The sequence below is a fragment of the Hemitrygon akajei genome, unplaced genomic scaffold, assembly GCF_048418815.1.
Source record: "Hemitrygon akajei unplaced genomic scaffold, sHemAka1.3 Scf000038, whole genome shotgun sequence".
NCBI classification, from domain to species: domain Eukaryota; kingdom Metazoa; phylum Chordata; class Chondrichthyes; order Myliobatiformes; family Dasyatidae; genus Hemitrygon; species Hemitrygon akajei.
Window position 1 is genome coordinate 2251447 of NW_027331924.1, and position 144179 is coordinate 2395625.

The 144179-nt window shown below is 45.3% G+C and overlaps 2 protein-coding genes across 3 annotated transcripts; both read left to right on the forward strand.

Moving 5' to 3' along the window:
• Positions 1–33945: 33945 nt before the first annotated feature.
• LOC140720200 (uncharacterized) lies at positions 33946–104692 on the forward strand. Its single transcript, XM_073035086.1, has 8 exons — positions 33946–34053; positions 88147–88242; positions 88653–88886; positions 90323–90345; positions 90433–90551; positions 96627–96758; positions 97900–98028; positions 104688–104692. Exons 1-8 carry the CDS (start codon positions 33946–33948, stop codon positions 104690–104692), a joined length of 846 nt encoding a protein of 281 aa, XP_072891187.1.
• An 899-nt stretch (positions 104693–105591) lies between these two features.
• Positions 105592–120336, forward strand: LOC140720217 (uncharacterized). Of its 2 annotated transcripts, none has more exons than XR_012097127.1 (3): positions 105592–105926; positions 107346–107581; positions 120160–120336. XR_012097127.1 is itself a non-coding variant. In XM_073035103.1 (3 exons), exon 3 carries the CDS (start codon positions 109559–109561, stop codon positions 110276–110278), a length of 720 nt encoding a protein of 239 aa, XP_072891204.1. In that variant the 5' UTR covers positions 105592–105926; positions 107346–107581; positions 109496–109558; the 3' UTR covers positions 110279–110290. The 2 variants fall into 2 exon arrangements, 1 of the variants encoding a protein (XP_072891204.1); XM_073035103.1 differs by lacking the exon at positions 120160–120336 and adding an exon at positions 109496–110290.
• Positions 120337–144179: the final 23843 nt, after the last annotated feature.

Genomic DNA, 144179 nt, shown 5'->3' on the forward strand with positions numbered 1-144179 from the left:
TTTTTAAAAATTGGAAAATTGCTTTCTCCATATATGTTGGAGATGCTTAAAGATTCTTTTGTAAAAAGTGATTTACCCTCTACTTTTAATGAGGCTTCTATTTCTTTAATCCTCAAAAAGGATAAAAATCCTACTGACTGTGCCTCATACAGACCTGTTTCATTATTGAATGTTGATGCTAAGATTCTGTAAAAGATAATGGCCAATCGGTTGGAGAGTGATTTGGGTAAAAACATTTTTGAAGATCAAACAGGCTTTATAAAGGGTCGTTATTCTTTTTCAAATGTTCGGAGACTATTTAACATTATATATTAGCCCGCTTCTAAAACTCCACAATGCGTTGTATCTTTGGATGCTGAAAAAGAATTTGATCGAGTTGAACGGAAATATTTACTTAATGTCTGAGAAACATTTGGTTTTGGTATTAACTTTAATAATTGGATTAAAATGATATATAAAGCTCCTATTGCCACTGTTGTCACTAATAACTGTAGGTCTCCTTTTTTTCAGTTATGAGGGGATTTTGATGGGATTGGTTCTATCATTCTATCTTTTATTTGGGATAATAAAAGACCAAGAATTATTAAATGTCATTTACAAAAGTTGAAAAAGGACGGAGGTCTCGCTTTGCCTAATCTAAGAATATATTATTGGGCTGTTATTTGCGATATATGTCCTTTTGCTTATATTAGGGTGATAGGAATGATCGGCCAATTTGGGTAACCCTGGAACTGAAAGCTGCGAAACAGTTTTATTTAACTCTTTATTAGGAGCTGCTCTACCTATACAATTAGCTAAAGTTGCTAATTTAAACCTATATCCTGTGGTTAAGCACTCTTTGCAAATTTGGCTCCAGTTCCACAATTTTTTTATTCTTAAAAAATTTAAACTTTGTAGTATAATTTATCGTGATCACTTTTTTAAACCTTCCTGGAGCGATCCAATTTTTTTTACTTTGGAAAAATAAAGGTATTACTACTTTTTTAGATTATTTAAAGAAGGCAGAATGATGTCTTTTGAACAATTAGTCGATAAATAATCTCTCTCATATTCATACTTTTTACAATGCCTTCAAGTTAGATATTGTTTCAAAAATTCAAAAATATTTAAGTAATTGTCCTTACATATTAGAGGCTGACTTATTAGAGACTATTATGAATAAGAACCCTTCGATGAAAGGTTCTATTGGAAGAATTTATAATTTATTATTACAATGGGATAAGCGTCCTTTACTTAAGATTAAACAAGATTGGGAGAAGGAACTCAGTTTGACGTTGATATGGGAGGATTGGACACGGATTCTGAAGCTGGTTAACTCTTCTTCGATGTGTGCTAGTCATTCACTGATTCAAATTAAAATTGTACATCGTTACCATTTGTCGAAGGAGAGACTTTCTATAATATTTCCCAATGTTGACAAGTATTGTGATAGATGTAAAACTGAGATAGCTACACTGACACCTATGTTCTGGTCATGTTCTATATTAAAATAGTTTTGGAAGTCAGTCTTTTCGACAATTTCTAAAGCACTCAGAATCAACTTACAACCTAATAAATTGACTGTGCTTTTTGGAATAATTCCTCAAAATATCCATGGTATTTCTGTGTCTGATCAACATGTTATTGCGTTTGTTACATTGATAGCTTGGAGAAAATTAGAAGTCGAACCTTTGAACCTTTATTTGATTTCGAGAAGAGATGGGGCTCATTTGCTCGTTATTATCATTTCAGTTAACTGATAGCTTTCCTCCACTATCTATGTGTAATTGTTTTTTGATATATCTTTCTTTCTTGTTGGCGGTTTGATGTTTATTTTTAGAAGCTTTTTGTATGACGCCTGGCTCCGGGGTTGTAACCCCAATGGGTTTCTTTTTTCTCTCACTTTTCTTGCTTAGCAGGGTTTTTTTATTCACAAAAATGTTAAATCTTTAAGACAATTTGTTTTGAGGCATTGTGAGTGTTGTTACTTCAATGTTCCTGTGTTATTTTTGAATAATAATAATAATAATAATAATAATAATAATAATAATAATAATAATAATAATAATAATAATAATAATAATAATAATATTTGAAAAGAAACATCTGAAGAGGTGGCCACACCCAGAATACAAGCTTCGGATAGGAGAAGCGTGACCACCAGCAGAGGTAAGGGTCATTAGGAAGACAGTGCAGGGCTGTCCTGTGGGCATTCTCCTCAGCAGAACACCTTGTTGGATGCTGCTGGGTGGGTGGTGGTTGACCCATTGGGGACACGGCAGCAACAGGAAGGCCGGTAGCACTGTCGGCTCTGATGCTCAATAGGGAAGTGTAAATTCAGGCCTTGCGGTAGTTATAGGAGATGACAGTCAGGGGAGAGAAAGGAGATTCTGTCAATGTGGTCAGAATTTAAATGAGAACTGATTTCTGTGTCACAGATCCAAACCATTAAACTCCAGTCCCATTAAATGGGAACTTTAGCCGAGGAATACCTTCCACGCCCAGTGACCAGAGTGCAGAACTGGGTTTGATAAACAGCAGTAATTGCCGAGTTCGGCACCAACAGTCACTTTTGAACTTGATTCAGTAACTGTGATGGTGAAATATCCAGCCTGTAGCCTGCCGCCTGTTTAAACAGTTTCCCCAGTGTGAACTCGGTAGTGCGTCACAAGGTGGGATGACTGAGAGAATCTCTTCCCACATTCAGAGCAGGTGTACGGCCTCTCCCCAGTGTGAACTCGTTGATGCACCTTCAGTTGATATGACCGAATGAACCCTTTCCCACAGTCTGAGCAGATGAACGGTCTGTCCCCAGTGTGAATTCGCTGATGTGTCTTCAGTTCAACTGACCGAGTAAAGGACTTCCCACAGTCTGAGCAGGTGAACGGCCTCTCTCCAGTGTGGACTCGCTGTTGCACCTGTAGGTCAGATAAATGAATGAATCTCTTCCCACATTCAGAGCAGGAAAACGGCCTCTCTCCAGTGTGAATTCGCTGATGTACCATCACTTGAGATGACCGAGTAAATGCCTTCCCACAGTCTGAACAGGTGAACGGCCTCTCTCCAGTATGAACTTGCCGGTGGGCCTGTAGCCTGGATGAGTCAGTGAATTTCTTCCCACAGTCTGAGCAGGTGAACGGCCTCTCCCCAGTGTGAATTCGCTGATGTACCTTCAGTACAGATGAATGAGTGAATCCTTTCCCACAGTCTGAGCAGGTAAACGGCCTCTCCCCAGTGTGAACTCGCTGATGTACCTTCAGCTGAGATGACCGAATAAACCCTTTCCCACAGTCTGAACAGGTGAACTCCCCAGTGTGAGTTCGCTGATGTATCTTCAGTTCAGATGACCAAGTGAATCCCTTTCCACAGTCTGAACAGGTGAATGGCTTCTCCCCAGTGTGAACTGACTGGTGTCTCTGCAGTTGAGATGACTGAGTGAATCCCTTCCCACAGTCTGAGCAGGTCAACGGCTTCTCACCAGTGTGAACTGACTGGTGTCTCTGCAATTGAGATGACTGAGTGAATCCCTTCCCAGTCTGAACAGGTGAATGGCTTCTCCCCAGTGTGAACTGACTGGTGTCTCTGCAGTTGCGATGACTGAGTGAATCCCTTCCCACAGTCTGAGCAGGTGAACGGCTTCTCACCAGTGTGAACTCGCTGGTGTGTCAGTAGGCTGGATGACCGAGTGAATCCCTTCCCACAATCAGCGCAGGTGAACGACATCTTATCAGTGTGAACTCGCTGGTGTGCATGCAGGGCAGATGTGTGAGTGAAGAGTGAATCCCTTCCCACACTTCTTTGTCAATTCATAAGTCAAATGTCAGATGCAGTAAATTCCTTGCACAATCAATGCAGTTGAAGAACTGATCTCCAGTGAACAAATGCTGGTGTGTTCTCAGCTCCCCGGTTCCAGTGGATTTCACTGAGTTACAACTGAAAACTTCATCTTAGACACAAAGCACTTTTCCAGCTGTGATGACATAATTCTTCATCTCCAAGGATCAACGGTGATACATTGTTAAATATCTAGCAACTCCTTAAATATCTGGGCAGAGACAGCAAACTGACGTGTTGTTCCGTTTAAAATTCCCGTACACAATTTTTGCCATTTCTAACATTTAAAAAAGATTTACAAAAGACATCAATGAGTGAAAGTCATCATTCAGAGAGGTATATGGTCATCCACTTTGTTAGAAGCAATGAGAGTGCAGACTGTTTTCTCAATGGAGAGGAAATAATGTTGAAGAGTACGAGAATATAAAAGCAAGGATGTGTTGTTGAGTATTTATAAAGTGTGGCCTCACTTGGACTGTTGAGAGCAGATTCAGGCCCCTTAAGTAGAACAGATGTGCTCACATTGCAGAGCGTTCAAAGGAAGTTTACAAAAATATTTCTGTAATTATAAGGTTTGTCAGATGAAGAACATTTAATGGCTCGGGGCCTCTACTCACAGGAGTTCAGAATAATGAAGGGGCCCTCATTGAAATCTATCGAACATTGAAAATTCTCGATAGAGTGGATGTGGAGAGTATGTTTACTAGAGTGGGGGAGTCTAAGACCAGAGGACACAGCCTCAAAATCGAGCTTTGTTCTTTCAGAATGGTTATGAGGAGGAATTTCTTTAACTGGAGTATGGTGAATCTGTGGGATTTGTTGCAATGAGTTGCTCTGGAGGCCAAGTAATTGGGTATATTTTAGGGAAGAGGGTGATGGATTCTTGATTAGTCAGGGATGAAGGGATATGGGGAGAAGGCAGGAGAGTGGGGCTGAGAGGGAAATGGATCAGCTGTAATGAAATGGTGGAGCAGACTCGATGGGCCAAACGACCTCATCCTGCTCCTGTACCTGATGAATTTTCACAGCCGATATATTATGAGATAATTTTAGTCTCCTTTCTGAGCTCTGACAGCACACTGTTACAGCGAGGATCAACCCAAGTTGGGGGAAAAACTCACCTTCTAACTGTTCATGGTGCCGGCAACTGGTCTGTCCATCTAATTCCCCGACAGTCTTCCTGTCTGTGTGAGAATGGGACATTCAATCTGTGACTTAGCCCAGTCTGATTCCTTCCATTAGTATTATTCTCTGTCCCATATTATTCTGAGCTGCGCAGTAACTGAAATGCTTCCACACAGAGAGCCTTTGTTGCTGCACAGCTGGTATTTTGTTTGTGCCGTGCTGTTTTCAGGCTGTGTTAACATTTAACCTTCAGACAAATGGTCGGTCCATACGATGTGAGAACAATAAATTGGAGAAAACATTGGTATTATTTCAAGTTCTGGTCATGTATGACAGCACTACAGAGAGCATGTGATGTTACACGGCAAACCCTGGAGAGTTTCAAATTACTCTGCCTCTCTGCACTGGTGACTGACGGCGGAGAGCCCATCAGAGGCAATGCCAATGAACATGATGGGGAGGGCAGTCCTCGTTCTCATTGGAGTGTGGCATATTTGTGATGAGAACGCTACAGGTCACTTGGTACCCAGGCCAAAGATAATTGTTATAATTATGTACCCAAAGCGAATGGTTCTAAACATGTTCTCACAGGTGGAAAGGTCCAGATTTAGATGGAACAATGGTGATTTCCACAAGGACTAAAACTGATGTAAGGATTTTGTTTCCTTCTTTTGATACAGTAAACATTGACATTTTCATTGACTGGAAGGTCAGCTCCTCAGTGTTCAGTGGTGCCTGAGTGATCCATCTACTCTGGACCTGAGTGAATTCAATGTCATACTTGCCCATCCATACCTTTACAAGACGTACAGGTAGAAACAATCAGAAAAAATTGTACAATAGCCCTCTCAATTGCATTTCCAAAAATTACTCAAAAGTCCATCCTTCAATAAATATTTGCCTTTTCAATATGAAAAATACTGCTATTAAAACATCTTTATTTAACTGTACTTTCCTAATATAATCTTCCAAACCCAAACTGATTCCAGTGTTATTTAAGGCAGAGATTGCTAGGTATCTGAGTAGTCAGGGTATCAAATATTATGGTGAGAAGGCGGGGGAGTGGGACTAAATGGGAGAATGGATCAGCTCATGATAAAATGGCAGAGCAGACTCGATTGGCCGAATGACCGACTTCTGCTCCTTTGTCTTATGGTCTTATTCTACCGTTCCAAATTCCCGTCTGATAAAAAGTGAAATTACCTCTTTTATCGAAAATATAATTCAAACACTCGATTACCATACATTCCACAAGTTTGCATAAATGAGACTTTAATGATATTGGTCTACAAGAAGGAGGATCAGACGGGGAGATCCAGGTTTTACAATGGGAACTACTACAACCATTTCCCATGAGAAAAGTAGATGGCCAAACCTCCAAATACGATTCAGAAAGTTAATATTTTCACAAAAGAAAATTACACACATCCCTGTTGAATCAAGAATTTCTACAAGTTCATGATACATTTTATTCCCATTCACAACACTATACTCTGCCCCTTTCCTTATAAAACTGACAACACCACCCCTCTACCAACTAACCTGTCAAGCCAAACGACAATATAATCCTGCATAGGAATAAAATTTAAAATGTGCAGGTTTCCTGAACAGATATAACATCGGAAACATCTGACAAATCAGACATAAACTGCTTAAAGTGTTGACCATGTAAAATCAGGCTTCTTGCATTTCACTTCAATATTTCAATCCCATTACATATCTTCACAAGTAGACTGGGATGCAGAAACCCCCACAAATCAGAGCTTCATTCACAGCTTCCCACAAAACACCAGTTACACCAAGATACCTTTCTGCAGCTTTCACAATAATTTTAATTTCCTCAGTACGATGAGATGTCTGAGCAGTACAATTCACCACATTGGTTATAAACATCACAAACTTCATTTTATCCAGCAGTGAAGTATCTTTGGTGAGAGAACTGTGACGCCGGCATATATCCACTGACGTCACAGTCTGCTCTCTGACTGGGATCACTTTATCCAGTTTACCTGCTGTGCTTGCTGTACTTGTCCTTGAACAGGCCCTTCTGCTCACTGTGTTGTTCTGAACCAATTGAACTGGTCACTTCATGCCTTACTGAACCAATCCCTTCTGCCTACACAAGGAACACATCCCTCCATTCTCCTCACATTCACGTGGTATCTAATAGCCTCTTTCACATCTGCCTCCACCACCACCCGATATTCACTCCAGACACCCACCACTATGGGAATGAAAAACAAATCTTGAATCGCAAATCTCCTTTAAACATCCTGAGTCAGGTTCTTAACGTCATTGTCTTTTCTACTTGTTTTGTTTTTCAACAGCAGCTGTGCAGAGAAAAGATACAAAATGCACTAATTACAAAATACTTCAACAGTGCAAAAAGGTCCAATGAGGATGTGTTCCCCCTTTCTCCTGAAGTTCATGCCCACTGGCATTGGACATTTCCTCCTTAGAGAAAAAATCCCGGCTGTCCACTCTGCCTGTGTCTCTCACATTCCTGCAAACGTCTGTCACACCTCCCTCAGCCTCTGCCACTCCAAAGAAAATTACCCGAGATTGTCCAGTCTCACTTTATCCAGGGAGCATCCTGTTAAGTCTCTTCCACTCACCATCCAAAACCTCCGCATTATTCCTGTATTCGAATGCTATTCTCCAGGTGTGGTTAAACTAGAGATTTATAGAACTGCAACATTACTGTCCGACAATGGAACCACTATCTGGGAGTTATGAACTCGGATTCCAAGATCTCCCTGTAGATCGACACAGTCCAATCTCGCCCCATGAATATTACAGCAAAGAGATAATGCTGAGGCTTTATAAGACACGAGTCAGGCCGCACTTGGAGTATTGTCAACAGTGTTGGGCCCCCACATCTCAGACAGGATGTGTTGTCATTGGAGAGAATCCAGAGGAGGTTCAGAAAGACTATTTTGGGAATGAAGGGGTTAAAATATGAAGAGCACATGGCAGCTTTGACCCTGTGCTCACTGGAACTCAGAAAAATGCGCGGGTATCTCATTGAAACCTACCGAATGTTGAAAGGACTGGATAAGGTGGATGTGGAGAAGGTATTTCCTGTGGTGGGGCACAGCCACAAAGTCGAGGGGCCACCTTTTCAAACAGAGTTAAGCAGCTTATTTTCTTTATTAGCGAAGGTGCATTGGATCTGTGGAATGCTCTGCCACAGACTGCGGTGGAGGCTGAGTGTGTGGGTATATTCAAGGCGGAAGCTGATCGTTTCCTGATCAGTCAGGGCATCAAAGGATATGGCGGGAGGTCAGATATCTGGAATTGAGTGTGATCTGGGATCAGCCATGATGAAAAGGTTGCTGACTCAATGGGCTGAATGGCCTCATTCTGTTCCTATGCCTTATGGGCTTATGAACAGAAGCCCCCTCAATCATGATGAATCTGCTCTGCACTCTTCCAGCACAAAACATCCTTTGTACAGAATGCTAAGCGGAACTGAATGCAACTTTTCAAGAACGTTGTCAAGTCAGGCAGCATCTGTTGAGGGGAATAGAGTCGATGGTTGGGACAGAACCCCTCCCTTACGGCACTAACACAGGCCCTTCGGCCCAACCTTTCCATGCTGTCCTCCTGTCCATTTAAACTAATTTCTCTGCCTGTCTTTGACACAGAACACAGAAATCTACAGCACATTACAGGCTCTTCAGCCCACAATGTTGTACCGACCATGTAACCTACTCTAGAGACTGCCTAGGATTTCCTGATCGTATATCCCTCTATGTTTCTAAGCTCCATGAACCTATCTAAGAGTCTCTTAAAATATCCTATTGTATCCACCTCCACCATCGCTGCAGGCAGTGCATTCCATGCACCCACCACTCTCTGTGTAAGAAACTTACCCCTGACATTCCCTCGGTACCGACTTCCAAGCAGCTTAAAACTACGTCCCCTCGTGTTAGTCACTTCAAGCCTGGGAAAATGCCTCTGGCTATCCACATGGTCAAAGCCTCTCATCATCTTATACACCTCTATCAGGTCACCTCTCATCCTCCGTCACTCCAAGAAGGAAAGGCCAAGTTCACTCAATCTATTCTCATAAGACATGCTCTCCAATCCAAGAGCAACATCCTTGTAAATCTACTCTACACTCTCTATAGTATCCACATCCTTCCTGTAGTGAGGCCACCAGAACTGAACACAGGACTCCCAAGTGGGGTCCAACTAAGCCCACAGCCCTGCCGTGTTGGGGTACAATTACTTATGTACAGGTTAGGAGAAATATAGCTCCAACATTTCCTCACAGCTCTTGAACTCAATCCCACGGTTGATGAAGGTCATCACACCAGACACCTTCCTAACAATACTACCAACTTCCACACAGTGTTCAAATTTGATCTGCAGAAATGAATCTCTTCTTCTGTGTTGAACTCCATCTGCCACTTCCCAATTCTGCATCCGAGAGCATCTGCTCAGAAATAGATTGCTGAGACTCTGGCTAGGATCATTATGTCCTCATTGTCCACGGGAATGGTACCAGAGGACTGGAGGGAGGCGAAAGTTGTCCTCTTGTTCAAAAAAGGTAGTAGGGATTGTCCGGATAATTATAGACCATTGGTGGGAAAGCTGTTGGAAAAGATTCACAAAGATAGGATATATTGGCATTTAGAGAATCATGGTCTGATCAGTGACAGTCAGCATGGCTTTCTGAAGGGCAGATCGTGTCTAACAAACCTGATGGAGTTCTTTGAGGAGGTGACCAGGTATATACATGAGGGTAGTGCAGTGGATGTGATCTACATGCATTTTAGTAATGCATTTGATAAGGTTCCACACTGTAGGCTTATTCAGAAAGTCAGAAGGCATGGGATCCAGGGATGTTTGACCAGGTGAATTCAGAATTGGCTTGCCTGCAGAAAGCAGAGAGTTGTGGTGGACGGAGTACATTCGGATTGGAGGGTTGTGACAACTAGACAGATATATGGAGGAATTTAAGCTTAGGGAGGCAGAGTTTAAGGGCCGGCTCAACATTTGGGGCCGAAGGGTCTGAACTGAGCTGTATTGTTCTATGTTCTATCTATTTCTCGCTGGAATCTCTCTTTTAATTTATTTTTTTATTGAAGGCACGACACAGTACAGAAAACGTAATGCATTACATTTTCCTCCATTTTGCTTTTATACCTTACCCCTAAACAACACCACTACGTCATCAGTGGGGCCTTCTGGGAGTTGTAGTCATTCTCCTCGCTCGCTCCCTGTCAAAGCATGTTTCGTCAGCCACCACAGACGTCACCGAAACAGACCCACCGAGGCGCGAAGGGGAATCACACCCGTCCTTGTGGGCGCCGAGGCCGGCGACACCGACAGAAGCGACTCGCAGATCGCCATGGCGATGGAGCGGAAGAGGAGGGGCTGCTCATGGGCCGATTTCCTCCAGCCTATTGTAGCTCAGACTTAACACTGACCCCTGCTGTCACTGGCTGCAGTGCATGTCGCTCAAATGGGAACTCAGAGGGTGATTAGTTTATGTGAACGTCAGTCAGCCTTCCTGTCTTTATGAGTTTGGATTTGGATTTCTAACGGGACAGGAAGCAAATTGGGAGAAATGTGAGTTTTTATGTGATGGTGCATCAGTCTCCGAGTGACATTATTAACAGTAAAAGGGAAAAGGCCGTGGTGAGGAAGGAGGCGAATTACTGGAGGCTATATGGAGATAGTATTGGAACGGATATCAAACTTGGAATTGTTTGGGATATGATTTAGAAAATGGGGGGGGGGATTTGTAGGGATCATAATATTTCCAGTGTTGATTAATGACGGCAAGATTGCTACTAAAACAGGGAAGGTTGTGTTACTGGCTGGGTCATTTGCTGAGATTCACAATCAGGACAATTTAAGTGAAGAAATTAAACAATGTAGGGATATATTTTCCGGTGAATACCCTGATGTGCTGGTTTTCAGCTGTAGCAATGATAGTATCAATGATGGAGAGATTTCTTTTTATGAATTTAAGATGTCTATTAATAATGCAGGTCAGGTGTCCCCAGGAAAGAGTGATATTTGAAATTGTAATTGTTTATGATTCTCTTTTATGAAAATATTAAATGTTTGAATTGTGCATCTACTTCCCTCATGGAAAATGGAAATAGTAGTGCCTATTCTAAAACCTGGCAGATCCCTATTTGATCCTTCTAGTTAAGGGCCTATATCGTGAATGTCTCATTTATGTAAACTTATGGAATATATATAACTCAAGTGCTTGAGTTATATTTTGGAAAGAGTGGTGATAAAGTGTTTTATTGAGTGGATTTTGGAAGGGCGAAATGACATTAGATTCAGTTTTAGGTTTGGAAGATGATATTCGGAAAGCACAATTAAATAAAGATGTTGTAATAGCAGTATTTCTTGATACTGAAAAGGGAAATGATGTGGAAGAAAGGACTTTTGATTAAATTAGGAGTGAGGGGGACATTGTATAATTTTTCTGAGTTTTTTATCTGGACGGACTGTCCAAGTACCGGTCGGCATGTTATGTTTGTGTTTCTATGAGGTAGAGAATGGGATTCCACAAGGCAGTATTTGTAGCCCTTCATTATTTAATATTATGATTAATGATATTTTCTCTGAGATGGGAAAATGGGATACCCTGGATAAATCACAATATACAGATGATGTAGCTTCATAGATTAGAGGTATTGATAGTAATTTACAATTAATAGGTCAAACAGTGGGCAGATTGATGAGGATTTTAAGCTTTCAGTCGTTAAAACACATTACGTGGTTTACAAACAGCATTAATAGACTTGCAGTTGATTTTAAATTATATGACCAATGTCTTGAGGAAGTGTCAGTGGTAAGATTTCTCAGTATGTGGATGGATAATAAGCTGACGTGGAAGCACCTATCAGTAAAATAATTGATATATGTAAAGGAGCTTGAAATCTCCTCAGACATCTATGTGGGTATTCTTGGGTGCAACATGAAAATCTTTGTTGACCAATTATATTTGTTTAATTTGATCTGTTCTTGATTATGTCTGTGTGGCTTATGGATCAGCTTCATCTTCAAATTAAAAATGTTTGTATGTGATACAATTACAGACTTTAAGATAGTGTTCTGGTGCGGTAATGTTGTCTCCTGTTTTGGCTTTACTGATTGCAATGGGACAAATGCCCTCAAAGTAACAGAGGTTCAAGTTGATGTCAACATACTGGATTAATTTGCGGGGGCAAGGAAATGATCATCCTGTTAAAGGTGTGCTGGAGGATGGTTGGGGACATCACAAGAAGAGTGTTTTTTGTTTTGGGTGGCTGGGTTATCACGCTGGGAATATGGGTGTATTTGATGATACAATATGTCCCACTGTAGCTTTCTCTGTAACCCCACCTTGTTTTTTCCAATGACTTCAGTTGATTTTAGGTTACACGATCGGATTCGGTTCTGCCTGAGAGTCTGTTGGTTCATCGGTATATTAATGAAAGTTATTATCATACAGTAACCATTTTCACAGAGGAATCTAAAGATAAGTTAACTGGGGATGTTGGTGTGGCTGTTTTTGTGTGCCTGAATTGCAGGTAATGATAATGAAATGACTTATAGTCATTTATCAGCATAAAAAGCAGAATTCTTTCCCAACAGTATAGGCTTACAGTGGGTGGAGGAAATTGGTCCTTATAATATGCTCAGAATACATTTCGGTTTTGATGATTCTTAAACAGGTCATTCTGGCAGTAGGTCAGATTGACTGTTGGAAACTTGTCAAACGGTATTTCATATATAAAGTTTGATTTATATGTCTGCACATTATGGGCCCTGAACATCACACTGTTGAGGGAAATGATGATGTTGACTGTTTAGCAACAAAAGCTGTTACATGTTAAGCTGTGGATATAGACATTACAATTAGCAAATTAGAAGCTAAAGGGTTGGTAGTGTTAAGAATTAGGCTTATGGCAAGACGTAGGATAATGGACATAAGGACAGACACCTTTACAGAATACATAAACCTGTTGGGTTTATAGAAGAAGGGCTTAAAACAAGGGAAGGAATGATATTCACATGACTTAGAAATGTCCACACTATGCTTAATTATGCCTTGTAACTAATCGGAAAACTTCATTCTGTGTCGTGTGCATTTTGTCATTATGAAACTGTCGAAACACATACTATTTCAATGTGAAGCGTACAAGGCTGAAGAAAAATCAAATGCGGTCTTCAGTGCAATCTTTGCGAGGGTAGATAGTTTTCAAATAAAAACTATTAAATTATGGGACTGACTTTAAATCAATTCAGTTTGAGCTGGAAAAGGCATGTAATAATTGTGTTAAACCTAAGGAAATGACATATAGGGTAGCAAAGGTGAGTGGGATGTTGGATTATTGGGATGCTCTTAAAATCCAACAAAAGGCAACGAAAAAAGGCATAAGAATGGTCAAGACGAAATATGAGGGCAAACTGGCCAGTAATATAAATCAGGATACTAAAAGTTTAGTTTTCAGTTACATGAAGAGTGAAAGGGAGATGAGAGTTGATACTGGACCACTGGAAAATGATGCTGGTGAAGTAGTAATGGGGGACAAAGAAATGGCAGATGAACTTAATGAACAATCTTCACTGTCTTTTCCGGTCAGCACCTTGTCCCACTTAACCTGTCTCATTACGGGTAGACTTTAGGACCCGGGGGAGCTCAGGACCCGCCGCCCGCAGCTGCTGCTGAATCCCCGGTGTTTCTGTTCAGTTGACGGATGCGGTGAACGAGTTAAAATTAATCGATCGACAATTCTCATGTCGTGTTTATTTCACTCCATAGAACACTACAGCACAGAAAACAGGCCATTTGGCGCTTTTAGTCTGTGCGGAAACTTTATTCCGCTCGTCCCATTGACCTGAACCCAGTCCGTGTCCCATCCTTGTACCTATCCAATTTAATCTTAGAACTTAAGAGTGATCCCGCATTTAGCACGTCAGATGGCAGCTCGTTCCACACTCCCACCACTCTCTGAGTGAAGAAGTTCCTCCTAATGTTCCCCCTAAAGCTTTCCCCTTTCACCCTAAAACCATGTCCTCTCGTATTTATCGTTCCTAATCTAAATGGAACCTACTCGCATTTACTGTCTTTACCCCTCATAATTTTGTAAACCTCTATCAAATCTCCCCTCATTCTTCTACGCTTCAAGGAATAAAGTCCTAACCTGTTCAATCTTTCCCTGTAACTCAACTCCTGAAGACCTGGTAACATCCTAGTAAATCTCTGCACTCTTTCAATCTCTCCAACCTCTCCATGGATACCTCATGTCTGAACTTACTGAACTAACCTCCCATGTGGGACCTTGTCAAGGACCTTACTAAAGTTCATGTAGACAACATCCACAGCCTTTCCTTCATCTACTTTCTTGGTCACCTCCTCGAAAAACTCTACAACATTCATTAAACACGATCTACCATGCACAAAGCCATACTGACTATCCTTAATCAGCCCTTGGCTGTCCAAATACTTGTAAATCCGATCTCTCTGAACGTCTTACAATAACTGACCTACTACTGATGTCAGGCTCACTGGCCTGTAATTACCTGGTTTACTATTGGAGCCTTTTTTAAAGAATGGAATAACAAGAGCTACCCTCCAATCCTCCGGCACTGCACCCGTGGCTGAGGACATTTTAAATATTTCTGTCAGGGCCCCTGCAATTTCTACACTAGTCTCTCTCAAGTTCCGAGGAAATATCAAGTCAGGCCCGGGGAATTTATCTACCTTTATGCGCTGTAAGGCAACAAGCACCTCCTCCTCTTTAATCTACACATGTTCCATGACACTACTGCTTGTTTCCCTTCCTTCCATATACACTATGCCAGCTTCCTGAGTAAATACTGATGCAAAAAAACTGTTTAAGATCTCCCCCATCTCGTGAGGCTCCACACATAGACGACCACTCTGATCTTCTAGGGGACCAATTTTGTCCCTTACTATCCTTTCACTCTTAATATTCTTGTAGAAACCCTTCAGGTTTTCCTTCACATTATCTGCCAAAGCCACCTCATGTCTTTTTTTTTTCTTCCTGATTTCCTTCTTTAGAATTTTCTTACATTTTCTATACACTTCAAGTAACTCATTTGCTCTTTGTTGCCTCTACCTGCTATACACTTCTCTCTTTTTCTTAACCAGATCGCCAATATCCTTTGAAAACCAAGGTTCCCTATGCCTGTTAACTTTGTCTTTAATCCTGGCAGGAAAATGCAAACTCTGCACCCTCAAAATTTCACATTTGGAGGCCTTCCACTTACTGAACACATCCTTGTCAGGAAAAAAAAACTTATCCCAATCCACTCTTCCTAGATCTTTTGTCATTTCCACAAAATTAGCCCTTCTGCTATTTAGAACCTCAACTCGAGGACCAGGCCTATCCTTATCCATAATTAACTTGAAACTGATGACATTATGGTCACTGGACCCAAAATGTTCGCCTACACATACTTCTGTCACCTGACTGTCTGGTTCCCTAATAGGAGATCAAATATTGGTACCTCTATATATTGATTTAGAAAACTTTCCTGAAACCATTTGACAAACTCCAAGCCATCGAGCCCTATTACAGTTTGGGTGTCCCAGTCAAGATAAAATCCCCTACTTCCTGTTTATAACATCGGTCTACTATCTTTATACAGATTTGCTCCTCCAATTCTCTCTGACTATTGGGCGGTCTATAATACACCCCTATTAGTGTGGTCACACCTTTTCCGTTCCTCAGCTCCACTGATATGGCCTCTGTAGACAAGCCCTCCGGGCTGTCCTGTCTATGCACAGCTGTGATATTTTCCCTGACTAGTAATGTCACTCCTCCCCCTTTAATCCCTCCCCCTCTATCACGTCTGAAACAACGAATATTTCTATCATGTATAAACCTTAGGTGAGAGGTTATCTTTTTGTATTAATGTATTAAAAATAAATTATAAATTCTACCAATGGAACCTCTTACTAAAGGATTCATATTCAAAATAGTATCCAACAAATCAGATTCTTGCATATATGGAAAGTTAGATAAACATTTTTGTAAAAATGTCTAACCTGAAGATATTGCAGTAAGTGTGTATGAGAGAATATTTGCTAATTAACTCTACAAAGTCATCAATCGACCATCACAAAATAAAAATAAATAAATCTGCAAAAAAACAGATCCCCTTAATCACTAAAGATTAAACAAGTTTGGGAGAGAGAACTTAATATGATCTTTATTAATGAAGATTGTCAGTTCTTCTTTGATATGTGCCAATGAGTGTTTAATTCAATTTAAAATTGTTCACTGTTACTATTTAACAAAGGAGAGACTATCCAAAATATTTCCTAACATAAACAATTATTGCGATAGGTGTAAAACTGAAGTAGCCACTTTTTCACATATGTTCTGGTCATGTTCTTCATTATTTTCTTTTGGAAATCTTTGTTTTCTACAATTTCAAAAGTTCTGAAAATTAATTTACAACCTCATGTATAAACCTTTTATTTCTGTCTACACACGCAGTCCTCCTCCACCTCACTGTCTGCTCTAACACTCTGGTTCCCCTCCCTCTGCAAATCTAGGTTAAGTTCCCTGGAGCAGCACTAGCAAATCTACCCGCAAGAATGTTAGTTCCCTGCAGTTCAGGGGCAAACCGTCCCGTCGGGACAGGCCCCACCTTCCCGGGAACAAAGCCCAATTGTCCAGAAACATGAAGCCCTCCCTCATGCACCATCTCCTTAGCCACGTATTTAGCTGCACTCTCCGCACATTTATATTTACAGGGACTTTACTCCTGACGCCGGTCCCGGGACCCGACCCGTTTACAGACCCGGAGTGGAACTGGAGCAGATTCTCAGCCACTGGTTTCGATTCCCAGTCCGGAAGAAAGGATAAAGTTTCCCCGTGAATTTATTCCCAGTGAAGGTGTGGAGATGGGACTTGGTCTTCGCGTTGTAAAATGAAACTGTCCCGGACTCGTAACTGAGATAAACTCCCACCCTCCCGGGGATGGGACCGGCAGGGAGACGGGACTCGGGGGAGGGGGGACCACGGTCCACGTCACAATCCCGATGTAACACGTCATAATACCGCCCGATGATACAGAATCCAGTCTCCGGACTCAGTCTGAACCGTCCCTTCCTCTCCACAGACTCTGCGGCAACTCCCAGCCACCAGAGCTGAATCCCCGTCACCTCCACCTCCCAGTAATGTCTCCCCGATGTGAATCCCTCCAATCCCAGCACACAAGCCCGGTTTGTGAATCTCTTCCCGGTGTCAAGGAGATCCCTTCGGGTCCCGGACCGTCTCACACTCTTCCGATCCCCAGACACCTCGAGATATTGACTCGCCGTTTCCACATCCAGGGTGACAGAGACTGGGGGGAGAAGCAGAGAATTAGAGAGTCCCCGGGGATCAGGGGGAGACTCGGGCAGCGAGGCCCCGGGGATCGGGGGGGCGGGGGAGACTCGGGCGGCGCGGCCCCGGGGATCGGGGGGTTTTCCGCTGGACAGAGAGCAGAGAGACCCCTGGCCCTTGACTCCTCAGACAGGGGAAACATCCTCCCACACTCCTGCCTGTCGACCCCTGAAAGAATTTTGTATTTCCATGAGATCTCCTCTCATTCTTCGAAACTGGGAACAGAGAACATAGAACAGTACAGCACAGGAACAGGCCCTTCATTCAATGTTCACATTCATTTGTGAGTGTGAAGTGGGGGAGTGTGATGGTTTGAGACAGTAAAGGAGGTGATAATGGGAACCAGTAGGGGAGAGATGAATGGCAGATTGAACCAGGAGGGGGAGGGGTGGAAAGCCCCTGGGTGAACTGTGTGTGTAGACGTAATGAGAAGCTAGAGGGGGCAAAGATGGCAGGTGAGGATGACTTTGTCCCCTTTCCCACAACCCTATCCGCCGCAGCCCCTCATTAGGACAGGGGATGAATTTGCAGGAACCGTTAAGCAACACAGGTCTTGATGAAGTGTTTCAGTCTGAACCATCGACTGTTTACTCTTTTCCATAGAATCTTCCCAGCCTGCTGTTCCCCCAACAATTTGTGTGTGTTACTCTGCTTTAAATATACTCAATTATTTGGCCTCCACAGCTGCCTGTGGCAGATTCACTATCCTGTGGATAAAGGAATTCCTCCTCATCTCTGTCCTAAATGGACATCCCTATAGTCGGAGGCTGTGCTTACCGTTCTCGACCCACCCACATCCTCCCAACATCAACTCTCTCCAGACATGAGTCAGAGTGATCTGGCGAGACCCTTCATCAGGACCTGTATAGCTTGGATTACCAGCATCTGCAGATTTTCTCCTCTTTGATTTTTAAAGCAGAAGTTAATAAGTAAACTTCTTCATCAGTCAGAGTCTCAAAAGGTTATGGGGAGGAGGCGGGAGAATAGGGTTGAGAGGGATAATAAATCAGCTATTCTTCTAAACTCCCATGAGTACAGGCCCAGAACCATCAAACACTACTGATATGTTAACTCTTTCATTCCCGGAATCATTCTTGTGAATCTTCTGGACCCTCTCCAATGCCGGTATGTTTTCCGATAGAAGGGACCCAAAACTGCTCACAATACTCCAAGTGTGGTCTGACCAATGCCTTATAAAACCTCAGCATTACATCCTTGCTCTTGTACTCTAATCCTCTCGAAGTGAAAGCAAACATTGAGTTTGCCAATCTTACCACTGACACAAACTGCAAGTTAACCTTCAAGGAATCCTGCACAAGGACACCCATGTCCCTTTGCACCTCTGATTTTTGAATTTTCGCCCTGTTTACAGAATTGTCTATGCCTTTATTCCTTCGACCAAAGTCATACCTGCCTAAGTTTGTACCTGTCAAACTCTACCTGTGCTACAAGATCCTTATTCCGTATATTGGTGCATTCAAATAAGACCATAAGACAAAGCAGCAGAAGCCAACCATTCGGCCCTTCGAATCTGCTCCGCCATTTGATCATGAGCTGATCCATTCTCCCATTTAGTCCCACTCCCCCACCTTCTCACCATGACCTTTGATGCCCTGTCTACTCACATACCTATCAATCTCTGTCTTAAATACACCCAATGACTTGGCTTCCACTGCCGCAAGAAATTCACAGATTCACCACCCTCTGGCTAAAAAAATTTCTTCGCATCTCCCTTCTGAATGGGTGTCCTTCAATCCTTAAGTCATGCTCTCTTGTACTAGACTCCCCCACCATGGGAAACAACTTTGCCACATCCACTCTGTCCATGCTTTTAAACATTCGACATGTTTCTGTGAGGTTCCCACTCATTCTTCTAACCTCCAAGGAGTACAATCCAAGAGCGGTCAAATGTTCCTCATATGTTAACCCTCGCATTCCCGGAATCATTCTAGTGAATCTTCTCTGAACCGTCTCCAATGTCCGAACATCCTTTCTTAAATAAGGAGCCCAAAACTGCACACAGTATTCCAAATGAAGTCTTACCATTGCCTTATAGAGCCTCAACATCACATCCCTGCTCCTATACTCTATTCCTCTAGAAATGAATGCCAACATTGCATTCGCCTTCTTCACCACCGACTCAACCTGGAGCTTAACCTTAAGGGTATCCTGCACGAGCACTCCCAATTCCCGTTGCATTTCAGAACGTTGAATTCTCTCTCCATTTAAATAATAGTCTGCCCATTTATTTCTTCTGCCAAAGTGCATGACCATACACTTTTCAAAATTGTATTTCATTTGCCACTTCTTTGACCATTCTCCCAATCTATCCAAGTCTCTCTGCAGACTCTCTGTTTCCTCAGCACTACCGTCCCCTCCACTTATCTTTGTATCATACAGCAAACTTAGCCACAAAGCCATCTATTCCATAATCCAAATCGTTGATATACAACGTAAAAAGAAGCGGCCCCAACACGGACCACTGTGGAACACCACTGGTAACTGGCAGACAACCAGAATGGGATCCTTTATTCCCACTCTCTGTTTCCTGTCAATCAGCCAACGCTCTATCCACATATGTAACTTTCCCGTAATTCCATGGGCTCTTATCTTGTTTAGCAGCCTCATGTGTGGCACCTTGTTAAAGGCCTTCTGAAAATTCAAATACACAACATCCACTGCTTCTCCCTTGTCTAGCCTACTTGTAATTACCTCAAAAAATTTCAATGGGTTTGTCAGGCAGGATTTTCCTTTAAGGAAACCATGCTGAGTTTGGCCTATCTTGTCATATGCCTCCAGGTACTCGGTAACCTCATCCTTGACAATTGACTCCAGAAACTTCCCAACCACCGATGTCAAGCTAACAGGTCTATAATTCACGTTTTGCTTCCTTGCCCCCTTCTTAAATACCAGAGTGGCATTTGCAATCTTCCACTCCTCCGGAACCATGCCAGGGTCTATTGAGTTTTGAAAAATCATTGCTAATGCCTCCGCGATCTCCACAGCTACTTCCTTCAAAACACAAGGGTGCATTACAGCTGGTCCTGGAGATTTATCTACCCTTAGACTATTCAGCTTCCTGAGAACTTTCTCTGTCGTAATTGTGACTGCGCACACTTCTCTTCCCTGACACCCTTGAGTGTCCGGTATACTGCTGATATCATCCTCAGTGAGGACTGATGCAAATACTCGTTCAGTTCCTCAGCCATCTCCTTATCTCCCATTACAATTTCTCCAGCATCATTTTCTATCGGTCCAGTATCCACTCTCACCTGTTTTTTTACTCTTTATATACTTGAAAAAGCTTTTAGTATCTTCTTTGATATTATTTGCCAGCTTCTTTTTATAGTTCATCTTTTCCCTCTTAATGGCCCTCTTAGTTTCCTTTTGTAAGCTTTTAAAAACTTCCAAATCCTCTGTCTTCCCACTATTTTTTGCTTCCTTGAATGCCCTCTTGCTTTTACTTTGGCTTTGACTTCTCTTGTCAGCCACGGTCGCAACCTTTTTCCATTCGAAAATTTCTTCTTTTTTGGAATATATCTGTCTTGCACATTCCTCACTTCTCGCATAAACTCCAGCCACTGCTGCTCTACAGTCCTCCCGCTAGTGTCCCTTTCCAGTCAAATTTGGCCAGTTACTCTCGCACGCCACTGTAATTTCCTTTACTCCACTGCAATACTGACACATCGGATTTCGGCCTCTCTTTCTCAAATTTCACAGCGAACTCAATCATGTTATGATCACTGCCTCCTAACGGTTCCGTCACCTCAATCTCTCTAATCACCTCTGGTTCATTACACAATATCCAATCCAGTACCTCTGATCCCCTAGTGGGCTCAATAACAAGCTGTTCTGAAAAGCCATCTCGTAGACATTCTACAAATTCTCAGTCTTGAGATCCAGTGTCGATCTGATTTTCCCAATCCACTCGCATGTTAAAATCCCGCACAATTATCATAACACTGCCCTTCTGGCAAGCCTTTTCTATTTCCTGTTGTAATTTGTAGTCCACCTCACTGCAGCTGTTAGGAGGCCTGTAGATAACTGCCATCAGGGTCCTTTTACCCCTGCGATTTCTTAGCTCAACCCATAAAGATTCTTCCGATCCTACGTCACCTCTTTCTAATGATTTAATATAATTTCTTACCTATAAAGCCACGCCACCCCCTCTGCCTACCTGCCTATCCTTCCGATACACCGTGTATCCTTGGACGTTCAGCTCTCAGAGACATGCATCCTTTAGCCACGTCTCAGTGATGGCCACAAAATTATACCTGCCAATCTGTAGCTGTACAACAAGATCATCCACCTTATTCCTTATGCTGAGTGTATTTAAGTATAACACATTAAGTCCAGTATTTGATACTTTTTGTTTTGATTGCACTGCAACTCATCCCAGTGGCTGCAAATTTGCCACATCACCTGCCTGTCCTTCCTGACATCTTTACTGCTCACTATCTTAGATTTATTTGTTTTCCTCCTCCGCCGCTCTATCATTCCGGTTGACCATCCCCCTGCCAAATTAGTTTAAACCCTCCCTAACAGCTCTATTAAACATTCCCACTACGATATTGATCCCCTTCGGATTCAGGTGTAACCTGTCCTTTTTGAACAGGTAATACTTCCCCCAGAAGAGATCCCAATGATCCAAGAATCTGAAGCCCTGCCCCCTGCACCAGTCTCTCAGCCACGCATTCATCTGCCTGATCCTACTATTCTTGCCCTCGCTAGCACGTGGCACAGGTATCAATCCTGAGATTACTACCCTGGAGGTCCTGCTTCTCAGCTTCATTCCCAATTCCCGGAAATCTCTCTTCAGGACCTCCTCCCTTTTCCTCTCTATGTCATTGGTACCAACATGTACCAAGACAGCTGGCTGCTCGCCCTCTCCCTTCAGGATATCATGGACCCGAACTGAGACACCCCGTATCCTGGCACCTGGGAGGCAGCACACCATGCGGGTATCTCTACCAGGCTCACAGAATCTCCTGTCTGTTCCCCTGACTATGGAATCCCCTATGTCTACCGCATTCCTCTTCTCCCTCCTGCACAACAGCGCCAGGCTCAGTGCCAGAGACCCGGTCAACGTGGCCGTCCCCTGTCAGGTCATCCCCCTCAACAGCATCCGAAACGATATACTTGTTGCTGAGGGGGGCAGCCACAGGGGTGCTCTCCACTATCCGGGCATTTCCCTTCCCTCTCCTGACAGTCACCCAGTTTTCTGACCCCTGTAGCCTAGGGATGACTACCTCCCTGTAGCTCCTGTCTATCACCTCTTCATTTTCTCTAATAAGCAGTAGGTCATCAAGCTGCAGCTCCAGATCCCTAACACGGTCTCCGAGGAGCTGAATCTCGGTTCACCTGGTGCAGATGTGGCTATCAGGGAAGCTGGAGGTCTCCCAGGATTCCCACATCTGACACCCTGAACAAAGCACTAACCCTGCAGACATGCTACCTAATTCTACAGGAATGAAACAAAGAAAGATAGGTCTACTCACCCACTTACTTCGCCAAGCACACAAACTTTTTAAACCGTTAGCTAATGTGCCCTGCTGTTCCCCTGTCTGTCCGGGCCAATTTGCCAAGGGGAAAGAAAGAGTCGGTGCCTTGCTCTCGCCTCTTCCCGTTACCGCCTAAGCCCGTTGAGCCAAAGCCCTACACTCTGCTGCCACCCACTCCGCTGCCCGCTGTATAGGGTGGTCATCTTTTTAAACTCTCTGCGCTGTCCTGCGCAGTCTCGCCATTCTTGTACGCAAAGTTTTATTTTAAAAACTGTCTTCCTTCAGAATTTAGCTCCCACGCCGCCCTTCTTGTCCCAATCTAAAAAAACACCATCAGTCCTGTATTCATCAGCCTATTCCACACTGTCCACATGAAATTCAGCAAGGCCTTTGATGTCGATGATAGACCACACTTGGAGCGTTGTCTGCATTTCTGGTTCCCGAATATAGGGAGGATGTCATTACACTGGACAGGAGGCTTCAGGAGGATGTTACCAGGACTGGGGGCTTGGGTTAAAAGCAGAGAGTGGATAAGCTTGGGCTATTCAGCTGTAGTGTAGGATGTTCAGGTATGACCCCTCATCGAGGTAAATAATTCATAAGGAGCTTAAATAATGTTTCTTTTTCCAAGAAATGAGAGTACAGATCCAGAGGCCTCAGATTGAAAGTGAGACGGGAAATTTTTCTGAGTGGTCTATCGGATTACATTCTCATAGAGAGGGAGGTTGGTAAATGGAATTTGCCCTCAGACGCTGTAGAAACAGGTAAAAATAAAATATGTTAAAATAAATTTGGGCAGGTACACAGATGGGAAATGGTTAGAGGGATGGGGGGGGGGGGGGCAAACACACACAAATGGGCCATGCACAAGAAGACATCTTAGTCTTGCAGATTGATGAAGTGGGCCGTGGGTTCAACATCCGTCAAACCCTCCCAGATCATCCTCCTGAGGAATCTCACCCCGGAGTCTGTCTGTGAAGTGTTGATGTGACGTCACTTCAGAGGGCAGCTCAGTGCCACAGAATAGACAGACTGGGTAAGGACGGCAGATTTCAATCCTAAATGGGAGTTTGTGCCTATTTCTGTGGCCGTGTGTCACACTCTGATAATATATTGTGTGTGTGTGTGTGTGTGTGTGTGTGTGTGTGTGTGTGTGTGTGTGTGTGTGTGTGTGTGTGTGTGTATGTGTGTGTGTGTATACGCATTGAAGGAGAGTGTGCACATTGAAGAATTTGTAGGTACAGTGTGTCATCACATGTCTGGTATGTGTTGACAATGTGTCACATGTGATTGAGTTGTTTAAATGAATAAATGACTGTCTCTGAAGAGATTGGTTTCCAGGTTACTGAGGGAAATAACAACGTACATTGCTGAGGCTCTGACTACAATCTGCCAGTTCTTCCTGTGTATGTGTGTGAGGGAGCTTTGCCAGGCCGGTTATGCTGTGTGTGCTTCTCCCGAGATGAAATCTTGACCCATGTCAATGCTTGTTGGTGTGTCCGAGCTCATTCTCACAATGCTTCAATGTAGTGGTCTGATCACCATAAGACATAGGAGCAGAATTAGGCCATTTGCCTATCGAGTCTGCTCCGTCATTCAATCATGGCTGATCCTTTTTTCCCTCCTCAGCCCCACTCCCTGGCCTTCTCCCCGTAACCTTTGATGCTGTGTCCAATCTAGAACCTAGCAAGCTCTGCCTTAAATACACACAACGTTCCACAAATTCACCAGCCGTTGGCTCATATTTCTTCGCATCTGTTTAAAATAGACCCCCCTCTATCTTGAGGCTGTGCCCTCTTGTCCTAAACTCCACCACCATGGGAAACATCCTTTCCACATCTACTCTGTCTAGGACTTTCAACATTCGAAAGGTTTCAATGAGATCCCCCCTCATCTTTCTAAATTCCAGCGAGTACAGACACAGAGCTATCAAACGTTCCTCATATGATAACCCTATCATTCCTGGAATCATCCTTATGAAATGAACCTTCTGCAATGCCAGCACACCTTTTCTTAGAATAGGAGCCCAAAATTGTACACAATACTCAAGGTGAGGCTTCACCATTGCCTTATAAAGCCTCAGCATCACATCCCTGCTCTTGGATTGAATGCTATCTAAACCCCTTGAATTGAATACTAATGTTGGATTTGCCTTCCTCACCACTGACTCTACCTGCAAGTTAACCTTTAGTGTGTTCTGTAGAATGACTGCTAAGTACATTTTCATCTCAGCTTTTTGGGTTTACTCCCCATTTGAAAAAAAAAATCTGCACATTATTTCTATGACCACAGTGCATGGCCATGCATTTCCAACTTTGTATATCACTTGCCACTTCCCTTCCCATTCTCCTCATTCAAGTCCTTGTCCAGCCTAACTGTTTCCTCAACACTACCTCCACCAATCTTCGTATCATCTGCAAACTTGGAAACAAAGCCATCTATTCTAGGACAAGAGGGCATGACTTCAGGATTGAAGGACGTCCTTTTAGAACTGAGATGCGGAGAAATTACTTTAGTCAGTGTGTGGAAAATCTGTGGAATTTGTTGCCACAAGCGGCTGTTAAGGCCAAGTCATATTTAAGGCAGAGATAGATAGGTTCTTGATTAGCCAGGTCATCAAAGGGTATAGGGTGAAAGCAGGGGAGTGGGGATGACCAGAAGAATTGGATCTGCTCATGACTGAATGGTGGAGCAGACTCGATGGGCCGAATGGCCTATTTCTGCTCCTATATCTTATGGTCTATTACATCAGCTAAATCGTGCGGAACACGAGTCACTGGCAGCCAACCAGAAAAGGATCCCTTTACTCTCATTCGCTGTTTCCTACCAATCAGCCAATGTTCTAATCATGCCTGTAACTTTTATGTAATAACATGGCCTCTTAACCTGATTACCACCTTCATGTGTGGCACCTTGTCAAAGGCCTTCCGAGATTCCAAATATACAACATCCACGGCATCTCCTTTATCTATCCTGCTTGTAATCTCCTCAAAGAATCCCAACAGATTTGTCAGGCAGGATATTCCCTTAACGAGCCATGCTGACTTGTCCTATCTTGTCCAGTGTCACCAAGTATTCCATAACCTTATACTTAACAATTGACTCCAATTTCTTCCCAACCACAGAGGTGAGGCTAACTGTCTATAATTTCCTTTCTGCAGCCTTCCTCCTTCCTTAAAGAGTTAAGTGACATTTGCCATTTTCCAGTCCTCTGGCACCATGCCAGGGTCCAATGATTTTTGAAAGATCATTTGAAATGCCTCCAAAATGTCTACCACAACCTCTTTCAGAACACTAGGGTGCAGTTCATCTGGTCTGGGTGACTTATGTACCTTTAAGTCTTTCAGCTTTTTGAGCACCTTCTCCCTTGTAACAGCAACTGCACTCACTTCTCTTCCCTCACACCCTTCAACATCTGGCACAGTGCCAGTGTCTTCCGCAGTGAAGACTGATGCAAAATATTTGGTTTATCTGCCATCTCTTTATCCCGCGTTATTATATATCCGGCCTCATTTTCTAGCGGTCCTATATCCACTCTCATCTCTGTTTTATTTTTTTACAATACTTGAAAAACAATTTGATATTGTTTGCTAACTTGTTTTACAAAGACAGGTGTGTAAAAAGGGCCTGAAGGATCTTTGTAGACCAGAGTCACCCCAACCACAAACTGTACCAGTTGCTACCATCCGGGATACGGTACCGCAGCATAAAAGCCAGGAGCAACAGGCTCCGGGACAGCTTCTTCAACCAGGCCATCAGACTGATTAACTTGTGTGGAAACAACAATATTTCTATGTTATATGAACTAGCCTGTTGTACATATTATTCATTATAAATTACTATAAATTGCACATTGCATTTAGGTGGAGACATAACTTAACGATTTTTACTCCTCATGTAAGGATGTAAGTAATAAAGTCAATTCAATTCAAATCAATTTATTGTTTATTTTTCCCCTCCCAATCATTCTTTTAGTTCCTCTCTGTAGATATTTAAAAGCTTCCCAATCCTCTGTCTTCCTACTAATTTTTGTTTTGTTGTATGCCCTCTCTTTTGCCTTTACATTAACTTGTCTTCCCTTGTCAGCCACGGTTTATATTTTGCCATTTGAGTATTTATTTATTTTTGGAATACATCTATCCTTCACCTTCCTCATTTCCCCAGAAACTGACACCATTTCTGCTCTGCTCTCATCCCTGCCAGCATCTCCTTCCAATTTTCTTTGGCCAACTCCTCTCTCAGACCACTGGAATTTATTTTACTCCTCTGAAATACTACAACGTCAAGACTTTACTTTCTCCTTATCAAATTTCAAGTTGAACTCAGTCACGTTGTGAGCACTGCTTCCTAAGGTTTCTTTTAACTACTCACCTCTGGTTCAATACATAACACCCACTCCAGTAGAGCTATTCCCCGAGTAGGCTCAACGACAAACTGCTCTAGAAAGTCATCACATTGCATTCAACAAACTCACTCTCTTGAGATCCTTTACCAAACTGATTTTCCCAATTGCCCTGCATGTTGAAATCTCCCATGATGATCATAACATTGTCCTTTACATCAGCCTTTTCTATTTCCAGTTGTAATCTGTGGGCCTCAACCCATTGACTGTTGGGAGGCCTGTATATGACAGCTGTCAGTGTCATTTTTACTTTTGCAGTTCCTTACCTCAACCCACAAGATTCAACATCTTCCAATCCTATGTCACATCTTGCTGCTGATTTACCAGCAGATCCACGTCACCCCCTCACCCGACCTTGCTTCCTCCGATACATTGTGTAACCTTGAACATTCAGCTCCCAACTACAACCGTCCTTCAGCCACGATTCCGTGATGGCCACAACATCATACCTGACAATTGGTAATCGTGCAACAAGATCATCCACCTTATTTCTCATACTCCATGCATTGAGATATAACACTTTGTGTACTGTATCTGCTACCCTTTTTAATTCTGCATCTCTAATGCACTGATACTCACCCTGCTGGCTGCAATTTTCTCCTCGCATCTGTCCGCTCTATCTGGCAGTCTGACTGCATGCAATCTTTGCATTTTTACCATCAGTCCTGTCCCTTCACTCCACTTCCAACCCCCACCCCACCAAATTAGTAAAAACCCTCCCAAACAACTCTATCAAACCTCTCTGTGAGAATATTGTTCTCCCTCGGGTCCAGGTGCGTTCCATCCCTTTTGAGCAGGTCATTCCTCCACCAGAACAGATCCCAATATTGCAAGAACCTGAAGCCCTGGCCCCAGCACCATCTTCTCAGCCATGTTTATCTGTCAAATTATCCTGTTTCTACCCTCAGCAGCACGTGGCACAGGCAGCAATCCAGAAATTACAACCCTGGGGGTACTGCTTCTGAGCTTTCTACCAAGCTAGCCAGATTCTTTTCAGGACCTCTTTGTTTTTACTTCCTATGTAATTGGTCCCAAAATGCAACAAGATGGCTGATTCTTCACCCTCCCTCTCCAAAATGCTGCAGACACGATCTGAGACGTCCCTGACCTTGGCACCTAGGAGGCAACATACCATTCGGGTGTTCAATTCACGTTAATACATTCTCCTGTCTGTCTCCTGACAATTGAGTCCCCGATCACGACCACTCCCCTCTTCTGCCTCTAACAACAGTGAGAGATGCTGATCCGGAAGTGGGAAGATCTATGTCAGTCAGAGTCTACACTCACAGGGCACGAAGGACTTGTGTATTTTCCTGACAATCCCAGTCACCACACTGATACCCGCTTTTATCCCTTACAATATCATCAAGTCAGTATTAAATTCCCCGCTCTTGAGGAAGGATTCAAACTCATGTCCTGGTGTGTTAGTGCAGTGTGCCTGGGATCAGGACACAGTGGTTCATCTGCCAGTCCCGTGTATTGGTTGTATTGTGACCCTGTGCTGGTGTGTTCAGGGGTCTGACATCTCCATGTGACCATGTGACAGTGATGCCTCCCAGTGGGTGGGGTTGATGTGAAATAAACTTCAGTTCCCCTTCAGTCCATTATCACAGCCAATCTTTGCTTCAGCTTATAAATTAATTGTGTTTCATGAACAAGGAAAAATGAATCTTTGTAAGTTTTACCTCGGTTAATGGCATCAAGTATTTCTCTCAGCACTGTGTTCAACAAATAGAAGCGATCGAATTTTTCAACTGGTAGGGCCTCATCTGTCACTGACAATTCCTGGACATCGTCACTGATTCTGTAAATATTAAACTGCTGGTGATAAACTGGAATTTTGAAGTATTTTACAAATCCATACAGGGTTTCAGTAAAGAGCATGTCCTACCTCCTGTTCCGATGAGCTTCCTCCTGAAATAAATAAAAGCACAAATCTGATTAGACTTGGACTAAATGTCCACATCCTGAATTTCATCCAAATCATTACAAGGTGTTGAAAATTCCCACTCCCACAGTCACAAACACACACCAGCAATACAGAACCGCGGGGAAAATTACAGGAAAAGTTTCTGAAAGTTAGACCATTACTGAGAGGATGAAGTTTATAGGAAAGACAGGACAGGCTGTGCATTATATCTGGATAAGACGTCAGAATGATAAAATGGAACAATTTAAGATCAGTGATGGATTTGATTGCGCGAAGGTGGAAAAAGTACCTCATTTATGGCGAACACGAGAGGACATAGGTGCTTGGAAGTAGTACGGAGGAGATGTCGGGTAAGTGTTTTGGAATGAGTGGAATGAGCTGCCAGCAACGAAGGTGGAGCTGGATGCGATAGGGTCTCTCAAGAGAATCCCACACAGGTACATGGAGCTTGGAAAAATAGAGAGCTATGGCTAACTCGAGGTAATTTCTAAAGTCAGTAGATGTTCGACACAGCATTGTGGGCCAAAGAGATTGTATTGTGCTGTAGGTTTTCTTTGTTTCTATGTTTCTATTTATGGGGAGACCTTCAGTCAAAGATAAAATGCCAGGTGGTTTTTAATAAATCCCACAAGAAATTTAGTGAAGAGGATGTGGAACTCAGTGCCACAGGAGTGGTTGAAATGGAACAGCAGAGATTGAATGTAATGGGGAGGCTGGATAAACACGTGAGGGACCAGGGAGTTCGGGGCACTGTTGCTGGGTGCGGTGAGTAGGTGGCAGGAGGATTGTGCAGAGGGGAAATTGATAGAAGATGCACTGAATGGCCTGCTCATGACGGAGAATGGGACACAATCCCATGTAAAACTTATCCGAAAAAGTAGAGACAGTGAAAGTTTCTGTAATCTGATGGAAACCGGATATTCATCGCTTAAATATTGTATGTTGCTGATAAAGTATCGAATATCTATCTCCGATATTTAGAATGTCATCAGCGGAGTGATTGGAGGTTTGTCATGCAAGGAGAATACTCTGTGTGAGGACACCAGCAGCGGTAATTGATTTGGTAGAATTGGCCGCTGTGCTGTGTTTATTTCAAATATACCACTGTTCATTTAGTTCAATTTCACAGAAATAAATTGAAATGTAATCCCTCACCTTGAGAAACATCACATTGTCTTTTTGATCCATCTGTTCCTTTAACTTAGTGATTTCCTCCTGAATAATCCTTATATTCTCTCGAATCTTAAGAAGATTTTTCTCCATTGGGTTGAGAATCCTCTTCTCCTCTTCCCTGAGATCCCTGAGTAAGCTCTGCTCTTTCTCAGTGATAATCTGGCGCAGTTCAGCAAACTGGGATGTGATGTGGGTCTGAACACTGTGTGACTGTTTCTGTCGAATGAAAGGTGAAGATTAGTTTACTGCATTGCTGTGTTGTATTTCCTTATGACATAAAAGTGACCGTTCGGTCCATTGGGGTCCATACTACTTCTGAGACATTCCCGTCAACACCTTTCCCCCACATTTTCCTGAAACTTATTCTCCCTCAGTGACCCATTAACTCCCAGCAGATTCACATCACTCTCCTCCACCTTCACAGGGTTAATTGTAATTAACCATTCATCCAGCATGTCCTTGGAATGTGTCTGAAACTGTCATGGCCACAGGGAGAGCATGCAAACTCCACACAGACAGCAGCAGAGGTCAGGATCGAACCCAGGTCACGGGAGCTGCGATACTCTGCCATTCTGCATTAAATGGAGCAAAACTCGACAGTAATATCAGAAATTCCGCTCAGGAAGCCTCACCCGAACTCCGGAAATCTTCTCTTTCTGTTGCTGCTCCTTTTCCTGGAAGTCTGATTTCTTTTTTGTGAGAGAGTCTAAGGAAGATTTTATCTGATCCTGGAAGTCAGAGAGTGAAGGAAATAGAAACAAAGATGCATCAAAAGAAACAGGTGATCAAACCCGATTATCACACAAAATGCCGGAGGAACTCAGTGAGTCAGGCAGCATCTATTCAGGGGAAATAAACAGTCGGTGTTTCGGGAGGAGACCCTTCATCAGGACTGGGAAGGAATGGGACAGAAGCCAGAATGAAAAGGTTGGGGATGAGAACCAGCTGACAAGTGACGGGTGAGACAACGTGAGGGGGAACGTGGGGGAGGGTGATGAAGTGAGAGGCTGAGAGGGGACAGGTGGAAGAGGTAAAGAGCTGGAAAAGAAGGATACGAGAGGACAATCGACCATGGAAGAAACGAGAGGAACTGGGCTGTTTGCGGCCCTGAATGGTGACGAGGGAGGAGGTTAGGAGTCAGGTGTAGCACTTGTCCCGCTTGCAGGTATCACTGTCAGGAGGGAGATCAGTGGGGAGGAGCGAGTGGATCAGGGCGATACAGGACGTGGATCGCGATCCGTATCGAGAGCGGTGAGTTGCGGGGTGCGGAGGTGGGCTGTGGGACGGAGAGATGCTAGAATCCCGTTGGAGATGGGGGAAGTTGCAGAGAGTGATGTGTTAGTTATAGAGGCTCGTGTGATTGTATGTAGGAGAAAGGAAATGTGTTAAGTATTAAATTAATGTTAGTTTTACCGTGTAGATTTTAACAGCTTCTTTAATCGGCTTGAAGCGGTGCTCTCTGTGTTCCTGCGCGTCTCTACAGATCAGACAGATCAGTGTCTTGTCCGTTTCACAAAACAGCTTCAGTTCTTCCTCATGTTCCTCGCAGTGAAGTTTTCTTGCCTTCCCTTTCGGATTCAGGTTTAGATTTCGAGCTTTTTCAGCCAGATTTGCTAAGGCCCGATTCACCCTGAGGGTGCAGTCAGCAAACACCGCTCTACATTCCGGGCAGGAGTTTCTCTGCTCCCTTTTCCAACACCGTGTGATACAAGAGCGACAGAAGTTGTGTCCACACTCCAGAATAACCGGATCGGTGAAGAAATCCAGGCAGATGGGACAAATTACCTCCTCGGTCCAACTCTCGGCCTGTCCTTTCGAAGCCATGTCAACTCCCGGCACTTCCTGATTCAGAATGCTTTCACTTTCGGGGAGCTGCTGATCCCCTGCAGTACCGTGATTGTCCACTATGCGCGCTGCAGTCTCAGGGAATGAACATTACGTTGCCGTCTGTGCGAAGGAATTGTGGTATCTGTATCAGGGAGGGATCAGAAACAGATTAAGCAGGTCTGAACAGAATGAAAACTCAGCCATGGACTGCCTAAGCCCGGCTACGAAAGGAGGAGTGTTGGGGATGGGGCTAGCAAACCCATCGTGCAAAAACCCAGTGTGACAGAAACGTGAACTGAATCTCCACAGGCCTCATCCCTGGGATCGGAAGGACCATCCCTGGAAGACGATTGAAGTCGTGTGGTGAAAGCAGAGGCCACAGGGCTGATCAACCCTCGGAGAGCTGCTGGTGGCCGCCTGTGTCCCGATCGGAGTGATGGGCCGATCAACCCCCAGAGAGCTGCCGGTGGCCGCCTGTGTCCCGATCGGCGTGATGGGCCGATCAACCCCCAGAGAGCTGCCGGTGGCCGCCTGTGTCCCGATCGGCGTGATGGGCCGATCAACCCCCGGAGAGCTGCTGGTGGCCGCCTGTGTCCCGATCGGCGTGATGGGCCGATCAACCCCCAGAGAGCTGCTGGTGGCCGCCTGTGTTCCGATCGGCATGATGGGCTAAAGAAGGAGCATAACAGAAAAGAAGCCGGAGAGAAAAGCCTGGTAAAGCCTGAGGCAGGACTGAAAGGGGCAAGTTCTGAAAAAAGAGGCACAAGAGACTGCACCTGCTGGAATCTCGAGTAAGAAACATGATGACAGAGGAACTGAGTGGGTCGGGCAGCAACTGCGGAGAGAAATGTACAATCGACTTTTCGGGTCGAGATCCTACATCTGGACTGTCTCAACCCGAAATGTCAATTTTCCATTTCCTCCACAGACGCTGCCTGACGAGCTGTGTAACACCAGCAGCTCGTTTTTACTTTTCTCCAGGTATAAAGAGAGTCAGGCTGGGGGGTGACACGATTGTTCAGTAAATATTTAAAACGATTATTAAATTAGTTCATACCATGCGATTGGGGATATGGAGGATATTGTGCAGAGAGGAGACAGATGCAGTGGTGCACTGAGATGCTCCCACAACGAATGCTCACACTGGGCCTGTCTCAGAATGAGAGAAATAAGAGACAGACACAGTCTCGCAGGGCTGGGCCAGGAATGATGATTCCTCCGGCTGGAGTGTGTAGCCAAGCGCCACAGACTCAAAACCCGAGGTCATATTTGGGGGCTCGGCAGGAAAATAGTGATGCTGAGTGAATAACAGAATCAGTGAGGGGCCGAATGGCCACGTCAGCGCCTGCTGCTTATTTTCTAAATCACGAGTTGACCTTTGCGCCTTGTTCTCCCTTGGCCTTCAGCCTGTCGGATTACACAGGGGAGCGGTGAGAGCTCCGGAGATCCATCAGCAGCCGCTGCGGTTATTTCATGCTCTTGTTATTTATCCTGTTTCTCTGTATTTGCATTTCCACAGTTTGTTACCTTCAGCACTCTGGCTGATCTGTCATGATGCTGTTATAGTTACTACTCTACAGAATTCTTTTTAGTACGTGCGCAGGAAAATGAATCTCGGTGCTGTATGCAGTGATTTACTTGTACTCCGATAATAAAATTTACTTTGAACTTTGAGCCTCGGGGAACTTGCTTTGATTCTGAGAACAAACTGTGACTGACATCTCCAGCTCCCAGTAGCAGCCCGTCCTCAGACAGACTCACAGCCAATCAGAGAACAGCGCTGGAACAAACATGCTCTCATTGGCGGAGCGTGTCAGTGGGCGGGACGCCGAGCGCTCAGAATGGAACCGGAAGCGACTGGACCCGGTGAGAAGTCGGAGATCGGGAGCGGCACTTCGGGTAAAGTCTGCAACACCGGCCGGGGTCTTAATTCCTTCAGGTGGCAGAGGTGAGGAGACTGGGTGAGATTCCGTGAGATGTTTCAGCAACACGGAGGGTGCCTGGTCTTTCCCCGCCGTGGATCGGAGCCGGTTGTCCGAAGCTGCCTCCCAGACCCGTCCCCTGTTGCTGGGAGACGGGAGATGCCCTGCAGTGGCTGCCGAAGGATCTCCGGAACTCTTACCGCATTTCTGTGCAATCTGACAGGCTAAAGCCCAAAGGGAAGTATTGCACAGGTAAACTTGTGCTTTAGGAAATAAACATGATCGGTGTGGCCATTCGGCCCCTTGTGCCTTCTCTGCCCTTCATTCAGCGCCACTTTCCCGCAGTGTTTCCGTCACCACTGTGGCCCTAAATTTGCCTTTTGAACTTAGAAACCTTGTGGAGAAAATTGCAAAAATTCACTGCACTCTGGGTGATGAAATTCCTGTGAGACTGTCTCAGTCAGACCACCTCTTATTTCTCTAATTTTGAGACAGTCCCAGCCTGTGTAATATCTCCGAGGACACAGCCAGCCCCACCCAATCAGTCAATGTGGGAAACCTTCTCTTCATTCCCTGCATCCTGAAGGCGGACTCGGGGAGGGAGATCAGACCTGTGCACAGTGTTCCTTGTCCGCTCTCACCAGGACCCCATGTACAGTATCGTCAGCATCAATGACAGAATGAATGGTGTCCCGCTTGCAGAACAGGTGAAGCATCTCACTGTGGTGTGAACTTGCTGATGTATCTTCAGGCTGGATGACTGAGTAGTTCCCCTCCCTCACACAGAGCAGGTGAATGGCCTCTCCCCACGGTGAACTCACTGGCCAGTCTGTGGGTAGGCTGTGAGTGAATCCCTTCCCACGCTGAGAAGGAGAATGATATCAAGATGGCGGCGCGACGACGCAGGGCGCAGCAGCCACTCCAGTAAGGAATATCCGTTATCTGTAAGTAGGGGCCGTGCACAATCCTGATTTGATTGAGACGGATGTGTGAAGCACGGAGGAACATCTGGCGAAACTTCTGACATGCCTGTGCTGCTGACGCTGCTACTGAGCGATCGGAGAGATCTCCAGAGAGGAAGGCCCCGAATCCTCGGCTTTGCCTGTTGCTTGGTGGCCGGAGCCGGGGTTGAAGCACTCGGCAGAGATGGTGCTCGGTGCTCGGTGTCGGAGGGCTGGTCGGAGGCACGAAGTTGTCGGAAGTTTTCGGACGGACTCACAGTTGGCTGTGCTCGGGTGCTTCCAGAGGCTGCATCGGGAAGTTTTGCCACGTTGGAGGTTTCTTCCTTCTGCCATCTGCGTGAGATGATGGGCTATCTGGGACTTTGAGACTTTTTTTTACCGTGCCCATGGTCTGCTCTTATCAAATTATGGTATTGCTTTGCACTGTTGTAACTGTATGTTATAATTATGTGGTTTTTTTGGTCAGTTAGTCTTGGTCTGTCTTGTGTTTATGTGATATCATACTGGAGGAACATTGAATTTCCCCTTGGGGATGAATAAAGTATCTATCTATCTATCTATCTATCTATCTCACTGCGATCAATTCTCTGGCAATTCAGAAAGGTGAATAAGATGATGAGGGATAGAGGCTTTTTCCCAAGACTGAAAATAGAACATAGAATAGTACAGCACATTACAGGCCCCTCAGCCCACAATGCTGTGCTGACCCTCAAACCCTGCCTCCTATATAACGCCCCACCTTAAATTCCTCCATATACCTGTCTAGTAGCCTCTTAAATTTCACTAGTGTATCTGCCTCTGACTCGGGCAGTGCATTCCACGCACCAACCACTCTCTGAGCGAAAAACCTTCCTCTAATATCCCCCTTGAACTTCCCTCCCCTTAACTTAAATCCATGTCCTCTTGTACTGAGCAGTGGTGCCCTGGGGAAGAGGCGCTGGCTGTCCACTCTATCTATTCCTCTTAATATCTTGTACACCTCTATCATGTCTCCTCTCATCCTCCTTCTCTCCAAAGAAAAGAATCTCCTCTGTACCCTTTCCAATGCTTCCACATCCTTCCTATACTGAGGCAACCAGAACTGGACACAGTACTCCAAGTGTGGCCTAACCAGAGTTTAAGAGAGCTGCATCACCACATTGCGTCTGTTAAACTCTATCCCTCGACTTATGAAAGCTAACACCCCATAAGCTTTCTTAATTACCCTATCTGCCTGTGAGGCAACTTTCAGGGATCTGTGGACATGTACCCCCAGATCTCTCTGCTCCTCCACACTACCAAGTATCCTGACATTTACTTTGTACTCTGCCTTGGAAATTGTCCTTCCAAAGTGTACCACCTCACATTTCTCCAGGTTGAACTCCTTCTGCCACTTCTCAGCCCACTTCTGCGTCCTATCAATGTCTCTCTGCAATATTTGACAATCCTCTACACTGTCTACAACACCACCAACCTTTGTGTCGTCTGCAAACTTGCCAACCCACCCTTCTACCCCTACATCCAGGTCGTTAAGAAAAATCACGAAAAGTAGAGGTCCCAGCACAGATCCTTGTGGGACACCACTAGTCACAACCCTCCAATCTGAATGTACTCCCTCCACCATGACCCTCTGCCTTCTACAGGCAAGCCAATTCTCAATCCACCTGGCCAAACTTCCCTGAATCCCATGACTTCTGACTTTCTGAATAAGCCTACCATGTGGAACCTTGTCAAATGCCTTACTAAAATCCATGTAGATCACATCCACTGCACTACCCTCATCTATATGCCTGGTCACCTCCTCAAAGAACTCTTATCAGGCTTGTTAGACATGATCTGCCATTCACAAAGCCATGCTGACTGTCCCTGATCAGACCATGATTCTCTAAATGCCCACAGAGCCTATCTCTAAGAATCTTTTCCAACAGCTTTCCCACAACAGACGTACGGCTCACTGGACTGTAATTACCTGGACTATCCCTACTACCTTTTTTGAACAAGGGGACAACATTTGCCTCCCTCCAATCCACCAGTACCATTCCCGTGGACAACGAGGACATAAAAATCATAGCCAGAGGTTCAGCAATCTCTTCCCTCGCCTCGTGGAGCAGCCTGTGGAATATTCCGTCAGGCCCCAGGGACTTATCCGTCCTAATTTATTTTAACAACTCCAACACCTCCTCTCCCTTAATATCAACATGCTCCAGAACATCAACCTCACTCATATTGTCCTCACCGTCATCAAGTTCCCTCTCAGTGGTGAATACTGAAGAGAAGTATTCATTGAGGACCTCGCTCACTTCCACAGCCTCCAGGCACACCTTCCCACTTTTATCTCTAATCGGTCCTACCTTCACTCCTGTCATCCTTTTGTTCTTCACATAATTGAAGAATGCCTTGGGGTTTTCCTTTACCCTACTCGCCAAGGCTTTCTCATGCCCCCTTCTTGCTCTTCTCAGCCCCTACTTAAGCTCCTTTCTTGCTACCCTATATTCCTCAATAGACTCATCTGATCCTTGCTTCCTAAACCTCATGTATACTGTCTTCTTCCACCTGACTAGATTTTCCACTTCACTTGTCACCCATGGTTCCTTCACCCTACCATTCTTTATCTTCCTCACCGGGACAAATTTATCCCTAACATCCTGCAAGAGATCCTTAAACATCGACCACATGTCCATAGTACATTTCCCTGAAAAAACATCATCCCAGTTCACAACCGCAAGTTCTAGCCTTATAGCCTCACATTTTGCCCTTCCCAATTAAAAGATTTCCTGTCCTCTCTGATTCTATCTTTTTCCATGATAATGCTAAAGATCAGGGAGCGGTGATCACTGTCTCCCAGATGCTCACCCACTGACAGATCTGTGACCTGACCCGGTTCGTTACCTAATACTAGATCTAGTATGGCATTCCACCTAGTCGGCCTGTCAACATACTGTGACAGGAATCCATCCTGGACACACTTAACAAACTCTGCCCCATCTAAACCCTTGGAACTAATCAAGTACCAATCAATATTAGGGAAATTCAAGTCACCAATGATAACAACCCTGTTATTTTTGCACCTTTCCAAAATCTGCCTCCCAATCTGTTCCTCGGTATCTCGGCTGCTACCAGGGGGCCTATAGAATACCCCCAGTAGAGTAACTGCTCCCTTCCTGTTCCTGATTTCTACCCATACTGACTCAAAAGAGGATCCTGCTACATTACCCACCCTTTCTGCAGCTGTAATAGTATCCCTGACCAGTAATGGCTCACAGGAGGGAGCATAGTTTTAAGGTGCTTGGAAGTCGGTACGAGGGGGATGTCAGAGGTAAGTTTTTCACACAGAGTGGTGAGTGTGTGGAATACACTGCGAAGGTGGGAGAGGTGGATACAGTCGGGTATTTCAAGAGACTCTCGGATAGATACATGGAGCTAGGATGAGTAGAGGGTGAAGTGGTAGGAAATTTCTAGGCAGTTTCTCAGTTAGATTGCATGATCTGCACAACATTCTGGGACGAAGGGCGTGTAATGTAATGTAGATTTCTTTGTTTCTGTATGAACTCCTCACCTTCTAACAAGGCAAGGATTAGGCATCCAGAGTGACCATCAAATTCTCTGACTGTATTCCTGTCTGTATGAGAATGGTCTGTTTTTGCCTTCGATCAAACTGTGACTTGGCTCAGTTTGTTCTTTGGTATTATTTCAAGTCTGGTCATGTTCCACAACACTGCAAAGAGCACTTGTTACTAAATGTCTGATCCTGGAGATTTTCTGATTCCTTGTATTCCCTCCCCCCAGCTGATGGACAGTGATGAACACATTGATGGCAATGGCAAAGACATGAAAGTAGTTATTCTCATTGGAGTGTGGCACTTTTGTGATGTGAAAGCCATAACTCAGTTGGCATCGAGGACAAAGCTGTTTTATATCCTTCTTTACCCAGAGAGAACTAAATCTGACGGAAGGATTTTTTTTGCCATACAGCACTAATTGACATTTTTACTGATTGGAAAGTAGACTTTTCATCCAAGATTAACTCGGAAATATATTTTTGTTCCGAGTTACTAATCCTTGCATTTATATAGCTGGGCCTCGGCAGTGTTTGGGAGATAAATTCGCTCACATTTCCTCCGACTGCACCGGGACAACGCTGGCAGCGTCACCCATGGCTACATCTTTACCCAGAAGGCCCCGCGAACGAGAAACCTGTCTTATCAGCCAGGCAGCGATGCGCATGCGCCGCAGAAATGGCGCGCTCATGAGCTGAGAACACCCCGGGACCCTGGTATGGATCGTGGGGCTGAGAAAGAGGGAACCGACCGGTGCTGTCCTGGGATGCAGGACCCAGTGCGGCAGGAGCTCACAGTAATAACCCTTCAAACGCGTTTCAGACGCCGGAGATTGATTCCCGCCCGGATACCCTCCTACCTGCGGCTGGTCCTTGTGTGCCTCTCGTCTACTGAGCGCATGCGCGATATTCGGGATGTCCTCCGACCTCCGCGCATGCGCATGTGAACAAACAGGAGAAAATCTGCAGATGCGGAAATGCTGGAGGAAAATCAGAGGGGCCGGCAGCAACTATGGAGAGGAGAGAACAGTCGGCGTTTCAGACCGAGACCCTTCTTCAGGACTGGAAAGGAAGGGAGGTAGTAAGACTGTGGGGGGAGGTGAGATAACAGTGTGAACAGAAACGTGGACAGGACAGTTCTTTGTGGGTCTCCAGTACCACTCATCACCACTTCCGGCAGAGAACCACCGGGTGTGCAAACTGGGGTCTGTCTGTCAGGAAGACAGTAATCCAGGAGTTAGTGAGTTTGTCTACGCCCATCCTTTGCAGGTTGTTGCACTGAAGACGTGACTGGATTGTATTGAAGGCACTAGCGAAATATTAAAAAAGCGATTCTCACAATGGCAGTGGGAGTGAGCTCGCTGCAACAGGTAGATTATGTATCCACACCCTCATGAGATTGGTAGGCAAACTCCAGAGCGTCCAGGGTAAGTCAGGACCAGCCTCTCCATCACCATCATCACATGAGATGTGAGGGCAATTAGTCTGTCGTCATTAAGTTCAGATGGAGTCGCCTTATTGAGCAAAGGAACCAAGCAGGAAGTCTTCCACAGCACCGGTATCTTTTCCCGACTCAGTCTCAGATTGTAAAGGTGAGACAAAATACCAGAGAGCAGACTCACACAGGCTGTTCACCTGATCCTTGTTTGCAAAAGACTCATCCAGACATCCGATTTGCAGAAACACCAGTGCGTTCACACTAGGGAGAAGTCCTTCTCCTGCTCCTAGTGTGGGAAAAAGATTCATTCAGTTACCTAAGCAACTGAAACGTCAGACAGTTCACGCAACGGAAGCAGTTGTACACCTGTTCAGAGAGTGGGGAGAGTTTCATTCAGTTAACCCACCCCGAGAGGCTCCAGCGAGTTCACAATAAGTAGAGGCCACACTCCTGTCCTGAGAGAGCACAGAGATTCACTCAGTCATCCCACCTGCTGAAACTCCAGCAACTTCACTCCAGGGAGGGAGACATGAGGGAGCTGTGGAATTCATTGCCATGGACCGCTCAGAGGCCGGATCACAGTGTTTACATAATCAGAGACTGACCAGTACTGGATTCCTAAAGGCGTCGAAGGTCATGGGGAGAAGACAGGGAACGGGGTTGAGAAGGAAAATAACAGACACTGGGACAGGGACAGAAATAGGAAACTTTAGAGTGAGACGTGTCAAGCACAGAGAGATGGGACAGACTCCGATGGGGAATCTTGTCCGGCACCGAACAGTGGGGCTGAACACCGGTTCGTTTTAAACTCTCGGACCTTCACTGAGACCATTTCACATCAGTACATGTTTTACAAACAGTACGTTTCAATGTTCAAGATCAACGTAAATGTATTAAAGAAGTGTGTTAACCAGGAGCAGAAGAAAGATTAATTTTCTCGTTGGCAAGGCAACTCAATGCTCACCCCCATCCAGGGGTAGTGAATGGGACCGATTCCAGAGGAGGATGGTTTTGTGACTCTGGGGCTTTGTAATGGAACCCTAACTCCATCCTCCTCATTCCCCTTTTCCCTCCTGACTCCTCTCCCTCACACTCCAATGCATGTGTTTGTGTGCTCATTCACCCTCCATCAACGATGTCCTCTCTCCACCAACACACTCACACTCTGTGCACACTGCAATCCCTGTGGGCTCAACCGATCCAAATATTTAATGCCCTCCCTCTGGCACCAACTCCTTCGCCACGTGTTAAACAGTTTATCCTTCCTATTCCTGGCACAGATGGCAGTCCTGAGATCACAGCCCAGTATGAGCTGTCTCTTTACTTTGCACCTCACTTCCTGAACTTCCTTTGCAGAACCTTGTTACTCTACCCCGTTCCCATCTAAGTCTCAGAGCCATACCAAGCGCCAGAGACCCAACAGCTGTGACTTTCCTTTGTGAGGTCATTCCCCCAGCCCACCGCTGTGTAAAGTGATATACCTGTTGTTCAGGGGATGGCCACAGAGATGCGCTGTTGTGACTTTCCTTTGTGAGGTCATTTCCCCAGCCCACCGGTGTGTAAAGTGATATACCTGTTGTTCAGGGGGATGGCCACGGGGGTGCGCTGGTGTGACTTTCCTTTGTGAGGTCATTTCCCCAGCCCACCGGTGTGTAAAGTGATATACCTGTTGTTCAGGGGGATGGCCACGGGGGTGCGCTGCACTCTCCTTCCTGACCGTCACTCAGTTTCCGGTGCCGTGACCTTGGGTGCAACTACTTCTCTCTATTTGACCTACCTATCACCACTCCAGCATCAATCCCTTCCCTCCCCTCAGTAGTCAAGGGTGCATTTCATTCGGTCCCGGCGAACTATCTAACTTTCAAAAGCTCCAGAACATCCTCTTTCTTAATGACTATACACTCAAGCCTTTCAGTCCAATCAGGTCCTATTCACTGGTGAATACTGAAGCAAAGTATTCATTAAATACATCCGCTACCTCCTTCCGCTCCATGCACATGTTTCCACAATTGTACCCTATTGGTCCTATTCTCACACGGCTCATCATCATTATTGTAGAAAGCCTTGTGGTTTTCCTTAATCCCGCTCGCCAAGGCCTTCTCATGGCTCCTGCTCGCTCTTGTCATTTTCTAGAGCTACAATAGTACCAATTTTCTTGAAACTTTTGTTAGCTTTTCTTCATAACGGGATTTTCTACATCCTTTGTACAGCATAGTTCTTTTACCCTGCCACCCTTTCCTCGCCTCAATGGAACAGACCTATGCAGAATGCCATACAAATATTCCCGGAACATTTGCCATATTTCTGCAGTGCATTTACCTGAGAACATCTGCTCCCAATTTATGTTTCCACGTTCCTGCCCAATGGCATCGTATTTCCCCTTACCCCAGTGAAATGTTTTCCCGAATTGTCTGCTCCTATCCCTCTCCAGACGCCATGGTGGAGGAGATAGAGTTGTAGTCGCTACCTCCAAAATCCTCTCCCACCGAGAGGTCTGACGCCTGACCAGGTTCATTTCCCAATACCGGAGATCTTGCCACAGACGCGGCTTCAAGAGTCTGAGCATAGAATCCAAATCAAGTGCAGGTCTGTTCATCCGATGTGTGTATGAGCTACTGACGTCTTCAATCCGGAGCGATTTACCTGATGTTCCAACCGATTAACTGCTAATTACAACCTAAATGCAGCAAAATAGATTTTCTTACCGTTAATCTATAAAGCTGCATCATCTACATACTGTGATTTACCCACCCCAGTACCTATCTCAGACAGAATATCATTAATCATAATATTAAAGGAGTGCAATACTGCCATGTAGGGTTCGAATATGAGTTTCCCACCCTCACCTTCATCGACTGCCGAAATAAATAAGTCTGAAAAACATACAATCTCGCCTTCACTCCTAATTTCCGTAATTTAATCAAAAGTCCTTCATTCCAGAACATATCATCTGCCTTTTCAATATCAAAACATACTGTTATTACAACATCTTTATTTAACAGTACTTTCCTATTCTCATCCTCCAAACATAAAACTGAATCGGATGTTTTCTACACTTCCGAAATGCACACTGATACAACGCTGTATCACCTCTCTTCCAGAATATAATCCAAACGCTCTATCACCAGCAGTTCCATGAGTTTACATCAATGATTTATGAACGATTTTGTCTCTGACCAGAAGAATCAGACGGGGAGCTCCCAGGTTTCAGAGTCGGCACTACAACTGCCAGATTCCATCAGAAAGGAAGATGCCCTAACTTCCAAATACAATTAAAACATACATTGAAATATTATCACAAGAGTGTTGTCAGGGCATGTGACTGATCATACAGCAACACACATCATTCTTTCCTGCCGACATCTGACCTGCATTAAGAAAAGATTTCTTAAAATTACAGATGGAAAATTCGACATCAGTGATACTACCATTGCTGCAGTTGACTTCCAACGCATTAGGGGTTCATTTAGAACGTCCACATCTGCCGACACCTCAAAATCCATGCCCACCCTCAAATCCGTGCACACCCTCAAATCTGTATGCACCCGTAAATCAGCCTTCACCACCAAATCGGAGGGAAACCCGCAAATCCAATGCTGCTCCCTAATCCGCGTGCACCCCCACATCTGCGTACAGACAAACACAGCTTTTGTAGCAGAACAATCAGCCCATTGATTGCTGGCAACATGTCTCTGTGCAGGGACCCAAAGGAAACCGATCTGTTAATCCAGCACATCGCATATGCAATTATGTTGGCTGAGCTTCCAACAGTAAACCCTACCGACTGCCGGAATGACCATCTTAAAGACTCATCAACACCGAAAAGGAATCTGATCAAATTACAACTTTGCAAGGACAAGTTTCACCCACCCACTTTAAGCCTAAAATGACGGCAACATATTCTGATGTACAAACTGGAAAATGGCTAGTACGTCGTTTCTTTATCGTTCTCTGCAATTCAGGCACAAAAATAGCCACACCAACGTTCCCAGTAAAATTATTTTTAGAAACACCTGCAAAAATGTTCTATCCTATCATAATAATTTTCTTTAAAATACTGATCACCCAAAAGACTCCCAGTCATAACAGAATCCTTGGAATTTATTAAGTCAACTAAAGTCATTGAAAAAAAATAACAGGGTGGCGTTACCGGGAACGCTACAGTGGAACTTATTGCATCATCCAGCAAACACATATCCCGAGCGAGAGAAGAACATATCCACCCAATACTAAACCCTCTCTCCCTGTGATGTTTACACACATTTAACAGGATGGTCATGTGTTTGCCCCTCAAATCAATCCAGTATGTTCACATCAACTTGAACCACCGCATCCGTAAGCGTCATTGTCCCATTTCAGCCAGTAAATTCGAAACCTTATGGCACCACAACACAATTTGAGAGGTTGTGCGTGTAACACATCCAAACAAGTTAAAAATGACTGCACATCTGTCTGAAATCTCCCATCATTTTCCTAAACTCCAGGGAATAACTTCCTAACCTATTCAACCTTTCCCTACAACTCAGTTGCTCAATTCCCAGCAACATTCCGGTAAATTCTCTATGCACTCTTTCAATCAGATTCATATTTTCCCTGTAGGTTTGTAAGAAAAGCTACACGAATGCGGCCTCGCCAGCATCTTATAAAGTTTCAACATACCATACCGTCTTCTGTACGCAATACTTTCATTTCTGAATGCCGATGTGCCAAAAGCTCTCTGTACGAACCTATCTACCTGTGAAGCCACGTTCAAGTCATTATGAATCTGTATTCCTAGATCTCTCTCTTCTACCGCATTCCCCGATGCTCGACTGATCACCTGATTTGTCCACGCAAAGTGTAACATCTCACACAGGTCTGCATTAAAATTCATCCGAAATGTTTCAGCCCATTTTTCCATCTGGTCCAAATCCCCCGGCAAACTTTGATAGCCTTTCTGATTGTCTACAATACAACACAATCTGGATGACATCCACAGATTTGATCCGGTTCTTCACATTAACATTCAGATTGCTGATATGGATGACAAACAACAACATCCCTGCGCCACTCCACTAGTCACAGGCTTCCAGTCAGAGAGGCAACCGACTGTTTCCACACTCTGCCTCCTCCAATTCACTACCTCATTCCGAATGCCCAGCGACTCAACCTTCTGAACCAAGTCCGAAACGGCACCTCGGCAATGGCCTTGCTAAATTACCTGTAGACCACATCCACTGACTTTCTTCCATCAGATTTCTTAGTAAGCACCTCTGAAGACTCTGTAAGATTGATTAGACATGGATGCATCACGCACAAAGCTATATTGACTGTCCCTAATCAGGCACTCGCTCTCTAAGTACGTATATATCCGGTTCCTTAGAATAACTTCCAATAGCTTTCCAACTAAATATTAGTTGAGAGTTTCGCTCAGGGCTAACAACCCGGGCTGGCCAAACAGAACAGTCACAGAAACGGCAATGAAGAACACTCCAACATCCGTGTGCGCTGGTATTCCTCTGTCTCCACCAGGGACTTGCATAGCTCACTGGTGAACCGAGTGGAAGCGACTGACACGATAATGGAAGTTGTGACCACCGCCAGGACCCACACTGAAACTGGTTTCAGCCAACAACCAAGAGAGTTGGAGAAGCTTCATTACTGTTCTAAACCTCTCATCCTCCGACACCCCCCAAACAGGCCGACACCTATATATCCATGCGCACCCCATATCTACCCACAATCCGAATCAAAAAGCATCCGCAAGAGCGCACACATCCTTATCAGGTGCTACCCAAATCCAGATCATATTATCCCAGAACAAGAATCAATTCAAAGTGATCTCAAAATGGAGGGCTGGAAGTACAGTCTTCCAAAATGGCCTCCTCCATCGTCCAGCACATGGCAAAGTTCAAAGTTTAAAGTATATTAATTATTAACGTATGCATAAATTGTGCAATTTTGATACTCTTCAGCGCCCAGGTTCTTCTGACATTCCCGAATCTGTGCGAATCTCCAAATACGCGCTACCCTTCACATTATCCATGAACGTATCCCCACTCACTTGCAATGCATGTCCCCTGGGAAATGGATACATTTGGTCCACTCTATTTATGCCTGTCATAATCGTATAAACCTCCATCGAATCTCTCCTCAGCGTCCATCGCTCCAGAAGAATCAAATCAAGTTTATCCGGACTCGCGGGATAAAACATGTGATCTGAACCAGGCAGCATCCTGGAAAATCTCTTCAGCACCCTCCCCAAAACCTCAAAATTCTTCTTATAGTGGGGTGATCAAAATGTATCCAATACTCCAGATGTAGCATAACCAGAGTTTTGTAGATAGATAGATAGATAGATAGATACTTTATTCATCCCCATGGGGAAATTCAACTTTTTTTCCAATGTCCCATACACTCGTTGTAGCAAAACTAATTACATACAATACTTAACTCAGTAAAAAAAATATGATATGCATCTAAATCACCATCTCAAAAAGCATTAATAATAGCTTTTAAAAAGTTCTTAAGTCCTGGCGGTAGAATTGTAAAGCCTAATGGCATTGGGGAGTATTGACCTCTTCATCCTGTCTGAGGAGCATTGCATCGATAGTAACCTGTCACTCCTGATTTTTGAACTCAATTTCTCGTCTATTAAAAGCATGAATTCCATAAGCCTTCGTAACCACCACATCGACCTGTGTAGCCACTTTCAACGAGATATTGCTTTGGATCGAAGTTCTCTCTGCATAGCAACACTGTTGAGGATCTTGCCTTTACTATGTACCATCTCCTTGCATTTATCGTTATTAACCCCCACCTGCCATTTCTCAGCCATTATCTGCAACTGATCTATATTGCGCTGCATTCTTTGCCAGTTTTCTACACGATCCAAAGCTGCACAGATCTTGGAATTATCGGCAAATGTACCAACCCACCCATTTCCATCTTCATCCAGGTCATTTCTTTTCATCACAGACAGCAGTGCTCCCAGCACAGACCCCTGTGGAATACCGCTAATTGCAGGATTCCGGCTTCAATAAGTCCCTTCAATCACTCCACTCTGCCTTCTGTGTGTGTGCAAGCCTATAATTTTATTCAGAGACTCGTGGATGCCTGGTATGGTGGTAGAAGGAAATACATGAGAGTTTCTGAAGAGGCGTGTGGGATAGGCACATGGATGTCAGGAAGTTGAGGGATATGAACATGGTGTAGGTAGGAGGGATTAGTGTTCGGGTGTTTTTGATTTGCTTTGGATCTGGCTCGGCACAACACTGTGGGCCGAATGGCCGGTTCCTGTGTTGTACTCTTCTATGTTCCATGTGTCGAGTAAAGCATAAACCATTTGTCTGTTCCCACCTCCTCACCACAATGTAATAGTTATGTTGTTGTTATGCGGGAAGAGGGTAAATAATCGCCCTTGTGCTTCTTGATTTCGTCTCTCGGTATTCAGTGTCACTCAACCCTGCCACATTGCTCTGGCCCACGGTTAACCACTGCCTTATTGGGATCTTCCTCGCCCCCACACAAATTTTTAGGTTTATTGCTATGAATATGCTAAGGTGATAGATTTACTACTTGTGATTGAAGTGGGGGATGATATTGGATTGTAGAGAATGAGTGTCGAGTTGTGGGTTAGGGTTTCTGCGGGTGTGTAGGAGGGGAGTAGGTGTTAGTTTCTGGGTAGGGCTGGGAGTTGGAGATGCAGCCCTCCACATGTGGAGAGCACGAGGTGGATGAGACCTGGTGTTAATTGAACTTGTTTGTGGGGCTCGGGCCAGGGTTAGTCGGGCTGCAGTCCGGGATATTTGGGTTGTTGGTCCTTAGACCTGAGGATTCGGGTGAGCGGTAAGACTGGGGATGTAGATGCGTGGCTGGGGGAGACGGGCTTGTGGAATTTACGGTGGGGCAGAATGTGGGACTCTGTCGGATCGGGTTGTAAAACAATTTTAATCTGGCCCACGCCTTTCATTAACCCAGTTCAACAACAGTCGGCTTAATTAAGCGGGTGTGCACTGGAACGCGTCATCAGTAATGTAAACTGGGGTCGATGGGTAATTCAGGACTTTAATCACTCGACACTCTCACAAGGGCGACCCAGCAGGGTTGATCAGGCCAGGCTTGTTATACTCCCATGGGCAAAGATTATGGAAACCATTCAATCCCGAGTTTAAGGTGTTTCTGACCTCTTTATTTGATTTTATTTTAACAAATTGGGTCACAAAATACTTTGAGGCTGAGTTATAAGGTTTCGTCTCACAGTAAGATGTAACCTCCCTACTTGAAATTTACTGCAATCGTTATTTTGCTTCTGGGTGTGGTCGGTCGCCCGGTTTAAATCAACTGGGTTCACTGGAGATTCAGAGTCACTCCACCCTGTCACTGAGAGTTTAGAGCGTCTTGTTTTGTCTGGTTCCAGCTTAACTAACTGGATCCCTCTCATCTTCTTGGTATCTCGGCTTTTTGATTGACTGAGCAAATGAAGAGCATGTCACGGTTAGGTTAGGTTATGATTATGGGGGCAGTGGGAAAATCATCCCTCGTGCTTCAATCCAATTCGTGATCCAATTCTTCCAGTTGTTCACACTCCCCTGCTTCTCCCCATAACCTTTAATTCTCTGGCTAATCAAACACCTATCTATCTCTGCCTTCGATGTATCGAATGACTTGCTCGTGGCAAAAAATTCGGCAGATTTACCACCCTCTGACTAAAGTAATTTCTCCGCTTGTCTGGTCTAAATGGACGTCCTACAATCCTGAAGTCGTGCCCTCCTTTCGTAGACTCCATTATCATGGGAAATAACTTAGCCATATCTAATCTGTTCATGCTTTTTAACATTTGGAATCTTTCTATGGGATCACTCCTCATTCTAGTGAACTCCAGCGAAAACGGGCCTAGAGCTGCCAGACGTTCCTCATACGTTAACCCGTTCATTCCTGTAATCCTTCTCGTGAATATTCTCTAAACCCTCTCCAATGTCATTATATCAACTGCACGCAATACTGTAAGTGTGATCTGAGGAGTGCTTGTGGAGCATGAACATTGCATCCCTGTTCCTATATTCCAATATGAACACCTGCACCAGGTGTATCGAGCTGCAACTCCTTAGAGACCGCGTTAGGGAACTGGAGCTGCAGCTCGATGACCTTCGTCTGGTCAGGGAGAGTGAGGAGGTGATAGAGAGGAGCTATAGGAAGGTAGTCACCCCCGGACCACAGGAGACAGAGAAGTGGGTAACAGTTAACAGAGAGGAGGGCAAGAAGCCGGTAACAGAGAGTACCCCAGTGGCTGTCAACCTCAACATTAAGTATTCCTGCTTGAGCACTGTTGGGGGGGGGGGGGGGAGGGTGTGATGGCGTACCTGGGGGAAGCAATTCTGGCACAGAGTCTGGCCCAGTGGCTCAGACGGGGAGCGAAATGAAGAGGATGGCGGCAGCGATAGGGAAGTCATTAGTTAGGGGTTCTGACAGGCGATTCTGTGGACAAAGGAAAGAAACGCGGATGGTAGTTTGCCTCTCAGGTGCCAGGGTCTGGGATATTTCTGATCGCGTTCACGATATCTTGAAATGCGAAGGAGAACAGCCAGAGGTCGTGGTAGATATTGGTTCCAAAGACATAGCTAGGAAAAGGGGAGGAGGTCCTGAAAAAAGGACTACAGGGAGTTGGGCAAGACGTTGAGAAACAGGACCTCAAAGTTAGAAATCTCGCGATCACTGTCTGTGCCACGTGACAGTAAGTACAGTCATAGAATGAGATGGAGTGTAAATGCGTGGCTGAGGGATTGGAGCAGGAGGTAGGGATTCAGCTTTCTCGATCATTGGGACCTCTTCTGAGGCAGTGTGACCTGTACAAAAAGGACGCTTTGCACTTGAATCCAATGCCCCGGCGGGAAAGTTTGCTTAGGCTAACTAAGGAGAAAAGGGAGGCAGGCTCACAAATAGAGAAAGTTTGGAGGCAGGATTAGAGGCAGGTGATAGAGAAGGGACGCGCTCAGTCCGGTGGTTTGGGATGAGTCCATTTTCATGCGAGGAGTATCATGAATACAGCGGATGAGCTTAGAGCGTGGATCAGCACTTGGAGCTATGATGTTGTGGCCATTACAGAGAATTGGATGGTGCAGGGGCAGTAATGGCTACTTCAAGTGCCAGGCTTTAGACGTTTCAGAAAGGATAGGGTGGGAGGCAAAAGACATGGGGGCGTGGCACTGTTGATCAGGGATAGTGTCACGGCTGCAGAAAAGGAGGAAGGCGTGGATGGGTTGTCTACAGATTGTCTGTGTGTGGAGGTTAGGAATAGGAACGTGTCAATAACTCAACTGGGTGTTTTTTTTATGGACCGCAGAATAGTAACAGGAGTATCGAGGAGCAGATAGGAAGACAGATTCTTGAAAGGAGCAATAATAACAGGGTTGTTGTAGTGGGAGATTTTAATTTCCCAAATATTGATTGGCATCTCAATAGAGTGAGGAGTTTAGATAGGGTGGAGTTTGTTAGGTGTATTCAGGAATGTTTCTTAACAAAACATGTACTTAGATAAGTCTACAAGAGGAGAGGCTGCACTTGATCTGGTATTGGGAACCTTGTCAGGTGTCAGGTCTCTCAGTGGGAAAGTATTTTGGAGATAGTGAACGCAATTCTATCTCTTTTACCATAGAATTGGAGAGAGATAGGATCAGACAAGTTAGGGGAATGTTTAATTGGAGTAAGGGGAACTATGAGGCTATCAGAGAGTAACTTGGATGCATAAATTGGAAACAGATGTTCTCAGGACAACCTACCAAAGAAATGTGGGAAATGTTCAGTGGATATTTGCGTGGGGTTCTGCGTAGATATGTTCCAATCAGACTAGGAAAGGATGGTAGGGTACAGAACTGTGGTGCACAAAAGCTGCTGTAAATCCCATCAAGAAGTAAAGGTTCAAAAACTAGGTAATGATATGAATCTGGAAGATTATAGGCCAGCAGGAAGGAGTTTAAGAATGAAATTAGGAGAGCCAGAAGGAGCCATGAGAAAGGCTTGGCGGACAGGATTAAGGGAAACTTCAAGGCATTCTTCAAGTATGTGAAGAGGAAGAGGATAAGACGTGAGAGAATAGGACCAGTTAAGTGTAATAATAGAAAGAAACAAGTGTGTATGGAACCGGAGGAATTAGCGGAAGTATTTAATGAATACTTTGCTTCAGTATTCACTATGGAAAAGGATCTCGGTGATTGTGGGGTGACCTGCAGGGACAGAAAAGCTTGAGAATGCAGATATTAAGAAAGAGGATGTGCTGGAGCAATTGGAACGCATCAAGTTGGATAAGTTACCGGGTCCGGACGGGATGGACCCCAGGTTAACGTGGGAAGCGTGGGATGAGTTTGCTGAGCCTCTGGCAATGGGCTTTTCATCATCAATGAGGACGTGAAAGTTTTCTCGGGGATTAGAGGGTTGCGGATGTTGATTCCTTATTCAAGAAAGGGAATAGGGATAGCCCTCGAAATTATAGGTCAGTGAGTCTCACTCCGGTGTTTGCTACCTTGATGAAGAACATTCTGAGAGGCAGGATTTATGAACATTTGGAGACGTGTAATACGGTTAGCAATAGTCAGCAAGGCTTTGTCAAAGACAGGACGTGTCTTACGAACCTGACTGAATTTTTTTGAGGATGTGACTAAATACATTGATGAAGGTAGAGCCGCAGATGTGGTGATTATGGATTTCAGCAAGGCTTTTGATCAGGTACCCCATGCAAGGCTTATTGAGAAAGTAAGGAGGCATGGGACCCAAGGGGACATTGCTGTGTGGATCCAGAACTGGCTTGCCGACAGAAAGCAAAGAGTGGTTGTAGGCGGATGATATTTTGCATGGAGGCCGGTGACCAGTGGTGTGCCTCAGGGATCCGTATGGGACACCTACTCTTTGTGATCTTTATAAATGACCTGGATGACGAAGTGGAGGATGGTTTAGTAAATTTGCTGATGACAGAAATGTTGGGTGTGTTGTGAACAGTGTGGAGGGCTGTCAGAGGTTACGACGGGATATTGATAGGATAAAAAACTGAGCTGATAACTGGCAGATGGAGTTCAAACCAGATAAGTGTGAGGTGGTTCATTTTGGTAGGACAAATATGACGGCAGAATAATAGTATTCATGGTAAGACACTTGGTACAGAGGGATCAGAGGGATCTTGGGTCCGAGTCCATACGGCACTCAGAGAAGCTACGCAGCTTGACTGTGTGGTTAAGAAGGCGGATGGTGTTTTGGCCTTCATCAATTGTGGAATTGAATTTAGGAGCCGAGAGGTAATGTTGCAGCTATATAGGACCCTGGTCAGACCCCACTTGGGACTACTGTGTTCCGTTCTGGTCGCCTCACTACAGGAAGGACGTGGAAACCATTGAAATGGTGCAGAGGAAATTTACAAGAATGTTGCCTGGATTGGGGATCATGGATTATGAAAACAGGTTGAGTGAACTCGGCCTTTTCTCCTTGGAGCGACGGAAGATGAGAGGTGACTTGAGAGAGGTGTACAAGATGATGAGAGGCATTGATCCTGTGGATAGTCGGAGGCATTTTGCCATAGCTGAAATGGCTAGCTCGAGAGGGCACAGTTTTAAGATGCTTCTAAGTAGGTATAGAGGAGATGTCGGGTCCCGCCGAGGTACAGGAGCCTGTCTGTTGTGGCGGACGATCTGCGGCAGGTCTCGCCGATGTAGAGGAGACCCGAAGCAGATTGGGGGACCTCTTCATCGAGCACCTCCGCTCCGTCCGCCACAACAGACAGGATCTCCCGGTTGTTACCCACTTCAACTCTGCTTCCCATTCCCATTCGGATATGTCCATACACGGCCTCCTCTACTGCCACCATGAGGCCAAACTCAGGTTGGACGAGCAACACCTCATATACCGTCTGGGTAGATTCCAGCCCCTTGGTATGAACATCGAATTCTCCAACTTCTGGTAATTCCCTCCCTCTCCATTCCACCATCCCACTTTGACTCTGCCTCCTCTTCTAGTAGACTATCACCTCTTTCATTTTCTGCCTTCTACAACCAATTGTGTTTTCCCTTTACATTCCTTCTTAACTTCTCCTGCCTAACCCCTCCCCCTCCTCCACCCCATGATCTTCCTTCTACTTTTTCACCTGGAACCTTCCATCCTCCCCCACCTTCTTTATAGGGCCCCTGCTCCCTCCTTCTTCAGACCTGACGAAGGGTCTTGGCCCGAAACGTTGACTGCTCGTTTCCACGGATGCTGCCCGACCCGCTGAGTTCATCCAGCTTGTTCGTATTAGAAGATCTGGAGCCCGGACCGGATACATTGAAGCTGCATCTCGGTTTCTCTCAATGCGCGACTTTATTAATGAATTGAACCACCGAGGTGTTACTCTGTCTGAAGTATACACACACACACACACACAAACACACACACACACAATCTTTCACGATCTCCCAGTCTCTCTTTACCCCGCCCCCACGCAAGCACTCCACTCGGCCAATCTCTGACGTCTCCCCCTTGCAAGCACTTTCCAATCTCCCTCCATTTTCTGGCGGTCCACAGCACTCCTGCTTGCAATGTGCCTGTCAACAGGACGACAGCCAGGGAATAACAACTTAGTGTAGACGGTGGATGAGAAGATCTGGAGCCCGGACTGGATACATTGAAGCTGCATCTGGGTTACGCTCAGGCCGCGACTTTATTAATGAATTGAACCACCGAGGTGATCGGGTATTTCACCGCGCTGATCACCTGCTCCCTGAATTTCGACTGAGTCACCGCGTAAATAAATGTGTTCGTGCACAAGCTGAAATTCCTCAGTAAAACGCCGACCTCATGAAATATCCATTCGGAATCAGTGAAATTGAAACCAAGAGCTTTCACCTGATAATAAATGAAATTTACAACCAGTGTCATCCACAGGAGGATGAAGCTGCCGGAGAGGGTGAAGAGTAAAACCACAGACCTCCTCCTGCTCTCCATCTCCGGGTCACTGCGGTTCTCCCCCTTGCTCTGACCCTTCAGCCCCTTACGCACCCGACTGGCCACTAAAATGTGCCTGACTGTCAGAGCGTTGAGCAGTAGTATCGCAAGAAAAGGGAGGAACGGAGTTAAAACAGTCTCTAGCCAAGACCGTGCTACCCAGCCGGGACTAGTGATAATATGGCCCTTACGTTCACAGAACCACGGTACATTATCTATGAACAATTTGGGTTCCCAGATGAAGTAACGGGGAAGGTTTTTCAGACAGAACAGTACACCGGTTGCTGTTAGAACCACAGCCGCAGTTTTCCCGGTGCAATATTTTGTTTTCAGCTTCTGGCAGCAAATGGCGACAAATCGGTCAAAGGTGAAAGTGACGGTGAACCAGACAGAACAGTCTGTGGCTGTAAACCTCAGCACCTCGGTAACACTGCACACAGGGGTGATGCTCAGAAAACTGGACATAAAGTAATATTTTTTCATTCGATACAGAATGATCTCGAAGACAATGGTCAGTAGATCGGCCGCTGCCATGGCCACCAGGTAGCGAGTGGTGCAGGTAGAGAGGCCGCACTTTCCCCGGGACAGGATCACAATAGCCACTACATTCACTGGAGAGAGTGAGAGAGAGAGAGACAGGGAGGGAGAAGAGGGAAGAGAACAGACACTCGGCATTACTGAACACAATCACCGTGTTTCGGCTAAAGTTCAGAAGTGGAAGAATGTGTAAACAGCTGCTAATCTAACATTGGACACGCCTCACACTATCTCTGAACTCTTTTATTCACTGTGCAAATAAGGCGATCTGTGACTAACCTTCAGTGAAAAACCAGCTGCATGAACGACAGCGATCGATGCTAATCCTGATTCCATCGCTGATGGGGGCCGGTTTCTCTGACTGAGCCGTGACTGAGCAGGCCGCGAGGAACTCGGCATCTGGTGCGGCTGAGGAGGGAGCAACGCACACAAAGCACTGGATGGTCACGGCAGCTCAAGAGCTTTTATGGAATTGAACAAACACTGACCGTGTCGGGCCCTTCTTCAGGACGAAACGATGCCCCAATTTACGACGGGTCTCAGAAGGAATGTGAGGTTAACTTAGTAAACAGAGGCTGAGTGGCTCCGTTATTGGTTTAATTCTACAACGCAGCAATTCTATAACACACTGCAGTGTGTCCGAGGATACTGATTCAGTTAATAAGACCCAATTATTGACCAGCAGACAGTGGGATCCGACGATGACAGACTCAGCAGTGAGACATAAAACACAGGACCAGTTGTTCAGTCTGATCAATATCTCAGAGACAGTCAACTTCACGATGTAAAATCCTCGCAGTCCCATCTTCGGAGGAAAGTGCCTTTCTCCTGCAGAGGTATAAATCTGGACGGATTCACATTAAAACCTTTCCAGTCAGAGAGCTGCGCTGGGACTATTCTGGAAAAGGTGTCATTAAAGACACAAAAACTGTCCAAGTCGATCGATTGTGGCGGAGGAGAGACAGAAGTTCTGTTTCGTTGCTTATTAAATATGAAAAATCAGATGACGAATTGACAGGATTGAGATTTCTGACGGATATATGTGCAATAGTCATCAAGTTGGAAGCTGGTAAACTGATCGGAAACAGGTTAATACACAGAAGTACCAAACATGAAGTGTGCACACTCACCAGGAACTCCAATGACGGCAATGAACACGTACAATATTTTCTGCACACTCCTGTAACTATCCCACATTGAAGACATTTTTTTTTCCAGTGATTCGTCCCCCGTGCTGCCGGCGATTTCTCGGAATGAAATGTCAAGGCAGCACAAGCCGAGGGTTTTATTACCATTTAGCGACTCCACAGGGACAGACTTCAACAGATTTAGAAAGAAAGATTATTAAATTATCTACAAACGGATTACGTCAGACACGTGCAATCCCCACGGTGACCGATAGTGGTAAATTCAGTGAAATAATTGTGGAACGGCAAACAGTGGATAATGTGATGTTACTAAGGGCTGTAAATTGGGAGTGAATTCATCCAGTATACCTAAAACGGAGAAAGGTAAAGCACAGGAAGAGAGCTTTCGGCCCAGAGTGTTTGTGCCAACCATGACACCACATCCTAACTACTACAGATCACCCGTCTCCCTACATTCCCGCCTGTCGGTGCATCAGCCCTCACAACAGTAACCGGACATTTGTGTTCTCTCTTCTCAGAATACTTAAACATTTGTGTTAATTTGTTTGTCCCAAAAAAAAGTTGTTGAACCGATGGAGGTGTATCAATTGAATGTGATTCCATTGTAAATATGTACTTTAAAGGAACCGTTTGTCAGAAACAAAATGCCATTCTCCTCCAAAATATAAACCCATGATACATTTTGTGTCTGGGGGATTCTACCGAGAAGCTCTCTAGGAAAATGTCTGTATGTGGTGATGAAAAAATACTATCCATCAACTTAACCAGGGCTCAATCCTAACCGCGCTTAATGGGTTGCAACCTCAGCAGTCTAAGCTGGGGTAGGGGGTGGGGTGCGTTGAATACTGCATATAAAACCTCTCAACGGCCAAAGATCATTACAGAGAGCTAATGAGGCGGAGAAGAAAATTTCACTGTCGATGTGTGTACAACCGTGGGTGTGTGTCTATGTGTTTATCCCTTTGACAGTACGTGTGGGAGTCTGTGTGTGGCTGTCTGTGTGCGGTTTTGTGTCGGTGTGCATGTGTTTGCGTGTTACTGTGTCTATGTGGGTGTGTATGCTTCTGTCAATGGTGCTTGTGTGTATATGACGGTGTGTGTGTGCCTGTCTCTGTTTGTATCTCATGTGTCTGTGTGTCTCCGTGTGCGTGTATGTCTGTGTGTGTTCGTGTGTTTGTGTCGGATTATGTGTGCATGTGTGTGGGTCTCTGTATATGTTCAGCAGTCCGTGTGTGTGCGCGGCGATGACTTTCGGTGTCTAGGTCTGCCTTTGTGTGAGTATAGGTGTGTCTCTGTGTGAGTTTGTGTGAGTCAGGGTGTTGTGTGCATCTGCATCTGTTTTTGCTGCCGGTCTAATCATGTTTGTTTGTTCGGTTTGGTTTCTGTGTCTCTGTTTCTCTGTTGTCTGTGTCACTGAGTTTATCTGTGTGTGTGTTAATGTGTAGCACAGTGTATGTTTGTCTCGATTTGGCGCGTGTACGTATGTGCGTGTGTGTCTGCGCGACAGTGGTTTATCTCGATGTGTACATAGCTGTATGTCTGCGCACGCGCGTGTTTGTGTATGTGTGGGCCTGTGTGTGTGAGTGTAAGTGTGTCTGTCTGTTTTTGTTGATATCTGTCGTTATACGCGCGTGTGTGTGTGTGTGTGTGTTTCTTTCTTTTTACAATATTTTTATTCAGAAGAAAAAAAGATTTACAGAGTGCTACACATAGATACATCTCAACATAACTTACGTACAATCATATATTGTAATAAAATTGATCAAAATGTTATAGCATAGCACATAAAGGTATACCACTCTGTAATCAAAAAATTAAAGATAAGTCATACATGATAAAAGATTTTTTTTATATAAAGTCAACCCCCTACTAACTACCAAAGTAAAAAGCTGATGGATGACAATGGATAATTAGAAAAAAAACATATTCACTTAAGAAGAGAAGATAAAAATATACATAAAAGTATATTTATAAATATTTATAAATTGGAAAAGTAATTTAGGAAAGGTCCCCAAATATCATAAAAAGATTGTTTCAAATTTAAGATTGAGCAGCGGATCTTTCCTAAATTTAAATACGACATAATATCACGTAGCTATTGAAGATGTGTAGGAGGGGTAGACTCCTTCCATTTAAGCAAGATTGCTCTTCTTGCTAAAAGAGAGGTAAAAACTAAAACCTGTAGGTTAGGAGTACTTAAAGTTATATCTTCATTTGCAATCATATCAAACAAGGCAGTAAGGGGATTTGCATCAAATTGTACCCTAAAAAGTTGGGAGAAGGTATGAAATACTTTCCGCCAAAACTTTTCAATTGTAGGGCAAAACCAAAACATATGAATTAAAGAGGCATCAGCAGAGTTCCATTTATTATAAAGTGAAGAAACATTCGGGTAAAAACTGGAGAGCTTCTGTTTAGAAATGTAAGCTCTATGACCCACTTTAAATTGTAGAAGAGAATGACGAGCACAGAGAGATGATTTATTAACCCGTTTAAGAATTTTATTCCATCTATCATCAGAAATCTGACAACTTAGGTCATCCTCCCAAGCTTTTATTATTTTATCTAAAAAGTCTTGTCTAGAATCAATCAACAAGTTATAGATACCGGTAATAGAAGTATTAACAAAAGGTTTTAAATTTAAAAGATCATCCAGTAAATTTTTATCAGGACCTATAGGAAAAGTAGCTAATTGGAAACGTAGAAAATCTCTAATTTGAAGGTATCTGTAAAAATGTGATTTTGGGAGTGCAAATTTATTTGACAATTGGTCAAATGATGCAAGAGATCCTGAGATAAGCAAGTCCCAAAAATGCTTAATACCGAGTTCATCCGGATCCTTAAAGACTTTGTCAGTCATGGAAGGGATAAAAAAAAAATAATTAAGGAGAATGGGAGATGATAATGAAAAATTCGCTAAACCAAAAGATTTTCTAAATTGAGACCAGATCCTTAAACTTAGCTATTCCCACAACCAATGGACACAATCAACAGCTCTTAATCTCATGTTCTTGAAGTTTATTTCTGAGTTATTTATTAGTTTTATTTCTTTTGTATTTGAATTTTGTTGGCTTTTGCACATGGTTGTTTTGTTTGTCCTTTTGGGGCCGAACTTTCATTCATCTTATAATGATTCTTGAGTTTATGGATTTTATAATATAATCAAATCCTAGGATTATACATGGAGACATGTCTATACTTTGATAATAAATTTACTTTGCACATTTTAAATTGTACATTTCAATTTGTAAATAACTCTGAAACACAAGAGTGGGGTTGTGAGCTCAGTCTGCTGGGTAAATTATTTTGTTCTGATCTGAATGGCCGGCACAACACTGTGACCCGTCTTTCAAGGCACACCAATTACTGGAAATATTCCTGCATCGAACTGGAAAGCCTCAAATACTCTGTCTCTCTGCTCAAGCGTGCCAACACACATAGGCACACACACATTTAAAAACGTCGACAATTATACCAGTGCCCAAAAATACCAGGGTGACCTGCCTCAACGACTATCGCCCAGTGACGCTCACTGCTGTGATGAAGTGCTTTGAGGGGTTGGTCATGGTCAATCAACTCCTGTCTGTGTGCAGGGACCCACTGCAATTTGCCAATCGCCACAATCTCTCAACAATTCTCACTGGCTCACACTCAGCCTTAGATTACCTGGACAATAGCAATACACAAGTCAGGCTGCTGATTACAGCTCAGCGTTCAACACAATCAGACCCTCAACTGTAATCAACAAGCTCCAAAACCTGGGCATCTGTACCTCCTTCTGCAACTGGATCCTCACCAGGAGACCCCAGTCTGTGTGGATCAGAAATAACATCTCCTCCTTGCTGACAATCAACACTGGCACACCTCAACGATGTGTGCTCAGCCCACTGCTCTACTCTCTCTCCACCCACGTCTGTGTGTCTAGGCTCATCTATAAACTTGCTGATGATACAACTATTGTTGGTGGAATTTCAGACGGTGACGAGGAGGAGTACAGGAGTGAGATAGATCAGCAAGTTGAGTGGTGTCGCAGCAACAACCTTGCACTCAGCATCATGAAGACAAAGGAATTGATTGTGGATTCAGGAAGGGGAAGTCGAGGGAACACACACCAGTCCTCATCATGGGATCAGAAGTGAAAAGGGTGAGCAGTTTCCATTTCCTGCCTGTCAACATCTCTGAGGAACTATCCTGGGCCCAACATATTGATGCGGTTACAATGAAGGCACAACATCGGCTATATTTCATTCGCAGATTGAGGGGAATCGGTCTGTCACTAAAGACACTTGCAAATTACTACAGATGTACTGTGGAGAGCATTCTAACTGGTTGCATCACTGCCTGGTGTGGAGAGGCCACTGCACAGGATCGGAAAATGCTGCAGAAAGTTGTAAACTCAGCCAGCTCCTTCATGGGCACTGGACTCCACAGCATCCAGGATGCATTCAAAAGATGATGCCACAAAAAGGTGGCATCCATCATTAAAGACCCCCAACACCCAGGACACGCCTTCGTCTCATTGCTACCATCAAGGAGGATGTACAGGACCCTGAAGACACACTCACCGGTTCAGGAACAGCTTCTTCCCCTCCACCATCAGATTTCTGAATGGACAAAGAACCCATGAACACTTCCTCAGTATTGTCCCTCTCGTTTTGCACTACATTTTAAATATAATTTTACACATTCTAATTGTAACCTATAGCTTTTATTACTAAATATTGCAATGTACTGCAGACACAAAACAACAAATTTCACCACATACGCGGGTGATATTAAACCTGATTCTGATACACAAACACACACAGCTGGGCTCAGACAGACAACACTCCCACATTCCTCCCTTTGTGACACCCTGCTTGCTCCGTGGCCCCCGGTATGAAGCTCAAACTGTTGCAACACCTGCCCTTTAAATTCATGGCTGAGGCTGTGTTGTGTCTGTTCACTGTTTGAGTTCGATATTAAATGAAGAGCATTGAATGGGAAGGAAGGTTTGAATACAAGAATAAAGATCTCCTCTGAAGGTATATGGGGTCCTAGTGAGAGCGTACATGGAACACTGTGAACAGGTCTGGTCTCCCTCCCAGAGTCAGCCTGTGGGATGAAGGGAATGAAGAGATTCCCCAGATTGATTTAGGAGGTGAGGTAGTGTCATCGGAGAGATTATACTGACTGGGCCCGTCTCAAAATTAGAGAAATAAAAGGCCGTCTGACTGAGACAGACACAGTCTCACAGGGTATTGACAGGGTAGAGGCAGGAATGATGTTTCCTTTGGCTGTGGTGAGGAATGGGGTTCACAGAATCCGAGTTCACCTCAGCAGGACTGAGATGAGGAGAAATTTCCTCACCCAGAGGGCAGCGAATCTTTGGAATTTTCTCCACAAGGTTTCTAAATTCGAAGGACAAATTTTGGGGCTCTGCGATGCTGGGAACGTTGCGCGAAAGTGGCGCGGAGGTCAAAGATCAGGCATATTCTGAGTGAAAGGCAGAACAGACACAAAGGGCCGAATGGCCTGCTCCTGTTTCCTTTTTCTAAAGTCCGAGTTTGCCTTTGCGCCTGGTTCTCCCTTGACCTTCAGCCTGTCCTTTTGCACAGGGGAGCGCTCACAGCACCGGAGTTCCATCGGCAGCCGCTGCGGGCCAGCTCCCGTATCCCAGCAGCAGGAGACAGGTCTGGGAGGAAACTCCGGACAATAGGCCCCGATGCACTGCGGGGAAAGACCGGGCACCCTCTGTGTGGCTGAAACATCTCACGGAATCTCCGCCCTTCTCTTCACCTCCACCATCGGAAGGATTCAAAACTCCGGCCGCTGTTGCAGCCTTTACCCGGGGAGCTGCTCCCAATCTCGGGTCTCTCACCAGATCCACTCGTTCCCGAGTCCAAACTTCGGTCCGCCCACTGACACACCTCAGCCAATGGAGGCAAGATTCTCCCAGTAGTGTTCTCTGATTGGCTGTGAGTGTATCCGAGGAGGGGCTGCTATCGCGCAGCTGGAGATGTCAATCACAGTTCGTTCTCAGAAACAAAGCAAGTTCCCCGAGGCTCAAAGTTCAAAGTAAAGTTTATCATCAGAGTACATACAAGTCGCCACATACAACTCCTACAAACGTACAGAGCAAAGCTACAGAATGGTAACTATATCTGGATCACTGAAAGATCAACCAGAGTGCAGAAGACAACAAACTTCGCCAATGCAAATAAACAACGAGAACATGAAATAACCGCAGCGGCTGCCGATAGATGTCCGGTGTTCTCAGCGCTCCCTGTTCAATCTGACAGGACAAGAAACAGTGAGGCGCAAAGGTAGACTCGTGTTTCAGAAAATCAGAAATAGAGAAGGCGTGGCCAATCGGCCCCTTCCGCCTCTTCTGCCCTTCACTCAGAACATCCTTGACGTTTGAACTCAGCACCACTTTCCTGCAACTTTCCATCACCGCTGAGCCCCAGGATATGTCTATTCAATTTAGAAACCTTGTGGAGATAATTGCAATGATTCACTGCACTCTGGGTGAGGAAATTTCTCCTCATCTCAGACCTGCTGAGTTGTCCTCGGATTTTGAGTCTATGAGCACTGATTCCACACCTTATGGGAAACATCATTCCAGCCCTTCCGCTGTAAATATCCTTTGAGATAGTATTTCTCTAATTCTGAGACAGGAATGCGATCTGTCTCAGTCAAACCACCTCTTATTTCACTCATTTTGAGACAGTCCCAGTACGATGATTTGTTGTGGGAGCATCTCTATGGACGGCAGGTGAGTGCAGTTATCCCATACTGTTCCACAGCCTGATGGTTGAGGGGTAGTAACTGTTCCTGACCCTGGTGGGATGAGCCCTGAGGCTCTTGTACCTTCTACCTGATTACAGCAGTGAGAAAAGAGCCTGCCTGTGTGGTTAGCCTGATCACAGCCACCTGAATCACCGTCCCCTCTGGCCTGCCCTATCCGGGACCAAAGGAATTGTGGAGAGTAAATGTGGTACTCTGTCGAGTATCGCTGTGAACCGTCCCCTCTGGCCTGCCCTATCCGGGACCAAAGGGATTGTGGAGAGTAAATGTGGTAATCTGTCGAGTATCACTGTGATCCGTCCCCTCTGGCCTGCCCTACCCGGGACCAAAGGGATTGTGGAGAGTAAATGTGGTACTCTGTCGAGTATCACTGTGATCCGTCCCCTCTGGCCTGCCCTATCCGGGACCAAAGGGATTGTGGAGAGTAAATGTGGTACTCTGTCGAGTATCACTGTGATCCGTCCCCGCTGGCCTACCCTATCCGGGACCAAAGGGATTGTGGAGAGTAAATGTGGTACTCTGTCGAGTATCGCTGTGAACCGTCCCCTCTGGCCTACCCTATCCGGGACCAAAGGGATTGTGGAGAGTAAATGTGGTACTCTGTCGAGTATCGCTGTGAACCGTCCCCTCTGGCCTACCCTATCCGGGACCAAAGGGATTGTGGAGAGTAAATGTGGTACTCTGTCGAGCGTCACTGTGATCTGTCCCCTCTGGCCTGACCTATCCGGGACCAAAGGGATTGTGGAGAGTAAATGTGGTACTCTGTCGAGCGTCACTGTGATCTGTCCCCTCTGGCCTGCCCTATCCGGGACCAAAGGGATTGTGGAGAGTAAATGTGGTACTCTGTCGAGTATCGCTGTGAACCGTCCCCTCTGGCCTGCCCTATCAGGGTCTAAAGGGATTGTGGAGAGTAAATGTGGTACTCTGTCGAGCGTCACTGTGATCTGTCCCCTCTGGCCTGCACTATCCGGGACCAAAGGGATTGTGGAGAGTAAATGTGGTACTCTGTCGAGTATCGCTGTGAACCGTCCCCTCTGGCCTGCCCTATCAGGGAATAAAGGGATTGTGGAGAGTAAATGTGGTACTCTGTCGAGCGTCACTGTGATCTGTCCCCTCTGGCCTGCCCTATCCGGGACCAAAGGGATTCTGGAGAGTAAATGTGGTACTCTGTCGAGTATCACTGTGATCCGTCCCCTCTGGCCTGCCCTATCCGGGACCAACGGGATTGTGGAGAGTAAATGTGGTACTCTGTCGAGTATCACTGTGATCCGTCCCCTCTGGCCTGCCCTATCCGGGACCAAAGGGATTGTGGAGAGTAAATGTGGTACTCTGTCGAGTATCACTGTGATCCGTCCCCTCTGGCCTGCCCTATACGGGACCAAAGGGATTGTGGAGAGTAAATGTGGAACTCTGTCGAGTATCACTGTGATCTGTCCCCTCTGGCCTGCCCTATCCGGGACCAAAGGGATTGTGGAGAGTAAATGTGGTACTCTGTCGAGCATCACTGTGATCCGTCCCCTCTGGCCTGCCCTATCCGGGTCCAAAGGGACTGTGGAGAGTAAATGTGGTACTCTGTCAAATATCACTGTGATCTGTCCCCTCTGGCCTGCCCTATCTGGGTCCAAAGGGACTGTGGAGAGTAAATGTGGTACTCTGTCGAGTATCACTGTGATCCGTCCCCTCTGGCCTGCCCTATCCGTGTCCAAAGGGATTGTGGAGAGTAAATGTTGTACTCTGTCGAGTATCACTGTGATCCGTCCCCTCTGGCCTGCCCTGTTGGGGACCAAAGGGATTGTGCAGAGTAAATGTGGTACTCTGTCGAATATCACTGTGATCCGTCCCCTCTGGCCTGCCCTATCCGGGACCAAAGAGACTGTGGAGAGTAAATGTGGTACTCTGTCGAGCATCACTGTGATCCGTCCCCTCTGGCCTGCCCTATCCGTGTCCAAAGGGATTGTGGAGAGTAAATGTTGTACTCTGTCGAGTATCACTGTGATCCGTCCCCTCTGGCCTGCCCTGTTGGGGACCAAAGGAATTGTGCAGAGTAAATGTGGTACTCTGTCGAGTATCGCTGTGAACCGTCCCCTCTGGCCTACCCTATCCGGGACCAAAGGGATTGTGGAGAGTAAATGTGGTACTCTGTCGAGCGTCACTGTGATCTGTCCCCTCTGGCCTGACCTATCCGGGACCAAAGGGATTGTGGAGAGTAAATGTGGTACTCTGTCGAGCGTCACTGTGATCTGTCCCCTCTGGCCTGCCCTATCCGGGACCAAAGGGATTGTGGAGAGTAAATGTGGTACTCTGTCGAGATTCGCTGTGAACCGTCCCCTCTGGCCTGCCCTATCAGGGTCTAAAGGGATTGTGGAGAGTAAATGTGGTACTCTGTCGAGCGTCACTGTGATCTGTCCCCTCTGGCCTGCACTATCCGGGACCAAAGGGATTGTGGAGAGTAAATGTGGTACTCTGTCGAGTATCGCTGTGAACCGTCCCCTCTGGCCTGCCCTATCAGGGAATAAAGGGATTGTGGAGAGTAAATGTGGTACTCTGTCGAGCGTCACTGTGATCTGTCCCCTCTGGCCTGCCCTATCCGGGACCAAAGGGATTCTGGAGAGTAAATGTGGTACTCTGTCGAGTATCACTGTGATCCGTCCCCTCTGGCCTGCCCTATCCGGGACCAACGGGATTGTGGAGAGTAAATGTGGTACTCTGTCGAGTATCACTGTGATCCGTCCCCTCTGGCCTGCCCTATCCGGGACCAAAGGGATTGTGGAGAGTAAATGTGGTACTCTGTCGAGTATCACTGTGATCCGTCCCCTCTGGCCTGCCCTATACGGGACCAAAGGGATTGTGGAGAGTAAATGTGGAACTCTGTCGAGTATCACTGTGATCCGTCCCCTCTGGCCTGCCCTATCCGGGACCAAAGGGATTGTGGAGAGTAAATGTGGTACTCTGTCGAGCATCACTGTGATCCGTCCCCTCTGGCCTGCCCTCTCCGGGTCCAAAGGGACTGTGGAGAGTAAATGTGGTACTCTGTCAAATATCACTGTGATCTGTCCCCTCTGGCCTGCCCTATCTGGGTCCAAAGGGACTGTGGAGAGTAAATGTGGTACTCTGTCGAGTATCACTGTGATCCGTCCCCTCTGGCCTGCCCTATCCGTGTCCAAAGGGATTGTGGAGAGTAAATGTTGTACTCTGTCGAGTATCACTGTGATCCGTCCCCTCTGGCCTGCCCTGTTGGGGACCAAAGGGATTGTGCAGAGTAAATGTGGTACTCTGTCGAATATCACTGTGATCCGTCCCCTCTGGCCTGCCCTATCCGGGACCAAAGGGACTGTGGAGAGTAAATGTGGTACTCTGTCGAGTATCACTGTGATCCGTCCCCTCTGGCCTGCCCTATCCGTGTCCAAAGGGATTGTGGAGAGTAAATGTTGTACTCTGTCGAGTATCACTGTGATCCGTCCCCTCTGGCCTGCCCTGTTGGGGACCAAAGGAATTGTGCAGAGTAAATGTGGTACTCTGTCGAATATCACTGTGATCCGTCCCCTCTGGCCTGCTCTATCCGGGACCAAAGGGACTGTGGAGAGTAAATGTGGTACTCTGTCGAGTATCACTGTGATCCGTCCCCTCTGGCCTGCCCTATCCGGGACCAAAGGGATTGTGGAGAGTAAATGTGGTACTCTGTCGAGCGTCACTGTGATCCGTCCCCTCTGGCCTGCCCTATCCGGGACTAAAGGGATTCTGCAAAGTAAATGTGGTCTTCCTGCCTCTTATTATTCTTGTCTGGCCTTCTCTGGCCTTCTTTCTACAAACCCCGTTTCTGTCCTTAGCCAAGTGTCCTCTTCATCTGCAACGTCCACACGATCCTGCCACCCGTTCCGGGTTCTTCGTCGGGACCCGAACTCCATCTCCTCACTACCGGTTCTCTGTGCACACTCTCGCTTTCCCCCAGTCCCTTTAAAGAGTCAATTGCGCTCCCTATTCATCAGAATTTATGTCACCTGGGGCCAGGTCTGACACAGCGAATTGAGATTAGTTAACTTAAAGGAGTGGGCAGGCTTGTGTCTGAGACAGTTTAGAAAAGTCTGCACTGCCAGCTGGACATACTGATCTGTCCAGGGGTTTGCCGGCATTGGACTCTCACGTATCCTTAAAACGAGCGATAAAGTACGCAAGGGATTCTCCTTTTTTCTGTCGTTATCGGGCAAACTCACCAAAATCCGCATGCGGTCGGGCTGTCATTCAAATGGGTTCCCTTACCTCAGCGACCCACCGTGCCATGGCTTGTATTACATCAGCCCCTCTGGTGACTCCCGGTCACCTTCAGGCATCTGCCTGGGAAAGGGGAACCCACACCCTGTCACTGCCAGAGAGGTTCCATATATAACCCAGAGGAGTGCACGCAAGTCCCCGGGCAGGGTCTGGAAAGGGGAACCCACTCCCTGTCCCTGTCCGAGAGGTTCCATATGTCACCCTGAGGAGTGGCACAAGTCCCCGGGCAGGGTCTGGAAAGGGGAACCCACTCCCTGTCCCTGTCTGAGAGGATCCATATATAACCCTGAGGAGTGGCACAAGTCCCCGGGCGGGGTCTGGAAAGGGGAACCCACTCCCTGTCCCTGTCCGAGAGGTTCCATATATAATCCTGAGGAGTGGCACATGTCCCCGGGCAGGGTCTGGAAAGGGGAACCCACTCCCTTTCCCTGCCCGAGAGGTTCCATATATAACCCTGAGGAGTGGCACAAGTCCCCGGTCAGGGTCTGGAAAGGGGAACCCACTCTCTTTTTCCATGAATTCAGGTAAAGCCCCTGGTCCGGACGGTTATACTCCTGAATTTTTAAAATCCTTTTCTTCTATACTCCCTCCTCGGCTTTGTAAAATTTTTAAAGATGCGTTAACTGTAGGTAAATAACCACAATCTTTTTATGATGCCTCCATTTCTCCAATTCTTAAAAAAGATAAAGACCCCACTGAATGTGCATCCTATCGGCCAATATCCTTGCTGAATACGGATTCTAAGATTTTTACCAAAATTTTGGCCACTAGATTAGAAAATGTATTACCTCAAATTATCTCTGAAGATCAGACCGGATTTATTAAAACCTGTTATTCATCTTTTAATATTAGAAACTTAATTAATATAATTTATACTTCTTCATCTAAAATACCAGAATGTCATTTCCTTAAATGCTGAAAAAGTGTTCGATAGAGTTGAATGGCTATATTTATTTAATACATTGCAGAATTTTTATATTAGGTGGGAAAGGGACTTATAAGTTATCATTATATGCTGATGATTTGTTACTATAAATATCTGACCCTGAGAGATCTATTCCTGCTATTACATCCTTGCTTGCTCAGTTTAGTAGCTTTTCTGGCTACAAACTGATTTTTAATAAGAGTGAATTATTTCCATTAAATATGCAAGTTCCAATTTATAAACACTTACCATTTAAAGTTGTCACAGATCATTTTACTTACCGTAGATGCCGGATTATAAGCCGCTACTTTTTTCCCCACGCTTTGAACAGCTTTGAACACTGTGGCCTTTATTACGGTGCGGCTAATGCATGTTTTTTTTTCATGCCGCCAAAAACATTTTGCCTCGTAACAGTAGACCAATAAAATTGATGAGTAGTTCACAGAGGTCCAATGAAATTGTACGATAAATCAAGCGCACTTTCACAATTAAATTATTGTAAATCAGTCATTTGTACTCACCCTCATCAACATGGAAAACACTCGAAGAAAAGCATTATGCTGCCTTTATGGCGGTTATTTAGTTTATAATATTTTCGCTTAGTAATTCATTTGTTAGTATTTTCTAGTTAAAGTTAAAAGTGTTTTAAGTATACGGTATTTGTTTTCTGTACTACATCCCGGGATACTATGACGTCACATCCGGTTTCGCCGCGTCTTGTGGGAAATACCGGCTTGCGATAAACGGAATGGTGGGGGCATTAGGCGAGCGCGAAAACGCTGCTTTTAAGTTAAAGGCGATCAATAACTTTTCCTGGTAGGCTGCAGTATATATTTTTTTACCAGTCGTTAGGAGATATTGGAATGTTGTTCGTGCACTGTTCAGTAAAAAAGTATACGCAACGTAATTTGTGTGTTACCGATACGTATGTATATTTCAAAGTCGCCGTGTTACAGGCACGGTTCGAAAAAAAGCATTTGCAATATGTATTTCTTTATGTTACCATATGGATTTAATTAAAAGTTAAAAAATCCTCACGTGTAATATCTTTCTGTGTAAATATCTCATATTACAACGTGGGACACCTGCGGCCTAAAATCCGGTGCGGCTTGTACAAGTACAAAATTGATTTTCTTTCTAAAATTAGACGCTGCGGCTTTTAATCAGGTGCGCTCTGTAGTGCGTAATCTACAGTATTTGGGTATTAAAATTACCAAGAAACATAAGGGTTTATTTAAAGTTAATTTTTTACCTTTAATTGAACAAATCAAGCAACTTGTTACCAGGTGGTCCCCATTATCTCTGTCATTGGTTGGTCGAATTAATACTATCAAGATGATAGTATTACCCAAATTTTTATATTTATTCCAAGCATTACCAATTTTTATTCTTAAATCTTTTTGTGATATTATTGACTCCAAAATATCCTCATATGTGTGGCAGAATAAAAACCCTAGATTAAGTAAAAAATATTTACAGAAGCCTAAGAAGGAAGGTGGTTTGGCCTTGCCAAACCTGAGATTTTACTATTGGGCAGTTAATATTCAATATTTAATATTTTGGACACAAGAATCGGTCATAGTACCTTGCCCACAATGGGTAAATTTGGAGTGTAAATCTGTACAAGACATCTTATTGTTTTCTATTTTAAGATCTTCACTTCCTTTTGCTTTATCTAAACCGAATAAACAAATAACTAATCCAATAGTTAAACATACATTAAGAATATGGTTTCAATTTCATAAATTCTTTGGCTTGAATAATCAAGCCCTATTATATCTAACTTCTTTTTCCAGCCCTCTTTTATGGACCAAGCCTTTGTGTTATGGAAAACAAAAGGTATAACATGTTTTTGTGATCTATTTTTAGATAACAGTTTTATGCCCTTTGAACAGCTATCCAGCCGAAAAGTCACTTTTTTTTAGATACTTGCAAGTTAGAAATTTCTTGAATGTTAGTATTTTCTGAAATTATGTCCAATGGACATTACAGAAAAAATTCTAGCTCTGAATCCTTGCCAGAAGGGTTAAGTAGCCATAATTTATCATATGATCATGAAAATACAGCCAGGAATATCAGAAATAATAAAGAAGGAATGGGAAAAAGAACTTCACTGTCTTATACCCACAGAGCAGTGGGAGAAAATTTTACAATCAGTCAATTCTTCTTCTATTTGTGCTAAACATGCTTAATACAATTTAAGGTTGTTCATAGGGCTCACATGTCCAAGGATAAACTCGCTCGATTTTATTCTTATGTTAATCCAACCAGTGACAGATGTCATTCTGAAGTCGCTTCATTGACCCACATGTTCTGGTCTTGCCCCTGTTTGCAAAATTATTGGAAAGATATTTTTGGTATTATTTCAACAGTTCTGAATATCAAATTGCAACCGCATCCTATTACTGCAATTTTCGGTTTACCAATGGTGGATAATAGTCGTTTATCCCCCCTCAGCCCGGCAGATGATTGCATTTGTTACGTTAATGGCTAGAAGATCTATCCTATTGAACTGGAAAGAAATTAATCCTCCAACAATATTTCAGTGGTTTTCTCAAACTATTTCTTGTTCGAGTTTAGAAAAAATTACAAGTGTTGTCTTTGACCCTTCAGTTAAATATGAAGAAACTTGGAGACCATTTATTCAACATTTTCATATAAGCTAAACTGACTTTTCCTAAACCTTACTTTTATTGTCCTTAATTATTTGGATGGAGGTGCGGAGTTATTGACGCTACTGTGTATAATTGATATAATGCAATGGCCCATGCAGGTTAGGTATTTTTTTCTTTTTTTTGGGTGGGGGGAGGGTTTCTTATTTTCTCCATTTTTTTAACTACTATGAGTTTGGGAGATTATTATCATCTATTTGTATTTATACCTTAACCTATTCATTATGTACTCTCAAGCTCTTTGCATTCATGTTTCATTTCTGTTTGTTTAAAATCAATAAAAAGATTTAAAAAGAAAGGACTACTCTGAGGAAAGGGCGGAATAGGCGCAACGGGCCGAGTGGCCAGACCTGCTCCTGTTACTTATTTTCTAAAGCACGAGTTTACCTTTGCGCCTTGTTCTCCCTTGGTTTTCAGCCGTTCGGATTGCACAGGGGAGCGGTGAGAGCTCCGGAGATCCATCGGCAGCCGCTGCGGGGCAGCTCCCGTATCCCAGCAGGAAGGGACGGGTCTGGGAGACAATTCCAGACAACAGGCCCCGATCCTCGGCGGGGAAAGGCCGGGCGCCCTCCGTGTAGCTGAAACATCTCACGGAATCTCCGCCCGTCTCTTCACCTCCGCCATCGGAAGGATTCAAAACTCCGGCCGCTGTTGCAGCCTTTACCCGGGGAGCTGCTCCCAATCTCGGGTCTCTCACCGGGTCCACTCGTTCCCGGTTCCAAACTTCGGTCGACACTCCTCAGCCAATGGAGGCAAGATTCTCCCAGTGGTGTTCTCTGATTGACTGTGTGTGTGTCCGAGGGTGGGCTGCTACCGGAAGATGGAGATGTCAGTCACAGTTTGTTCTCAGAATCAAAGCAAGTTCCCCGAGGCTCAAAGTTCAAAGTAAATTTTATTATTATTTTTAAATTTTTTAAATTTTTATTAAACACAATCAAAAACAGAAACACTAAACATATGCTAACAAAGCCAGGGAGTCACACAAAAGCAGCAACAAATATATAACTATTAACTTTAAATATACAAATAAACAAGGAAATCCGCTCTAAATACTATTGGACAGAAGGAACTGTATCTAAGAGGAGTCACAAAACAGGAACATTTACAGAGATAACCCAAAACGTTGACAGATTTGTACAGTCTTTACAGCTTTCTGGCTATGGGAAGTTTTCAGAGGATAAACGTATAGTTTGAAGTCTGACATCAAAATATAAATGAAGGTTTCTTATTGCTATGATTGTATTTATGGATATAAAATTTGCTGTAAATTAACAAAAGATAAAGAAATGATCCCTATGAGATTTGGTGTTATTAGTAAACCCAAATAAGACATTTTGAAAAAAAAGTAAAATCCACATTAATATATTGATCTATAAATTGACCAACATCAACCCAAAATGTTTTAACATATTCACAATCCCAAAACAGATGAAATAAATTCTCTGGATATAAACCACAAAAAGAACCGTTAGTTTCAATATCAGAATTAACCCTTGTCAAATAAACACTGTTTGGATAATATCTATGTATAATTTTAAATAAGCCCCAATACCTCAGATTCCCCAAGTGACTATTCCAAAAACTAACAGACTACATATAAGCCGCCACTTACAACTCCTACAAACATACAGAGCAAAGCTACAGAACGGTAACTATATCTGGATCACTGAAAGATCAACCAGAGTGCAGAAGACAACAAACTTCGCCAATGCAAATAAACAACGAGAACATGAAATAACCGCAGCGGCTGCCGATAGATGTCCGGTGCTCTCAGCGCTCCCTGTTCAATCTGACAGGACAAGAAACAGTGAGGCACAAAGGTAAACTCGTGTTTCAGAAAATCAGAAACAGAGAAGGCGTGGCCATTCGGCCCCTTGCGCCTCTTCTGCCCTTCACTCAGAACATGCCTGACTTTTGACCTCAGCACCACTTTCCTGCAACTTCCGATCAGGATATGTGCCCCAGGATATGTCTACTCAATTTAGAAACCTTGTGGAGATAATTGCAATGATTCACTGCACTCTGGGTGAGGAAATTTCTCCTCATCTCAGACAGGCTGAGTTGTCCTCGGATTATGAGTCTGTGAGCGCAGGTTCCACACCTTAAGGGAAACATCATTCCAGCCCTTCCGCTGTAAATATCCTGTGAGATTGAATTTCTCTAATTCTGAGACAGGAATGTGATCTGTCTCAGTCAAAGCACCTCTTATTTCACTCATATTGAGACAGTCCCAGTACGATGATTTGTTATGGGAGCATCGCTATGGATAGCAGGTGAGTGCAGTTATCCTGTATTCTTCCACAGACTGATGGCTGAGGGGTAGTAACTGTTCCTGACCCTGGTGGGGCGAGTCCAGAGGCTCGTGTACAATCTACCTGATTACAGCAGTGAGAAAAGAGCCTCCATGTGTGGTGAGCCTGATCACAGCCGCCTGTATCACCGTCCCCTCTGGCCTGCCCTATCCGGGACCAAAGGGATTGTGGAGAGTAAATGAGGTACTCTGTCAAGTATCACGGAGATCCGTCCCCTCTGGCCTGCCCTATCCGGGACCAAAGGGATTGCGGAGAGTAAATGTGGTACTCTGTCGTATCACTGTGATCTGTCCACTCTGGCCTGCCCTATCCGGGACCAAAGGGATTGTTGAGAGTAAATGTGGTACTCTGTCGTATCACTGTGATCCGTCCCCTCTGGCCTGCCCTATCCGGGACCAAATGGATTGTGGAGAGTAAATGTGGTACTTTGTCGAGTATCACTGTGATCACTCCCCTCTGGCCCGCCCTATCCGGGACCAAAGGGATTTTGGAGAGTAAATATGGTACTCTGTCGAGTATCACTGATATCCGTCCCTTCTGGCCTGCTCTATCCGGGACCAAAGCGATTGATGAGAGTAAATGTGGTACTCTGTCGAGTATCACTGTGATCCGTCCCCTCTGGCCTGCCCTATCCGGGACCAAAGGGATTGTTGAGAGTAAATGTGGTACTCTGTCGAGTATCACTGTGATTCGTCCCCTCTGGCCTGTCCTATCCGGGACCAAAGGGATTGTTGAGAGTAAATGTGGTACTCTGTCGAGTATCACTGTGATCCGTCCCCTCTGGCCTGCCCTATCCGGGACCAAAGGGATTGTGGAGAGTAAATGTGGTACTCTGTCGAGTATCACTGTGATCGGTCCCCTCTGGCCTGCCCTATTCGGGACCAATTGGATTGTGGGGAGTAAATGTGGTACTCTGTCGAGTATCACTGTGATCCGTCCCCTCTGGCCTGTCCTATCCGGGACCAAAGGGATTGTGGAGAGTAAATGTGGTACTCTGTCGAGTATCACTGTGATCCGTCCCCTCTGGCCTGCCCTATCCGGGACCAAAGGTATTGTGGAGAGTAAATGTGGTACTCTGTCGAGTATCACTGTGATCCGTCCCCTCTGGCCTGCCCTATCCGGGACCAAAGGGATTGTGGAGAGTAAATGTGGTACTCTGTCGAGAATCACTGTGATCCGTCCCCTCTGGCCTGCCCTATCCGGCACGAAAGGGATTGTGGAGAGTAAATGTGGTACTCTGTCGTATCACTGTGATCCATCTCCTCTGGCCTGCCCTATCCGGGACCAAAGGGATTGTGGAGAGTAAATGTGGTACTCTGTCGAGTATCACTGCGATCCGTCCCCTCTGGACTGCCCTATCCGGGACCAAAGGGATTGTGGAGAGTAAATGTGGTACTCTGTCGAGTATCACTGTGATCCGTCCCCTCTGGCCTGTCCTATCCGGGACCAAAGGGATTGTGGAGAGTAAATGAGGTACTCTGTTGAGTATCACGGTGATCCGTCCCCTCTGGTCTGTCCTATCCGGGACCAAAGGGATTGTGGAGAGTAAATGTGGTATTCTGTTGAGTATCACTGTGATCCGACCCCTCTGGCCTGCCCTATCCGGGACCAAAGGGATTGTTGAGAGTAAATGTGGTACTCTGTCGAGTATCACTGAGATCTCTCCCCTCTGGCCTGCCCTATCCGGGACCAAAGGGATTGTGGAGAGTAAATGTGGTACTCTGTCGAGTATCACAGTGATCCGTCCCCTCTGGCCTGCCCTATCCGGGACCAAAGGGATTGTGGATAGTAAATGTGGTACTCTGTCGTATCACTGTGATCACTCCCCTCTGACCTGCCCTATCCGGGACCAAAGGGATTGTGGAGAGTAAATGTGGTACTCTGTCGAGTATCACTGTGATCACTCCCCTCTGACCTGCCCTATCCGGGACCAAAGGGATTGTGGAGAGTAAATGTGGTACTCTGTCGAGTATCACTGTGATCCGTCCCCTCTGGCCTGTCCTATCCGGGACCAAAGGGATTGTGGAGAGTAACTGTGGTACTCTGTCGAGTATCACTGTGATCCGTCCCCTCTGGCATGCCCTATCCGGGACCAAAGGGATTGTGGAGAGTAAATGTGGTATTCTGTTGAGTATCGCTGTGATCCGACCCCTCTGGCCTGCCCTATCCGGGACCAAAGGGATTGTGGAGAGTAAATGTGGTATTCTGTTGAGTATCGCTGTGATCCGACCCCTCTGGCCTGCCCTATCCGGGACCAAAGGGATTGTGGAGAGTAAATGTGGTATTCTGTTGAGTATCGCTGTGATCCGACCCCTCTGGCCTGCCCTATCCGGGACCAAAGGGATTGTTGAGAGTAAATGTGGTACTCTGTCGAGTATCACTGAGATCTCTCCCCTCTGGCCTGCCCTATACGGGACCAAAGGGATTGTGGAGAGTAAATGTGGTACTCTGTCGAGTATCACAGTGATCCGTCCCCTCTGGCCTGCCCTATCCGGGACCAAAGGGATTGTGGAGAGTAAATGTGGTACTCTGTCGTATCACTGTGATCACTCCCCTCTGACCTGCCCTATCCGGGACCAAAGGGATTGTGGAGAGTAAATGTGGTACTCTGTCGAGTATCACTGTGATCACTCCCCTCTGACCTGCCCTATCCGGGACCAAAGGGATTGTGGAGAGTAAATGTGGTACTCTGTCGAGTATCACTGTGATCCGTCCCCTCTGGCCTGTCCTATCCGGGACCAAAGGGATTGTGGAGAGTAACTGTGGTACTCTGTCGAGTATCACTGTGATCCGTCCCCTCTGGCATGCCCTATCCGGGACCAAAGGGATTGTGGAGAGTAAATGTGGTATTCTGTTGAGTATCGCTGTGATCCGACCCCTCTGGCCTGCCCTATCCGGGACCAAAGGGATTGTGGAGAGTAAATGTGGTATTCTGTTGAGTATCGCTGTGATCCGACCCCTCTGGCCTGCCCTATCCGGGACCAAAGGGATTGTGGAGAGTAAATGTGGTATTCTGTTGAGTATCGCTGTGATCCGACCCCTCTGGCCTGCCCTATCCGGGACCAAAGGGATTGTTGAGAGTAAATGTGGTACTCTGTCGAGTATCACTGAGATCTCTCCCCTCTGGCCTGCCCTATACGGGACCAAAGGGATTGTGGAGAGTAAATGTGGTACTCTGTCGAGTTTCACAGTGATCCGTCCCCTCTGGCCTGCCCTATCCGGGACCAAAGGGATTGCGGAGAGTAAATGTGTTACTCTGTCGTATCACTGTGATCCGTCCCCTCTGGCCTGTCCTATCCGGGACGAAAGGGATTGTGGAGAGTAAATGTGGTACTCTGTCGAGTATCACTGTGATCCGTCCACTCTGGCCTGCCCTATTTGGGACCAAAGGGATTGTGGAGCGTAAATGTGGTACTCTGCCGAGTATCACTGTGATCCGTCCCCTCTGGCCTGCCCTATCCTGGACCAAAGGGATTGTGGAGAGTAAATGTGGTACTCTGTCGAGTATCACTGAGATCCGTCCCATCTGGCCTGCCCTATCCGGGACCAAAGCGCTTGTTGAGAGTAAATGTGGTACTCTGTCGAGTATCACTGTGATCCGTCCCATCTGGCCTGTCCTATCCGGGAACAAAGGGATTGCGGAGAGTAAATGAGGTACTCTGTCGAGTATCACTGTGATCCGTCCCCTCTGGCCTGTCCTATCCGGGACCAAAGGGATTGTGGAGAGTAAATGTGGTACTCTGTCGAGTATCACTGTGATCCGTCCCCTCTGGCCTGCCCTATCCGGGACCAAAGGGATTGTGGAGAGTAAATGTGGTACTCTGTCGAGTATCACTGTGATCCGTCCCCTCTGGCCTGCCCTATCCGGGACCAAAGGGATTGTGGAGAGTAAATGTGGTACTCTGTCGAGTATCACTGTGATCACTCCCCTCTGGCCTGCCCTATCCGGGACCAAAGGGATTGTGGAAAGTAAATGTGGTACTCTGTCGAGTATCACTGTGATCCGTCCCCTCTGGCCTGCCCTATCCGGGACCAAAGGGATTGTTGAGAGTAAATGTGGTACTCTGTAGAGTATCACTGTGATCCGTCCCCTCTGGCCTGCCCTATCCGGGACCAAAGGGATTGTGGAGAGTAAATGTGGTACTCTGTCGAGTATCACTGTGATTCGTCCCCTCTGGCCTGCCCTATCCTGGACCAAAGGGATTGTGGAGAGTAAATGTGGTACTCTGTCGAGTATCACTGTGATCCGTCCCCTCTGGCCTGCCCTATCCGGGACCAGAGGGATTGTGGAGAGTAAATGTGGTACTCTGTCGAGTATCACTGTGATCCGTCCCCTATGGCCTGCCCTATCCGGGACCAAAGGGATTGTGGAGAGTAAATGTGGTACTCTGTCGAGTATCACTGTGATCACTCCCCTCTGGCCTGTCCTATCCGGGACCAAAGGGATTGTGGAGAGTAATTGTGGTACTCTGTCGAGAATCACTGTGATCCGTCCCCTCTGGCCTGTCCTATCCTGGACCAAAGGGATTGTGGAGAGTAAATGTGGTACTCTGTCGAGTATCACTGTGATCCGTCCCCTCTGGCCTGCCCTATTCGGGACCAAACGGATTGTGGGGAGTAAATGTGGTACTCTGTCGAGTATCACTGTGATCCGTCCCCTCTGGCCTGCCCTATCAGGGACCAAAGGGATTGTGGAGAGTAAATGTGGTACTCTGTCGTACCACTGTGATCCGTCCCCTCTGGCCTGTCCTATCCGGGACCAAAGGGATTGTGGAGAGTAAATGAGGTACTCTGTCGAGTATCACTGTGATGCGTCCCCTCTGGCCTGCCCTGTCCGGGACCAAAGGGATTGTGGAGAGTAAATGTGGTACTCTGTCGAGTATCACTGAGATCCGTCCCCTCTGGCCTGCCCTATCCGGGACCAAAGGGATTGTGGAGAGTAAATGTGGTACTCTGTCGAGTATCACTGCGATCCGTCCCCTCTGGCCTGCCCTATCCGGGACCAAAGGGATTGTGGAGAGTAAATGTGGTACTCTGTCGAGTATCACTGTGATCGGTCCCCTCTGGCCTGCCCTATCTGGGACCAAAGGTATTGTGGAGAGTAAATGTGGTACTCTGTCGAGTATCACTGTGATCCGTCCCCTCTGGCCTGCCCTATCCGGGACCAAAGGGATTGTGGAGAGTAAATGTGGTACTCTGTCGAGTATCACTGTGATCCGTCCCCTCTGGCCTGCACTATCAGGGACGAAAGGGATTGTGGAGAGTAAATGTGGTACTCTGTCGTATCACTGTGATCCATCTCCTCTGGCCTGCCCTATCCGGGACCAAAGGGATTGTTGAGAGTAAATGTGGTACTCTGTCGAGTATCACTGTGATCCGTCCCCTCTGGCCTGCCCTATCCGGGACAAAAGGGATTGTGGAGAGTAAATGTGGTACTCTGTCGAGTATCACTGTGATCCGTCACCTCTGGCCTGCACTATCAGGGACGAAAGGGATTGTGGAGAGTAAATGCGGTACTCTGTCGTATCACTGTGATCCATCTCCTCTGGCCTGCCCTATCCGGGACCAAAGGGATTGTTGAGAGTAAATGTGGTACTCTGTCGAGTATCACTGTGATCCGTCCCCTCTGGCCTGTCCTATCCGGGACCAAAGGGATCGTGGAGAGTAAATGTGGTACTCTGTCGAGAATCACTGTGATCCGTTCCCTCTGGCCTGCACTATCAGGGACGAAAGGGATTGTGGAGAGTAAATGTGGTACTCTGTCGTATCACTGTGATCCATCTCCTCTGGCCTGCCCTATCCGGGACCAAAGGGATTGTTGAGAGTAAATGTGGTACTCTGTCGAGTATCACTGTGATCCGTCCCCTCTGGCTTCTCCTATCCGGGACCACAGGGATTGTGGAGAGTAAATGTGGTACTCTGTCGTATCACTGTGATCCGTCCACTCTGGCCTGCCCTATCCAGGACCAAAGGGATTGTTGAGAGTAAATGTGGTACTCTGTCGAGTATCACTGTGATCCGTCCCCTCTGGCCTGCCCTATCCGGGACCAAAGGGATTGTGGAGAGTAAATGTGGTACTCTGTCGAGTATCACTGTGATCCGTCCCCTCTGGCCTGCCCTACACGGGACTAAAGGGATTGTGGAGAGTAAATGTGGTACTCTGTCGAGTATCACTGTGATCCATCCCCTCTGGCCTGCCCTATCCGGGACCAAAGGGATTGTTGAGAGTAAATGTGGTACTCTGTCGAGTATCACTGTGATCCGTCCCCTCTGGCCTGCCCGATCCGGGACCAAAGGGATTGTGGAGAGTAAATGTGGTACTCTGTCGAGTATCACTGTGATCCGTCCCCTCTGGCCTGTCCTATCCGGGACCAAAGGGATTGTGGAGAGTAAATGAGGTACTCTGTTGAGTATCACTGTGATCCGTCCCCTCTGGTCTGTCCTATCCGGGACGAAAGGGATTGTGGAGAGTAAATGTGGTACTCTGTCGAGTATCACTGTGATCCGTCCCCTCTGGCCTGCCCTATCAGGGACCAAAGGGATTGTGGAGAGTAAATGTGGTACTCTGTCGTATCACTGTGATCCGTCCACTCTGGCCTGCCCTATCCGGGACCAAAGGGATTGTTGACAGTAAATGTGGTACTCTGTCGAGTATCACTGTGATCCGTCCCCTCTGGCCTGCCCTATCCGGGACCAAAGGGATTGTGGAGAATAAATGTGGTACTCTGTCGAGTATCACTGTCATCCGTCCCCTCTGGCCTGCCCTATCCGGGACCAAAGGGATTGTGGAGAGTAAATGTGGTACTCTGTCGTATCACTGTGATCCGTCCCCTCAGGCCTGCCCTCTCCGGGACCAAAGGGATTGTGGAGAGTAAATGTGGTACTCTGTCGTATCACTGTGATCCGTCCCCTCTGGCCTGCCCTATCCGGAACCAAAGGGATTGTGGAGAGTAAATGTGGTACTCTGTCGAGTATCACTGCGATCCGTCCCCTCTGGCCTGCCCTATCCAGGACCAAAGGGATTCTGGAGAGTAAATGTGGTACTCTGTCGAGTATCACTGTGATCCGTCCCCTCTGGCCTGCCCTATCCGGGACCAAAGGGATTGTGGAGAGTAAATGTGGTACTCTGTCGAGTATCACTATCATCCAGTCTCTCTTCCTGCTTCTTATTATTCTTGTCTGTGATTGCAATGCGACAATCTCTGGCCCAATGTTCCCTCTTTCTACAAACCCCGTTTCTGTCCTTAGCCAAGTGTCCTCTTCATCTGCACCGTCCGAACGATCCTGCCACCCGATCTGGTTTCTTTGTCAGGACCCGTACTCCATCTCCTCACTACCCCCAGTCCCTCTAAAGAGTCAATTGCGCTCCATATTCATCAGAATTTATGTCACCCGGGGCCAGGTCTGACACAGCGAATTGAGATTAGTTAACTTAAACGAGTGGGCAGGATTGTGTCTGATACAGTTTAGAAAAGTCTGCACTGCCAACTGGACATACTGATCTGTCCAGGGGTTTGCCGGCATTGGACTCTCACGTATCCTTAAAAGGAGCTATAAAGTAGGCAAGGGATTCTCCTTTTTTCTGTAGTTATAGGGTAAATTCACCAAAATCCGCATGCAGTCGGGCTGTCATTCAAATGGGTTCCCTTTCCTCAGTGACCCACCGTGCCATGGCTTGTATTACATCAGCCCCTCTGGTGGCTCCCGGTCACCTTCAGGCGTCTGCCTGGGAAACGGGAACCCACTCCCTGTCCCTGTCTGAGAGGTTCCATATATAACCCTGAGGAGTGTTTACAAGTCCCCGGGAAGGGTCTGGAAAGGGGAACCCACTCCCTGTCCCTGTCCGAGAGGTTCCACATATAACCCTGAGGAGTGGCACAAGTCCCCAGGCAGGGTCTGGAAAGGGGAACCCACTCCATGTCCCTGTCTGAGAGGTTCCATATATAACCCTGAGGAGTGGCACAAGTCCCCGGGCAGGGTCTGGAAAGGGGAACCCACTCCATGTCCCTGTCCGAGAGGTTCCATATATAACTCTGAGGAGTGGCACAAGTCCCCGGGCAGGGTCTGGAAACGGGAACCCACTCCCTGTCCCTGTCCGAGAGGTTCAATATATAACCCTGAGGAGTGGCACATGTCCCCGGTTAGGGTCTGGAAAGGGGAACCCACTCCATGTTCCTGCCCGAGAGGTTCCATATATAACCCTGAGGAGTGGCACGTCCCCGGGCAGGGTCTGGAAAAGGGAACCCACTACCTGTCCCTGCCCGAGAGGTTTCCTATATAACCCTGAGGAGTGGCACAAGTCCCCGGGCGGGGTCTGGAAAGGGGAACCCACTCCCTGTCCCTGTACGAGAGGTTCCATATATAACCCTGAGGAGTGGCACAAGTCCCCGGGCGGGGTCTGGAAAGGGGAACCCACTCCCTGTCCCTGCCCGACAGGTTCCATATATAACCCTGAGGAGTGGCACAAGTCCCCGGGCAGGGTCTGGAAAGGGGAACCCACTCCCTGTCCCTGCCCGAGAGGTTCCATATATAACCCTGAGGAGTGGCACAAGTCCCCGGGTAGGGTCTGGAAAAGGGAACCCACTACCTGTCCCTGCCCGAGAGGTTTCCTATATAACCCTGAGGAGTGGCACAAGTCCCCGGGCGGGGTCTGGAAAGGGGAACCCAATCCCTGTCCCTGTCCGAGAGGTTCCATATATAACCCTGAGGAGTGGCACAAGTCCCCGGGCGGGGTCTGGAAAGGGGAACCCACTCCCTGTCCCTGTCCGAGAGGTTCCATATATAACCCTGAGGAGTGGCACAAGTCCCCGGGCAGGGTCTGGAAAGGGGAACCCACTCCCTGTCCCTGCCCGAGAGGTTGCATATAAAATTTTTTAAATCCTTTTCTTCTATACTTGCTCCTTGGCTTTGTAAAATTTTTAAAGATGCGTTAACCGTAGGTAAATAACCACAATCTTTTTAAGATGCCTCCATTTCTACAATTCTTAAAAAAGATAAAGACCCCACTGAATTTGCATCCTATCGGCCAATATCCTTGCTGAATGCGGATTCTAAGATTTTTACCAGAATTTTGCCCACTAGATTAGAAAATGTATTACCTCAAATTATCTTTGAAGATCAGACCGGATTTATTAAAAACTGTGATTCATCTTTTAACATTAGAAAATTTATTAATATAATTTATACTTCTTCATCTAAAATACCAGAATATCATTTCCTTAGATGCTGAAAAAGCATTCGATAGAGTTGAATGGCCATATTTATTTAATACGTTGCAGAATTTTAATTTTAGCTTGAAATTTATATCATGGATTAAATTAGTCTATTATAATCCTTTTGCTTCAGTTCTTACCAATAATCAAAGATTTCCTTTTTTTCGGTTGTCCTGTGGTACGAGGCAAGGCTGTCCTTTAAGTCCTCTATTATTTGACATTGCTTTGGAACCTTTAGCCGTTGCCATTCATGAATCACCTAATATTTTTGGTATTACCCGTGGGTAAGGGACTTATAAGTTATCATTATATGCTGATGATTTGTTACTATACATATCTGACCCTGAGAGATCTATTCCTGATATTTCATCCTTGCTTGCTCAGTTTAGTAGCTTTTCTGGCAACAAACTGAATTTTAATAAGAGTGAATTATTTCCATTAAATATGCAAGTTCCAATTTATAAACACTTACCATTTAAAGTTGTCACAGATCATTTTACTTATTTGGGTATTTAAATAAACCCTTATGTTTCTTGGTAATTTTAAGTTAATTTTTTACCTTTAATTGAACAAATGAAGCAACTTGTTACCAGGTGGTCCCCATTATCTCTGTCATTGGTTGGTCGAATTAATAGTATCAAGATGATAGTATTACCCAAATTTATATATTTATTCCAAGCATTACCAATTTATATTCCTAAATCTTTTTTTGATATTATTGACTCCAAAATATCCTCGTGTGTGTGGCAGAGTAAAAATCCGAGATTAAGTAAAAAATATTTACAGAAGCCTAAGAAAGAAGGTGGTTTTGCTTTGCCAAACCTGAGATTTTACTATTGGGCAGTTAATATTCAGTATTTAATATTTTGGACACAAGAATCGGTCATAGTACCTTGCCCAGAATGGGTAAATTTGGAGTGTAAATCTGTACAAGACTTCTCATTGTTTTCTATTTTAGGATCTTCGCTTCCTTTTGCTTTATCTAAACCGAATAAACAAATAACTAATCCTATAGTTCAACATACATTAAGAATATGGTTTCAATTTCGTAAATTCTTTTGCTTGAATAATCAAGCCCTATTATATCTAACTTCTTTTTCCAGCCCTCTTTTATCGACCAAGCCTTTGTGTTATGGAAAACAAAAGGTATAACATGTTTTCGTCATCTATTTTTAGATAACAGTTTTATGTCCTTTGAACAGCTATACAGCCTAAAACTCATTTTTTTAGATACTTGCAAGTTAGAAATTTCTTGAATGTTATATTTTCTGAAATTATGTCTAAAGGACATTACAGAAAAAATTCTAGCTCTGAATCCTTGCCAGAAGGGTTAAGTAGCCATCATTTATCATATGATCATGAAAATACAGCCAGGAGTATCAGAAATAATTAAGAAGGAATGGGAAAAAGAACTTCACTGTCTTATACCCACAGAGCAGTGGGAGAAAATTTTACAATTAGTCAATTCTTCTTCTATTTGTGCTGAACATGCCTAATACAATTTAAGGTTGTTCATAGGGCTCACATGTCCAAGGATAAACTCGCTCAATTTTATTCTTATGTTAATCCAACCTGTGACAGATGTCATTCTGAAGTCGCTTCATTGACCCACATGTTCTGGTCTTGCCCCCGTTTGCAAAATTATTGGAAAGATATTTTTGGTATTATTTCAACAGTTCTGAATATCAAATTGCAACCGCATCCTATTACTGCAATTTCCGGTTTACCAATGGTGGATAATAGTCTTTTATCCCCCGCCAGCCTGGCGGAAGATTGCATTTGTTACATTAATGGCTAGAAGATCTATCCTATTGAACTGGAAAGAAATTAATCCTCCAACTATATTTCAGTGGTTTTCTCAAACTATTTCTTGTTCGAGTTTAGAAAAAATTACAACTGTTGTCTTTGACCCTTCAGTTAAATATGAAGAAACTTGGAGACCATTTATTCAACATTTTCATATGAGCTAAACTGACTTTTCCTAAACCTTACTTTTATTATCCTTAATTATTTGGATGGAGGTGCAGAGTTATTGACGCTATAATTGATATAATGCAATGGCCCATGTCGGTTAGAATATTTTTCATATTTTTTTTTGGGGGGGAGGGTTTCTTATTTTCTCCATTTTTTGTAACCACTATGAGTTTACGAGGTTATTATCATCTATTTGTATTTATACCTTAACCTATTGATTATGTACTCTCAAGCTCTTTGAATTCATGTTTCATTTATGTTTGTTTAAAATCAATAAAAAGATTTAAAAAGAAAGGACTATTCTGACGAAAGGGTGGAATAGGCGCAACGGGCCGAGTGGCCAGGCATGCTCCTGTTTCTTATTTTCTAAAGCACGAGTTTACCTTTGCGCCTTGTTCTCCCTTGGTTTTCAGCCGTTCGGATTGCACAGGGGAACGGTGAGAGCTCCGGAGATCCATCGGCAGCCGCTGCGGGGCAGCTCCCGTCTCCCAGCAGGAAGGGACGTGTCTGGGAGACAACTCCAGACAACAGGCCCCGATCCTCGGCGGGGAAAGACCGGGCGCCCTCCGTGTAGCTGAAACATCTCACGGAATCTCCGCCGGTCTCTTCAGCTCTGCCTTCGAAAGGATCAAAGACCCGCCGGTGGTGCAGCCGAAACCCGAGGCGCAGCTCCCGGTCTCCGGCCTCACTCGGCCCCGGTTCCAAACCCCGGCCCGGCCGGGCGCTCAGCGTCCCGCCCACTGACACCCCTCAGCCAATGAGAGCATCCCTCTCCCAACGGCGATTGATGATTGGCTGTGAGTATGTGAGCACGGGCAGCTGCTGGGAGCTGGAGATGTCAGTCACAGTTTGTTCTCAGAATTAAAGCAAGTTTCCCAAAACTCAAATTGCAAAATAAATTTTATTATCAGAGTCCAGATAAGTCACCACATACAACCCCGAGAAGCATTTTCTTGCGGACATACTTAGAAAAAGTATAGAATAGTAACCACAACAGAAGCAGGCAGTGAAAGATCAGCCAGAGTGCTGAAGGTAACAAACTGTGTAAATACAAAAATAATGATAAAGAACAAGAACATGAAATAACCGCAGCGGCTGCTGATGGATCTCCGGAGCTCTCACCGCTCCCCTGTGCAATCCGACAGGCTGAAGGCCAAGGGAGAACAAGGCGCAAAGGTAACCTCGTGATTTAGAAAATAAGAAACAGGAACAGACGTTGCCATTCGGCCCGTTGCGCTGTTCTGTCCCTCACTCAGAACATGGCTGATCTTTGCCCTCAGCACCACTTTCCTGCTACGTTCCCAACATCGCCGAGCCCCTAAATATGTCGGTTTAATTTAGAAAATCTGTGGAGAAAACTCCAAATATTCACGCACTGTGGGTGGGGAAATTTCTCCTCATCTCAGTCCTGCTGAGGTGACCTCGGATTTTGAGTCTGTGATCCCCGGTTCCACTGTCCAGCCAGGGGAAACATCATTCCTGCCCCTACTCTGTAAATACCCTGTGAGACTGTGTCTGTCTCAGTCAGGAAGCTTCTCCATGTGAACCTTGTGTTCATGAAATTGGTGACAGTTCTTTCAGACCAGCAGCTTTGACCACAAGAACACCAGACAGTGGTCAGCACGGAATGTCCTGCAGTTACTGCAGGAGAAGGACTGGATGGACACAGTGGAGTGGTTCCCTGAGCAGACAGCCCAGACCATCTGGCAGAATGCCTCATCACCAGATCTGACCAACAGGCACCAAGACCTCACCTGTCTGGCGGCGAGAGAGTCCCTCCCGGTCTGATCCTTGCTGCATGCCCGGAGATCACTCCCACAGCACGCTGCCCCGGGATTACTGCAGTGGAGACGAGAGGGGCCGCTCCCAGTCTGATCCTTGCTGCATGCCCGGAGATCACTCCCACAGCGCGCTGCCCCGAGATTACTGCAGTGGAGACGAGACGGTCACTCACCTCTTTGCGGACTGTGGGCTGGCGAAGATCTGTGGAGAAAGATGCAAGAGCCTGTGTCACAGCAGCTGCGTGAGAGAAGGCTCACTGATCCTCAGGCTATTCCCAGGACGCGCAGGAAAACGGACAGCAAGTGCTCCTGGAATATCATCAACTCGGGGAAAGACGCTCGAAACTTGTTGGCCTGCCATCACACCGAGATGTCCGGAGAGCAGCGGTTCCCAACCAGGGGTCCACGGTTACTGGTACTGGTGTTTAGCACAAAATGCTGGGAACCCCTGTCGTACAGGAATGCTGCCGACTGACACATTCCAGACTACAGGGACACCATTGGAACTATCGGGTCTATCTACTGCTAGACTGGGAGAGGCCGTGTTGGCTGAGAAAGCCTCTCAATTATTGTTCACCACCCCAGGGGGCACATGGGCGACAACAGACAACAGAATACCCAATAGAGAATGAATGTAAATTCATTGGGTAAAGGTATTGGCACGTTTTATCATTCTGAATAAAGAGTATAAAGTTTATTTTGATACAAAAAAAAGTATCAACATCTGATCTGTGTCCAGAGTGAAGGAGACCAGGGCTTCTATTGGAGACAGGACAGACATGGGTCAAGTCATGAAGTTTTTCTCACGAAGGGCTGTTGAAATCAGGACCTTACCGAAAAATTAACATTTTCCACCCTATGACGCAGAAAGTCCAGTCCTGTGCTTTTTCCTGCAACCACAGGTCGGTCATCACCACTGCATCTCTCTCCTCACAGCACAATATTCTCTCCGCATCCCCAGTTTAATGGCAGGTTTTCACTTTACTTATCCACCGTTTTACACTCCACTCTGAATCTGTTAGACATGGAGAAAGATAAAAAACGAGCTGCTGGAGGGACTCAGGGGGTCGGGCAGCATCTGTGGAGGGAAATGGACAATCGGCATTTCGGGTTGAGACAGTTCAGATGAAGGATCTCTATCCGGAAAGGTCCTTCCGATCGGAGCGATGGGGCCTTTGGACATTCAGCTAACGTTTTTTGTCTCTCTAGGTGTTTACGAGACGGGGTCGCTGGGCATATGGCCAACTCACCTACGCTCGTCGCCGGGCTTAGACAGTCCATTGGGCGTTTTCTTATCTTTTCCCTGTTTAATTTGTTTTTGATCCCACACTAACATGGAAATAGCCAGAATTTCCACTGAACATATCCAGCAGCAGAATGTTCATTCCCCGTCTGCAGCGCGCGTAGTGGACAATCGCGGTACTGCAGGGGATCAGCAGCTCCCCGAAAGTGAAAGCATTCTGAATCAGGAAGTGCTGGGAGTTAACATGGCTTCGAAAAGACCGACCGAGAGTTGGACCGAGGAGGCAATTTGTCCCGTCTGCCTGGATTTCTTCACCGATCCGGTATCACTGGAGTGCGGACACAACTTCTGTCGCTCTTGTATTACACTGTGTTGGGAAAGGGAGGAGAGAAACTCCTGCCCGGAATGTAGAGAGGTGTTTGCTGACCGCACCCTCAGGGTGAATCGGGCCTTAGCAAATCTGGCTGAAAAAGCTCGAAATCTAAACCTGAATCCGAAAGGGAAGGAAAGTAAACTTCACTGCGAGGAACATGAGGAAGAACTGAAGCTGTTTTGCGAAACGGACAAGACACTGATCTGTGTGATCTGTAGAGACGCGCAGGAACACAGAGAGCACCGCTTCATGCCGATTAAAGAAGCTGTTAAAACCTACAAGGTAAAAACTAACGTTAGTTCAATACTTAAAATATTTCCTTTGTCCTACATATCATCGCACGAGCCTCTATAACTAACACATCATTCTCTGCAACTTTCGCCTTCTCCCACGGGATTCTAGCATCTCTCCGTCCCACAGCCCTCTTCCTCACCCCGCAACTCTCCGCTCTCTATACGGATCGCGCTCTACGTACTGTATCGCCCTGATCCACTCGCTCCCTGCTGGCACTGACACCTGCAAGCGGGACAAGTGCTACACCTGACTCCTAACCTCCTCCCTCGTCACCATTCAGGGCCGCAAACTGCCCAGTTCCTCCCGTTTCTTCCATGGTGAATTGTCCTCTCGTATTAGATTCCTTCTTCTCCAGCCCTTTACCTCTTCCACCTGTCCCCTCTCAGCTTCTCACTTCATCACCCTCCCCCACGTTCCCCCTCACATTGTCTCACCCGTCACCTGTCAGCTGGTTCTCATCCCCAACCTTTTTATTGTAGCTTCTGTCCCGTTCCTTCCCAGTCCTAATGAAGGGTCTCATCCCGGAACACCGACTGTTTATTCCCCCTGAATAGATGCTGCCTGACTCACTGAGTTCCTCCGGCATTTTGTGTGATAATCTGGGTTGATCACCTGTTTCTTTTGATGCATCTTTGTTTCTATTTCCTTCACTCTCTGACTTCCAGGATCAGCTAGAATCTTCCTTAGACTCTCTCACAAAAAAGAAATCAGACTTCCAGGAAAAGGAGCAGCAACAGAAAGAGAAGATTTCCGGAGTTCGGGTGAGGCTTCATGAGCGGAATTTCTGATATTACTGTCGAATTTTGCTCCATTTAATGCAGAATAGCAGAGTATCGCAGCTCCAGTGACCTGGGTTCGATCCTGACCTCTGCTGCTGTCTGTGTGGAGTTTGCATGCTCTCCCTGTGGTCATGACAGTTTCAGACACATTCCAAGGACATGCTGGATGAATGGTTAATTACAATTAACCCTGTAAAGGTGGGGAGGGTGTGTGTGAATCAGATGGGAGTTTATGGGTCAATAAGTGAGAATAGGTTTCAGGAAAACGTGAGGGAATGGTGTTGACGGGAATGCACTCAGAAGTAGCATGGACTCCAATAGACCGAACTTAACGACAAAAGGAAACAGAGCACAGCAATGCAGTATATTAATCTTCACCTTTCATTCGACAGGAACAGTCACACAGCCTTCAGTCCCACGTCACATCCCAGTTTGTTGAACTGCGCCAGATTATCACTGAGAAAGAGCAGAGCTTACTCAGGGATCTCAGGGAAGAAGAGAAGAGGATTCTCAACTCAATGGAGAAAAATCTTCGGGAGATTCAAGAGAATATAAGGTTTATTCAGGAGGAAATCTCGAAGTTAAAGGAACAGATGGATCAGAAAGACAGTGTGATGTTTCTCAAGGTGAGGGATTATATTTCAATTTGTTTCTGTCAAAGGGCACTAAGTGAACAGTGGTATATTTGAAATAAACACAGCACAGCGGCCAATTCTAACAAATCAATTGCCGCTGCTGGCGACCTCACACAAGTTGTTATACTTGCATGACGCACCCTCCCATCACTCCAATAATGACATTTCAAAATGTCCAAGATACGCTTTCAGTCCTTCATTAGCAAAATACAATCTTGAAGCGATGAAACTTCAGGGTAATTCATTGTAAAGTAAGCTGCAACACAGCAGTCAAGAACAGAATGACATCCGCCCGTCCCCAGCTCAAAACAGCCCAGAGCAAAGTACAGAGACGTAACTTTTCCCCTTCGCTTTTACCACGTCCCCACTCACGTGACGAGTTACCATAATAAACACCTAACACAGAATACAATGCAGACAGAAAACAGACGTGTTGCTCCTGCACACAGCATTTACAAATGGCAGTAAACAGTTTCTCACCAGAGAATTGATGCATCTATTCAGGGTTGTTGTTGTCCCAAAACTGGACTTCCACAACTTCTGTGCATCCCAGGATAGAATGCAAATTTCTCTGAAATTATTTACTCTGATCGTAACACAGAGCTGCTGACTGTGTCCTTAATTCTGCATTAAATATCCCCTAAAACTCTCATTAACTCCCGGTTCCAGTCACTGGCTGTGAGTGTGTCTGGTGCGGTTGGTGTGAGGGTCTCTTTGTCAATCAGTGAGAACAAAGAATTTGACCCACACATCAGACTTATCTTCTATATCCGGTTTCCGCCAGATTAGGGAAACTATTACTGTCTCTTTACTTTTACAGATAACATTCAAATGAACGTTCAATCATTCAAAACATAACCAGGCCATTCGGCCCATTTCCTCCTCTCAATTTCCCCTCTGCACAATCCTCCTGCCACCTACTCACCACAACCAGCAACAGTGCCCCGAAATCTCTGGACGCTCACGTGTTTATCCAGTTTCCCCATCACAGTCAATCTCTGCTGTTCCATTTCAGGCACTCCTGTGGCACTGAGTTCCACATCCTCTTCACTAAATTTCTAGTGGAATTTGTTAAAATCCATCTGGAATTACATCTCCCCACGCGTCTCCCCATAAATAGAGGTACTTCCTCCACCCGCACACAAACAAAGACATCACTGATCTTAAATTCCTCCATCCTATCAGCCTGACGTCATATCCAGATGATAATGCACAGCCTGTCCTGTCTTCCCTGTAAGTTTCATCCTCTCAGTAATGGTCTGACATTCAGAAACTTTCCTTGTAAGTTACCCTGTGGTTCTGTATTGTCCGTGTGTGTGAGTGACTGCGGGAGTGGGAATTTTCAACACCTTGTAATGATTTGGAAGAAATTCAGGATATGGACAGTAAGTCCAAGTCTAATCGGATTTGTGTTTTATTTATTTCAGGAGGAAGCTCGTCAGAACAGAAGGTAGGACAGGCTCTTTTCTGAAACCCTGAATGGATTTGTAAAATAGTTCAGAATAGCAATTTATAACCAGCAGTTTAATATTTACAGGATTAATGACGATGTCCAGGAATTGTCAGTGACAGATGAGGCCCTACCGGTTGAAAAATTCGATCACCTCTATTTGTTGAACACAGTGCTGAGAGAAACACTTGATGCTATTAATCGAGGTAAAACTTACAAAGATTCATTTCCCCTTGTTTATGAAGCTCAATTTAGTTCCAATTTGAGGCAAAGATTGTCTGTAATAATGGACTGAAGGGGAAGTGAAGTTTATTTCACATCAACCCCACCAACTGGGAGGCATCACTGTCACATGGGCAGCTGGAGATGTCAGACCCCTGGACACACCAGCACAGGGTCACAATACAACCAATACACGGGACTGGCAGATGAACCACTGTGTTCCAATCGCAGACACACTGCACTAACACGCCAGGACATGAGTTAGGATCTACCAGAGGAACTGGGAATTAAATACTGACGTTAATATTATAAGGAATAAAAGCAGGTATCAGTGTGGTGACCGGGATTGTCAGGAAAATACACAAGTCCTTCATGTGCCCTGTGAGTGCAGACTCTGACTGACACAGGTCTTCCCCCTTCCGGATCAGCATCTCTCACTGTTGTTAGAGGCAGAAGAGGGGAGTGGTTGTGATCCGGGACTGAATCGCCAGGGGAAGAGACAGGAGAATCTATTGATGTGAACGGGACACCCGAATGGTATGTTGCCTCCTGGGTGCCAGGGTCAGGGATGCCTCGAATCGTGTCCGCAGCATTTTAGAGAAGGAGGGAAAAGAGCCAGATATCTTGGTAAATTTTGGGACAATGACATTGGAAGTAAAAGAAAAGGGGTCCTGAAAATAGAATTTGGAGAGCTTGGTAAAAAGCTCAGAAGCAGCACCCCCAGGGTTGTAATTTCTGGATTGCTGCCTGTGCCACGTGCTGGTGAGGGTAGAAACAGGATAATTTGGCAGATAAACATGGCTGAGAAGATGGTGCTGGGGACAGGGATTCAGGTTCTTGGATCATTGGGATCTGTTCTGGTGGAGGAATGACCTGCTCAAAAGGGACCCGAGGGAGAACAATATTCTCACAGAGAGGTTTGATAGAGCTGTTGGGGAGGGTCTGAACTAATTTGGTGGGGGGGGGGTGCTCGGGAACTGGAGTGAAGGGATAGGACTGATGGTAAAATGCAATGATAGCGTGCAGTCAGACTGTCAGATAGGGCGGACAGATGCGAGGAGAAAATTGCAGCCAGCAGGGTGAGTATCAGTGCATTAGGGATGCAGAATTAAAAAGGGTAGCAGATACAGTACACAAAGTGTTATATCTCAATGCATGGAGTATGAGAAATAAGGTGGATGATCTTGTTGCACGATTACCGATTGTCAGGTATGATGTTGTGGCCATCACGGAATCGTGGCTGAAGGATGGTTGTAGTTGGGAGCTGAATGTTCAAGGTTTCACAATGTATCGGAGGTATAGGAAGGTCGGGTGAGGGGGTAGCGTGGCTCTGTTGGTAAATCAGCAGCAAGATGCGACATAGGATTGGAAGATGTTGAATCTTGTGGGTTGAGGTAAGGAACTGCAAAAGTAAAAATGACACTGACAGCAGTCATATACAGGCCTCCCAACAGTCAGTGGGTTGAGGCCCACAGATTACAGCTGGAAATAGAAAAGGCTGATGAAAAGGACAATGTTATGATAATCATGGGAGATTTCAACATGCAGGGCAATTGGGAAAATCAGGTTGGTAAAGGATCTCAAGAGAGTGAGTTTGTCGAATGCAATGTGATGGCTTTCTAGAGCAGTTTGTCGTTGAGCCTACTCAGGGAACAGCTCTACTGGATTGGGTGTTATGTATTGAACCAGAGGTGAGTAGCTAAAAGAAACCTTAGGAGGCAGTGCTCACAACATGACTGAGTTCAACTTGAAATCTGATAAGGAGAAAGTGAAGTCTGACATTGTAGTATTTCAGAGAAGTAAAAGAAATTACAGTTGTCTGAGAGAGGAGTTGGCCAAAGCAAATTGGAAGGAGATGCTGGCAGGGATCAGAGCAGAGCAGAAATGGTGTCAGTTTCTGGGAAAATGAGGAAGGTGAAGGATAGATGTATTCCAAAAATAAATAAATACTAAAATGGCAAAATAGTAAAACCGTGGCTGACAAGGGAAGACAAGTTAATGCAAAGGCAAAAGAGAGGGCATACAACTAAACAAAAATTAGTAGGAAGACAAAGGATTGGGAAGCTTTTAAATATCTACAGAGAGAAACTAAAAGGATGATTGGGCAGGAAAAAATAAACAAGAAATTGATTTGAATTGAATTGACTTTATTACTTACATCCTTCATATACATGAGGATTAAAAATCTTTACGTTACGTCTCCATGTAAATGTGCAATGTGCAATTTATAGTAATTTATGATGAATAATATGTACAACATGCTGGTTAATATAACATAGAAATACAGTTGTGTCAGCATGAGTTAATCAGTCTGATGGCCTGGTTGAAGAAGCTGTCCCGGAGCCTGTTGCTCCTGGCTTTTATGCTGCGGTACCGTATCCCGGATGGTAGCAACTGGTACTGTTTGTGGTTGGGATAACTCTGGTCTCCAAAGATCCTTCAGGCCCTTTTTACACACCTGTCTTTGTAAAACAAGTTAGCAAACAATATCAAATTGTTTTTCAAGTACTGTAAAAAAAATAAAACAGAGATGAGAGTGGATATAGGACGCTAGAAAATGAGGCCGGATATATAATAACGCGGGATAAAGAGATGGCAGCTAAACCAAATATTTTGCACCAGTCTTCACCATGGAAGACACTCGCACTGTGCCCGGTGTTGAAGAGTGCGAGGAAAGAGAAGTGAGTGCAGTTACTGTTACAAAGGAGAAGGTGCTCAGTGGCTGGAGTTTATGCGAGAAGTGAGGAAGGTGCAAGACAGATATATTCCAAAAAAGAAGAAATTTTCGAATGGATAAAGGATGCGACCGTGGCTGACAAGAGAAGTGAAAGCCAAAGTAAAAGCAAAGGAGAGGGCATTCAAGGAAGCAAAAATTAGTGGGAAGACAGAGGATTGGGAAGTTTTTAAAAGCTTACAAAAGGAAACTAAGAAGGCCATTAAGAGGGAAAAGATGAACTATAAAAGGAAGCTAGCAAATAACATCAAAGAAGATACTAAAAGCTTTTTCAAGTATATAAAGAGTAAAAAACAGGTGAGAGTGGAGAAAGGACCAATAGAAAATGATGCTGGAGAAATTGTAATGGGAGATAAGGAGATGGCTGACGAACTGAATGAGTATTTTCATCAGCCCTCATGGAGGAAGATATCAGCAGTATTCCGGACACTCAAGGGTGTCAGGGAAGAGAAGTGTGCGCAGTCACAATTACGACAGAGAAAGTTCTCAGGAAGCTGAATAGTCTAAGGGTAGATAAATCTCCAGGTCCAGATGGAATGCACCCTTGTGTTTTGAAGGAAGTAGCTGTGGAGATCGCGGAGCAATGATCTTTCAAAAGTCAATAGATTCTGGCATGGTTCTGGAGGAGTGGAAGATTGCAAATGCCACTCTGGTATTTAAGAAGGGGGCAAGGAAGCAAAAAGTGAATTATAGACCTGTTAGCTTGAGAAATGGTTGGGAAGTTTCTGGAGTCAATTGTCAAGGATGAGGTTACCGAGTACCTGGAGGCATATGACAAGATAGGCCAAACTCAGCATGGTTTCCTTAAAGGAAAATCCTGCCTGACAAACCCATTGAAATTTCTTGAGGAGATTACAAGTAGGGTAGACAAGGGTGATGCAGTGGATGTTGTGTATTTGGATTTTCAGAAGGCCTTTGACAAGGTGCCGCACATGAGGCTGCGAAACAAGATAAGAGCCCATGGAATTACGGGAAAGTTACATATGTGGATAGAGCGTTGGCTGATTGGCAGGAAACAGAGATTGGGAATAAAGGATCCCATTCTGGTTGGCAGCCAGTTACCAGTGGTGTTCCACAGGGGTCCGTGTTGGGGCCGCATCTTTTTACGTTGTATATCAACGATTTGGATGATGGAATAGATGGCTTTGTAGCTAAGTTTGCTGATGATACAAAGATAGGTGGAGGGGACGGTAGTGCTGAGGAAACAGAGAGTTTGCAGAGAGACTTGGATAGATTATGAGAGTGGTCAAAGAAGTGGCAAATGAAATACAATGTTGAAAAGTGTATGGTCATGCACGTTGGTAGAAGAAATAAATCGGCAGACTATTATTTAAATGTAGAGAGAATTCAAAGTTCTGAGATGCAAAGGGACTTGGGAGTACTCGTGCAGGATACCCTTAAGGTTAACCTCTAGGTTGAGTTGGTGGTGAAGAAGGTGAATGCAATGCTGACATTCATTTCTATTGGAATATAGTATAGGAGCAGGGATGTGATGTTGAGGCTCTATAAGGCACTGGTAAGACCTCTCTTGGAATACTGTGTGCAGTTTTGGACTCCTTCTTTAAGAAAGGATGTTCTGACATTGGAGAGGGTTCAGAGAAGATTCGCTAGAATGATTCCGGGAATGAGAGGGTTAACATATGAGGAACATTTGACCGCTCTTGGACTGTACTCCGTGGAGTTTAGAAGAATGACGGGGAACCTCACAGAAACATTTCGAGAGTGGTTTTGGCAAAGTTGTTTCCTATGGTGGGGGAGTCTAGTACGAGAGAGCATGACTTAAGGATTGAAGGGTGCCCATTCAGAATGGAGATGCGAAGAATTTTTTTTAGCCAGAGGGTGGTGAATCTGTGAATTTCTTGCGGCAGTGGAGGCCAGGTCATTGGGTGTATTTAAAGCAGAGATTGATCGGTATATGAGTAGCCAGGGCATCAAAGGTCATGGTGAAAAGGTGGGGGGTGGGACTAAATGGGAGAATGGATCAGCTCATGATTAAATGGTGGAGCTGATTCAAAGGGCCGAATGGCCGGCTTCTGCTGCTTTGTCTTATGGTCTTATTTGAATGCACCAGTATACGTAATAAGGATCTTGTAGCACAGGTAGAGTTTGGCAGGTACAAACTTAGGCAGGTACGACTTTGGTCGAAGGAATAAAAACATAGACAATTCTGTAAACAGGGTGAAATTCAAAAATCTGAGTTGCAAAGGGACATGGGTGTCGTTGTGCAGGATTCCCTGAAGGTTAACTTGCAGTTTGTGTCAGTGGTAAGATTGGCAAACTCAATGTTTGCTTTCATTTCGAGAGGATTAGACTACAAGAGCAAGGATGTAATTCTGAGGTTTTAATAAGGCATTGGTCAGACCACACTTGGAGTATTGTGAGCAGTTTTGGGTCCCTTCTATCGGAAAACATGTGCTGGCATTGGAGGGGGTCCAGAAGATTCACAAGAATGATTCCGGGAATGAAAGAGTTAACATATGAGGAGTGTTTGATGGTTCCGGGCCTGTACTCACGCGAGTTTAGAAGAATGGCTGATTTATTATCCCTCTCAACCCTATTCTCCTGCCTCCTCCCCATAACTTTTGAGACTCTGACTGATCAAGAAGTTTACTTATTAACTTCTGCTTTAAAAATCAAACAGGAGAAAATCTGCAGATGCTGGTAATGCAAGTTACACAGGTCCTGATGAAGGGTCTCGCCAGATCTCTCTGACTCATGTCTGGAGAGCGTTGATGTTGGGAGGATGTGGGTGGGTCGAGAACGGTAAGCACAGCCTCCGACTATAGGGATGACCATTTAGGACATAGATGAGGAGGAATTCCTTTATCCACAGGATAGTGAATCTGCCACAGGCAGCTGTGGAGGCCAAATAATTGAGTATATTTAAAGCAGAGTAACACACACAAATTGTTGGGGGAACAGCAGGCCGGGAAGTTTCTATGGAAAAGAATAAACAGTCCACGGTTTAGACTGAAACACTTCATCGGGACCTGTGTTGCTTAAGGGTTCCTGCAAATTCATCCCCTGTACTAATGAGGGGCTGCGAGGGATGGGGTTCTGGGAAAGGGGACAAAGCCATCCTCATCTCCCATCTTTGCCCCCTCCAGCTTCTCATTACGTCTACACACACAGTTCACCCACTGGATTTCCACCCCTCCCCCTCCTGGTTCAATCTGCCATTCATCTCTCCCCTACTGGTTCCCATTATCACCTCCTTTACTGTCTCAAACCATCACACTCCCCCACTTCACACTCACAAATGAATGTGAACATTGTATGACGGGCCTGTTCCTGTGCTGTACTGCTCTATGTTCTCTGTTCCCAGTTTCGGAGAATGAGAGGAGATCTCATGGAAACACAAAATTCTTTCAGGGGTCAACAGGCAGGAGTGAGGGAGGATGTTTCCCCTGTCCAGCGGAAAACCCTTGTGGAAACATCTGCTTCTGTCGAGTCAAAGGTTCGTGTCGGCCACCCGACCGCGCCTGAGGCCCAGCGGCCTTTCCCTCGGTCCCGGGGCTCCGCTGCCCGAGTCTCCCCCCCCCCCGATCCCCGGGGCCGCGCTGCCCGAGTCTCCCCCCGATCCCCGGGGCCGCGCTGCCCGAGTCTCCCCCCGATCCCCGGGGCCGCGCTGCCCGAGTCTCCCCCCGATCCCCGGGGCCGCGCTGCCCGAGTCTCCCCCCGATCCCCGGGGCCGCGCTGCCCGAGTCTCCCCCCGATCCCCGGGGCCGCGCTGTCCGAGTCTCCCCCCGATCCCCGGGGGCCGCGCTGTCCGAGTCTCCCCCCGATCCCCGGGGCCGCGCTGTCCGAGTCTCTCCCCGATCCCCGCTGCCCGAGTCTCCCCCCGATCCCCGGGGCCGCGCTGTCCGAGTCTCCCCCCGATCCCCGGGGCCGCACTGTCCGAGTCTCCCCCCGATCCCCGGGGCCGCACTGTCCGAGTCTCCCCCCGATCCCCGGGGCCGCGCTGCCCGAGTCTCCCCCCGATCCCCGGGGCCGCGCTGTCCGAGTCTCCCCCCGATCCTCGGGGCCGCGCTGTCCGAATCTCCCCCCGATCCCAGGGGCCGCGCTGTCCGAGTCTCCCCCCGATCCCCGGGTCCCCGCTGCCCGAGTCTCCCCCCGATCCCCGGGTCCCCGCTGCCCGAGTCTCCCCCCGATCCCCGGGGCCGCGCTGCCCGAGTCTCCCCCCCGATCCCCGGGGCCGCGCTGTCCGAGTCTCCCCCCGATCCCCGGGTCCGCGCTGCCCGAGTCTCCCCCCGATCCCCGGGTCCGCGCTGTCCGAGTCTCCCCCCGATCCCCGGGGCCGCGCTGTCCGAGTCTCCCCCCGATCCCCGGGTCCGCGCTGCCCGAGTCTCCCCCCGATCCCCGGTGCCCCGTTGTCCGAGTCTCCCCCCGATCCCCGGGTCCGCGCTGTCCGAGTCTCCCCCCGATCCCCGGGGCCGCGCTGCCCGAGTCTTCCCCCGATCCCCCGGGGCCCCGCTGCCCGAGTCTCCCCCCATCCCCGGGGCCGCGCTGCCCGAGTCTCCCCCCGATCACCGGGGCCTCGCTGCCCGAGTCTCCCCCCGATCCCCGGGGACTCTCTAATTCTCTGTTTCTCCCCCCAGTCTCTGTCACCCTGGATGTGGAAACGGCGAATCCGTATCTCGAGGTGTCTGAGGATTGGAAGAGTGTGAGATGGACCCGGACCGAGAGGGATCTCCCTGACACCGGGAAGAGATTCACATTCTGGGAATGTGTGCTGGGATCGGAGGGATTCACTTCGGGGAGACATTACTGGGAGGTGGAGGTGATGGGGAATCGGGACTGGTGTCTGGGAGTCGCCGCAGAGTCTGTGGAGAGGAAGGGACGGGTCAGTCTGAGTCCGGAGACCGGATTCTGGGTCATCGGGCGGGATGGTGTCGTGTTACATCGGGATTGTGACGTGGACGGTGATCTCCCCTCCCCCGAGTCCCGTCTCGCTGCCGGTTTTATCCCCGGGAGGGTGGGAGTTTATCTCAGTTACGAGTCCGGGACAGTTTCATTTTACAACGCGGAGACCAAGTCCCATCTCCACACCTTCACTGGGAATAAATTCACGGGGAAACTTTATCCTTTCTTCTGGCCTCGGTATGGAAACCAATGGCTGAGAATCTGCTCCGGTTCCGCTCCGGGTCTGTAAACGGGTCGGGTCCCGGGACCGGCGTCAGGAGTAAAGTCCCTGTAAATATAAATGTGCGGAGAGTGCAGCTAAATACGTGGCTAAGGAGATGGTGCAGGAGGGAGGGCTTCATGTTTCTGGACAATTGGGCTTTGTTCCCGGGAAGGTGGGGCCTGTCCCGACGGGACGGTTTGCCCCTGAACTGCAGGGAACTAACATCCTTGCGGGTAGATTTGCTAGTGCTGCTTGGGGGGGGGGGGGGTAAAAAAGATTTGCGGAGGGAGGGGAACCAGAGTGTTAGAGCAGATAGTGAGGTGGAGGAGGATAAAGGTCATGCGAGGACTGCATGTATAGACAGAAATCAAAGGTTTGTACATTAGGTTGTAAATTAATTTTCAGAACTTTAGAAATTGTAGAAAACAAAGATTTCCAAAAGAAAATAATGAAGAACATGAACATATGTGAAAAAGTGGCTACTTCAGTTTTACACCTATCGCAATAATTGTCTATGTTAGGACATATTTTGGATAGTCTCTCCTTTGTTAAATAGTAACAGTGAACAATTTTAAATTGAATTAAACACTGATTGGCACATATTAAAGAAGAATTGACCATCTTCATTATCAAAGGTCATATTAAGTTCTCTCTCCCAATGTTGTTTAATTTTTAGTGATTAAGGGGATCTGTATTTTTGCATTTATTTATTTTTATTTTCATTTATTTTGTGATGGTCGATTGAAGACTTTTTTAGAGTTAATTAGCAAATATTCTCTCTCTCATACACACATACTGCAATATCTTCAGGTCAGACATTTTTTACAAAAATAATTATCTAAGTTTCCATATATGCAAGAATCTGATTTGTTGGATACTATTTTGAATATGAATCTTTTAGTAAGAGGTTCCATTGGTAGAATTTATAATTTATTTTTAATACATTAATACAAAAAGTTAACCTCCCACCTAAGGTTTATACATGATAGAAATATTAGTTGTTTCAGACGTGATAGAGGGGGAGGGATGAAAGGGGGGGGAGTGGCATTACTAGTCAGGGAAAATATCACAGCTGTGCGTAGGCAGGACAGCCCGGAGGGCTTGTCTACAGAGGCCATATGGGTGGAGCTGGGGAACGGGAAAGGCGTGACCATACTAATTGGGGTGTATTACAGACCGCCCAATAGTCAGAGAGAATTGGAGGAGCAAACCTGTATAAAGATAGTAGACCGATGTAAGAAACAGGAAGTTGTAATAGTAGGGGATTTTAACTTTCCACATATTGACTGGGACTCCCAAACGGTAAAAGATTCATATTCAAAATAGTATCCAAAAAAATCAGATTCTTGCATATATGGAAACTTAGATAATTATTTTTGTAAAAAATGTCTGACCTGAAGATATTGCAGTATGTGTGTATGAGAGAGAGAATATTTGCTAATTAACTCTAAAATAGTCTTCAAACGACCATCACAAAATAAATGAAAATAAAAATAAATAAATGCAAAAATAAAGATCCCCTTAATCACTAAAAATTAAAAGGGCTAGATGGCTTGGAGTTTGTCAAATGTTTTCAGGAAAGTTTTCTAAATCAATATATAGAGGTACCTACGAGAGAGGATGCAATACTTGATCTCCTATTAGGAAACCAGAGAGTCAGGTGACAGAAGTATGTGTGGGCGAACATTTTGGGTCCAGTGACCATAATGTCATTAGCTTCAAGTTAATTATGATTAAGGATGGGTCTGGTCCTCGAGTTGAGGTTCTAAATTGGAGAAGGGTCAATTTTGTGGAAATGAAAAAGGGTCTAGGAAGAGTGGATTGGGATAAGTTTTTTTTCCTGACAAGGATGTGTTCAGTAAGTGGAAGGCCTCCAAATGTGAAATTTTGAGAGTGCAGAGTTTGCATGTTCCTGCCAGGGTTAAAGGCAAAGTTAACAGGCATAGGGAACCTTGGTTTTCAAGGGATATTGGTGATCTGGTTAAGAAAAAGAGAGAAGTGTACAGCAGGTAAAGGCAACAAAGAGCAAATGAGTTACTTAAAGAGTATAGAAAACGTAAGAAAATACTAAAGAAGGAAATCAGGAAGGCAACAAGAAGACATGAGGTGGCTTTGGCAGATAATGTGAAGGAAAACCCGAAGGGTTTCTACAAGTATATTAAGAGTAAAAGGATAGTAAGGGACAAAATTGGTCCCCTAGAAGATCAGAGTGGTCGTCAATGTGTGGAGCCTTACGAGATGGGGGAGATCTGAAACAGTTTTTTTGCATTAGTATTTACTCAGGAAACTGGCACAGTGTATATGGAAGGAAGGGAAACAAGCAGTAGTGTCATGGAACATTTGTAGATTAAAGAGGAGGAGGTGCTTGCTGCCTTACAGCGCATAAAGGTAGATAAATCCCTCAGGCCTGACTTGATAATTTCTCGCACCCTGAGAGAGACTAGTGTAGAAATTGCGGGGCCCTGATAGAAATATTTACAATGTTCTCAGCCACGGGTGCAGTGCTGGAGGATTGGAGGGTAGCTCTTGTTATTCCGTTGTTTAAAAAAGGCTCCAATAGTAAACCAGGTAATTACAGGCCAGTGAGCCTGACATCAGTAGTAGGTAAATTTTTGGAAGGTGTTATGTGAGATCGGATATACAAGTATTTGGACAGCCAAAGGCTGATTAAGGATAGTCAGTATGGCTTTGTGCGTGGTAGATCGTGTTTAACAAATATTGTAGAATTTTTCGAGAAGGTTTCCAAGAAAGTAGATGAAGGAAAGGCTGTGGATGTTGCCTACATGAAATTTAGTAAGGCCTTTGACAAGGTCCCACATGGGAGGTTACTTCAGAAGGTTCAGACACTAGGTATCCATGGAGAGGTTGTAAACTGGATTTGAAATTGGCTGTGTGGGAGAAGACAGAGAGTGGTAGTGGATGATTGCTTCTCAGACTGGAGGCCTGTGACTAGTGGTGTGCCTCAGGGATCTGTGCTGGGACTATGGTTGTTTGTTGTCTATATCAATGATATAGATGTGGTCAATTGGATCAGCAATTTTGCTGATGACACCAAGATTGGAGGCGTTGTGGACAGCGAGGAAGGCTTTCAAAGCTTGCAGAGGGAGCTGGACCAACTGGAAAAATGGGCCAGAAAATGACAGATGGAATTTAATGCAGACAAGCATGAGGTGTTGCATTTTGGAAGGACAAACCAAGGTAGGACATACACAGTAAATGGTAGGGCAGGGAGGAGTGCGGAGAAACAAAGGGATCGGGGAGTTCAGGTTCATAATTCCCTGAAATTGGCGTCACAGATAGACAGGGTTGTAAAGAAGGCCTTTGGCATCCTGGCATTCATAAATCAAAGTACTGAGTACAGGAGTTGGGATGTTATGCTGAGGTTGTATAAGGCATTGGTGAGGACAAATTTGGAGTATTATTTGCAGTTCTGGTCACCTAACTATAGGAATCAATCAGTAAGATTGAAAGAGTGCAGAGAAGATTTACTAGGATGTTGCCAGGTCTTCAGGAGTTGAGTTACAGGGAAAGATTGAACAGGTTAGGACTTTATTCCTTGGGTGTAGAAGAATGAGGGGCGGATTTGATAGAGGTTTACAAAATTATGAGGTGTATAGACAGTAGATTAGGAAATCTAATCTACTGATTAGATTAGGAAAGATAAAAACGGGAGGACATGGCTTTAGGGTGAAAGGGGAAAGGTTTGGGGAATATTAGCGGAAACTTCTTCACTCAGAGAGTGGTGTGAGTGTGGAACTAGCTGCCATCTGACATGGTAAATGCAGGCTCACTCTTAAGTTTTAAGAATAAATTGGATAGATATATGGATGGGAGAGGTTCGAAGGGTTACGGACTGGGTGCAGGTCAATGGGACGAGCGGAATAAAGTTTCTGCACAGACTAGAAGCGCCAAACGGCCTGTTATCTGTGCTGTAGTGTTCTATGGTTCTATGGAGTGAAATAAACACAACATGAGAATTATCGATCGATTAATTTTAACTCGTTCACTGCATCCGGCAACAGAACAGTAACACCGGGGATTCAGCAGCAGCTGCGGGCGGCGGATCCTGAGCTCCCCAGGCTCCTAAAGTCCACCCGTAATGAGACAAGTTAAATGGGACAAGTGGGGGCGGTGCTGACCGGAAAAGACAGTGAAGATTGTTCATTAAGTTCATCTGCCATTTCTTTGTCCCACATTACTACTTCACTAGCATCATTTTCCAGTGGTCCAGTATCAACTCCCATCTCCCTATCACTCTTCATGTAACTGAAAACTAAACTTTTAGTATCCTGATTTATATTATTGGCCAGTTTGCCCTCATATTTCGTCTTGACCATTGTTATGCCTTTTTTCGTTGTCTTTTGTTGGATTTTAAGAGCATCTCAATAATCCAACATCCCACTCACCTTTGCTACCCTATATGTCATTTCCTTAGGTTTAACACAATTATTACATGCCTTTTCCAGCTCAAACTGTGAATTAATTTAAAGTCAGTCCCATAATTTAATAAAGTTTTTATCTGAAAACTATCTACCCTCGCAAAGATTGTACTGAAGACTGCATTTGATTTTTCTTCAGCCTTATATGCTTCACATTGAAATAGTATGTGTTTCGACAGTTTCATAATGACAAAATGTACACGACACAGAATGAAGTTTTCCAATTAGTTACAAGGCATAATTAAGCATAGTTTGGACATAGTGTGGACATTCTATGTCATGTCAATATCATTCCTTCCCTTGTTTTAAGCCCTTCTTCTATAAACCCAACAGGTTTATGTATTCTGTAAAGGTGTCTGTCCTTATGTCCATTATCCTACGTCTTGCCATAAGCTCCTAATTCTTAACACTACTAACACTTTAGCTTCCAATTTGCTAAGTGGAAGGTCTATATCCACAGCTTAACATTTAACAGCTTTTGTTGCTAAACAGTCAACCCCATCATTTCCCTCAACAGTGTGGTGTGCAGGGCCCATAATGTACAGACATATAAATCAAACTTTATATATGAAATACCGTTTGACAAGTTTCCAACAGTCAATCTGACCCACTGCCAGAATGACCTGTTTAAGAATCATCAAAACCGAAATGTATTCTGAGCAAATTATTAGGACCAATTTCCTCCACCCACTGTAAGCCAAAACTGTTGGCAAAGAATTCTGCTTTCTATGCTGATAAATGACTATAAGTCATTTCTTTATCATTACCTGCAATTCAGTCACACAAAAACAGCCACACCAACATCCCCAGTTAACTTATCTTTTGATTCATCTGTAAAAATGGTTACTGTATGATAATAAATTTCAGTAATATACTGATGAACCAACAGACTCTCAGGCAGAACCGAATCCGATCGTGTAACCTAAAATCAACTGAAGTCATTGGAAAAAACCAGGTGGGATTACAGAGAAAGCTACAGTGGGACATCATCAGATTGTATCATCAAATACACCCATATTCCCAGCGTGATAAGAACCCAGCCACCCACAACAAAAAACACTCTTCTTGTGATGTCCCCAACCGTCCTCCAGCACACCTTTAACAGGATGATCATTACCTTGCCCCCGCTAATTAATCCAGTATGTTGACATCAACTCGAACCTCTGTTACTTTGAGGGCAATTGTCCCATTGCAATCAGTAAAGCCAAAACAGGAGACAACATTACTGCACCAGAACATAATCAAGAACAGATCCAATTAAACAAATATAATTGGTCAAACAAGATTTTCATGTTGCACCCAAGAATACCCACATAGATGTCTGAGGAGATTTAAAGCTCCTTTACATTTATCAATTATTTTACTGATAGGTGCTTCCATGTCAGCTTATTATCCATCCACATACTGAGAAATCTTACCACTGACACTTCCTCAAGATATTCCTCAAGACACTTCCACCACGTAATGTGTTTTAACGACTGAAAGCTTAAAATTCTCATCAATCTGCCCACTGTTTGACCTATTGTAAATTGCAATTAATACCTCTAATCTACAAAGCTACATCATCTGTATATTGTGATTTACCCAGGGTATCCCATTTTCCCATCTCAGAGAAAATATCATTAATTATAATATTAAATAATGAAGGGCTACAAATACTGCCTTGTGGGATCCCATTCTCTATCTCATAGAAACACAAACATAACATGCTGACCCGTACTTGCACAGTCCGTCCAAATAAAAAAATCTCAAAAATTATACAATGCCCCCTCACTCCTAATTTAATCAGAAGTCCTCTCTTCCATATCATTTCCCTTTTCAGTATGAGGAAATACTGCTATAACAATATTTCCATTTAATTATGCTTTCCGAATATCATCTTCCAAACCTAAAACTGAATCTAATGTCATTTCACCCTTCCAAAATCCACTCTAATAAAACACTTTATCATCACTCTTTCCAAAATATAACTCAAGCACTTGATTACCATACATTCCATAAGTTTACATAAATTAGACATTCACGATATAGGCCCTTAACTAGAAGGATCAAATGGGGATCTGCCACGTTTTAGAATAGGAACTACTATTTCCATTTTCCATGAGGAAAGTAGATGCACAATTCAAACACTTAATATTTTCACAAAAGAGAATTATATACAATTACAATTTCAAATATCACTCTTTCCTGGGGACACCTGACCTGCATTATTAATAGACTTCTAAAATTCATACAAAGAAATCTCTCCATCAGTGATACTATCATTGCTATAGCTGACTTCCAGCACATCAGGGTATTCACTGAAAAACATATCCCTACATTGTTTAACTTCTTCACTTATATTATCCTGATTATGAATCTCAGCAAATGACCCAGCCAGGAACACAACCTTCCCTGTTTCAGTAGCAATCATTTTGCCCTCATTAATCAATGAGAACATTAATCAATTGGGAATATTATGATCCCCACAAATCAACCCATTTTCTAAATCATATCCCAAACAATTCCAAGTTTGATATCCCTTCCAATATTATCTCCATATAATCTCCAGTAAATCACCTACTTCCTCACCACGGCCTTTGCCCTTTTATTGTTAATAACGTAACTCGGAGACTGATGTATCATCACATAAAAACTCACATTTCTCCCAATTTGCTTCCTGTCCCGTTATAAATCCAAATCCAAACTCATAGAGCCAGGAAGGCTGACTGACGTTCACATAAACCAATCACCCGCTGAGTTCCCATTTGAGCGACAGTCACCACAGCCAATGAAAGCAGGGGTCAGTGTTATGTCTGAGCTACGATAGGCTGGAGGAAATCGGCCCATGAGCAGCCCCTCCTCTTCCGCTCCATCGCCATGGCGGAGATCAGCGATTCGCTTCTGTCGGTGTCGCCGGCCTCGGCGCCCACAAGGACGGGTGTGATTCCCCTTCGCGCCTCGGTGGGTCTGTTTCAGTGACGTCTGTGGTGGCTGACGAAACATGCTTAGACAGGGAGCGAGCGAGGATAATGACTACAACTCCCAGAAGGCCCCATTGATGACGTTGTGGTGTTCAGGGGTAAGGTATAAAAACAAAATGGAGGAAAATGTAATGCATTACGTTTTCTGTACTGTGTCGTGCCTTCAATGAAAAATTAAATTAAAAGAGATTCCAGCGAGGAATAGATAGAACATAGGACAATACAGCACAGTACAGGCCCTTCGGCCCACAATGTTGTGCCGACCCTTAAACTCTGCCTCCCTAAGCTTAAATTCCTCCATATACCTGTCTAACAGTCTCTTAAACTTCACTAGTGTATTTTCCTCCACCACTGACTCGGGCAGTGCATTCCACACACCAACCACTCTCTGAGTATAAAATCTTCCTATAATATCCTCCTTGAACTTCCCTCCCCTTACCTTATAGCCATGTCCTCTTGTATTGAGCAGTGGTACACTGTGGAAGAGGCGCTGGCTATCTATCTATTCCCCTTAATATCAACTATATCTCTATCATTTCTCCTCTCATCCTCCTTCTCTTCGGAGAGTAAAGCCCTAGCTCCCTTAATCTCTGATCATAATCCATGCTCTCTAAATCAGGCAGCATTCTGGTAAAACTCCTCTGTACCCTTTCCAGTGCTTCCAGATCCTTCTTATGGTGAGGTGACCAGAACTGGACAGAGTACTCCAAGTGTGGCCCAACCAGAGTTTTATAGAGCTTCATCATTACATCGCGTCTCTTAAACTCTATCCCTCGACTTATGAAAGCTAAGACCCCATAAGCTTTCTTAAATACTCTGTCTACCTGTGAGGCAACTTTCAGGGATCTGTGGACATGTAGCCCCAGATCCCTCTGCTCCTCCACACTTCGAAGTATCCTGCCATTTACTTTGTACTCTGCCTTGGAGTTTGTCCTTCCAAAGTGTACCACCTCACACTTCTCCAAGTTGAACTGTATCTGCCACTTCTCAGCCCACTCCTGCATCCTATCAATGTCTCTCTGCAATCTTTGAAAATCCTCTGCACTATCCACAACACCACCAACCTTTGTGTCTTCTGAAAACTTGCCAACCCATCCTTCTACCCCCACATCCAGGTCGTTAATAAAAATCTCGAAAAGTAGGGGTCCCAGAACTGATCCTTGTGGGACACCACTAGTCACAACCCTCCAATCCAAATGTACTCCCTCCACCACAACTCTCTGCTTTCAGCAGGCAAGCCAATTCTGAATCCACCTGGTCAAACATCCCCGGATCCCATGCCTTCTGACTTTCTGATTAAGCCTACCGTGTGGAACCTTATCAAATGCATTACTAAAATCCATGTGGATTACATCCACTGCACTACCCTTATCTATATACCTGGTCACCTCCTAAAAGAACTCCATCAGGCTTGTTAGACACGATCTGCCCTTCAGAAAGCCATGTTGACTGTCACTGATCAGACCATGATTCTCTAAATGCCAATAAATCCTATCTTTGTGAATCTTTTCCAACAGCTTTCCCACCACAGATGTAAGGATCAATGGTCTATAATTATCCAGACTATCCCTACGACCCTTTTTGAACAAGGGGACAACATCCGCCTCCCTCCAATCCTCCGGTACCATTCCCGTGGACAATGAGGACATAATGATCCTAGCCAGAGGCTCAGCAATCTATTTCCTCGCCTCGGATGCAGAACTGGGAAGTGGCAGAGGGAGTTCAACACAGATGAAGAGGTTCATTTCTGCAGGTGAAGTTTAAACACAGAATAAAATATTAATGGTAAGACTCTTGGCAGTGTGGAGGGTCAGAGAGATCTTGGGGTCCATGTCCATACGACATTCAAAGCTGCTGTGGAAGTTGGCAGTGTTGTTAGGAAGGCGTCTGGTGTGATGGCCTTCATCAACCGTGGGATTGAGTTCAAGAGCTGTGAGGTGATGTTGAAGCTATATTTCTCCCAACCTGTACATAAGTAATTGTAATAAGATGATGAGAGGCTTTGACCATGTGGATAACCAGAGGCATTTTCCCAGGCTTGAAGTGACTAACACGAGGGGACGTAGTTTTAAGCTGCTTGGAAGTCGGTACCGAGGGAATCTCAGGGGTAAGTTTCTTACACAGAGAGTGGTGGGTGCATGGAATGCACTGCCTGCAGCGATGGTGGAGGTGGATACAATAGGATATTTTCAGAGACTCTTAGATAGGTTCATGGAGCTTAGAAACATAGAGGGATATACGATCAGGATATCCTAGGCAGTCTCTAGAGTAGGTTACATGGTCGGCACAACATTGTGGGCTGAAGAGCCTGTAATGTGCTGTAGATTTCTGTGTTCTGTGTCAAAGACAGGCAGAGGGATTAGTTTAAAAGGACAGGAGGACAGCATGGAAAGGTTGGGCCGAAGGGCCTGTGTTAGTGCCGTAAGGGAGGGGTTCTGTCCCTACCATCGACTCTATTCCCCTCAACAGATGCTGCCTGACTTGACAACGTTCTTGAAAAGTTGCATTCAGTTCCGCTTAGCATTCTGTACAAAGGATGTTTTGTGCTGGAAGAGTGCAGAGGAGATTCATCATGATTGAGGGGGCTTCTGTTCATAAGTCCATAAGGCATAGGAACAGAATTAGGCCATTCAGCCCATTGAGTCAGCCACCTTTCCATCATGGCTGATCCCAGATCGCACTCAATTCCAGATATCTGACCTCCTGCCATATCCTTTGATACCCTGACTGATCAGGAAACGACCAACTTCCGCCTTGAATATACCCACACACTCGGCCTCCACCGCAGTCTGTGGCAGAGCATTCCACAGATCCAATACACCTTGGCTAATAAAAAAATAAGCTACTTACCTCTGTTTGTAAAGGTGGCCCCTCGACTTTGTGGCTGTGCCCCACCACAGGAAATACCTTCTCCACATCCACCTTATCCAGTCCTTTCAACATTCGGTAGGTTTCAATGAGATGCCCCGCATTTTTCAGAATTCCAGTGAGCACAGGTTCAAAGCTGCCAAGTGCTCTTCATTCCCAAAATCATCTTTCTGAACCTCCTCTGGACTCTTTCCAATGACAACACATCCTGTCTGAGATGTGGGGCCCAACACTGTTGACAATACTCCAAGTGCGGCCTGACTCGTGTCTTATAAAGCCTCAGCATTATCTAGTTGCTGTTGTATTCATGGGGTGATCTTGGACTGTGTTGATCTACAGGGCAGCGGGGCCCCGGGGATCGGGGGGAGACTCGGGCAGCGCGGCCCCGGGGATCGGGGGGAGACTCGGGCAGCGCGGCCCCGGGGATCGGGGGGAGACTCGGGCAGCGCGGCCCCGGGGATCGGGGGGAGACTCGGGCAGCCGGGCCCCGGGGATCGGGTGGAGACTCGGGCGGCGCGGCCCCGGGGATCGGGGGGAGACTCGGGCAGCCGGGCCCCGGGGATCGGGGGGAGACTCGGGCAGCGGGGCCCCGGGGATCGGGGGGAGACTCGGGCAGCGGGGCCCCGGGGATCGGGGATGGGAGACTCGAGCAGCGCTGGGGATCGGGGGAGACTCGGGCAGCGGGGCCCCGGGGATCGGGGAAAGGCCGCTGGGCCTCAGGCGCAGTCGGGTGGCCGACACGAACCTTTCCTGTGGTTTGACTCGACGAAAGTGGATGGACATCTAATGTCTCCCCAAGGGTTTTACGCTGGACCGAGAGCAGAGAGACCCCTGGCCCTTGACTCCTCAGACAGGGGCTCTCATGGCCCGCCTCAAAGGGCCTAATTGGGCAGACGAGCTTCCCTGGGTCCTGCTTGGAATCCACACGGCGCTCAGAGAAGATCTGCGCACCTCGTCGGTTGAGTTGGTGTACGGCACGCCCCTTGTCGTCCCAGGGGAGTTCATACCAGCCCCAAGGGGGCAAGAGGAAGAACCCGCAGCAGTCCTGAGCAGACTACGCGAGAGGCTCGGCAACCTGGCCCCCATACCCGCTTCGCAGCATGGGCAGAACCCGACCTGCGTACCCAAAGACCTGCGAAACTGTAAGTTTGTTTTTGTACGACAGGGCGGACATCGGGCACCGCTACTGCGGCCCGACAAGGGGCCGTTTAATGTGATCAGGAACAACGGGTCCACGTTCGTGCTGGACATTGGGGGGAGAGAGGAGGTTTTCTCGGTGGACCAACTCAAACCGGCCCATGTGGACGTGGCGCAGCTGGTCGAGATTCCGGCATCGCGGCGCAGAGGCAGACCTCCCAAACAGGGTCCGGCCCAGACTGTGGACATTGGGGGGTGTATCGCCGGTTCTGGGGGGTGGGGTATGTGGCGACCCACTTCCCAGCGCACTCGAACCTGCTCACAAAGTGGTGCATTGAGGCCGGTCCCAAAAAGGGCGCCAAGCCTGCTGGGGAAAAGCCCGCGCGTGGGACGGGACTGTGAATACGCGCCGCCTACAGCATTCCCGCGTGGGACGGGACTGTGAATACGCGCCCCCTACAGCATCCGCGCGTGGGACGGGACTGTGAATACGCGCCCCCTACAGCATCCGCGCGCGGGACGGGACTGTGAATACGCGCCCCCTACAGCATCCGCGCGTGGGACGGGACTGTGAATACGCGCCCCCTACAGCATCCGCGCGTGGGACGGGACTGTGAATACGCGCCCCCTGCAGCATCCGCGCGCGGGACGGGACTGTGAATACGCGCCCCCTACAGCATCCGCGCGTGGGACGGGACTGTGAATACGCGCCCCCTACAGCATCCGCGCGTGGGACGGGACTGTGAATACGCGCCCCCTACAGCATCCGCGCGTGGGATGGGACTGTGAATACGCGCCCCCTACAGCATTCCCGCCCGGGACGGGACTGTGAATACGCGCCCCCTACAGCGTTCCCGCCCGGGACGGGACTGTGAATACGCGCCCCCTACAGCATTCCCGCGCGCGGGAAGGGACTGTGAATATGTGCCCCCTACAGCGTTCCCGCCCGGGCAAGGCGGGATCAGGAAGGCTTTAAAGCGAGGCCGCGGTTTGAATAAACCTCTTTTGCAACTGCAGCTTATCGACTCCGTGTCGTTTATTGCTGCGCTGAGTGTAGCCACACCACTACAGTCTCTCCTTTGTTAAATAGTAACAGTGAACAATTTTAAATTGAATTAAACACTCATTGGCACATATCAAAGCAGAATTGACCATCTTCATTAACAAAGGCCAATGCCATTAGGCTTTACAATTCAACCGCCAGGACTTAAGAACTTTTTAAAAGCTATTATTAATGCTTTTTGAGATAGTGATTTAGATGCATATAATATTTTTTACTGAGTTAAGTATTGTATGTAATTAGTTTTGCTACAACAAGTGTATGCGACATTGGAAAAAAAGTTGAATTTCCCCATGGGGATGAATAAAGTATCTATCTATCTATCTCCCTCCCAATGTTGTTTAATTTTTAGTGATTAAGGGGATCTGTTTTTTGCATTTATTTATTTTTATTTTCCTTTATTTTGTGATGGTCGATTGATGACATGAAGAGTTAATTAGCAAATATTCTCTCTCTCATACACAGTTACTGCAATATCTTCATGTTAGACATTTTTTACAAAAATAATTATCTAAGTTTCCATATATGCAAGAATCTGATTTGTTGGATACTGTTTTGAATATGAATCCTTTAGTAAGAGGTTCCATTGGTATAATTTATAATTTATTTTTAATACATTAATACAAAAAGATAACCTCCCACCTAAGGTTTATACATGATAGAAATATTTGTTGTTTCAGACGTGATAGAGGGGGAGGGATGAAAGGGGGAGGAGTGGCATTACTAGTCAGGGAAAATATCACAGCTGTGCGTAGACAGGACAGCCCGGAGGGCTTGACTACAGAGGTCATATGGGTGGAGCTGAGGAACGGGAAAGGTGTGACCACACTAACAGGGGTGTATTATAGACCGCCCAATAGTCAGAGGGAATTGGAGGAGCAAATCTGTATAAAGATAGTAGACCGATGTAAGAAACAGGAAGTTGTAATAGTAGGGGATTTTACCTTTCCTCATATTGACTGGGACTCCCAAACTGTAAAAAGGCTAGATGGCTTGGAGTTTGTGAAATGTTTTCAGGAAAGTTTTCTAAATCAATATATAGAGGTACCTACTAGAGAGGATGCAATACTTGATCTCCTATTAGGAAACCAGACAGTCAGGTGACAGAAGTATGTGTAGGCGGATATTTTGGGTCCAGTGACCATAATGTCATTAGTTTCAAGTTAATTATGGATCAGGATAGGTCTGGTCCTCAAGTTGAGGTTCTAAATTGGAGAAGGGCCAATTTTGTGGAAATGAAAAAGGATCTAGGAAGAGTGGATTGGGATAAGTTTTTTTCTGGCGAGGATGTGTTCAGTAAGTGCAAGGCCTTCAAAGGCGAAAGTTTGAGAGTGCAGAGTTTGCATGTTCCTGCCAGGATTAAAGGCAAAGTTAACAGGTATAATGAACCTTGGTTTTCAAGTGATATTGGTGATCTGGTTAAGAAAAAGGGATAGGTGTATAGCAGGTATAGGCAACAAAGAACAAAAGAGTTACTTGAAGAGTATAGAAAATGTAAGAAAATACTAAAGAAGGAAATCAGGAAGGAAAAAAGACATGAGGTGGCTTTGGCAGATAATGTGAAGGTAAACCCGAAGGGTTTCTACAAGTATATTAAGCGTAAAAGGATAGTAAGGGACAAAATTGGTCCCCTAGAAGATCAGAGTGGTCGTCTATGTGTGGAGCCTCACGAGATGGGGGAGATCTTAAACAGTATTTTTGCATCAGTATTTACTCAGGAAACTGGCATAGTGTATATGGAAGGAAGGGAAACAAGCAGTAGTGTCATGGAACATTTGTAGATTAAAGAGGAGGAGGTGCTTGCTGCCTTACAGCGAATAAAGGTAGATAAAGCCCCCGGGCCTGACTTGATATTTCCTCGGACCCTGAGAGAGACTAGAGTAGAAATTGCAGGGGCCCTGACAGAAATATTTAAAATGTCCTCAGCCACGGGTGCAGTGCCTGAGGATTGGAGGGTAGCTCTTGTTATTCCATTGTTTAAAAAAGGCTCCAATAGTAAACCAGGTAATTACAGGCCAGTGAGCCTGACATCAGTAGTAGGTCAGTTATTGGAAGGTGTTCTGAGAGATCGGATATACAAGTATTTGGACAGCCAATGGCTGATTAAGGATAGTCAGTATGGCTTTGTGTGTGGTAGATCGTGTTTAACAAATCTTGTAGAATTTTTCGAAGAGGTTACCAAGAAAGTAGATGAAGGAAAGGCTGTGGATGTTGTCTGCATGAACTTTAGTAAGGCCTTTGACAAGGTCCCACATGGGAGGTTAGTTCAGAAGGTTCAGACACTAGGTATCCATGGAGAGGTTGTAAACTGGATTTGGAATTGGCTGTGTGGGAGAAGACAGAGAGTGGTAGTGGATGATTGCTTCTCAGACTGGAGGCCTGTGACTAGTGGTGTGCCTCAGGGATCTGTGCTGGGACTATTGTTATTTGCTGTCTATATCAATGATATAGATGTGGTCAATTGGATCAGCAATTTTGCTGATGACACCAAGATTGGAGGCGTTGTGGACAGCGAGGAAGGCTTTCAAAGCTTGCAGAGGGATCTGGACCAACTGGAAAAATGGGCCAGAAAATGGCAGATGGAATTTAATGCAGACAAGCCTGAGGTGTTGCATTTAGGAAGGACAAACCAAGGTAGGACATACACAGTAAATGGTAGGGCACTGAGGAGTGCGGAGAAACAAAGGGATCTGGGAGTTCAGGTACAGAATTCCCTGAAAGTGGTGTCACAGGTAGACAGGGTTGTAAAGAAGGCTTTTGGCATCCTGGCATTCATAAATCAAGGTACTGAGTACAGGAGTTGGGATGTTATTGTGAGGTTGTATAAGGCATTGGTGAGGAAATATTTGGAGTATTATTTGCAGTTCTGGTCATCTAACTATAGGAAGGATATCAATAAGATTGAAATAGTGCAGAGAAGATTTACTAGGATGTTGCCGGGTGTTCAGGAGTTGAGTCACAGGGGAAGATTGAACAGTTTAAGACTTTATTCCTTGAGGCACAGAAGAATGAGGGGAGATTTGATAGAGGTTTACAAAATTATGAGGGGTATCGACAGTAAATGCGATTAGGTTCTTTCCACTTAGATTAGGAAATATAAAAACAGGAGGACATGGCTTCAGGGTGAAAGGAGAAAGGTTTAGGGGGAACATGAGGAGGAACTTCTTCACTCAGAGAGTGGTGGGAGTGTGGAACGAACTGCCATCTGACGTGATAAATGCGTGCTCACTCTTAAGTTTTAAGAATAAATTGGATAGATACCTGGATGGGAGAGGTTTGGAGGGTTATGGACTGGGTGCAGGTCAATGGAACGAGCGGAATAAAGTTTCCACACAGACTAGAAGCGCCAAATGGCCTGTTTTCTGTGCTGCAGTGTTCTATGGTTCTATGGAGTGAAATAAACACGAGATGAGAATTGTCGATCGATTAAATTTAACTCGTTCACCGCATCCGTCAACCGAACAGAAACACCGGGGATTCAGCACCAGTTGCGGGCGGCGGGTCCTGAGCGCCCCCGGGTCCTAAAGTCCACCCGTAATGAGACAGGTTAAATGGGACAATTGGGGGCGGTGCTGACCGGAAAAGACAGTGAAGATTGTTCATTAAGTTCATCTGCCATTTCTTTGTCCCCCGTTACTACTTCACCAGCATCATTTTCTAGTGGCCCAGTATCAACTCCCATCTCCCTTTCACTCTTCATGTAACTGAAAACTAAACTTTTAGTATCCTTATTTATATTATTGGCCAGTTTGCCCTTATATTTCGTCTTGACCATTCTTATGGCTTTTTTCGTTGCCTTCTGTTGGATTTTAAGAGCATCCCAATAATCCAACATCCCACTCACCTTTGCTACTTTATATGCCATTTCCTTAGGTTTAACACAATTATTACATGCCTTTTCCAGCTCGAACTGTGAATTAATTTAAAGTCAGTCCCATAATTTAATAAAGTTTTTATCTGAAAAATATCTACCCTTGCAAAGATTGTACTGAAGACTGCATTTGATTTTTCTTCAGCCTTATACGCTTCACATTAAAATAGTATGTATTTCGACAGTTTCGTAATGTCAAAATGTACACGACACAGAATGAAGTTTTTCAATTAGATACAAGGCATAATTAAGCATAGTGTGGGCATTTCTATGTCATGTCAATATCATTCCTTCTCTTGTTTTAAGCCCTTCTTCTATAAACCCAACAGGTTTATGTATTCTGTAAAGGTGTCTGTCCTTATGTCCATTATCCTACGTCTTGCCATAAGCCCCTCATTCTTAACACTACCAACCCTTTAGCTTCTAATTTGCTAAGTGGAAGGTCTATATCAACAGCTTAACATTTAACATCTTTTGTGCTAAACAATCAACCCCATCATTTCCCTCAACAGTGTGATGTGCAGGGCCCATAATGTGCAGACATATAAATCAAACTTTATATATGAAATACCATCTGAGGAGTTTTCAACAGTCAATCTGACCTACTGCCAGAATGACCTGTTTAAGACTCATCAAAACTGAAATGTATTCTGAGCAAATTATAAGGACCAATTTCCTCCAACCAATGTAAGCCTAAACTGTTGGCAAAGAATTCTGCTTTCTATGCTGATAAATGTTTACAAGTCATTTCTTTATCATTACCTGCAATTCAGGCAGAAAAACAGCCACACCAACATCCCCAGTTAACTTATCTTTTGATTCATCTGTAAAAATGGTTACTGTATGATAATAACTTTCATTAATATACTGATGAACCAACAGACTCTCAGGCAGAACCGAATCCGATCGTGTAACATAAAATCAACTGAAGTCGTTGGAAAAAACAAAGTGTGGTTACAGTGAAAGCTACAGTGGGACATATTGTATCATCAAATACACCCGTATTCCCAGCGTGGTAAGAACCCAGCCACCCAAAACAAAAAACACTCTTCTTGTGATGTCCCCAACCGTCCTCCAGCACACCTTTAACAGGATGATCACTTCCTTGCTCTCTGAAATTAATCCAGAATGATGATATCAACTTGAACCTCTGTTACTTTGAGGGCAATTGTCCCATTGCAATCAGTAAAGCCAAAACAGGAGACAACATTACTGTACCAGAACACAATCTTAAAGTCTGTAACTGTATCACATACAAACATTTTTAGTTTGAGGATGAAGCTGATCCATAAGCCACATAGACGTAATCAAGAACAGATCAGATTAAAAATATATAATTGGTCAACAAAGATTTTCATGTTGCACCCAAGAATACCCACATAGATGTCTGAGGAGATTTAAAGCTCTTTTACATTTATCAATTATTTTACTGATAGATGCTTTCATGTCAGCTTATTATCCATCCACATACTGAGAAATCTTACTACTGACACTTCCTTAAGACATTAATCATATAATATAAAATCAAGTGTAAGTCTATTAATGCTGTTTGTAAACCACGTAATGTGTTTTAACGACTGAAAGCTTAAAATCTTCATCAATCTGCCCACTGTTTGTAAATTCCAATTAATACCTCTAGTCTATAAAGCTACATATTGTGATTTACCCAGGGTATCCCATATTCCCACCTCAGAGAAAATACCATTAATCATAATATTAAAGAATGAAGGGCTACAAATACTGCCTTGTGGGATCCCATTGTTACGTATTCAGGCAACAATAAATATAGATGAGATAGGCAAGGGTTTAACAACAAATAACATGTTTATTAAACACTGAAACAAACCCCCTCAAAAGTAAACAAACTCAAACATTGACCCGAATCCAGCTGCTGGCAGCTGTTCAAACAGTTCTTAATAGCGTTGCAGTCTCAAACAGTCTTTAAAGCGGTATTGAAAAAAAAGTTCTTTAAAGCGATATGCTGAAAGAAAACAGTTCTTTAGAACGGTATGCCGACAGTTCAAAAGCTCACGGTACTTTTAAAAGGAGAGACTTTTTAAAACGATTTAAATTCTCTTCCACGTCGATGTCCTTCGATTCCCAGCGTCGAACTCCCACGTCGAATTTTATTAAATATAACGGCTTAAAGTGACTGACCTCTCTTCCACACTATTCTCAAACCCTTTCTGGTCATCCCAGGGATCAACAGCGAGAATAGTCAACGAAATCCTTCCGAATGAGGATCAAACAAGGTCGAAATCAATCCACCGTCGAAAATCGGTTCTTCTCGATGTCCATCTTCCAAACTTCACTCTCCATCAGCAAAGAAACCGTTGGCTCTGACCTTTTAAACTTTAGGCATTATATAAAACTTCATTTTTAACTAAACTGCGTCATCACATTAAATCACACAGTAACATGAAGTCATCTTGGCAAATCTAGCCACGAACTGCCCCACCTGACAGGGTGGGTCTTCCTTTTATACCCTGTAGAAAAACCTGTCACATGACCTCTACTGGCGGGAAAATGACATCACTCCACCATTACCTCATGTCCAGTATAACTTCAACCCCAGTCACGTGACAAGGGTACCACTGTCACGTGTCACGGGTACGTAACACCATTCTCTATCTCATAGAAACACAAACATAACATGCCGACCCATAATTGCACAGTTAGTCTAGATTAAAAAAACTCAGAAAATTATCCAATCTCCACTCACTCCTAATTTCCATCATTTAATCAAAAGTCCTTCCTTCCATAACATTTCAATTTTCAGTATCAACAAATACTGCTATTCCATCTTTATTTAATTGTGCTTTCCGAATATCATCTTCCAAACCTAAAACTGAATCTAATGTCATTTTACACTTCCAAAACCCACTCTAATAAAACACTTTATCACCACTCTTTCCAAAATACAACTCAAGCACTTGATTACCATATATTCCCTAAGTTTACATAAATGAGACATTCACGATATAGGCCCTTAACTAGAAGCATCAAATGGGGATCTGCCAGGTTTTAGAATAGGCACGACTATTTCCATTTTCCATGAGGAAAGTAGATGCACAATTGAAACATTTGAGATTTTCACAGAAGAGAATTATATACAATTACAATTTCAAATATTACTCTTTCCTGGGGACACCTGACCTGCATTATTAGTAGACTTCTTAAATTCATACAAAGAAATCTCTCCATCAGTGATAATATCATTGCTACAGCTGACTTCCAGCACATCAGGGTATTCACTGAAAAACATATCCCTACATTTTTTAACTTCTTCACTTAAATTATCCTGATTATGAATCTCAGCAAATGACCCAGCCAGTAACACAACCTTCCCTGTTTCAGTAACAATCATTTTGCCCTCATTAATCAACACTGGAATATTATGATCCCCACAAATCCCCCCATTTTCTAAATCATATCCCAAACAATTCCAAGTTTGATATCCCTTCCAATATTATCACCATATAACCTCCAGTAAATCACCTCCTTCCTCACCACGGCCTTTGCCCTTTTATTGTTAATAATGTAACTCGGAGACTGATGCACCATCACATAAAAACTCACATTTCTCCCAATTTGCTTCCTGTCCCGTTATAAATCCAAATCCACACTCATAAAGACAGGAAGGCTGACTGACGTTCACATACACTGATCACCCTCTGAGTTCCCATTTGAGCGACAGGCACTGAAGCCAGTGACAGCAGGGGTCAGTGTTAAGTCTGAGCTACGATAGGCTGGAGGAAATCGGTCCATGATCAGCCCCTCCTCTTCCGCTCCATCGCCATGGCGGAGATCAGCGATTCGCTTCTGTCGGTGTCGCCGGCCTCGGCGCCCACAAGGACGGGTGTGATTCCCCTTCGCGCCTCGGTGGGTCTGTTTCGGTGCCGTCTGTGGTGGCTGACGAAACATGCTTTGACAGGGAGCGAGCGAGGTCCAATGACTACAACTCCCAGAAGGCCCCACTGATGACGTTGTGGTGTTCAGGGGTAAGGTATAAAAGCAAAATGGAGGAAAATGTAATGCATTACGTTTTCTGTACTGTGTCGTGCCTTCAATAAAAAATAAATTAAAAGAGAGATTCCAGCGAGAAATAGATAGAACATAGAACAATACATCACAGTACAGCCCCTTCGGCCCACAATATTGTGCCGACCCTTAAACTCTGCCTCCCTGAGCTTAAATTCCTCCATATACCTGTCTAACAGTCTCTTAAACTTCACTAGTGTATCTGCCTCCACCACTGACTCGGGCAGTGCATTCCACGCACCAACCACTCTCTGAGTATAAAATTTCCTCTAATATACCCCTTGAACTTCCCTCCCCTTACCTTAAAGCCCTGTTCTCTTGCACTGAGCAGTGGTGTCCTGGGGAAGAGGCGCTAGCTAACTACTCTATCTATTTCCCTTAATATCTATACCTCTATCATTTCTCGTCTCATCCTCCTTCTCTCCAGAGAGTAAAGCCCTAGCTCCCTTAGTCCATACTCTCTAAACCAGGCAGCAGTCTGGTAAATCTCCTCTGTACCCTTTCGAATGCTTCCACATCCTTCTTACACTGAGGCAAGCAGAACTGGACACAGTTTGGCCCAACCAGAGTTTTACAGAGCTGCATCATTACATCGCGACTCTTAAACTCTGTCCCTCGACTTATGAAAGCGAACACCCCATAAGCTTTCTTAACTACTCTACCTGTGAGGCAACTTTCAGGGATCTGTGGACATGTAGCCCCAGATCCCTCTGCTCCTCCACACTTCCAAGTATCTTGCCATTTACTTTGTACTCTGCCTTGGAGTTTGTCCTTCCAAAGTGTACCACCTCACACTTCTCCAGTTTGAACTCTATCTGCCACTTCTCAGCCCACTCCTGCATCCTATCAATGTCTCTCTGAAATCTTTGACAATCCTCTACACTATCCACAGCACCACCAACCTTTGTGTCTTCTGCAAACTTGCCAACCCATCCTTCTACCCCCACATCCAGGTCATTAATAACAATCACAAAAAGTAGGGGTCCCAGAACTGATCCTTGTGGGACACCACTAGTCACAACCCTACAATCCAAATGTACTCCATCCACCACAACTCTCTGCTTTCTGCAGGCAAGCCAATTCTGAATCCGCCTGGTCAAACATCCCTGGATCCCATGCCTTCTGACTTTCTGAATAAGCCTACCGTGTGGAACCTTATCAAATGCATTACTAAAATCCATGTAGATTACATCCACTGCACTACCCTCATCTATATGCCTGGTCACCTCCTAAAAGAACACCATCAGGCTTGTTAGACACGATCTGCCCTTCAAAAGCCATGCTGACTGTCACTGATCAGTCCATGATTCTCTCAATGCCAATAAATCCTATCTTTGTGTATCTTTTCCAACAGCTTTCCCACCACAGATGTAAGGCTCAATGGTCTATAATTATCCGGAGTATCCCTATTACCCTTTTTGAACAAGGGGACAACATTCGCCTCCCTCCAATCCTCCGGTACCATTCCCGTGGACAATGAGGACATAATGATCCTAGCCAGAGGCTCAGCAATCCATTTCCTCGCCTCGGATGCAGAACTGGGAAGTGGCAGATGGAGTTCAACACAGATGAAGAGATTCATTTCTGCAGGTTAAATTTGAACACAGAATATATCATTAATGGTGAGACTCTCGGCAGTGTGGAGGGTCAGAGAGATCTTGGGGTCCATGTCCATACGACACTCAAAGTTGCTGTGGAGGTTGGCAGTGTTGTTAAGAAGGCGTCTGGTGTGATGGCCTTCATCAACCATGGGATTGAGTTCAAGAGCTGTGAGGTGATGTTGAAGCTATATTTCTCCTAACCTGTACATAAGTAATTGTACCCCAACATGGCAGGGCTGTGGGCTTAGTTGGACCCCACTTAGGAGTCCTGTGTTCAGTTCTGGTGGCCTCACTACAGGAAGGATGTGGATACTATAGAGAGTGGAGAGTAGATTTACAAGGATATTGCTCTTGGATTGGAGAGCATGCCTTATGAGAATAGATTGAGTGAACTTGGCCTTTCCTTCTTGGAGCGACGGAGGATGAGAGGTGACCTGATAGAGGTGTGTAAGATGATGAGAGGCTTTGACCATGTGGATAGCCAGAGACATTTTCCCAGGCTTGAAGTAACTAACACGAGGGGACGTAGTTTTAAGCTGCTTGGAAGTTGGTACCGAGGGAACGTCAGGGGTAAGTTTCTTACACAGAGAGTCGTGGGGGCATGGAATGCACTGCCTGCAGCGATGGTGGAGGTGGATACAATAGGATATTTTAAGAGGCTCTTAGATAGGTTCCTGGAGCTTAGAAACATCGAGGGTTATACGATCAGGAAATCCTAGGCAGTCTCTAGAGTAAGTTACATGGTCAGTACAATATTGTCGGCTGAAGAGCCTCTAATGTGCTGTAGATTTCTGTGTTCTGTGTCAAAGACAGGCAGAGGGATTAGTTTAAATGGACAGGAGGACAGCATGGAAAGGTTGAGCCGAAGGGCCTGTGTTAGTGCCGTAAGGGAGGGGTTCTGTCCCAACCATCGACTCTATTCCCCTCAACAGATGCTGCCTGACTTGACAACGTTCTTGAAAAGTTGCATTCAGTTCCGCTTAGCATTCTGTACAAAGGATGTTTTGTGCTGGAAGAGTTCAGAGGAGATTCATCATGATTGAGGGGGCTTGTGTTCATAAGTCCATAAGGCATAGGAACAGAATTAGGCCATTCAGCCCATTGAGTCAGCCACCTTTCCATCATGGCTGATCCCAGATCGCACTCAATTCCAGATATCTGACCTCCTGCCATATCCTTTGATACCCTGACCAATCAGGAAACGATCAACTTCCGCCTTGAATATACCCACACACTCGGCCTCCACCGCAGTCTGTGGCAGAGCATTCCACAGATCCAATACACCTTGGCTAATAAAAGAAATAACCTGCCTACCTCTGTTTGAAAAGGTGGCCCCTCGACTTTGTGGCTGTGCCCCACCACAGGAAATACCTTCTCCACATCCACCTTATCCAGTCCTTTCAACATTCGGTAGGTTTCAATGAGATGCCCCGCATTTTTCAGAGTTCCAGTGAGCACAGGGTCAAACAACACCTTATGTACCGGCTGGGTAGCCTCCAACCTGATGGCATGAACATTGACTTCTCTAACTTCCGTTAATTCCCCTCCTCCCCTTCTTACCCCATCCCCGACATACTTAGTTGTTTGCCTGATCTCCATCTCCCTCTGGTGCTCCCCCCCCCACACTTTCTTTCTCCTGAGGCCTCCCGTCCCATGATCCTTTCCCTTCTCCAGCCTTGTATCCCTTTTGCCAATCACCTTTCCAGCTCTTAGATTTATCCCACCCCCTCCGGTCTTCTCCTATCATTTCACATTTCCCCCTCCCCCCACTACTTTCAAATCTCTTACTATCTTTCCTTTCGGTTAGTCCTGACGAAGTGGCTCTGCCTGAAACATCGATAGTGCTTCTCCCTATAGATGCTGCCTGGCCTGCTGTGTTCCACCAGCATTTTGTGTTTGTTGTTGTTTGAATTTCCAGCATCTGGTGATTTTCAAGTGCTCCTCATATTTTAACCCCTTCAGTCCCGAAATCATTTCTCTGAAGCTCCTCTGGATTCTCTCCAAAGACAACACATCCTGTCTGAGATATGGGGCCCAGCACTGTTGACAATACTCCAAGTGTGGCCTGCCTCGTGTCTTATAAAGCCTCAGCATTATCTCTTTGCTGTTATATTCATGGGGCGAAATTGGACTGTGTTGATCTACAGGGGGATCTTGGAATACGAGTTCATAACTCCCAGATAGTGGTTCCATTGTCAGGCAGTTATGTTGCAGTTGTATAAATCTCTCGTTTAACCACATCTGGAGAATTGCATTCGAAGACAGGAATAATGCGGAGGTTTTGGGTGGTGAGTGGAAGAGGCTAAACAGGATGCTGCCTGGATAAAGTGAGACCGGACAATCTCAGGGAATTTTCTCCGGAGTGGCAGAGGCTAAGGGAGGTCTGACAGATGTTTACAGGAATGTGAGAGACACAGACAGAGTGGACAGCCGGGATTTTTTCTCTAAGGAGGAAATGTCCAATGCCAGTGGGCATGAACTTCAGGAGAAAGGGGGAACACATCCTCATTGGACCGTTTTGCACTATTGAAGTATTTTGTAACTTAGTGCATGTTGTATCTTTTTTCTGCATAGCTACTGTTGAAAAAAAAACAATTAGAAAAGACAATGATGTTAAAAACCTGACTCAGGATGTTTAAAGGAGATTTACGTTTCAAGTTTTGTTTTTCATTTTCATATTGGTGGGTGTCTGGAGTGAATATCGGGTGGTGGTGGAGGCAGATGTGAAAGAGGCTATTGGATACCACGTGAATGTGAGGAGAATGGAGGGATGTGTTCCTTGTGTAGGCAGAAGGGATTGGTTTAGTAAGGCATGACGTGACCAGATCAATTGGTTCAGAACAACAGAGTGAGCAGAAGGGCCTGTTCAAGGACAAGTACAGCAAGCAGAGCAGGTAAACTGGATAAAGTGATCCCACTCAGAGAACAGACTGTGACGTCAGTGGATATATGCCGGCATCACAGTTCTCTCACCAAAGATACTTCACTGCTGGATAAAATGAAGTATTTGATGTTTATAACCGATGTGGTGAATTGTACTGCTCACACATCTCATCCTACTGAGGACATTAAAATTATTGTGAAAGCTGCAGAAAGGTATCTTGGTGTAACTGGTGTTTTGTGGGAAGCTGTAAATGAAGCTCTGATTTGTGGGGGTTTCTGCATCCCAGTCTACTTGTGAAGATATGTAACGGGTTTGAAATATTGAAGAGAAATGCAAGAAGCCTGATTTTACATGGTCAACACTTTAAGCAGTTTATTTCTGATTTGTCAGATTCTTCTGATGTTATATCTGTTCAAGAAACCCGCACATTTTAAGTTTTATTCCTGTGCAGGATTATACTGTCGTTTGGCTTGACAGGTTAGTTGGTAGAGGGGTGGTGTTGTCAGTTTTATAAGGAAAGGGGCAGAGTATAGTGTTGTGAATGGGAATAGAATGCATCATGAACTTGTAGAAAATCTTGATTCAACAGGTATGTGTGTAATTTTCTTTTGTGAAAGTATTAACTTTCTGAATCGTATATGGAGGTTTGGCCATCTACTTTTCACATGGAAAATGGTTGTAGTAGTTCCCATTCTAAAACCTGGATCTCCCCGTCTGATCCTCCTTCTTGTAGGCCAATATCATTAAAGTCTCATTTATGTAAACTTGTGGAATGTATGGTAATCGAGTGTTTGAATTATATTTTCGATAAAAGAGGTAATTTCAGGTTTTATCTGAGGTGAATTTGGAACGATAGAATAAGACCATCAGACAAAGGAGCAGAAGTCGGTCATTCGGCCCATCGAGTCTGCTCTGCCATTTTATCATGAGCTGATCCATTCTCCCATTTAGTCCCACTCCCCCACCGTCTCACCATAACCTTTGATATCCTGGCTACTCAGATACCAAGCAATCTCTGCCTTAAATAACATTAGAATCAGTTCGGGTTTGGATGATCATATTAGGAAAGTACAGTTAAATAAAGATGTTGTAATAGTAATATTTTTGATATTGAAAAGGCAAATAATATTTATTGAAGGAATGACTTTTGATTAATTTTTGGAAATGCAATTGAGAGGGCTATTGTACAATTTTTTCTGATTGTTTCTATTTGTACGTCTTGTAAAGGTATGGGTGGGCAAGTATGATATTGAATTCATTTTTATATTTGGAAGATGGTATTAGTAAAGCCAGTTAAATATAGATGTTGTAACAGCAGTCTTTTTACTATTCAAAAGGCAGATGGTATTTATGGAAGGAAAGAATTTTTATGAAATTGTGGAAATGAGGATGGAGTGGCTATTATCTAACTTTGAGTTGTTTTAATTGAACGTTTTGTGTCAGGTATGGGTGGGAATGTTATATTCAGGTTGTTATGAGAAAGAGACTGGGATCCCACAGGCAGTATTTAATATTTTATATTATAATTAATAATATTTTTCATTGAGACAGGTTTTGGAGTGTGTAAATCCCTATATGCAGATGATTGAGGTTTATGGATCAGAGGTAGAAATTTCAATTTTTCTGTATATAGGATGCATTCGCAATTAATAAGGTCGAAAAGTTGGCAAAAAGATGGGACAAGTTATGTGTTTTACAGACAGGATTAATGAACCTGCACTTGCTTGGAAATGATAGGAACTAATAAGGTCAAACTCCTTAAAAGGTGTCTGTGGTAAGATTTCCAGGCATGTGGACGGATAATAAGCTGACATGGAAGCACTGGATCAGAAAATAATTGATAAATATAAAGAAACATTAAATATTCTCAGTTATCCCTGCGGGTATTCTACAGTGTTACATGAAAATATTTGTTGACCAATCTCATTTGTTTAATTGGATCTGTTCTTGATTATGGTTGTGGTTTATAGATCAGCTTCATCTTCAACTTTATTTTGTTTGGGTGTGATACAAGCACAGGCTTTGAGATTGTGTTGTGGTGCAGTAAAGTTCTCCCCTGTTTCGGCTTTACTGGTTGAAATTATGGAGTTTGAATTTAATGTTAACATACTGGATTAATTTAAGGGGAAGAAATGAGTTGCTGGTAAAGGTGTGTTGGAGGACTGTTGGGAACTTCACAAGAAGAGTGTTTTTAGTTTTCTTTGCCTGGGTTCTTATCATGCTTGAAATATGTGTTTGTTGGGTTTTTTAAAATGTCCCACAGTCGTGTTCTTGGTAACCCCACCTTGTTTCTTTCAATGCCTTTATTTGATTATAGGATACACAATTTAATGAAGTCTAACAATTCTGTTCTGCCTGAGAATTTGTTGGTTCAGTGTACATTAAGGAAATTATTGAGAAAGTTTAACCATTTTCCAGAGGATCAAAATATAATTTCACTGGGATTGTAGATGTTGATGAGTTATGCGTGAATTATTGGTAACGATAAAGAAACGACCTACCAGCTATTTATCAGGATTTACAACAGAATCGCTTGTCATCATTTATTACTTACAGTGGGTTGAGGATTTTTTTCCCTGCAAAGTTGTAATTCGTTCAGATTCCCTTTCGGTTTTGAAGAGTCGTAAAACAGGTCTCATTCTCACAGTAGGTCAGATTTACTGCTGGAAACACATCAAACATTGTTTCATATTCAAAGTATTGGATTTGGGGTGCATGAAGACAAGGTGAGCAGTCGGGTCCTGAGGAGTCGGTGGACCAGAGGGATCTGGGAACACAGATTCATAATTACTTGAAAGTGCCGTCACAGGTAGATAGCATCGACATGAGAGCTTTTGACAAGTTGGACTTCATAAATCAAAGTACTGAGTACAGGAGGTGGGATGTTGTGTTGAAGTTGTATACGACGTTGGTCAGGCCTAATCTGGAGTATTGTATGTAATTTTTGTTACCTGCCTGAAGGAAAACTATCAACAAAATAGAAAGAGTGCAGAGAAATTTATAATCCGTTTGCTGGGACTTGAGGACTCGAGCTTTAGGAAAAGGTAAGGACTTTATTGCCTTTAGTGTTGGAAAATGAAGGGGGATTTCGCAGATTTATATAAAATTATGAGTGTCGTTGACAGGGTAAATGCAGGCAGGATTTTTCCTCTGAGGTTGGGTGAGATGAGAACTGGAGGTCGCAGTTTAAGGGTGAAAGGTGAAATATTTAAGAGGAACCTGAGTGGGATTTCCTTAACTCAGAGGATGGTGAGGATGTGGGAACAGCTGCCAGTGGAAGTTATGGATTTCATTCTAGAAAACTTTGGATCAGTACATGGACGGGAGGGGTATTGAGGGCGATGGTCCAGCTGCGGTTATGGGACTCGGCAGAATAACAATTCGGTACGGACTAAGTGGGAAAAAGTGTTTGTTTGTTTGTTATAGTGCTCTCTGACTCCAAATAAAGTGTCGATGAAGGGAAATTGGTTGGGGCTGTTGTCGGAAAGCAAACGATGTGCTTTCAGGATTTCCTGCTGGGGACAGAAGTGAATTGATACTGGACATCCATTGTCAAAGTGTGGCGATCAGAGCCAGGAATTGTAAAGTTGTAAAATATCTCTTTCCTCCTCTTTGGCTCAAACTCTCCCCACTCTCCTGCCCCCATTTTCACCCCTTCCCACTTTTGCCACCTCTGCTTCCCCGTTCCTTCACTGTCTCTTTCTCTCCATCTCTTGTCTCCCACTCCCTCATTCTCTCTTCCTCCTCTCACCTCACCTATTTCCCTCCCTTCCACACACACTCTCTCTCTCTCCTCTCTTCATCCGTTCCCTTCCCCACTGACACACCTTGTCCTCAGCACATTCCTCCCTACCCTACCCACTCACTCACTCCCCTTCTTCTCTCCCTTATTGTCTCTTTCTCCCTTTCTACCAATGCTTCCCCTGCCTCTCGCCCTCACCCCAATTCCTGCTTTACTGCAGCTCGTTTTCCCGGCCACCCTCCCGTCCCCACATCCCCCACCCCGCACTGTGATGACGGTTGACTCGCACAGTGAATTGTCTGATATTGCGCAATTCTTCGGTTGTTTGGACAGTGACAATGTTTTCTCGGAATATGTAGACTTGTGGTTTTCGGGAGAGGCCTGTTTGTTCCCTTTTTATGTGCTACAGAATAGGCGGGGGAGGAAAGTGTGGAGGAGAGAGAGAGACTAAATATATATAGCGTCAATCTCTTTCTCCCTGTCCTCCTCTCTTCACCCGTTCTCATCCCCACTGCCCCACTCTTTCCTCCACACATTCCTCCCTAATCGTCCCCCTTTTCTGTCGCCTGTTTCCCCGCCACCCACCCGTCCCCACATCCCCCACCCCGCACTGTGATGACGGTTGACTTGCACAGTGAATTATAGATATTGTGTAATTCTTCATTGTTTGGAAACCAGCAATGTTCTCTCAGAAGATGAAGGCTTGTGGTTTCCGGGAGAGGCCTGTTTGTTCCCTTTCTGTGTGCTACAGAATAGGCGGGGGAGGGGAGTGTGGAGTAGACGGGATAGCCGTGTGTTCTCAGTAGCTACGCCGTCACGACAAAGACCGAGCGCCGTCTGCGAGCTGGTCTCTGACACAAACACACGCAGACACACAAAGAGACGGACAGACACATACGGGGACACATATGAACACACAGAGATTCAGACATACAGAAATACTTTAAAAATGAATGCAGTTTGTATTTTCATCGTTTTAAGATGGAGGCAGCTATTTTGTGAACTGTTTGAAATGATTCTTGCTCTGGGATAATCTAGTGTGCTTGTGGGGATGTCAGCGGGTTTGGGGGTTCACATGGAAATGGGTCTGCACATTGATTTGCGGATGTGCGAAGGTTTCAGGGTATGTTGATGAATATGGATTTTGGAGTGTCGGTGAATTTAGGGGTGCCCACTGCATTGGGCATTTGAGGGTGCACGGGGATTTCGGAGTATTTAGGGCTGCGCACAGATTTGGGTGTCTCAGCGGATTTGGGGTTGCCCACGGATTTGGGGAATCCTTCGATTTAGGTGTGTGATGAATCTTAAGGCCTTTTCATTTATAGATTCTTCAGGAACAAATGCACTTTGAAATTTGAACTTTGTTCTTGCCATTAGGTTTGAGGTGGAGACAGCTATTTTGTGAAGTGTTTGAAATCATTCTTGCTCCGTGATAATCTAATGTGCATGTGGGGTGTCAGCGGGTTTGTGGTGCGCACAGATCTGGGTATGAGGGTGGATTTCGGGGTGTCGGTAGGTTGGGGGGTGCGCATTGATTTGTCGATTCACACTGATTGGAAACTCGGTACCTCATTGGATCCGTCAGATGGCAGTCAAAGAATTACTCCTCTATGCCGCTCGCACATTGGTCTGCAAATATGCCCATCAGTTCCCATTCCCGCCCACCGAACTCGCAGCCCGACGTTCCCAGAAAGTGGCGGAGATCTAGTCGACACCTACAAACAAGCTGGAGGAACTCAGCAAGTCGGGAAGCAACATTTCGGTCCGAGACCCTTCGTCAGGACCACTTTGATGGAGATGGTCTAGCCGGATGCTGGTTGGCTAATCTATTGTCAATCACACCAGTCTCCGCCTTCCCCTTGAATAATTGGCTGACGTGAGAACGAGGGCGGGGTTTGTATAAACAGCAGCGGACACTCCAATTTAAAGCCACATTCCGGCCACTAACTGGACTGGAATGTGGTGCAGAGAATTGGGACTTAAAATCCTCACTGCTTCCTTTTTCAAATGAAACCTAAATTACCCCCCTAAAGTCCTATAGTTTGTACGTAACAAAACACAATAGCATGAGTTAAATTAAAATTATTGCCATTTTTAAAATGAAAACTACATACCCAGAATGATGCTTCCCAACACGAACAAAGGAATACAGTAATTAGGCATAGTGTGTCAAATTCCAAGTCGTGTCAATGTAATTCCTTACCTTCTTGTTTCATCCACAATCTTCCATAAACACAACAGGTAAGTATTCTGTAAAGGTGTCTCCGTTGGTGCCCTTTATCCCACCAGTCTTGACATAATTCTTAACCCACCAACCCCTCAGCTTCTGATATGTTAGTTGAGATATTAACAGCTTTTGTAACTGTGTGCAGGGACCCACAGAAGTGGAAATATAAACCAATATTCTGTGGATGAAATAATGTTTGATGAGTTTCCGACAGTAAATCTGTCCTACTGCGAGAATTACCTGTTTTAAGACTCATCAAAACTGAAAAGGTATCTGAACAAATGACAACTTTACATCAACAAATTTCCACCTCCCACTGTAAGCCTAAAACAAGGGAAGCAAATTCTACTATATATACTGATAAATGGTTGGTAAGTTGTTTCTTTATCGTTACTTGCAATTCATGAACAAAAAAACAGCCACTCCGTCGTCCCGGTTAAGTTATCTTTTGATTCTTCTGCAGCAATGTTTAACACATCATAATAATTTTCCAAAATATACCACGAATCAAGATTCTCAAGCAGAACAGAATCCTGAGACCTCATTAAATCGTGTATCCTGAAATAAACTAATGCCATTGAGAAAAACAATGTGAGGTTACCAAGAACGCGACAGTAGGACATATTGCATAATCCAACAAAGCCACATTCCCAGTGTGATTAGAACCCAGTCCCTGGACAACAAGCTGTGTGAACTGACAGCCAGAATCTCTCACCAGCAGGAAACAAAAGAATATAACGTTTTGTGCTTTGTGGAGACCTGGTTGACGGAGGAGACACCGGACCACGCCATCGAACCCTCTGGGTTCTCTCTGTTCCCTGTGGACAGTTGGAAACCCCTCACTGGGAAGAGTAAAGGAGGTGGGGTATGCTTCATTGTCAACAATGCTTGGTGCAACCCCCAGAATATGCATGTGCTCCAATCCTTTGTTCCCCAGATGTGGAGCAGCTGTTTAGTCCCTACTGGCTGCCCAGGGAGTTCACGGTGTTATCATCACAGCAGTGTGCATTCCGCCCCAGGCTGATACTGACCTGGCTCTCAAGGAACTGTACGAAACCCTCAACACGCTGAAGACTGCCCACCCAGAGGCTGCCTTCATTGTCGCCGTGACTTTAATCCAGCATCGCTGACTGAAGTCCCTCCGAAGTGTTGTCAGCACATCCAGGTGCGCGCTCGGGGAGCTGGCACACTCGACCTTTCCATAACGCTTACAAAGTGCTCCTCCGACCACACTTCAACAATCAGATCACTCTCTGATCCGGCTTCTGCCGATGTACAGGCAAAAGCTGAAACAAGAGGCGGACACAGGTGATCCGTCCACTGTTGGTCCGACCAATCGTTCTTCATGCTACAGGACTGCTTGGATGACATCAATTGGATTGTCTTCCATGATGAGGATGTGACCAAGTTCACGATGGGGTCACGTGCTTCATCTGAAAGTGCATCGAGAATGTTCTTCTCCAGAAATCGATCAATGTCGTTTCTTTATCGTTACCTATAATCTGGGCACAAAAACAGCCACACCAACACTCCCAGTTAAATTATATTTTGATCCTTCTGTAAAATGGTTAACATATCACAATCAATTTCCTTAATATACCAATGAACTAACAGATTCTCCGGGATAACAAAAACCTGAGACTTTATTAAATCGTGTATCCCAAAATCAAGAAAGGAATTTACAAAAACAAGTTGGGGTTACTGAGAATGCCTCAGTCGAACATATTGCATAATTCAACGAACCCACATTCCCAGCGTAATAAGAACCCAAGCACCCAAAACTATAACACTCTTCTTGTGATGTTCCCAATAGTCCTCAGACACACCTCTAACAGGATGATCGTTTCTTTGCTCCTTCAAATTAATCCAGTACGTTAACATTAAATTCAATCTCCGCAAAATCAATCAGTAAACCTGAAACAGGAGACGACCTTACTGCACCACAACAGAATCTTAAAGCCTGTGCTTGTATCACAGCCAAACATTTGAAAGTTGGAGATGAAGCTGATCCATGAGCCACAGAATCAAGACAAGATCTAATGAAACAAATGTAAATGGTCAGCAGAGATTTTCATGTCGCTCCCGAATAATATACACAGAGACACCGAGAATATTTATTGATCCTTTATATTTATCAATTATTTTACTGACACGGTGCTTCCATGTCAGCTCATTGTGCATCCACCTGCCTGGAAATCTCACCACTGACACGTCTTCAAGAGTTTGATCAGATGATTTCAAATCAAGCGCAGGTCTATTAATCCTGTTTATAAAACACTCGACTTGTGTTTTTTGCCACTGAAAGCTCAAGTCCCATCGATTTGCCAACTGATTAATTCCTAATGGCATCCTATATACAGTTAAATTGACATTTCTACCTCTAATCCATAAACCTCCATCATCTGCAAATAGTGATTTACCCACCCGGTACCTATCTCAGAGAAAATATTATTAATTATAATAAGAAATAATAAATACTGCCTTGTGGGATCCCAATCTCTATATCAGAAACCCGTGTATAACTTGCCCACCGGCACCTGCACAAGGCGTCTAAATAAACAAAAAATCTCATGAAACTTTACAGTCGAAGTTCCAAACTTTAATCAAAAGGCCTGTGTAAAAGCTGAGGAAATGGCATGTAAGTAGCAAAAGTGAGTGGGAATTTGGATCATCGGGATGCTTTTAATGTTCAACAAAAGGGAACTAAGAACCCATAAGAATGGTAAAGGTGAAACACGAGAGAAAACTGGCCAATAATATAAAACAGGATACTATTTTTTCAGCTACATAAGTAGTGAAAGGGAGATGAGAGCTGATATTGGACAACCGGAAAATGATGCTGGTGAGGTAGTAACGGGGAACAAGAAATGGCAGATAAACTTAATGAATACTTTGCATCATTCTTCACTGTGGAAGACACAGAAGGAGTGAGTGCCTTCGTTATTACAAAGGAAAAAGCGTGTGACTAACTCACAGGTCTGAAGGTGGACAAATCACCTGGAACAGATGGACGACAACCCAGAGTCCTGAGAAAAGCTGTTGAAGAGATACAGATGCATTGGTCACGGTCTTTCAAGAATCACTTGATTCTGGCATGGTCCCGGAGATCGGAAAGTAGAAAATTGCACTCTTTACGAAGGGAGGAAGGCAAAAGAAAGGAATTTCTATGCCAGTCAGCCTGAGTTCCGTGGTTGGGAAAGTATTGTAATCATTTAACGAAGATGGTTTTCCGAGGTACTTGGAGACTGATGATAAAACAAGTCAATGTCAGCATGGTTTCTGTAAAAGGAATTTGTACCTTATAAACCTGTTAGAGGCAATTGAGGAAGTGAAAAGGAGGATGGACAAATGAGAGACAGTTGATACCATTTACTTGGATTTTCAGAAGGCCTTTGATAAGGTACCACACATGAGGTTGCGGAGAAAGATAAAATCCTATGTTGTTACGGGAAAGATACTGGCATGGACAGAGGAATGTCTGACAGGCAGGAGGCTGCAGGTGGGAATAAAAGGCTGGCTTTTCAGGCTGGCTGCCAGTGACTAGTGTTCCTCAGGGGTCAGTATTGGGACCGATACTTTTCACATTGTGTATCAGTGACTTAGATAATGGAATTGACGGCTTTGTGGCAAAGTTTGCGGATGATACAAAGATAGGTGGAGGGAAAGGACGTGCTGAGGAAACAATGTGATGCAGCAGGACTTAGACAATTGGAAGAATGGGCAAAAAATAGAGGAATGGAAAATAAAATGTCAGATTGAATACGATGTTGGGAAATGTATGATAATTCATTTTGGTCAAAGGAAGAATAGATCCGACTGTTATTTAAATGGGGAAAAAAATTCAAACATCAGAAGTGCGGGAGAAGGGGGGTGGGGGGGGGGAGGTTGGTGAATGACTTAGGAGTTCTCATGCAAAATTCCGAGAAGGATATTTCACAGGTTGAGTCCGTGGTAAAGAATCAAAATGCAATGTTGTTTTTTTTTTATTTTTGAAGAGAAATAGAATATTTATAAGGAGATAACCCTGAGCCTGTATAAGACACAAGTCAGGCCGAACTTGGAGTTTTATCAACGTTTTGGGTCCCATACATCAGAAAGGTAGGGGAATCCCATTGAAACGTACCGAGTGTGAAGTGACGAGATAGGGTGGATGTTGAGAGGCTGTTTCATCCGGTGGGCGCATCCAGGCTAGAGGACACAGCCTCAACATTGAGGGGAGATGTTTTTGAACAGAGGTAAGGAGGAATATTTTTAGCTAGAGAGTAGTGAACCGGTGGAATATCCTGCCTCAGGCTGCGGTGGAAGCAGTCTGTGGGTATATTTATGGCGGAAGCTGATCATTTCCTGATCGATCAGGCCATCAAAGGATATGGAGAGAAGGCAGGTGTATGGGGTTGATTGGGATCCTGGATCTGCGATGATAGAATGGCGGAGCAGAATCGATGGGCTAAACGGCCAAATTCTGCTGTTATGTCTTACGGTCTTTTCAAGATTCAACTTGACTTCCCTTTTCCACTCATCACCGCCCCCACTTGTCTCTGTGCGGGTGGACTTTAGGACCCGTGGCAACACAGGACCGAATCCGCGGTGTTTCTGTTCCTTTGACAGACGCGGTGAGCAAGTTAAAATTAATGGATCGATAATTCTCATCTCGTGTTTATTTCACTCTCCGCACATATATATTTACAGGGACGTCACTCCTGACACTGGTCCCGGAACCGGAGCAGATTCTCAGCCACTTGTTTTCATCTCAAGTCCAGAAGAAAGGATAAAGTTTTTCTGTGAATTTACTCACAGTGAAGGTGTGGAGATGGTATCGGCGTTATAAAATGAAACTGTCCGGTACTCATAACTGAGATAAACTCCCACCCTCCCGGGGTTAGGACCGACAGGGAGACGGGGGTCAGGGGAGGTGGCAACACTGAACAAGTCATAACTCCGCTTGACCACGTCATAACCTTGTTCGATTACCAAGATCAGCGAGATCCTGGCGTCTGTGTCCACAGGACACTCGAAGCTGCTGCGTAGGTTGACAGTGTTGTTAAGAAGGCGTATGGCGTAATGGGCTTCATCAACTGTGGGATTGATTTCAAGAGCTGTGAGGTGATGTTACAGAGAAACAACGCTTTAGTTAGACCCCATGTGGAGTACTGTGTCCAATTCTGGTTATCTCACTACGGGAAGGATGTGGATACTATAGAGCGAGTGCAGAGGAGATTTACAAGGGTGTTACTTGGAGTGGAGAGCATTCCTTATGATAATAGGTTGAGTGAACTTGGCCTTTACTCTTTGGAGCGCCGGAGGGTGAGAGGTGACCTGATACACGTGTATAAAATGATGAGAGGCACTGATTGTGTGGATTGCCAGAGGCTATTTCCCAGGGCTAAAATGGGTAACACGAGGGAGCACAGTTTTCAGGTGCTTGGAAGTAGGTACAAAGGGGATGTCAGGGGTAAGTGTTTCACACAGAAAGTGGTGGGTGCATGGAATGCATTGCGAAGATGGCAGAGGTGGATAGAACAGGGTCTTTTAAGAGACTCTTCGTTAGGTACATGGAGCTTAGAAAAACAGAGGGCTATGCGGTAGGGAAGTTCTTGGCAGCTTCTAGAGTATGTGACATGGTCAGCACATCATTGTGGGCCGAAAGGCCTGTAATGCGCTGTAGAGTCTTTGTTCACTGCCAACGGCAAGATGCCGAACAGTGTTGCGGAACAGAGAGATCTTGGGATGCAAGATCACAGCTCGTTGGATGTGGCTAAACAGGTCGATTAGGTTGTGAAGAAGGCTTATAGAAAACCGGCTTTTATTCGTGAAGCGCGGAGCCAGGAGGTTATGTTGTAATTTATAACACTCTGGTCAGACCATGTCCGGAGTATTTATCTGAGGCTTCTGTGGTGCATATCTGGACAGTTCGGACGCAACATCCACGGTCGACCCTCTCCGACGGAGGCCTCACACACTCACATTGAGAAATATACAAATAACCAATGTCCCAGCACCCGACCCAGCGGTACACCACTTGTTCCAAACTTCCTTCAGAACAGAGATGAGGAGGAATTTCTTTAGAGTGGGGTGGTGGATGTGAGGCATTAATTGCCCTAATTCCTGTTATCGGTGGTTGCCGGCCTCTGCGTCCATAACGACAGGCGTAGTTCTTCTCCGACGTCACGGTGAATCTGTTCCAACAGATGTTTGTGATGGCTGAGGAATAGTGTTGAAGCAGGGAGCGAGTGAGAAGCTGAGACATTTGGACTACAACTGCCAGATGGCTCCGCGGCCCCGCATATTCGGCAGCTGAAGCTGACTGAGCGCGGTGCCCGATGGGAGCTGTAGTTCCAATGAAAAGCGGGTGTTTGTGACTTATGTGCAACCATTCTATCATTGAACAATTTGTGTCATTTGTCACTCTTTATGTAACCCGACAATTACATCGTGACAATGGGGCCTGTGCTGGCGGAGGGGAGAATCGGTGGTGCATCATGCTCAGTTTTGGAATCAGTGCACAGTCACAATCGAATCTCCTTTTGACTCCCGTCCTCCACGGCCGGTAACAAACGTCGTGAATCTTTACTGCGAATTCCAGGTTAATCACGTCCTTTCAGAGGCGGCCGGCCAGAGTTGCACAGTTCTCCAGCCGTGGTCTCACCGACATAGAACAATGACAGCAGGGGAACAGGCCCTCCTGCTCACTGTGTTGTTCTGAACCAATTGAACCGGTCACTTTATGTCTCACTAAACCAGTCCCCTCTGCCTACACAAGGTCCACATCCCTCCATTCTCCAACCATTCACGTGGTATCTAATAGCCTCTACCACATCTGCCTCCATCACCACCCCTGGAATTCCTTCCAGACACCATCACTATGAGTCCAAAAAAAAAACAAAAGTTGCAACACACATCTACTTTAGACATTCAGAGTCAAGTTGAACATTACAGTGTAATATAAGGTGTTTGTTTTACAGCAGCAGTGTCATGAAAAGAGAGAAAAAATGCACTAAATTACAAAATGCATAAACATGGCAAAAAGGACCAGTAAAGTACTGTTCCCCGTTTCTGCTGAAGTGCATGTCGTCTGGTAGTAGACATTTCCTACTTAGAGACACAATACCGACTGTCCACTCTGTCTGTGCTTCTCAGGTACCCATAAACTTCTGTAGGGCTTCCCACAGCCTCACCCGTACAGAGCAAATCCCCCTGGATTGACCAGTCTTATTTTATCCAGGCAGCATCTTGTTAAGCGTCTTCTAATTACCATCCAAAGCTTCTGCATGATTCCAACATTAGAATGCAATTCTCCAGATGTGGTTAAAATGGAGATTTTTAGAGTTGCAAACATAACTGCCTGACACTGGAACCACTATCTGGGAGTTATGAACTCGGATTCCCTCTGTAGATCAGCCCATGAATACAGAAGCAAAGGGATAGCGTTGAGCCTTTATCAGGCACTAGTCATGCTGTACTTGGAGTATCGTCAACATTTTTGTTCCCCGTATCTCAGAAAGGAAGTGTTGTCCTCGGAGAGAGTTCAGAGGAATTTCGCCATGATGATTCCGGGAATGAAAGGGTTAACATACGGGAAGCATTTGGCGGCATTGCGCCTGTACTTACTGGAATTCAGAAGAATGTGGGGCGATCTCATTGAAACCCACCGAATGGTGAATGGACTGGATAGGGTTGATGTGGAGGGGATGTTTCCTCTGGTGAGCGTATACAGTACTGGAGGGCGCAGTCTCAAAATTGAGGCGCAACCTTTCAGTACTTTCCTTGTTTTTACTGACTCTGTCTCAGGAGACAGCTTATCCACTGATGTCTACTGCAAACCCACGGACTCTCAAAGCTGCCAGGGTTATAACTATTCCCATCCTGTTATCTGTAAAATCGCGATGCATTTCTCTCAGTTCCCCCGTCCCCAGCACATCTGATCTCAGGATGAGGCTTTTTATTCTTGAGCGAAGGAGATCCTCCTTTTTCAAGAAAGAGGTTTCCCTTCCTCCACCATCAACGCTGCCTTCAACCGCATCTCTTCCATATCGTGCACGTCTGCTCTGACCCCATCCTCCCGCCACCCTACCCGGGATAGGTTTCACCACCACAACAGCCTCCCGCCACCCTACCCGGGATGGGTTTCACCACCCCAACAGCCTTCGCCACCAGCACAGAAATCAGACCCTCTCACTGATCTCCCTCCTGGGGCTTATCCACGGAAGCAGAACAAACGCTACGCCCTCCCCTACATCTCCTCCCTCTTTACCATTCAGGACCACAAACAGTCCTTCCAGGTGAGGCGACGCTTCACTGGTGAGGCTGTTGGGATGGTGTACTGTGTCCGGTGCTCCTGCTGTTCCTGCTGTTTAACGCTGAGACCCGACGGAGGTTGGGAGACCGCTTCGCCGAGCACCTATGCTCCGTCTGCCAGAAGATCCTCTACTATCGCGATGAGGCCACATTCAGGTTAGAGGAACAAGACCTTATATTCCGTCTGGGTTGCCTCCAAACTGATGTCATGAACATCGATTTCTCGAATTTCCGGTAATGACTCCCCCCCCCCCCCCCACCTTTCATCAGTCCTCATCTGGTCCATCTGGGTCACATCTGGTCCATCTGGCCCATCTGGGTTATCTGGGTCATCTGGGTCATGTGGGCCATCTGGGTCACATTTGAGTCTGTTGAGACTTCAGTTTTCTGCAAAGGAACAAAAAGCTCCTGAATTAAACTAAATGAAGCAGTCTGGATCCTGATTTGTGCCCTGTGACTGGCCTCTCAATGAGCTTGTGGGAGACGCTAATGGGATGAGCAGTGACATCGGCGGTTTGCAACAGTCGTAGATCGACCCCACACTGAAGAACAACCTGAACCAGGCCTGGAATTGTTCGGCGAGTGGGGGATGGTGCGAAATACAGAAAGGAACCACAGAGGCCGTGTTGAGCTTCTGATGATTGAAAACATTTTCTGGACGGACTGCTGTTTATTCTGTGATATTTCATTACAACCCCCGGGGAGGTGTTCTTTGTTAAATAAGTTCCAAGCTGTGAACTTGATCTCCACTATGCTCTGTGAGCTCCGCCCCGATGCTGTCTGGCGTGGAATGAAATCAGCTTAAATATTTCTCAGAACAAAAGGACCCTATTCCACTGAACTCGGCCCAAATCCTTTAATTGCTTTCTGAAATCACTTCTCTCAATACTTCTAGTCGCAGAGAACTTGGGTGAAATTTGAGTAAGCTTGGTGAAGGGAGAAAGTAAGGAGGCAGGAGAGACTGTGGTTGCTCGGCGGATAGGTCGCCTCGGGACTGACATTGCACCAATTTAACCCGTTCCATGCCGGATGTTCTCCATTTCTCCATCTGTGTCCGGTCTCCTCCAGACATTCAACCCCGGGTCGCGTACAATAAATCTGTTCCAAGATTTTCTCAGGACTTCTCGATTCAGGGGAATTCGCTGACATTCATTTATTAACTCTATCATTGAGAGATTATTGCATTTCCATCTTACATATATAGTCGTATGTGTTTGGTTTAATTGCAGCAGAAAGGACGCTCCCTGTACTTGAACAAGTGAGGGGAGTTTCAGCTGAAACTCTATCCATGTCAGGCAGTCTTTCTTACACAGAAGGCCGATCTCAGATCCTCGCAGAACCCAGGCTGGATCAAATTCGCAGCCTGGGACTCGCTGAGCCAAACAGAGAAACTCCACCCCACTGGTTGCGATGAAAGAAAAAGGCGAGATCTCCATGGAAATCCGGACAGAAAGGTTAACGCAGCCTGTTTGTTTTCCTCTTTAGTGTTGCTAAATGATCCCACTCCCGCCTCCTCCCGCTGTCAGACCCGTCCTGAGCCAGTGAGAGTTAGTGTGACCCGGACCGCGGCCGTCCAGCTCTACCCCGGCTCACCCGGCCCTGTCAATCTGATGAGCGACGGTCACGTCATAGTCGAGTGGCCTCGGGAGCAGCAGCTCAGACTCAACTCTCCCTACAGGGTGAGAACACCGGTGCAGGAACACTTTCGGTCACGCGGGTTGTCAGACTGATTTCCCGGGACCACACTGAACACTGTCCGGTTACAACATCAGAAGTAAGTGTTGTCTATGATTCTGTACCATTATTCAGCATTTACAGCGAGGCTCCGCTTTGGTCGGGATCGGAAGTGAATTTAGTGGGAGGAGGGAGTCCTGACGTGTTCATGTTAACGAGTCAGTTATTGTCCAAATGGATTAAGACAAACGAGGTCTTTGCCGTCAACCACAAATACTCTCCAGGGTTGTCTCTAACCAGTGCGGGCAGAAAGCATCTTTTACCCCGGTAGTGACATGCGAAATACCCCACCCGTCACCGATCTCTCTGAAACAGGAGAAGATCAGCAGATGCTGGAAATCCGAGAAGCAGACACAAAATGGCCGAGGAACTCTGCAAGCAGGGCAGCATCTATGGAAAAATATATTACAGTCACCTCGGAGACTACAGGTAATGTTCTTTACATCGCGCCATGTAGCAGAAAGGTTTAAATAACATATTAAACTTCCTTCACATTTGAACAACAGTGTCTTGTCGAACCGGTATGGATTTGATTCCAGCAGAACGGCCGCTCCCTGTTCAGAAGAATGTGCAAGGACAGGGCATGGACACAGAGACCCTGAACACCGTTACTCACAGAACAACGAGCCGTGCCTTCCAAATCAGTCAATCGTTTGGCTCCTTCCCCTTTCCATTCCAGTCCTGATGAAGGGACTCGGTCTTCAACATTGACTGTCCATGGATGCTTCCTGACCTGCTGAGTTCCTCCAGCATTGTGTGTTGCCATGGTTACGAGAGATCCGCGTAGAGCAGTGAGAGGGGCTTCTTGTAAGACACGACACACAGTATCCACGTTGCCATAATATTCTCGGGGAATTAAGGTGAGAATAATTCAGCTTCCGATGTTTTTTCCTATACTCATTCTAGATGAAATGTTCCTTTGATTTCTCTGATCTTCTTCAACAGATCTCTTGGTTTTTTTTTCCAATTCTGTTTGTTTCTTTAGCTTCAATGCAACGCTTCTTTAAGAGAGTTTCCTTATATGTTCTTGCTATCTTCTTGAAATTTGTCTACAGTTGGAAGTATTTGTTCCAATCTCCATTTACTCCCTGGAATGTAGAAGAGTGAGCAATGACCTTACAAAAGTGCTTTAAATTATGAAGGGCAGAGTAAAGGACTCACTCTGTTTAATTTGTGTATTTTCAGGTCATTGCCAGCAGGCGGGGCTTTCTTCCACCCGGACGGCAAACAAGAGGACGACACTCAACCAATGTCAGAATGGACACAGGTTTGTTCATTGGGCTCATTGTCATTAAAGCTCTGTCCTTCTGGTACACGTGAGGTCAGATCACCAGTAGTTCAGAGAAATAAACTTCAGCGATAAAGGGGCAGAGAGAAAGTACCATCAAACGGGGTCATTAATCCTACTGATAAAGTGACCTTGGGCACTGGAACAATTCACCAGCTCCAGCGCAGGTATCTAACAAGGAGATGGTCGAATCACTCCGCTACCATGAGGGTGCAGGCGAAACTCAGACAGGAATATAGCAGCGAGCAAGGTAACAGTCCAGGGAACAGACAGAATTTCTGTTAGAATTTGGTACATCCTGATGTGAGATATGCCTTCGACAGCCGGTGATAGAAACAAATGTTGCTTTCTTTCCTTGACTTCTCTAGTGCCTTTAACACCATCCAGCCCAAGATCTTAAGGCACAAACTAACGGAGATGGGAGTAGACTCTCACATGGTGGATTGGATAGTGGACTACTTGACAGATAGACCTCAGTATGTGCGGTTGGGAGACTGTAGTTCTGACACGGTGGTCAGCAGCACAGGGGCGCCGCAGGGAACCGTACTCACTCCGGTCCTGTACACCTTGTACACATCAGACTTCCAATATAACTCGGAGTCCTGCCATGTGCAGAAGTTCACTGATGACACGGCCATAGTGGGGTGTGTCAGGAATGGACAGGAGGAGGAGTATAGGAAACTGATACAGGACTTTGTGATATGGTGCAACTCAAACTACCTGCGTCTCAATATCACCAAGACCAAGGAGATGGTGGTGGACTTTAGGAGATCTAGGCCTCCTATGGAGCCAGTGATCATTAATGGAGAATGTGTGGAGCAGGTTAAGACCTACAAGTATCTGGGAGTACAGTTAGACGAGAAGCTAGACTGGACTGCCAACACAGATGCCTTGTGCAGGAAGGCACAGAGTCGACTGTACTTCCTAAGAAGGTTGGCGTCATTCAATGTCTGTAGTGAGATGCTGAAGATGTTCTATAGGTCAGTTGTGGAGAGCGCCCTCTTCTTTGTGGTGGCGTGTTGGGGAGGAAGCATTAAGAAGAGGGACGCCTCACGTCTTAATAAGCTGGTAAGGAAGGCGGGCTCTGTCGTGGGCAAAGTACTGGAGAGTTTAACATCGGTAGCTGAGCGAAGGGCGCTGAGTAGGTTACGGTCAATTATGGATAACTCTGAACATCCTCTACATAGCACCATCTAGAGACAGAGAAGCAGTTTCAGCGACAGGTTACTATCGATGCAATGCTCCTCAGACAGGATGAAGAGGTCAATACTCCCCAATGCCATTAGGCTTTACAATTCTACCGCCAGGACTTAAGAACTTTTTAAAAGCTATTATTAATGCTTTTTGAGATAGTGATTTAGATGCATATCATATTTTTTACTGAGTTAAGTATTGTATGTAATTAGTTTTGCTACAACAAGTGTATGGGACATTGGAAAAAAAGTTGAATTTCCCCATGGGGATGAATAAAGTATCTATCTATCTATCTATCTATCTATCTATCTATCTTCTCTTTTGGAAGGGCAATGGTGAATTCTCCCCGGATTTTCGGGTTGTTGCACAATGGAGGAGAGGATAGTTTCCCGGTGTCTGTTTCTATGACCGAAATTTTAAACAGGGAATCAGGAGTGGGTGGTGGTGGCTACTGAAATGACATTGGCGAATAGGATTAAAGTAAAACAGAATGATAAGCAGAGAGGGCAGCGTACAAAATCTGGAGGAACTCAGCAGGTCAGGTAGTATTGTAGAAAGAATTTAACTATCAACGTTTCGGTTAGAGGCATCTTTATCGGAGAATTTGTACATTGATTTCAGAGTTGTCTTGGGCACATTAGAAAGAATCAGGACTGGAGAAGCATTATTCTGGCTGAAGGTCTGTGACCAGTAGAGTCCGCAAGGTTCACTGTTTCACCATGCGCCGTGTGTGATGTAAATAAATCAATAATGTACTATGATGTAAAACTACATGGTTGGAGTGATTCGTCGATTTACAGAGTTGGCGGAGTTCATTAAATTTGAGACTGTTGTCAAAGTGTTTGATCCAATTAGAAACACTGTAGGAATATGAACAGAGAATTACCAGGCAAATGTTAATTCGGGCAAATGTGAGAAGTTGCACTTTGGCAGGTCAAGTTCGCAACGATGTGCACGGTGAATGCGGGAAGCGTTAATAAGATTGATGCACGGACGGGTTTTGTGATGGATATGCGCAGCTCCCTGAGAGTGGCAACACAGTTGGTAGTGTCCCACCGATAAGTTGAGGTATTTGTTAAAGATGGGCTATAACTGGATGAACTTTGGTTAAGAGACATTTTCAGTTTTGTGCACAATTCTGGTAACCACATCACGAGAACGATATGAGTGTCTGGACAGGGTGCAGACGAGTTTCGCCACAAATCCCAGAGGGAATATGCTTAAGGTTAGAGGGTAAAGTTTAAGGGGGATTTAGGACGCATGTTCTCCACAGAGAGTGATCGGTATCTGGAATGTGCTGCCGAGGGAGAGACTGGAAACAGATACCCGGCAGCATCTGAGAGGCCGGGAACGGACGGACATTGGCCATGTTCCTGAAGATGGGATTGGTTTAAACGGCATCGTGTTCGCATACGCATGATGCACTCTACTATTTTATGTTCTGTGACTGACTACAGATCTGAACTCTGCAATCTCCGCGTTCCTGTCAAATTGTGAGGTTGACGAGATTCTACACGGAGCGACTGGAGCAGGCGATTGAGGAGGGCATGGAGGGAGTCGGCTTCATGTTAACACATGATCATCATTTCAATGAGCAGGAGTATCACGTAAGTGGAAGGAACATAGATTCAGTGTAGATTCTACTGAATCAATCACAGACCGACAGAACAGGCACAACGGCACCACTGGGCTATGACAATCCTGCAATGCTTGGGGTTAACATCAAGAAAAGAGTTTACATCTGCAGAAACACTGAACCTATATTCACCCATACAATCCTCTATCCAATTGTCGGAACACATTCATTTTTAGACGGGTTAGGATACAGACAATGATTGACAGGTGACTTTAGTAAAACGTCACTTGACGGATACTGCAAGTGGACACGGGACCACTTTACACCACTGTTTTTGGTATCACATCAGGTTCCCAGTGTTCGACCTTAATGTCCATTCACCAATCTGCGTTCTCCTGATGACCCACGGGATTCCCACAAATCAAATATATAGTGAGCTATTTCTCATCTCATTTCTCGAGTCTACTTTCACCCTGATTTTCAATTGACCAGGCCACACTGATTATCGTCTATCATTTGAACTACTGAGCCATTTTTTGATCAATATCCTAACATGCCTCATGTTTCTGTTACCTTCTGTTTCTTGTGACTATTCCAATTTGAGTTTGTAATTACTACAGCATATACTGTTAACACCTGGAAGTGCAGCATTGGAATAGCTAACACAGAATTACAAATGGTTCTTGTGCTACTGGAGTGCATTCACCTAATGCCAACCAGATTGAATTTTAGTGAAGAGCCCCACACCATACTGAACACTACATCCCACGTGAGGCAGCTGACAATTTCAGTCCAAACCTCTTAATCAACATTACCACCAGTCGGCTTTGGTC

Excerpts from the sequence above, each read along its gene's own strand:
- LOC140720200 (XM_073035086.1), top strand. The coding sequence starts at position 33,946 with ATGCTCTCATTGGCGGAGCGTGTCAGTGGGCGGGACGCCGAGCGCTCA. Across the intron at positions 90,552-96,626 it reads ACTTGATGCTATTAATCGAG|TTTCGGAGAATGAGAGGAGA; the intron begins GTAAAACTTACA and ends CTCTGTTCCCAG. Across the intron at positions 96,759-97,899 it reads CTGCTTCTGTCGAGTCAAAG|TCTCTGTCACCCTGGATGTG; the intron begins GTTCGTGTCGGC and ends TTCTCCCCCCAG.
- LOC140720217 (XM_073035103.1), top strand. The coding sequence starts at position 109,559 with ATGGCCCGCCTCAAAGGGCCTAATTGGGCAGACGAGCTTCCCTGGGTC.